Here is a 144,179-nt window from a genome sequence, read left to right as displayed (position 1 = left end):
TACTATTGTTGGTACAGATGAACGTGGTACCTTCAGGCATTTGACAATTGCTCCCAAGGATGAACCAGACTTGTGGAGGTCTACAATTATTTCTCTGAGGTCTTGGCTGATTTCTTTTGATTTTCCCATGATGTCAAGCAAAGAGGCACTGAGTTTGAAGGTAGGCCTTGAAATACATCCACAGGTACACATCCAATTGACTCAAATGATGTCAATTAGCCAATCAGAAGCTTCTAAAGCCATAACATCATTTTCTGTAATTTTCCAAGCTGTTTAAAGGCACAGTCAACTTAGTGTATGTAAACTTCCGACCCACTGGAATTATGAGTTAAGTCTATTGGGTCTTCCCTGTGGCTCAGTTGGTAGAGCATGGTGTTTGCAACGCCAGGTTTGTGGGTTCGATTCCCACAGGGGGCCAGTACAATTTTTTTTTAATAACAAATAAAATAAATGCATGAAATGTATGTATTCACTACTGTAAGTCGCTCTGGATAAGAGCGTCTGCTAAATGACGTAAATGTAGTCTGTCTGTAAACAATTATTGGAAAAATTACTTGTGCAATGCACAAAGTAGATGTCCTAACCGAGTTGCCAAAACTATAGTTTGCTGACAAGAAATTTGTGGAGTGGTTGAAAACGAGTTTTAATGACTCCAACCTAGTGTATGTAAACTTCCGAATTCAACTTTACATATGTGATGTAATGTGATGCAAAGACAATTTGGAGTACATCTGTAGTATATCTGAAGAATAGTATATGTACAGCAGTAGTTATATAGGATGAACCATGACTAGAATACAGTATGTACATATGAAGTAGACAGCAGTAGTTATATTGGATGAACCATGACTAGAATACAGTATATACATATGAAGTAGACAGCAGTAGTTATATAGGATGAGACACATTTAAACTGGTCTTGGTCTCCTTACAGGTGAGACACATTTAAACTGGTCTTGGTCTCCTTACAGGTGAGACACATTTAAACTGGTCTTGGTCTCCTTACAGGTGAGACACATTTAAACTGGTCTTGGTCTCCTTACAGGTGAGACACATTTAAACTGGTCTTGGTCACCTTACAGGTTAAACACATGGGTCTAGAGGTCTCTAGTTGTTGAGTCTTGGTCTGGGTCTCACTGGTTCTGTTCCAGTCTGTCCTGTCTCCATCTCTGGTATATTCAGTACCAATACACCAACATCATCCACTCTTGACCTGGGTTCAAATACTATTTGTCCCGATTGTTGAAATGAGTGGACCAAGGCGCAGCATGCATAGAGTTCCACATTGTGTTTAATAGTAAAACTTACAACAAAACAAAGAATATAACAAACGTGCAGTCACGGAGCGCACAAAGCACTAACTAAAACAATATCCCACAATGCAGGTGGGAACAGGGACTCCTTAAGTATGACCCCCAATTAGAGACAACGATAATCAGCTGCCTCTAATTGGGAACCATACTCAAACCCAAACATAGAAATATAATACACTAGAACACCCCCTAGTCACGCCCTGACCTACAACACCATAGAGAACCAAGGGCTCTCTATGGTCAGGGCCTGACCTACAACACCACAGAGAACCAAGGGCTCTCAATGGTCAGGGCCCTGACCTACAACACCATAGAGAACCAAGGGCTCTCTATGGTCAGGGCCCTGACCTACAACACCATAGAGAACCAAGGACTCTCTATGGTCAGGGCCCTGACCTACAACACCATAGAGAACCAAGGGCTCTCTATGGTCAGGGCCCTGACCTACAACACCATAGAGAACCAAGGGCTCTCTATGGTCACACCCTGACCTACAACACCATAGAGAACCAAGGGCTCTCTGTGGTCAGGGCGTGACACTATTTGAAATCTTTCAAATACATTGAGCTTTTGCTTTTGCCTGCCTGGAGTGTCAGGTGGTCAGGGTTTTGAACTTTTAGCATTGTTCTATTTGTTCCATTGTACCAGCCAAGTTTAATCAAGCCCAGATAAAGTTTTTTTAAATGACTTCAAATAGTGAAATGGAAAAATAAGGTTCAGGACGACAGATTCATTCCCATCAATGATATGAATTGTTGACGTGTTTCCCAGCAGCTTCTTGGTCAAAGCACTATTATAACACAGTGTTATTACAAATCCAAATTGACATGGAAAGGAACCATGATTAATGTCTATGTAACAGTCTGACACTGTGATAGATCACTCTGTTACATTGACATGGAAAGGAACCATGATTAATGTCTATGTAACAGTCTGACACTGTGATAAATCACTCTGTTACATTTACATGGAAAGGAACCATGATTAATGTCTATGTAACAGTCTGACACTGTGATAAATCACTCTGTTACATTGAATAACATTGTTTCTTCAACGATCAACAGAAAAGTGGAGCACGTTGAAGTGTAGAACAACAGCTGAAATAAGACAGAAACATTGACAACATTTGTTGTTTGTTTTCTAGACAGAAAGAAGATGTTTGATCACCTTTTGGTCCCAAAATGAAATGTTTAAGTGAAACAATAACAACTTTAACAACTATATTAACAACATGGATGCTAATAGATTCATATTTAAATCCTCAGAATTCATACAGTATAGAACACCATCTAGAAGACAGAGACATATCATTACATACAGTATAGAACACCATCTAGAAGACAGAGACATATCATTACATACAGTATAGAACACCATCTAGAAGACAGAGACATATCATTACATACAGTATAGAACACCATCTAGAAGACATATCATTACATACAGTATAGAACACCATCTAGAAGACAGAGACATATCATTACATACAGTATAGAACACCATCTAGAAGACAGAGACATATCAATACATACAGTATAGAACACCATCTAGAAGACAGAGACATATCATTACATACAGTATAGAACACCATCTACAAGACAGAGACATATCATTACGTACAGTATAGAGGACCATCTAGAAGACAGAGACATATCAATACATACAGTATAGAACACCATCTAGAAGACAGAGACATATCATTACATACAGTATAGAACACCATCTAGAAGACATATCATTACATACAGTATAGAACACCATCTAGAAGACAGAGACATCTCATTACATACAGTATAGAACACCATCTAGAAGACATATCATTACATACAGTATAGAACACCATCTAGAAGACAGAGACATATCATTACATACAGTATAGAACACCATCTAGAAGACAGAGACATATCATTACGTACAGTATAGAGGACCATCTAGAAGACAGAGACATATCAATACATACAGTATAGAACACCATCTAGAAGACAGAGACATCTCATTACATACAGTATAGAACACCATCTAGAAGACATATCATTACATACAGTATAGAACACCATCTAGAAGACATATCATTACATACAGTATAGAACACTATCTAGAAGACAGAGACATATCATTACATACAGTATAGAACACCATCTAGAAGACAGAGACATATCATTACATACAGTATAGAACACCATCTAGAAGACATATCATTACATACAGTATAGAACACCATCTAGAAGACATATCATTACATACAGTATAGAACACCATCTAGAAGACAGAGACATATCATTACATACAGTATAGAACACCATCTAGAAGACAGAGACATATCATTACATACAGTATAGAACACCATCTAGAAGACAGAGACATATCATTACATACAGTATAGAACACCATCTAGAAGACATATCATTACATACAGTATAGAACACCATCTAGAAGACAGAGACATATCATTACATACAGTATAGAACACCATCTAGAAGACAGAGACATATCATTACATACAGTATAGAACACCATCTAGAAGACATATCATTACATCCAGTATAGAACACCATCTAGAAGACAGAGACATCTCATTACATACAGTATATCATAGATGACATGTATAAATCCTTACTTTATATTTCCTGTACCAGTTTCCATTCCAGTAGCCTTATTACTGGTTAGGGTTACTGCTGCTAGTACAGTGGAAGAATGAGGCATCACAGTACTTGTTACACCACTGTACTAACAGGAACAATTACACACCAATAAACACACTGTAATTTAAAGTGTTCCATCATTCTCAATGATCAGTCAATACATCCAGTATTCATTTCACCTCCAGTACATTGTATCCATTTCAAGTCCCCCCTCCCCCAATTGTAGCTAATTATCTATAACACATTGTACAGTTTTACAACCACGTATGAGTTATTATGGAGGCTTATAGTTAGTATCACAGCATATCAGTTTAAGACATTACAACATTCATTAAAAGCATTATAGATATGTTCTTCATAGAAACTGTTACCCTTTCTATATTCTAACCACTCTATTTAATGCATTCCATATTAAGGGTCCTAACCTAGGAACTAAAATATTTGTCTCCTTCTCAACTTTGCCTGCAGTTTTCTCTCTCTCCCTCCCTTCCTGTAACCCCTCCCTCTCTCACTCCCTCCTTCCCTCCCTCTAACCCCAGCCCTCTGGCAGAACCAGGAAGTCCCTCCCCTTCACAAACTCTCTTCTGTGGAAACTAAACTGATCTGAGTCTCTGTCTCGTCTGTCTGTGTGAGAGTGAACAACCGTCCCAATGGCTCAGCAGGGAGTTCTGCTGGACCAGGACCAGTTCTGTTGTTCTGTCTGTCTGGATCTACTGAAGGAGCCAGTCACTACTGCCTGTGGACATAATTACTGTAGAATTTGTATTGAGGGCTGCTGGGATCAGGATGTTCTGAAAGGGGTCTATAGCTGTCCACAGTGCAGAGAGACCTTCACTTCAAGGCCTAATCTGAGGAAAAATAACATGTTGGCTGAGCTGGTGGAGAAACTGAGGAAGACAGGACTCCAGGCTGCTCCCCCTCCTGCTCTGTGCTATGCTGGGCCTGGAGATGTGGCGTGTGATTTCTGCACTGGGACCAGAAAGCGGAAAGCCCTCATGTCCTGTCTGGCGTGTCTGGCCTCTTACTGTGAGACTCACCTCCAATCTCACTATGAATCTCCTGCTTTGAAGAAGCACAAGCTGGTCAAAGCCATCGCACAACTACAGGAGAAGATCTGCTCTCATCATGACAAACTGCTGGAGGTTTACTGTCGTACCGATCAGCAGTGTATCTGTTATCTCTGTACAATGGATGAACATGGCCATGATACAGTGTCAGCTGCAGCAGAGAGGACTGAGAAACAGGTAAGACCAGAACAACTTGTTGGTGACTGTCTGATAAACAAAGAATTAAAGATACAGTAGGAACTAAGGCTGTTTGAATATGAGATCATTCAAATTAATTCGATCCACAGCAGAACAAACATGAACACAAACCTTGATTATATAGATATGTTAATTAACCAGGGGCGAAAATCTGATATCAACTTTGGAGGGGACAATTACATTACATTTTCTCAAGAGCAATTCCGGAGGGGGACACCAAAAGTAGTGCTGTAACACATAGCCTACGTTTAATATGGTAAATGTATGTTGAGGAACCAAAGAAATAAGGTGTTTGCCGTACTCCTAACTACCGGTACCCAAAACTACACAACTAATCACAACAGCAATACCATTGCCTTTAACAAATCTTAGTTCAGTCACCAGTTTAAGTTGAGAGTGGGGGTATCCATGGCATTTTCCAATTATGTTCCTATTTTACAAGTAAAAAAAATTGAGAACTTTTCATAATGTTGCCAAACAAAGACTCAACAAACTTACCTGAGTCTCCCTGTCTCTGCCAGTCTGTCCCTGCATATCTGTCCCCAACTCTGCTGTCTGTGTGCCATCTGTTGCCTGCTCTGCCTAATGACATCATTGTGAAACATTTCCATTAGAATTTCATTTCTTTCTTATGAACATTTTATCAACTAGTCTTTGAGATATTAGGCTACTAGGGTTCTTACTTTGCGTTTTGGTGTACTGAAAAATACTCTGATGTCCGTCTTTTTTCTGCCATTTTTCTGCCATTTTTCTACCTGGTTGGCTACACACACACAGTATGTGGGTTATTTACAGTAGGAGATGGGCTTCTATCATCTTATCTTCTATCATTCTATATGGGCTTCGATCTACAAGGTAGCTAGCAAATGTGAAAAGGATTGCAGTGACAAGAGTTGACAGCTGTATGAGTTCACCATTTACACAACATATGCTGCAACCTTTTGTAATTTTAATCGTTTGTTTCATATTGGCTGGCTTCTAACAATAGCTGAATTTGCAAAGCTAGCAAGCACCAATTCAATGGTGTTTGCTATAATCTTTGCTACCCGGGTTAAATAAAGGTGAAATAAAATATATAAATAAAAGTTCCCTTGCGACAATTTAGCTTTTGCAACGAGACCATTAAATATATTTAAAACAATGGTAGAAGAGAGTGTAGTTCTGTTCAGTTTATCGCTAACCTTATCACAGGGACTTTGAAGCACTAACTTACATGCATGCTGATATTGGAATAAATTGACGATAGCAAAGATTCCATCTTTGACGACGCCACATAAATGGAATAGGTACTAGCTAGCTTAATAGTTAATATTTGCGCGCTAGCTCTGCATATTCAGCTAGTGTGTGTGCGCGATTGACTGGATTAACCTCACGTCAGTTACGTGCATTGAGTGCCTTTCAGACAGTAGATATGGCCTCTACGTTACCTCGCAAGCTAAGGAACTGGCAGTGGATCAAACCATTGTGAGGCAAAGGGTGGGGGGGTCGCAATCTTTTGAAACTTAAAAACGAGCTATTAAGTGTCTATAATCAGCACAATTGCTTTCATTGCGTATTATTAATATTATTTAAATTACATAGTTATGTTTCAGTGATATATTGGGGGGGACAAATCATATTTTTCCCAGGATGGGGGGGGTCGTGTGTCCCCCGTCCCCCCGGAATTTCCGCCCCTGATGTTAACCCAGATTCTCCAAATATATCACCATTTTCTAAAGTCAAGCACTATTATCATTCTGAATGCCCTTTTGTAATTTCAAAGTTCAGTCTCAACCCCTTGATACATTTTCGTCTACTGTTAAAACTATAATCATTCACATAGCAACGTAATAATATAATTTCACACAGATACATTTGAATCCTTACTCTCTATGGGCCCTATGTCACATTACTATACTATTGATCTACTGGACAAACAAAGCTTGATAGCTCATTGAAGAGTGATTATCCACAGAGGCAGGTGGGGATGAGTCAGCAGAAGGTCCAGCAGAGATTCCAGGAGAAAGAGAAGGAGCTAAAGGAGCTCCAACAGGCTGTGGAGTCTCTCAAGGTGAGTATTGTTGACCAGAGGAGACACATCATTTCACTTCTCTTCTCCAGTCAGAGAGATAGAGAGAGAGAGGGGCCCCTATCCAATCCCACTGACCCCACTGTTGGGAACAGGCTGTCTGGACCCCTTTCAGAGAATAGACTGCTTAATGTAACTGACAGGATATGAACCCAGGTCTACCGTGGGATAAACCAACATCTTGACCATTACATCAATAGAACATTCCCTATTGGGCCGCCACTGAACCCAGGCGGGGCTACGTAGGGTTAGTTGGCATGGTGTAGGAGCAGATAGGGTCAAAGTAGTGGAATGGGGTAGTGGGTTTTTAATGAGTGTAGGGTTAGTTGGAATGGTGCAGGAGCAGATAGGTTCAAAGTAGTGGAATGGGGTAGTGGGTTTTTAATGAGTGTAGGGTTGGTTGGAATGGTGCAGGAGCAGATAGGGTCAAAATAGTGGAATGGGGTAGTGGGTTTTTAATGACTGTAGGGTTATTTGGCATGGTGCAGGAGCAGATAGGGTCAAAGTAGTGGAATGGGGTAGTGGGTTTTTAATGAGTGTAGAGTTAGTTGGCATGGTGCAGGAGCAGATAGGGTAAAAGTAGTGGAATGGGGTAGTGGGTTTTTAATGAGTGTAGGGTTAGTTGGAATGGTGTTATTTAGTATTATCATAATTTCCCCTTTTCCCATTTTGTATCACAAAGTAAAATAGATTTATATTATAACCCAGTTGGGGGCGGTAATGCAACATATTGGAAGCCAACCGCCGTTAAACTCCAAAGAACAAGAACCGTTATATTATGTCTATGTACAGTGTTGTAACGATGTCTCTCTCTCTCTCATTCCATCACTTCCGTGGTAGTTGGTTGTGTGGGTCTCTGGTTATGAATCGTTTATTACGGATGAACAGATCCCTAAAGAGTTTGTTCGTTTTGGTAAATTTACAAGTGGTTTTCGTTTCGTGGCTCTCGGCTGGGAGTCTCTTTTCATAGACAAGTGTTTGTTTCTTAACTAAATTCAAGGTTAAACAGGGGAGGGGTGGTACACAGGGTTTGTTTAGGGCAGACAAGCGCGACCAGCCGACAGCGGGGGCTAGGGCTAGGCTGGACACTACATTTTAAAACACATTTACTGATAAAACTAGTTAATTGCATCCGACGAGGAGCCCAGTTATATAATATTACCATATGTCCCAGCTGTTTGCCGTAGTTTTGGAGTAAATGCGAAAAAGTGGGGCTTATTTTAGGTCATGTTTCACCCTGCCAGCTCCTATTAGTTGTATTGATAAAACAGGCCTTATTTTAGTTCATGTTTCACCCTGCCAGCTTCTATTAGTTGTATTGAAAAAACAGGCCTTATTTAGGTCATGTTTCACCCTGCCAGCTCCTATTAGTTTTATTGAAAAAACAGGTCTTATTTTAGGTCATGTTTCACCCTGCCAGCTCCTATTAGTTGTATTGAACACTGTGGCACCAACTCAACTTCTGAAAGTTCTATTCCCAGTCCAATCAATCAAATATATTTATAAAGTCCTTTTTACATCAGCAGATGTCACAAAGTGCTGTACAGAAACTCTAACCCTACGAATAACTTATTTTAGCCTGAACCCTAATTCTAGGGTAGGGTAGCCTACAACTATTTTAGTAATAATATTATGTTAGTAAATACCATTTTAGTACTAAATAGCATTTGTTATTTTTTAAATAAAACCTATGTAAGCATTTGCTTTTTATTAGTTATTTTATTATATTTATTATTGCAAGGCAGGCACTTGATAACCTCTCTAGGGTATGTGGGACGAAATCGTCCCACCTAGTCAACAGCCAGTGGAAAAGAGTGGCGCGATTTTCAAATACCTTAGAAATACGATTACTTCAACATATGACTATTTTACACAATTTTAAAGACAAGACTCATTAATCTAACCACATTGTCCGATTTCAAAAAGGCTTTACAACGAAAACAAAACATTAGATTATGTCAGGAGAGTACCCAGCCAGAAATAATCACACACCCATTTTTCAAGCTAGCATATAATGTCACAAAAACCAAAACCACAGCTAAATGCAGCACTAACCTTTGATGATCTTCATCAGATGACACTCCTAGGACATTATGTTATACAATACATGCATGTTTTGTTCAATCAAGTTCATATTTATATCAAAAACCATCTTTTTACATTAGCATGTGATGTTCAGAACTAGCAAACATACCAAAAACTTCCGGTGAATTTACTAAATTACTCATGATAAACGTTCACAAAAAGCATAACAATTATTTTAAGAATTATAGATACAGAACTCCTTTATGCAATCGCGGTGTCCGATTTTAAAATAGCTTTTCGGCAAAAGCACATTTTGCAATATTCTGAGTAGATAGCTCGCCATCACAGGCTAGCTAATTTGACACCCACCAAGTTTGGCGTTCACTAAACTCAGAATTACTATAAGAAAAATTGGATTACCTTTGCTGTTCTTCATCGGAATGCACTCTCAGGACTTCTACTTCATCCACAAATGTTGTTTTGGTTAAAATAATCCGTAGTTGTATTCAAATATCCTCTGTTTTGTTCTTGCGTTCAAGACACTATCCGAACGGTGACGCGCGGACGCGTATCGTGACAAAAAAATTCAAAATACTCCATTACCGTACTTCGAAGCATGTCAAACGCTGTTTAAAATCTATTTTTACGTGATTTTTCTCGCAAATTAGAGATAATATTCCGACCGGGAGACTTCTTTTTCATTCAAAGACTGAAAATGTAAAATGGCCTCTTCACGTGCACGCGCGCACCCGTCTCATTGTTCTCAGATCGACCACTATCCAAATGCGCTACTGTTTTTCAGGCAGGGGCTGCAAAGTCATCATTCAACGTTCTGGCGCCTTCTGAGAGCCTATGGGAGCCTTAGAAAGTGTCACATTACAGCAGAGATCCTCTGTTTTCAATAAAGAGAGTATAGAAAGCCAAGAAATGGTCAGAGAGGGCACTTCCTGTACAGAATCTTCTCAGGTTTTGGCCTGCCATATGAGTTCTGTTATAATCACAGACACCATTCAAACAGTTTTAGAAACTTTAGGGTGTTTTCTATACAAATCAAACAATTATATGCATATTCTAGTGTCTGGGCAGTAGTAATAACCAGATTAAATCGGGTACGTTTTTTATCCGGATGTGAAAATACTGCCCCCTACCCTAAGAGAGGATAAACTACACTAATTTGTTTTATTTTTTAACCTCTCTAGGGTCGGCAGGACGAAATCGTCCCACCTACATAACAGCCAGTGTAATCCTGTGGCGCGTTATTCAAATACCTTAGAAATGCTATTACTTCAATTTCTCAAACATATGACTATTTTACACCATTTTAAAGACAAGACTCTCGTTAATCTAACCACACTGTCCGATTTCAAAAAGGCTTTACAACGAAAGCAAAGCATTAGATTATGTCAGCAGAGTACCCAGCCAGAAATAATCAGACACCCATTTTTCAAGCTAGCATATAATGTCACATAAATCCAAACCACAGCTAAATGCAGCACTAACCTTTGATGATCTTCATCAGATGACACACCTAGGACATTATGTTATACAATACATGCATGTTTTGTTCAATCAAGTTCATATTTATATCAAAAACCAGCTTTTTACATTAGCATGTGACGTTCAGAACTAGCATACTTCTGGTGAATTTACTAAAAATTTACTAAATTACTCACGATAAACATTCACAAAAAGCACAACAATTATTTTAAGAATTATAGATACAGAACTCCTCTATGCACTCGATATGTCCGATTTTAAAATAGCTTTTCGGTGAAAGCACATTTTGCAATATTCTCAGTAGATAGCCCGGCATCACAGGGCTAGCTATTTAGCCACCCAGCAAGTTTAGCACTCACCAAAGTCAGATTTACTATAACAAAAATGTTATTACCTTTGGTGTTCTTCATCAGAATGCACTCCCAGGACTTCTACTTCAATAACAAATGTTGGTTTGGTTCAAAATAATCCATAGTTATATCCAAATAGCGGCGTTTTGTTTGTGCGTTCAAGACACTATCCGAATGGTAAAGAAGGGTGACGAGCACGACGCATTTCGTGACAAAAAATGTCTAAATATTCCATTACCGTACGTCGAAGCATGTCAACCGCTGTTTAAAATCAATTTTTATGCAATTTTTTCTCGTAAAAAAGCGATAATATTCCGACCGGGAATCTGCGTTTAGGTAAAAAGACGAAAGAAAATTAAGCATGGGGTCGACTCGTGCACGCGCCTAAACCCATTGTCCTCTGATCGGCCACTTGCCAAAAGCGAAAATGTGTTTCAGCCTGGGGCTGGAATTACATCATTCAGCTTTTTCCTGCCTTCTGAGAGCCTATGGGAGCCGTAGGAAGTGTCACATTACAGCAAAAATCCTCAGTCTTCAATAAACAGAGTCAAGAAGCTCAAGGAATGGTCAGACAGGCCACTTCCTGTAAGGAATCTTCTCAGGTTTTTGCCTGCCATATGAGTTCTGTTATACTCACAGACACCATTCAAACAGTTTTAGAAACTTTAGGGTGTTTTCTATCCAAAGCCAATAATTATATGCATATTCTAGTTTCTGGGCAGTAGTAATAACCAGATTAAATCGGGTACGTTTTTTATCCAGCCGTGAAAATACTGCCCCCTAGCCATAACAGGTTAAAATAATTTATTTGCTAACTAGGTAAATCACATAAATGCATAACAAACAGTAGATATGGTTACAAGGAAATGATAGGAGAATGTGCCCTAGTGGGCTAAACCAGCATGGCGGCTTGTTAGACAAAAGGGGAGTGGGGGTCAGCTGAGAAGGCACTACAGAGTTGTTAATTATAACAATTGAAATGCTAAACCTTTGCACATGAAGGCTCACTCATTCGGGAATAATTGCAATCAATATATATATTTACGCTCAGTGTGTCATCTGGATCTCTGTTGAAAAGTTTGTTTCTGTTGGAGAGTCTGTACGCCCTCTCTCTCTGTCGTGGTTAGATGGATAGTTCAGAGTGACATTCATTTATGTCGTTATAGAATAGCTGTTTTCGGCGGTTGTCGGTCTTCGCGTTCAATGATACCGAATTCCTAGCTGCAGACTAGTAATTAATATCAAAGACTTGTTCTTATTCTGTCGGTGTCGGTAGTCTAAGAGTTTAACCACGTTGTATGGTTAAAATTCAAAACGAGGTTAAAAGATTCAGCAAGAGAAATGTATGGTCAAACCTTGGCCCTCTCGTTATCGAGGTAAGCTGGTCTGCTCTCAAACCTTGGCCCTCTCGTTATCAAGGTAAGCTAGTCTGGTGATAGAAAACCTAGGTGGGGGTTTTATTCGGGACATAGAAAAAGGCTGTCTCATGACGCCAGGTCCTGTCTATGTCCCTGAGGGCGTGCCAAGGACTTAGTGAAACTTTAAACAGAAATACAATTCTCTCACATTAACATCATTAAATAGCATCCCATCATCTCACAAATAGCTTCATCCTTATTCATTCATTTTATACAACCATTAGATGTAAGTCTCATACCTGAGACTCTTCTATAAACACGGTTATGATAATGTGGCGGTATTGTCTCTCATGATACCAAACGGACCAGTTCGTAGCTGGATTCTTCACCGATCTGTTATACCTTCTCCAGAACATACATGCTGTTCGGTTCTCCAGTTCTGTGAGGTGGAAGAAATTCCTCTGTTCTCTCTATGAATCTCACTCTCTCTTTATACTGTGGCCATGAGGAGAGGGTCTCCTCATAGGAATTTACGACCTCTTCTGACCACAGCAGCCTGGGTGTGGGAGACAGATGTAGGGGGATGGTGCTCGCTGTACCCAAAGAGGGCAACGTCATGACAAGCTGGTGAAACTGAGTCAGATTTGTAGGCCTCCTTGCGCGTTCTGGGATTGATTTGCACTTTTCGCACCAAAGTACGTTCATCTCTAGGAGACAAAACACATCTCCTTCCTGAGCGGTATGATGGCTTCGTGGTCCCATGGTGTTTATACTTGCGTACTATTGTTTGTACAGATGAACGTGGTATCTAGAGACGTTTGGAAATTGCTCGCAAGGAGAAACCAGACTTGTGGAGGTCTACAATTTGTTTTCTGAGGTTTTGGCTGATTTCTTTTGATTTTCCCATGATGTCAAGCAAAGAGGCACTGAGTTTGAAGGTAGGCCTTGAAATACATCCACAGGTACACCTCCAATTGACTCAAATGATGTCAATTAGACTAGCAGAGGCTTCTAAAGCCATGACATTTTCTGGAACTTTCCAAGCCGTTTAAAAACACAGTCAACTTAGTGTATGTAAACTTCTGACTCACTGGAATTGTGATACAGTGAATTATAAGTGAAATAATCTGTCTGTAAACAATTGTTGGAGGGCAGCGTTCTGACTCAAAGCGGTGCAGAGGCTACTGTACATTCGCTCTCTCTTTCTCTTTCTCTCTCTTAACAGCGCTCTGCACAGGCAGCAGTGGAGGACAGTGATCAGATGTTTACTGAGCTGATCCGCTCCATTGAGAGAAGGAGCTCTGAGGTGAAGGAGCTGATCAGAGCCCAAGAGAAGGCTCAAGTGAGTCAAGCTGAAGAACTCCTGGAGCAACTGAAGCAGGAGATAGCTGAGCTGAGGAAGAGAAGCACTGAGCTGGAGCAGCTCTCACACACAGAGGATCATATCCATTTCCTCCAGGTAACTATACTGCCTTGTTACATATGAAATTAACTTAATGTGAAACTATTCATCTCAATCATTATGTTGTCCTCTCTCTCTCCGTCTCTCCCTCTCTCTGTCTGTCCCTCTCTCTGTCCGTCTCTCTCTCTCTCTGTCTTTCTGTCCCTCTATCTCTGTGTCCCTCTCTCTGTCTCTCTCCCTTTCTGTCTCTCTCCCTTTCTCTGTCTCTCTCCCTTTCTCTGTCTCTCTCTCTTTCCCCCTCTCCCTCCCTCTCCCTCTCTCTCTCTGTCCCACTCTCTCTCTCTCTGTCTGCCCGTCCCTCTCTCTCTCTCTCTGTCTGCCCGTGCCTCTCTCTCTCTCTCTGTCTGTCCGTCCCTCTCTCCCTCTCTCTGTCTGTCCATCCATCTCCCTCTCTCTGTCCGTCCCTCTCCCTCTCTCTGTCCGTCCCTCTCCCTCTCTCTGTCCGTCCCTCTCCCTCTCTCTGTCCGTCCCGCTCCCTCTATCTGTCATCTGTCTCTCTCTCTGCCCCTCTCTCTCTCTCTGTCCCTCTCTCTCTTTCCCTCTCTCTCTTTCCCTCTCTCTCTTTCCCTCTCTGTCTCTGTCTCTCTCCCTGTCTCTCTCTCTCTTTCCAGAGTTATCAGTCTCTCTCCAGTATCAGTGTATCATCAGACTTACCCAGCATCGTTGTCCGTCCTCTTCAGTACTTTGGAGATGTGAGTAAGACTGTGTCTGAACTGAGAGAGAAACTAGAAGACTTCCTTAAAGGAGAATTGACCAAGATTTCCACTACAGGTGTGTTGAAAACAATAAGAACATCAACTTTAGACCATTGAAAGTTCCCTACTATTCATATACATGTGGAATATGGTATAATGATAACATTCCCTCTCTCTGTCAATGTGTTTGTGTGTCTGTCGTGAATATAGTGGATGTTGTACTGCCTCCAGAGCCCAAGACCAGAGAACAGTTGTTACAATGTGAGTCTCTTTATTGTGAAGTAACTAACAGTCTCTTTTTACTGACACTCCTAACAATCCCTCTAGAAATATATAGCAATAGTAGATCTAATCAAAGACTGGGTATCTATCTGACTCCTCATATTTCTCTGATTTGATCTCTGCTGTGCTCTAATCAAAGACAGGGTAGATACAGTATCTGACTTAACTTATTGTTCTGACTCCCCTCATTGGTCTCTGCTCTGCTCTTCTCCCAGATTCCTGTCAGCTCACACTGGACCCAAACACAGCACACACACACCTCTCTCTGTCTAAAGGGAACAGAACGGTGACCTGTACAGGCCTAGTCCAACCATATCCTAACCATCCTGACAGATTCACCAACTACTGGCAGGTTCTGTGTAGAGAGCGTCTGTCTGGACGCTGTTACTGGGAGGTGAAGTTTTGTGGGGAGTTGGTTTATACAGCAGTCTCATATAAAGACATCAGCAGAACAGAGTCAGATAGTTTATTTGGAGACAATAACAAGTCCTGGAGTTTACTGTACTATAGAGGTGATTATTGTTTCAGACACAACAATGTTGTGACTAAAGTACCAGGCCCTCAGTCCTCCAGAGTAGGAGTGTACCTGGATCACAAGGCAGGTACTCTGTCCTTCTACAGTGTCTCTGACACATTGACCCTCCTCCACAGAGTCCAGACAACATTCACTCAGCCCCTCTATCCTGGGTTTTATGTCAATGGTACTGCTGAGCTGGTTAAACTGTAGTTGGGTCCACATAGATACTAGTCATGCTGGTGTAGTCTATAGCTGAGCTGGTTAAACTGTAGTAGGGTCCACATAGATACTAGTCATGCTGGTGTAGTCTATAGCTGAGCTGGTTAAACTGTAGTAGGGTCCACATAGATACTAGTCATGCTGGTGTAGTCTATTGCTGAGCTGGTTAAACTGTAGTAGGGTCCACATAGATACTAGTCATGCTGGTGTAGTCTATAGCTGAGCTGGTTAAACTGTAGTAGGGTCCACATAGATACTAGTCATGCTGGTGTAGTCTATAGCTGAGCTGGTTAAACTGTAGTAGGGTCCACATAGATACTAGTCATGCTGGTGTAGTCTATTGCTGAGCTGGTTAAACTGTAGAAGCATCCACATAGTTACTAGTCATGCTGGTGGTGATGGTCCCCAGATGTGATGATTCATTCTGCTCTGTTTTTCTTTCCAATTGATTTATTTCTGATTTGATCTTCAGAGATTTCATCCAGTAAAATGCTTTGTATTAATAGTTTTTAATCTTGTACATTTCCATGAATCATCATGTATGGTGTTGATGTATATTGGTTGTCATTCAGAACCATTGATATGTTTTCTCAGTTGGTTCTCTGTCTCTCTGTAATTCTCTTCAGTGGCATTGAACAGGTAGTATCACTAACTAACTAAACTATATGGAACAGGTAGTATAACTAACTAACTAACTAAACTATATGGAACAGGTAGTATAACTTACTAACTAACTAAACTATATGGAACAGGTAGTATAATTTACTAACTAACTAAACTATATGGAACAGGTAGTTTAACTTACTAACTAACTAAACTATATGTGACGGACACAGATTAATCCTATGTAGTTTTCCTCGGTGGAACAGATAGTAACTAAACAATAAAACCAGCAGATATCTTGACTTGCCACTCAGTATATCAGTAATGTTCAGAATAGTACTTTAATATCATTGGAGATTGATGGTCTTTTTTAATCCACTATCCAGAGACAGGAACAGATTCACCCTCCTGTTGTGTTGGTTTCATGTTAATTCATTCTGTGTTCCCGGTCCAAAATGGCCGCCCCATTATAGCCGATTATAAATCCATAATAATACATATATTAACACCTAATGTTGTGTTAGATCTTTTTATCAGCTGAAGTTCTTGTGAACATTACACGTTTTGATCTTCTATTTACTATTTATGGCCTGTAGGCCTCATTGACCTGAGTTCATACAACACGTTCTGAGTAAATAAAATCATAATGTATGGATTATTCTGACTATAACACATACTCAGATGAAACATATTGTGCTATTTATCACAGACTACTTTGTGTCAAAGTTTAACAACGACATTTGTTTTCAAACCATTTCAAATGTTTAAATAGTGTCACAAAATAACATCTGTTGTGTCCCGTTGTGTCCCGGTGTGATTTGATTAGTAAAGAAAGGACATCGGCCCAAAACTACACATGAAAACTTTACCATATTACAAAATGAGTGTCTGAACACATTAAAGAACAACAGTAACAATAACAGTATTACTAACAATTACAAAAACATTAAAATGTTCACAATCTGTCAATCAATGGTGGCTACATTTTGTGTGTTCTCATGCACATGTTGGACAATACGTGGTGTTGTTGCATGTGCCTTGCAAATATATGCACTGCATTTATGGAACGTGATGCTGGTTTTGACATCTCTTGGTGCACACAGATTGCCCCTCTTCCTCCTGTCTCTTCTGTCTCTGACGGCCGTAGATCTTGCCTCTGGCCCTTGTATATCTCTCACCAATCCAGCAGAGGATGGTGTTGGAGGATGGTGTTGGAGGAAGGTGTTGGAGGAAGGTGTTGGAGGATGGTGTTGGAGGATGGTGTTGGAGGAAGGTGTTGGAGGAAGGTGTTGGAAGATGGTGTTGGAGGAAGGTGTTGGCGCCTTTGAATGAGGGGTGCCACCATGGCTTTCCCCAACTCATCTAGGAATAGTCTCCTCTTGAAACATTTCCCCTGCTTCCAGCCTGGATTCACCTCCATCCACACCAGGAACGCGCTGTAGGCCGACACATCTAGATGTTGAAGAACACCACCATGGGCCAACGTGACGTCATCCTCAGTGCAACAATCAGGAAACAAAATAATGACTACATACAAGTGATACTTCATGTCTTGCATAGTGACGTGAAAAACTGCATCAAAGCTTTGTTTTAATTTATCACATCTAGAACATATTTACATATTCAAATGAATAGAATTGACTCCATATTGTTCACAAATTCAATGAGCATTTCACCAAACAACAACATGTCTTATTTTTTGTGGTGCAGATAAAACAATCTGGTAATAGCAAAACAAATACATGAGACTTGAAAGATAAAAAGTAACATACTTTATCAAGGTTGTCAGCTCCTCTTTGTTCCTGTTGTAATCCAGGACAGCGTTGGGCTTCTTGTCCTCCCTGGTACTTCCTCTTTGTTCCTGTTGTAATCCAGGACAGTGTTGGATTTCTTGTCCTCCCTGGTACTCCCTCTTTGTTCCTGTTGTAGTCCAGGACAGCGCTGGGCTTCTTGTCCTCCCTGGTACTCCCTCTTTGTTCCTGTTGTAATCCAGGACAGCGTTGGGCTTCTCGTCTTCCCTGGTACTCCCTCTTTGTTCCTGTTGTAATCCAGGACAGCGTTGGGCTTCTCGTCCTCCCTGGTACTCCCTCTTTGTTCCTGTTGTAATCCAGGACAGCGCTGGGCTTCTCGTCCTCCCTGGTACTCCCTATTTGTTCCTGTTGTAATCCAGGACAGCGTTGGGCTTCTCGTCCTCCCTGGTACTCCCTCTTTGTTCCTGTTGTAATCCAAGACAGCGTTGAGCTTCTTGTCCTCCCTGGTACTCACAGCAGCGTCCCTGTGCAGAGTTGTCATCAGGAGCACATTATTCTTTTTCCTGGGGCAGTAGGACACAGAGTGTGTATCGGTGAAAGGAAATTTAGAGGAGAAACGATCCCTGTCCTTGGTGGTGAGTAAGGCAGGAGTCGACTCAGCCTTGTTCCTTCTGACCCACCATGGTCATCAGCATATGAGGTGAAGAAATGGTCACATGTTATGTTGTTCCTCTGGAGACCTGCAGTCATTTCCAGGACCACCCACTTCCCCTGGTTCCTTTATGGGAACACCGTCAGCACATATCCCTGGTTCCTTTATGGGAACACCGTCACCACATATCCCTGGTTCCTTTATGGGAACACCGTCAGAAGGTTCCCCTGGTTCCTTGCAGGAACACCGTCAGCAGGTTCCCCTGGTTCCTTTATGGGAACACCGTCAGCAGGTTCCCCTGGTTCCTTTACGGGAACACCGTCAGCAGGTTCCCCTGGTTCCTTTACGGGAACACCGTCAGCAGGTTCCCCTGATTCCTTGCAGGAAGACCGTCAGCAGGTTCCCCTGATTCCTTGCAGGAACACCGTCAGCAGGTTTCCCTGGTTCCTTTCAGGAACACCGTCAGCAGGTTCCCCTGGTTCCTTTATGGGAACACCGTCAGCAGGTTCCCCTGGTTCCTTTATGGGAACACCATCAGCATGTTCCCCAGGTTCCTTTATGGGAACACCATCAGCATGTTCCCCAGGTTCCTTTACGGGAATACCGTTAGCAGGTTCCCCTGGTTCCTTTCAGGAACACTGTCAGCACGTTTCCCAGTGTAAACCTGCATGTTCCAGGCATAACTTGTCCTTGCATCACATTCTGCCCATATCTTTATTCCATATTTAGACAGTTTGCTTGGCATGTCCTGTTTGAATGGGCAGCGTCCCCTAAAAGCGACCAGACGCTCACCCACTGTGATGTCTGGACTTGGGTTATAGATAAGTGGCAGGCGCTCCACCCACTTGTGCCAAACCTCTCTGATCGCTGCCAGCTTGTCTTGTTGACAGCGGCCTGGTCTTGTGACATAGTGGCAGGAAAAATCCCCCGACCAGACTCTGCATCCCATAAACAGGTGGTAGATTAGTTTCTGGATCTGTACACACCAGCCAAAATCCAGAGACCCACGTCTGCTTGGACGTGTGTCCGCTCCACCTCCTTCCAGTTGTCTTTGTAAACGCGTCTCCCCTCCAAGTTGGTCATGTTTATCACTATAGTCTCCATTGACTGTCAGGAACAGTTTGAAACAGGATGTTAAGTCATCAACCCGGGATATGACGTACCTTGTTGGCCCTGGTGTCATCCTGATAACATTTTCAGCAGACAGCCGACCTCTCCTCTCAGCTGGGGATGAAGACCAGGATTCCCATTATTTGACCGGAATGTACCAACAACCTCAGCAGGGCCCTCTTCCTCATCACTGGATTGTTCCACATCGGTTGTCTCTTGGTCTGGATCATATTCTGTGTTGTCTTCAACTTCTGATACTTCCTCCTCTAATGCATCTTCACTGTCAGTTTCCTGGCCTCTCTCCTCCTCACCAGCGTCATGATCAAAGATATGTTCAAGAGCCTCACATACAGTATATCGTTTGGTCATTGTGTTGCCACAGAATGAATTGTGAGCAAGGTCTCAAAAAAGCTTTATATACCAGATCTGCGAGAAAAGTTCTATATATTATTGAAACAATGTTGCGATTGTTTGTGAGAATTCCAACAGGTGTGGTTCCTGTGGGGGTTGCAATGGAAGCCAAGAAGGGGAGTGTGTGTGTGTGTGTGTGTGTGTGTGTGTGTGTGTGTGTGCTCAAACACACACGCATGTGGGTGTCTGGGAGAGGAAGTGTGTCCATCTGATGAATGGTTATGTGCCTGAACTCAATTTTATACACTAATTGTAGTCTCACCCATTCATTACTAATGAACGGGAACACCACAGGTGTACAAAAGTTAAATAAAACACCCAAAATGTAATTGTGTGTTCAGATGCCCTGTGTGGACAAAGTCATGGAACTTTATGACAATCAGATTAAATGAACTACATTTTTCAGAGAGAGAACTTGCAAATCATAGTCAACCAGAACACAGCAGGAGGGGTAAATATTTATTTCAAATACATATAACAGAAATACTACCTATCTCTGTCTCCACATTATCTTCTGTAACGTGTTGAAGGGAATGCCTGCTGTTGGAAGTGTACTCCACCCTAAAGCCACTCTCCAACTAGGGCCACATCCTAGTTAAGCAGTACACCTTGCAGCAGTCAGCTCTCTATGCTCGTTTGGTGAGCCACCATGCAGCTGGTGGGTCTCCAACCCAGCCACTATCAAGACTATGGACCTCTTGAAGAACTCTTTTGATGTAGCTTTGATTGGTATGGTGGCCAAAGACATTTCAGTTATAGTTTTAATTGGGATGGTGGCAAAAGACAATTCAGTCATAGTTTTAATTGGTATGGTGGCCAAAGACATTTCAGTCATAGTTTTAATTGGTATGGTGGCCAAAGACATTTCAGTTATAGTTTTAATTGGTATGGTGGCCAAAGACATTTTAGTTATAGTTTTAATTGGTATGGTGGCCAAAGACATTTCATTTATAGTTTTGACTTAAAGAGAAACTTCAGGATTTTGGCAATGAAGCCCTTTATCTACTGACCCAGAGTCAGATGAAGCCCTTTATCTACTGACCCAGAGTCAGATGAAGCCTTTCATCTACTGACCCAGAGTCAGCTGAAGCCCTTCATCTACTGACCCAGAGTCAGCTGAAGCCCTTCATCTACTGACCCAGAGTCAGATGAAGCCCTTTATCTACTGACCCAGAGTCAGATGAACTTGTGGAAAACATTTGTGGTGACAGAAATTAACTGAGGTACAAGGTAATTAAGTAAGATGACATATAGTTAGTCTTCAAGGTACTAAACTGAGTTATTGTGTGAAGAAGATACAATGAAGAAAACATTGTGCCAGTAAATCTGAATTAGAACAGCGTGTCGTACAAGTTCCTCTTTCTGTTCCTCTGTCTAAACCAAATGTTGTAGGCGGAGTGCCAAAAGAGCTTCTGGGTAGGGGTAGCATCCTGTTGTTGAGATAGAAGTCACGACAACAGCTCAGCATTAGGGTTGACAACTGAGATGTGTCAGTTCTCAGAAACATGTTCCTAGAACTGAAACCACACCCTGACCACACCGAGAGTTTCACCTAACAGCTGAGCAGCATGATTTAGCTTAAACCCTGAAATGAGCCTTTTCCAAACTGCTTGTGTAAAATGGTGACACTTGAATCTCATGTAAAATAGTGTCTATATAAGAGAGCTGTTGTTCCTGAATCATTGGTCTCTCTAACATGCACCCTGAGTGATGGTTGACCTCATGTCTCCACATATTAACCTCCCTGGGCTAGGCGTGACGAATTCATCCCACCTACGTAACAGCCAGTTGAATCCTGTGGCGCGATTTTCAAAACCTTTGAAATGCTATTACTTCAATTTCTCAAACATATGACAATTTTACAGCTATTTAAAGACAAGACTCTCGTTAATCTAACCACACTGTCCGATTACAAAAAGGCTTTACAACGAAAGCAAAACATTAGATTATGTCAGCAGAGTACCAAGGCAGAAATAATCAGACACCCATTTTTCAAGCTAGCATATAATGTCACAAAAACCCAGAAGACAGCTAAATGCAGCACTAACCTTTGATGATCTTCATCAGATGACAACCCTAGGACATTATGTTATACAATACATGCATGTTTTGTTCAATCAAGTTCATATTTATATCAAAAACCAGCTTTTTACATTAGCATGTGACGTTCAGAACTAGCATACCTCCCGCAAACTTCCGAAGCAATTTGCTAACAATTTACTAAATTACTCACGATAAACGTTCACAAAAAGCACAACAATTATTTTAAGAATTATAGATACAGAACTCCTCTATGCACTCGATATGTCCGGTTTTAAAATAGCTTTTTGGTGAAAGCACATTTTGCAATATTCTAAGTACATAGCCCAGGCATCACGGGCTAGCATTACCGTACTTCGAAGCATGTCAACCGCTGTTTAAAATCAATTTTTATGCCATTTTTCTCCTAAAAAAGCGATAATATTCCGACCGGGAATGTCCATTTAGCTAAACAGAGGAAAGTAAACAAAGCTTTCGGTCGACGCGGGCACGAGCCTGAGTCTCACAGTACTGTAACCAGCCACTACCCAAACGCGCTACTTTTTTTCAGCCAGAGCCTGCAAAGCCACGATTCAGCTTTGGCAGCCGTAGGAAGTGTGGCAGCCGTAGGAAGTGTCACGGGACAGCTAAGATCCTCACTCTTCAATAAACAGAGACAAGAAGAACGACACCTTGTCAGACAGGCCACTTCCTGCATGAAACCTTCTCAGTTTTTTGCCTGCCAAATGAGTTCTGTTATACTCACAGACACCATTCAAATAGTTTTAGAAACTTTAGGGTGTTTTCTATCCATATGTAATAAGTATATGCATATTCTAGTTACTGGGTAGGAGTGGTAACCAGATTAAATCGGGTACGTTTTTTATCCGGCGGTGTAAATACTGCCCCCTAGCCCTAACAGGTTAAATCGGGTACGTTTTTTATCCAGCCGTGTCAATACTGCCCCCTAGCCCTAACAGGTTAATACAGCTGTTGTTCCTGAATCATTGGTCTCTCTACCATGCACCCTGAGTGATGGTTGACCTCATGTCTCCACATATTAATACAGCTGTTGTTCCTGAATCATTGGTCTCTCTACCATGCACCTGTCACGTCTTGACCAGTTAAAGGGGTTATATGTTATTGTAGTTTGGTCAGGGCGTAGCAGGGGGTGTTTGTTTTGGGGTTTTGGGGTTTAGTTCTATGTTAGTCTATTTCTATGTTTTAGTATCTAGTTTTTTCATTTCTATGTCTAGGTTGGAAGTGTTTGGGATTGGTCTCTAATTGGAGGCAGCTGTATCCCGTTGCCTCTGATTAGAGACCATATTTAAGTATGGGTTTTTTCTCATTGTGTTTGTGGGTGGTTGATTTCTGTTTAGTGTTTTGTACCTGACGGAACTGTTTGGCTGTTGTTCATTTCTTGTTTTGTTTAGTGTTTAACCTCTTGGCGTTCCCCTAGGATAGGGGGCGCTAAAGCGATTTTTGAAAAAAATGTGTGCCCATTTTAAACGGCCTCCTACTCAAACTCAGAAGCTAGGATATGCATATAATTAATACTTGTGGATAGAAAACACCCTAAAGTTTCTAAAACTTTTTGAATGGTGTCTGTGAGTATAACAGAACTCATATGGCAGTCAAAACCCCGAGACAGATGGAAACAGGAAGTGGAATTCTGAATTGCGAACTCAACTTCATCACGTTGCCTATTAATCACACCGTGAGCTATGGTTCATTGAGCACTTCCTATTGCTTCCACTAGATGTCCCCAGTCTTCACAAATTGGTTTGAGCCTTCTACTGTTAAAATTGAATGAATGAGACGCTATGGAACGTGGTCACACGGAGAGGGCCATCACCATTATGACGCCGGCGCCCCTGGTTACCCTCCCCTTTCGAAACGTTTTGAAACACAATGCAATCGTCCCCCTCTAATTTTATTGGCTCTCTTGTTGAAAAACGCCCTGAAGATATATGTTATACAACGTTTGACATGTTTGAACGAACCTAAATGGGGAAAAAAATGCATTTTCTCTAAATGGCTGTCCCATGGCCGACGAAGCATTTGGATCAGCCTTCAGACGCGCTAACAAGAACAAGCTCTTGGAACATAAAGGAGTCATTTTTTCGAACTAAAATACATTTGTTGTGGACCTGGGATTCTAGGAAGTGCTTTCTGATGAAGACAACCAAAAGTAAGGGATTATTGACAATAGTATACAAGACTAGTTGTGATATGCGATTGTTCCAAGATGGCTAGCCTATTGCTATTGCTAGCCTATTGTTCTGAGTATCGCATCCCCTTTTATCGCAAAGTGTGATTACCCAGTAAAGTTATTTTTAAATCTGGCATTACAGGTGCTTTCAAGAGATATTCATCTATAAATCTTAGAATGACAATATTACATTTAAAAAATGTTTTCGAATAGTAATTTAGTAAATTGTAGCTCTGTTTCATCGGATGCATTTGAGGGAAAATAGTTAGTCAACGTTACGCACCGATGTAAAATATGTAAAATGCTGTTTTTATATATAAATATGAACTTTATCGAACAAAAGAATGCATGTATTGTGTAACATGATGTCCTAGGTGTGTCATCTGATGAAGATTGTCAAAGGTTAGTGCTGCATTTAGCTGTTTTTTGGTTATTTGTGATGCATGTGGTTGGTCGGAAAATGGCTATGTGGCTACTTTTACGATATACTCCTCTAACATAATCTAATGTTTTGTTTTTGCTGTAAAGCCTTTTTGAAATCAGACAACGTGGTTCGATTCAGGAGAGGTGTATCTATAAAACAATATAATTTGATATATATATATATATTTTTTTTTTTTATTATTAAATTTTGTTATGCTAATGGCGATATGATTTTTCGCATACGGGACGGAGGCCGCACAGGGGTTAATAAAAGTTAAATATGAGCACTCAACCCGCTGCGCCTTGGTCTACTCCCTTCTACGGCCGTTACAGCACCCTGAGTGATGGTTGACCTCATGTCTCCACATCTTAATACAGCCGTTGTTCCTGAATCATTGGTCTCTCTACCATGCACCCTGAGTGATGGTTGACCTCATGTCTCCACATATTAATACAGCTGTTGTTGAAAGATTCTTCAGTCTCTCCCCTTTCTGGTTAGAATGTCTACAACACATTGTTATGCCTCAGCGTGCAGTTTTTAAGAGATTGCCCAGCGATTATGCTCTGAGGAGAGCTAGGTATTTTATTTAGTATTTTGAAATCCTTTGGAAAGTGATTTGTAAAACATTTATTTTTAATAAAACTCCATGACATTTTCCTATTTAAACTAGTCCTTTGCCTCCAGTGTCCTGGTCCTGAAAACACCCTACAGACAAGAGTATTCTACTACCAGGGATGGACAGAAATTACTACATACAAATACAAAATTCAGATACAAAATACCATAAAGATCAATGTATCAAATTAAACCACTAATACTTGTATTATGTAATGTATATAATGTAACACATAACTTTTACAGTTTTTCTCAATTGCTAAAACACTAAACCCCATTGGCTGAACAAAGTTCTCAGTTGCCTGGACTCATTTAGCTAATTATGCAGTCTGTTGTCAATACCTTAAACCATTTCACATGGTAAAACACAATTTGCAAATCTCACTTAGACTTTTCAGCAAAACTCTAAACACATTCTCGTTCTCAAAACACATTCTGCACTCTAATGCACATGTCATCCATATTGGTAAACACAAGTGGCAACAATCAAATACAAATAGAGAACACACGTCATTGATTGAACACAACCACTCAAAATTGATTTAACCTGTTTCAAATGATGCGACACAACCAATATAAGCCAGTTCAGAGAGCAAACAGGTTGTTGAAGGTGGGAAGGAGAAAGTCTGAGAATGGATAGAAGAAACAATGTGAGAGGACGAGTGCGAATGCGAGGTGGGCGACGAGGAGGAAGAGGAGGAGGAGGGCAAGAAAGAGGAAGAGGAGGACGAAGAGGAAGAGGAAGACAAAGAGTGGAAATATCTGCTGGAATTTGAGCAACAGTTATAGACCATGTTCTTGTCCATGGACTGACAATGAGGGAAGCAGGACGTAGAGTGCAACCCAATTTGAGCCGATTTTCTGTGTCCACCATAGTAAGGACATTCAGAGAAGAGAACAGGTACAGTATACTACTGTATTTTTGTAATTGCAAATTTACTGTAGTACACTATATGCAGCTGTTTCAATAGACATTTGTAAAGTTAATCACGGTATGTATTGTACTGCATGAATATGTTTTGTAACTGCACAACTACTTTCTGTAGAATTGCAAGGCTGCCACATGCAGGTGGAAGGACAGCTATATTCAATCGGGAGCAAGAGGCCGTTATAGTTGGCATGGTCCTTCAAGATAATGCAATTACGACTCAGAGAAATCCAGGAATGAGTGATACAAGACAACACACACTTCCAGGGAATCGACAGTGTGAGCATTTCCACAATTGACCGTGTCCTCCATCGTAACAGGATGCGAATGAAACAAGTATACAGAGTACCTTTTGAGCGCAACTCACCAAGGGTGAAAGAACTGCGAGCTCAGTATGTGCAAGTAAGTGTACATTCAGAAACATTTACTGTAATCCAGATCCTCTACAGTACTAACACATACTATGTGAATGACATTACTCTTCAGTACATACAATGTATGTGAATCAGAAGTGCATACAGTAGGCCTAATTGTACTCTACAGTATAGCACTGTCTCTGTACGACTTACAAAATCCTACATACAGTATATTGTATTTCTACACAGACAATATTTGACTTGGAATCCTTGGACAGACCCCATGAGTTCATCTTTGTCGATGAAGCAGGCTTCAATCTAACAAAGAGGAGAAGGAGAGGCCGAAACATGATTGGACAGCGGGCCATTGTTGAAGTCCCTGGTCAACGAGGTGGCGATGTCACAATCTGTGCTGCTATCAGCAACCATGGTGTTCTACATCACCATGTTACACTCGGGCCATATAACACCCAGCACCTTCTAAGATGTATTGCCAATCTAAGAGATATTTTATTTGAGCAGCAGGTTCAAGAGCAGCAGGGTCAAGAGCTAAATGAGAATCCCATTCCCACCTATGTGATAGTGTGGGACAATGTCAGTTTCCACCGAGCTGCTCAGGTAAGGGAATGGTTTAACATCAATGGGCAGTTTATGAACTTGTACCACCCTCCATACTCGCCTTTCCTGAATCCGATTGAGGAGTTTTTCTCCTCTTGGAGATGGAAAGTGTATGATAGACAACCCTACACTAGAGTAAATCTGCTGCAAGCCATGGATTTAGCCTGTGGTGATATAGGTGAGGAATCATGTCAGGGCTGGATACGGCACACAAGAGGCTTCTTCCCCCGTTGCCTCAGGAGGGACAATATTGCTTGTGATATCGAGGAAGTGCTCTGGCCTGAACCAGCCCAAAGACAAGAAGAAGCACATTGATCACATGTTTACTCCTTTGATTTTTGTCCCTTTTACTATTGTATACTGTAGTACAATGCATTGTAGGCTGTATACTGTACAATGGACAAATTGTATGGCCCTGAACATTGTGCTTTCCATTTATTAACAGTACTGACTGCTCAATAGATTTTGACTGGTTGCAGGTTCATATCAACAAAGAACAAGAATTACAGTATCACAGAGACAAAGGACAAGTTTTTGAGATGCAGGGTACAGTACTGTAAAAATAGGGGTACAAGGAGGAGGAAGAACAAAAAACAAAATTGCAAAGAGCAAAGCAGAGTAGTAATTTCTGATCAATTTTGAGCTACTATGATAGAACGTTGTTTTCGTTCATCAAAAGACAATGATGGAAAAATATGAATATTTTTTTTAGATTAAAAATGTACTTCTCCCTGAGAATTGTATGTTTTGAACAATGTGTTTTCTATTTTTTGGTGTATTGTTTACTGACTGCTTGAGAGTGTATATCATTTTGATCACTTTGTTTATGATTTGAGAGCAGTGTTTGATTTTAACACAAGTATAGCTGTTATAAGGCGAATGTTTCATTTTGCAAGAGGAGTCAGAGGTTATGTAAACAGTGCCTGAAAATGAGGTTTAGTGTTTAATGTTTTCAGGAAATCTAGTAAGGTTTCAGAATTGTGTGTTAGCAAATGAGAAACACTGTAATACAGAAACTATTTGGAAGTAGATGGACCAAACAGCAACAACCTTTTCAGTAACGGTTACAAAACCTTTTTTTCTTGCTTGTTGACAATGGTACTGTATGTATGTTGTCTACCTTAGTTGAGCAAGTCACTCTGGATAAGCTAAATTACTAAAATACGAATGTCTATGTGAAAATTAACATACCAAATTTACCGCAACGCACACTGGGTATTAATATTGGCCTTGTTTGGGGGTGGAGCTCATTAGAATAATACTCAGCATGCTTTACAATATTTTATTTTTACTTTTCATTTGAGTCATTTACCAGACGCTCTGTTTAGTGCATTCATCTTCAGACAGCTAGGTGAGACAACAACATATTACAATCATATCAAGTACATTTTCCCTCAACAAAATATATATCAGCATTTTTACATACACATTTATATTTAGTACATTTAGCAGACAGTCTTATCACACCATAGTACTATCATACTGCTGATACCAATGTTGTCATTTATCAGACAGTCTTATCACACCATAGTACTATCATACTGCTGATACCAATGTTGTCATTTAGCAGACAGTCTTATCACACCATAGTACTATCATACTGCTGATACCAATGTTGTCATTTAGCAGACAGTCTTATCACTCCATAGTACTATCATACTGCTGATACCAATGTTGTCATTTAGCAGACAGGCTTATCACACCATAGTACTATCAGACTGCTGATACCAATGCAGGGTGAAAGAGGGACCACAAGATGTGAACCCCTATAAAAAATAGTATAGAAAAGTATTTAGTGTTTAGAAAATACAAAATACAATGTAGTGTAGTTCAGCCCAGTATGATTCAAAAGACAAAATACTCTGAAGTAATTCTAATACGTATTTCAAATACATGTAACATGAATACTGACCATCTCTGCCTACTACCCAACACTCTGTTACACTTCCTTATCAATGAAACCACACCCCCTCTACAAACAGAAAACACAGTCAAGTAGGAAGCCACTCCCTGTCCTCTGGTGTAGAGTTCAATGAAACAGAAAGTCATCTTTCACACTGAACAGAAAGTCATCTTTCACACTGCCATTGCTTAACCTATGGGAGAGAGCACCAAAATGGCAGAGAATCAGGAACTGTTCTGTTGCTCCATCTGTCTGGATCTACTGAAGGATCCGGTGACTACTGCCTGTGGACACAGTTACTGTATGGGTTGTATTAAAGAAAGCTGGGATAAGGATGTTCTGAAAGGTGTCTACAGCTGTCCTCAGTGCAGAGAGACCTTTATCCCAAGACCTGTTCTGAAGAGAAACACCGTTCTGGCTGAAGTGGTGGAGACACTGAAGAAGACAGGACTCCAGGCTGCTCCCCCTCCTGCTCTGTGCTATGCTGGACCTGGAGATGTGGCGTGTGATGTCTGCACTGGGACCAGAAAGCAGAAAGCCCTCATGTCCTGTCTGGTGTGTCTGGCCTCTTACTGTGAGACTCACCTCCAACCTCACTATGAATATCCTGCTTTCAAAAAGCACAAGCTGGTCAAAGCCACCGCACAACTACAGGAGAAGATCTGCTCTCATCATGACAAACTGCTGGAGGTTTACTGTCGTACCGATCAGCAGTGTATCTGTCTGCTGTGTACAATGGATAAACATAAATGCCATGATACAGTGTCAGCTGCAGCAGAGAGGACTGAGAAACAGGTAAGACCAGAACAACTTGTTGGTGACTGTCTGATAAACAAAGAATTAAAGATACAGTAGGAACTAAATCTGTTTGAATATGAGATCATTCAAATGAAATGGATCCACAAATATGACCATAAACCTTCAGTATATAGATATGTTAACCCAGATTCTCCAAATGTATCACCATTTTCTAAAGTCAAACACTATTACCATTCTGATGTCAAGTCCTGACCAGTTAAAACCTCTTGGGGCTATGTGGGACGCTAGCGTGCCACCCGTGGTGCACCCTATCAACAGCAGGTGCATTTCAAGAGCGGCAAATTTGAAACCAAATAAATGTCCAAATTCAAATTTTTCAAACATACAACTATCTTACACCCTTTGAAAGATAAACATCTCCTTAATCTAACCACGTTGTCCGATTTCAAAAAGGTTTTACGGCGAAAGCATAAAGTTAGATTATGTTAGGAGAGTACATTGACAATAGCTGTGTGTAATGTTTTGTCAATTCAAAGACAGGCGTCACCAAAACCATAAAACCAGCTAAAATGATGCAGTAACCTTTGACAATCTCCATCAGATGACACTCCTAGGACATTATGTTAGACAATACATGCATTTTTAGTTCTATCAAGTTCATATTTATATCCAAAAACAGCGTTTTACTATGGCGTTGATGTTCAGGAAATCGTTTCCCTCCAATAACCGGCAGTCAAGTCAGCACAACAAATAAAATAATTAATATTAGAAAACATTGGTAAAATATTATATTGTCATTTAAAGAATTATATATTTACATCTCTTGAACGCAATCGACTTGCCAGATTTAAAAATAACCTTACTGGGAAATCACACTTTGCAATAATCTGAGCACTGCGCCCAGAAAAATACGCTTTGCGATACAGACGAACGGCCATGTTGGAGAGATCTAAAATCGAAAATATTATGTAAATAATCCATTACCTTTGATTCTCTTCATCAGATGTCACTTCCAGGAATCCCAGGTCCATAACGAATGTAGTTTTGTTCAAAAAAGCTCATCATTTATGTCCAAAAAGCTCCGTGTTGTTAGCACATGATCTAAGCCCGCCGGACTTCACTTCATGAACGAGGGGAAAAAATATATTTACGTTCGTTCAAACATGTCAAACGTTGTATAGCATAAATCATTAGTGCCTTTTTTAACCAGAACATGAATAATATTCAAGGTGGACGAATGCATTCTCTTTTAAAACGTATTGGAACGAGGGTACCCAACATGACCTCGCGCGCCAGAGTCTAATCGGCCATCACCGTTCCAAGGCTCTTGTTCGGTCAGATCTCACAGTAGAAGACTCAAAACACTTTGTAAAGGCTGGTGACATCTAGTGGAAGCAATAGGAAGTGCCAAAAGATTAATAAGCCGCTGTGTGTTTCAATGGCATAGGCTTAAAGGTAATTCAACACATCAGGTATCCACTTCCTGTCAGAATCTGTCTCAGGGTTTTGCCTGCCAAATGAGTTCTGTTATACTCACAGACACCATTCAAACAGTTTTAGAAACTTTAGCGTGTTTTCTATCCGAATCAAACAATTATATGCATATTCTAGTTACTGGGCAGGAGTAGTAACCAGATTAAATTGGGTACGTTTTTTATCCGGCTGTGCAAATACTGCCCCCTATCCCCAACAAGTTAAGATGATGAGCACCAACTCTGCTGCGTATTGGTCCACGTTCTCAGACGACGATTTCTCTATATCGTCGGAAGACGAAGAAACTTGTGACATCTGAATGCCCTTTTATGAGTCCAAAGTTCAGTCTCAACCCCTTGATACATGTAGTCCTACCATAAAAACTATAATCATTCACATTGCACCATAATATGATATTGTATAGGGACGTCCTCAGGATTGTAGACCTTCCTCTCTATGGGTCCTATGTCACATTACTATAATATTGATCTACTGGATAAATAAAGCTTGAAAGCTCATTGAAGAGTGATTCTCCACAGAGGCTGCTGGGGATGAGTCAGCAGAAGGTCCAACAGAGATTCCAGGAGAGAGAGAAGGAGTTGAAGGAGCTCCAGCAGGCTGTGGAGTCTCTCAAGGTGAGTATTGTTGTCCAGAGGAGACACACCATTTTACCTGTCTCCTCCAATCAGAGAGAGAGAGAGAAATACAGGGGACCTTCTCCAATCCCACTATGTCTGGACCCCTATCAGACTGCTTTATGTAACTGATGGGATATGAACCCAGGTCAACTGTGGGAGAAACCAACATCTTGACCATTACAACAAGAGGACATTCCCTATTGGGCCGACTGTGATTTTGAAGTCGCAGGCGGGGCTACCTCATCACATAACCAAAAGTAACAATGGCTCATTTCCCCTATACATTAACATGAAGCTCTCTCTCTCTCTCTCTCAATTCAATTCAAAGATCTTTATTGGCATGGGAAACATATGTTTACATTGCCAAAGCAAGTGAAATAGATAATAAACAAAAGTGAAATAAACAACCAGAAATGAACAGTAAACATCACGCACAAAGGATTCAAAGGAATAGAGACATTTCAAATGTTATAATTCAAGTGCATACAGAGAGAGCCGTGCGCCAGACTGAGTTGTGGAGGTGAAATGGAAATGAATGAGGGAGAGTTAAGTGAGGTAGAAGGTGTAGAGAAGAGCTCAGAACCAGAGCCTGGCATCAATGGACATGATAAAGAAGAATCTGGTGGATCCATACCTTTTGGCAGAACCATTTGTGGTTTCAGGGTGGGTGGGAAAGGAGTTGGGTGCAGTTGAATCAGTGAAGGTAACCTGTAGTGGACTTGTGATATTTGTTTGTGTTTCTTCTGACCAGAGACAGTGGGCGCTCCGTGTCACGGAACTTATGTCAAGATCTGTTTCTTGCATTGCTCTCAGGAACAGGACACCATTGAAATGTGTGATTTCTTTGAAAGGATTTTCAGGTACAAAGTTTATGGTCATGCTGCAGCAGTTTGTAGGAGGGAGATTCCAAGATGTCGGAAGTGTGCAGGAGGTCATGGGATAGAGGATTGTGTAGTTTCAGTGGATAAAGTTGTGTCAACTGTAGGGGTGCCCATGTTGCTGGGGATCAGAAGTGTCTGGTGAGAGAGAGGCAGGTTGAGGTGACTAGAGTCAGAGTAGTGCAGAAGGTGTCGTGTGTTGAGGCAGTGAAGAAAGAAGAGGAGGATGGGTCAAGGGTGAGGAATCCTGAGGATCCCTGTGAGTAGTAGATCTGTGCCAGCACAGAGGAATTGGCCAACGAGGGATATATGCTTCAGTAAGGTTGGCTTCTTAGAGTTCATAGCAATGGTTTTCAACTGTACCTCAGAAATGGAACGTAAATCACAGACAATAGATGTTGTGGTGGCAGCTGCAGAGAAGTATTTGGTCATATGAGATTTGACTTCAGAAGAGTTCCAGGGTGTGTTGGGTGGTGGTGTCCCGTCCTCCCAGGTCGTTGGCATGGTGCAGGAGCAGATAGGGTCAAAGTAGTGTAATGGGGTAGTGGGTTTTTAATGAGTGTAGGGTTAGTTGGCATGGTGCAGGAGCAGATAGGGTCAAAGTAGTGGAATGGGGTAGTGGGTTTTTAATGAGTGTAGGGTTAGTTGGCCTGGTGCAGGAGCAGATAGGGTCAAAGTAGTGGAATGGGGTAGGGGATTTTTAATAACTGTCGGGTTAGTTGGCCTGGTGCAGGAGCAGATAGGGTCAAAGTAGTGGAATGGGGTAGTGGGTTTTTAATGAGTGTAGGGTTAGTTGGAAGAGTGTTTTTTATTTGCAAAAATATGAAATGTTCCTTTTCCCATTTTGCATCACAAAGTAAAATAGATTCATATTATTGTCCAGTTGGGGGCGGTAATTCAACATATTGGAAGCCAACCACCGTTAAACTCCAAAGAAGAAGAAACGTTATATTATGTCTATGTACAGTGTTGTAACGATGTCTCTCTCTCTCTCTCATTCCATCACTTTTGTGGTAGTTGGTTGTGTGGGTCTCTGGTTAGGAATGGGGGTGCTGACAGACAATCGTTGATGGATATTTATAGAGCTCTGATCAGGTCGACAATTTATTACGGGTGTATAGTTTATGGAACAGCGGCAAAGACTTAAGCTGGACAGAATCCAGTATATAGCTTTAAGGATATGTATTGGTGCATTTAAATCAACATCTGTATGTGTCTTACTAGTGGAGGCAGGTGAGATGCCTTTGGGTATACGGCGTAATAAATTGTCATTAGCTTATTGGGTTGCAAGGCTGTGAGGTTGAGCATCCCACTGCTACTGTTCTAGACGACTGTTGGGAATATACTAGTAGACAAGGCAGTGGATTTGGTTGGACAGTTGTAGGTATCAATCTTATTATGGAGAAATGAGAGAATGGGTGTAGTAGTGAGATTCTGCTGGGTCCCAGCACATTCAGGTGTGGAAGGGAATGAAAATGTAGACCAGTTAGTTAAAAAAGCTTTACAACAAGATATAATATATATTAATATTCCACTGGGTAGAGGTGAGGACAAATGTAAGATCAGAGACATTTTGATAGATGTGTGGCAGAAGAGATAGGACTCTGAGCACAAGGGACGGCATTTATATGTCCTCTAAAGGTCGGTGGACCAAGGTTCAAAGGTCAGATTAGGAAGGAAGAGGTGGTGTTTACTCGATAGTTTACGTTTACATGTGAGTCATTTAGCAGACACTTATCCAGAGCCACTAGGGTTAAGATCCCGAATCTGCCTAAAAAAGGAGATTTACAGATTTTTCACCAAGTCAGCTCGGGGATTCAAACCAGGCACCTTTCAGTTACTGCCCAACGTTCTTAACCGCAAGATTACAAACCACTAAATGTTAAACACAAAGTCAAATGGTCGTAGATAAATGGAAAGCTGGTTAAATAAAATACTGCTGTTATAACTTTCAGACTGCCATTGTTTTGGGAAAATAGGGACATGTCTATTTCTCCAATTATCTGTAATAGATGTATTTATTTTAATGGTTTGAAGTTCTATACCATTTTAATCAGGATAACCTATTATTTCTAATGATGTAAGTTTGAGCAGCGTAGTTATGGTATGTCTGTTTATTTCACTAAATATCTCACAATGTGTAAATTTAGATGTTTTCATGTCGGACACCATTTTAATCAGGAGAATCTCCTCTTTCTAATGACATAAGGTTGGGCAGCGTCCTCTGCTGTCATCGATCGCTAGACCAGAAATTGTCAGAAGTTACCCGTTTTTTCCTACTTCCTGGTAATGCAGACATAAACACACTTGGCACTATCGAGGTGCGGATGTTTACTTTCTACACCAGTTGTTATTTTTCAGTTTGGTCCTAAGAACAGGTTTTAGTGGTCAAATAAAAAGGTAGACATTTTTTGGTGCCATTAGGGGAAACGGAATTCTAAGGATCATTCCAGTCAGAAGAGGCTCTGTGAAGGTTCGTTTCAATTCATTTGCCATGGCCTCGCTAGTGTTCCAGCTCAGACAACGTTCTTTGGCCGTTTTGACTCGTTCTATTGTCCAGCCTACCAGGACTCAGGGGACAGAGGCTGGGTCTAGCTCTGCTACGGGGCAGGCTACTGGAGGGGGGACCAGGAGGGAGGAGAGTAGAGCAGGGCCAAGTGGTGTTCTGTACCTGCCTGTCCAGGAGGGGGGACAAGGCCTGGAGGACCTGAAAAGCAGGGTGGCAGTGTTCTGACTCAATGAGGTGCAGAGGCTACTGTACCTACTCTCTCTATCTCTCTGTCTATCTCTCTCTCTCTCTCTGTGTCTCTCTCTTAACAGCGCTCTGCACAGGCAGCAGTGGAGGACAGTGATCAGATCTTTACTGAGCTGATCCGCTCCATTGAGAGAAGGAGCTCTGAGGTGAAGGAGCTGATCAGAGCCCAAGAGAAGGCCCAAGTGAGTCAAGCTGAAGGACTCCTGGAGCAACTGAAGCAGGAGATAGCTGAGCTGAGGAAGAGAAGCACTGAGCTGGAGCAGCTCTCACACACAGAGGATCACATCATTTCCTCCAGGTCACTAAACTGCCTTGTTACATGTGATATGAAATTAACTTAATGTGAAACTATTCATCTCAATCATTCTGTTGTCCTGTCTCTCTCTCTCTCACTCACTCTCTCTCTCTCTGTCCCTCTCTCTCTCTCTGTCCATCTCTCTCTCTGTCCCTCTCCCTCTTTGTGCCTCTTTCTCTTTGTTCCTCTTTGTCCCCCTTTGTCCCTCTTTGTCCCTCTCTCTCTTTGTCCCTCTTTGTCCCTCTCTCTCTGTCCCTCTCTCTCTCTGTCCCTCTCTCTCTCTGTCCCTCTTTCTCTTTGTCCCTCTTTGTCCCTCTCTCTCTGTCCCTATCTCTCTCTGTCTTTCTCTTTGTCCCTCTTTGTCCATCTCTCTCTTTGTTCCTCTTGATGGCTCTCTCTTTGTCGCTCTCTCTTTGTCCCCCTCTGTCCCTGTCTCTCTGTCCCTGTCTCTCTGTCCCTCTCTCTCTGTCCCTCTCTCTTTGTCCCTATTTGTCCTTCTCTCTTTCTGTCCCTCTCTCTCTCTGTCCCCCTCTCTCTGTCCCTCTCTCTCTGTCCCTCTCTCTCTGTCTCTTTCTCTCTGTCCGTCCCTCTCTCTCTCCGTGCCTCTCCCTCTCTCTGTCCGTCCCTCTCCCTCTCTCTGTCGTCCCTCTCTCTCTCTCTCTCTGTCGTCCATCTCTCTCTCTGTCCATCTCTCTCTCTCTCTCTCTCTCTCTCTCTCTTTCCGTCCCTCTCTCTCTCTCTCTCTGTCCATCCCTCTCTCTCTTTGTCCGTCCCTCTCTCTCTGTCGTTACTCTCGCTTTCTCTCTCTGTCCATCTCTGTCTCTCTCTCTCTGTCCGTCCCTGTCTCTCTCTCTCTCTCCGTCCGTCCCTCTCTCTCTCTCTCTCTCTGTCAGTCCCTCTCTCTCTATGTCCGTCCCTCTCTCTCTCTCTCTCTCTCTCTCTGTCCGGCCCTCTCTCTCTCTCTGTCTGTCCGGACCTCTCGCTCTCTGTCCGTCTCTCTCTCTCTCTCTCTCTCTGTCCGTCCCTCTCCCTCTCTCTGTCGTCCCTCTCTCTCTCTCTCTCTGTCATCCATCTCTCTCTCTGTCCATCTCTCTCTCTCTCTCTCTCTCTCTCTTTCCGTCCCTCTCTCTCTCTCTCTCTGTCCATCCCTCTCTCTCTTTGTCCGTCCCTCTCTCTCTGTCGTTACTCTCGCTTTCTCTCTCTGTCCATCTCTGTCTCTCTCTCTCTCTCTCTGTCCGTCCCTGTCTCTCTCTCTCTCTCCGTCCGTCCCTCTCTCTCTCTGTCAGTCCCTCTCTCTCTATGTCCGTCCCCCTCTCTCTCTCTCTCTCTCTCTCTGTCCGGCCCTCTCTCTCTCTCTGTCTGTCCGGACCTCTCGCTCTCTGTCCGTCTCTCTCTCTCTCTCTCTCTCTGTCCGTCCCTCTCTCTCTCTGTCCGTCCCTGTCTCTCTCTCTCTCTCTCTCTCTCTCTCTGTCCGTCCCTCTCTCTCTCTCTGTCCGTCCCTGTCTCTCTCTGTCCGTCCCTCTCTCTTTCTGTCCATCCCTCTCTCTCTGTCCGTCCCTCTCTCTCCCTTTATCAATCCCTCTCTCTCCCTCTGTCCTTCCCTCTCTATCCCTCTGTCCATCCCCCTCTGTCCGTCCCCCTCTGTCCCTCTGTTTCTGTCCCTCTCTCTCTCTGTCCCTCTCTCTCTCTGTCCCTCTCTCTCTCTGTCGCTCTCTCCCTCTGTCCCTCTCTCTGTCTATCTGTCGCCCTCTCTCTCTCTCTGTCCCTCTCTCTCTCTGTCCTTCTCTCTCCCTCGCTCTCACTCTACCTCACTCTCTTTCTCTCTCTCTCCCTCTCTCTCTCTAGAGGTATCAGTCTCTCTCCAGTGTCAGTGTATCTTCAGACTTACCCAGCATCGTTGTCCGTCCTCTTCAGTACTTTGGAGATGTGAGTAAGACTGTGTCTGAACTGAGAGAGAAACTAGAAGACTTCCTTAAAGGAGAATGGACCAAGATCTCCACTACAGGTGTGTTGAAAACAATAAGAACAGCAACTTTAGACCATTGAAAGTTCCCTACTAGTCATATACATGTGGAATATGGTATGATGATAACATTCCTCTCTCTGTCAATGTGTTTGTGTGTCTGTAGTGAATATATTGGATGTTGTACTGCCTCCAGAGCCCAAGACCAGAGAACAGTTGTTACAATGTGAGTCTCTTTATTGTGAAGTAACTAACAGACTATTTTTACTGACACTCCTAACAATCCCTCTAGAAATATATAGCAATAGTAGATCTAATCAAAGACTAGGTATATATCTGACTCCTCATATTTCTCTGATTTGATCTCTGCTGTGCTCTAATCAAAGACAGGGTAGATACAGTATCTGACTTAACTTATTGTTCTGACTCCCCTCATTGGTCTCTGCTCTGCTCTTCTCCCAGATTCCTGTCAGCTCACACTGGACCCAAACACAGCACACACACACCTCTCTCTGTCTGAAGGGAACGGAAAGGTGACCTATACAGGCCAAGTCCAAACATATCCTGACCATCCAGACAGATTCACCAACAATGACCAGGTTCTGTGTAGAGAGGGTCTGTCTGGACGCTGTTACTGGGAGGTGAAGTGGACTGGTAATGTTATTACAGCAGTCTCATATAAAGACATCAGCAGATCAAAGAGAGGTAATATATTTGGATTCAATGACAAGTCCTGGAGTTTACAGTGCTATAGTGGTAGTTATTGTTTCAGACAAAATAATGTTGTGACTAAAGTATCAGGCCCTCAGTCCTCCAGAGTAGGAGTGTACCTGGATCACAAGGCAGGTACTCTGTCCTTCTACAGTGTCTCTGACACAATGACCCTCCTCCACAGAGTCCAGACCACATTCACTCAGCCCCTCTATCCTGGGTTTTATGTCGATGGTACTGCTGAGCTGGTTAAACTGTAGTAGGGTCCACATAGATACTAGTCATGCTGGTGTAGTCTATAGCTGAGCTGGTTAAACTGTAGTAGGGTCCACATAGATACTAGTCATGCTGGTGTAGTCTATAGCTGAGCTGGTTAAACTGTAGAAGGGTCCACATAGATACTAGTCATGCTGGTGTAGTCTATAGCTGAGCTGGTTAAACTGTAGTAGGGTCCACATAGATACTAGTCATGCTGGTGTAGTCTATAGCTGAGCTGGTTAAACTGTAGTAGGGTCCACATAGATACTAGTCATGCTGGTGTAGTCTATAGCTGAGCTGGTTAAACTGTAGTAGGGTCCACATAGATACTAGTCATGCTGGTGTAGTCTATAGCTGAGCTGGTTAAACTGTAGTAGGGTCCACATAGATACTAGTCATGCTGGTGTACTCTATAGCTGAGCTGGTTAAACTGTAGTAGGGTCCACATAGATACTAGTCATGCTGGTGTATTCTATAGCTGAGCTGGTTAAACTGTAGTAGGGTCCACATAGATACTAGTCATGCTGGTGTAGTCTATAGCTGAGCTGGTTAAACTGTAGTAGGGTCCACATAGATACTAGTCATGCTGGTGTAGTCTATAGCTGAGCTGGTTAAACTGTAGTAGGGTCCACATAGATACTAGTCATGCTGGTGTATTCTATAGCTGAGCTGGTTAAACTGTAGTAGGGTCCACATAGATACTAGTCATGCTGGTGTAGTCTATAGCTGAGCTGGTTAAACTGTAGAAGGGTCCACATAGATACTAGTCATGCTGGTGGTGATGGTCCCCAGATGTGATGATTCATTCTACTCTGTTTTATCTACAATGATTTAACTGATTTGATCTTCAGAAGATGTTATGAATTAAAATTCAATGTATTCATATATTTGTAAATACAATGTTTTGATCTTGTACATTTCCATGAATCATGATGTATGGTGTTGATGTATATTGGTTGTCATTCAGAACCATTGATATGTTTTCTCAGTTGGTTCTCTGTCTCTATGTAATTCTCCTCAGTATCATTGATCAGCTTGTAGGCTCGGCCCTAATTGATGTGTTCTCTGTCACCTGGAGCTGCATGGAAAATGGTCCAGGAACAAAAGGACAATTCAGGACTAGTCAGCCCACTACTAGCTGGAATCACTTACTTTCTACTAAAGTATATGGTCTGGTTTCCCAGACACAGATGAATCCTAGTCCTGGACTAAAAAGCATGTTCAATGTAGATGTCCAGGAAACCGGCCCTAAATGTGTCATCTTTCATCCTCCCATACTGCTCAGTCCAGCAACATTAAACCTGTCCAGCAGGTGGTGGTATTGACCAAACAATAAAACCAGCAGATATCTTGACTTGCCACTCAGTATATCAGTAATGTTCAGAATAGTACTTTAATATCATTGGAGATTGATGGTCTTTTTAATCCACTATCCAGAGTCAGGAACAGATGAAGTTAGGTCTGCTACTGTTCAGTGATTAAATATGATTTATGGTGATGGGAAATAAAAAATACAACACTAAACTTCATCTAGTAATAGTTTTCCTTTGTTATTTATTCCAAGGTGTGTCTTTACCTTGTAAATGGATTGTGTGGAGGTGAGCTAGTGGTGTGGGTGAATATTCCAGTTGTGTTTAGGCATCTTCATATCTGACATCCCCCAGTTCTGTTCAGACCCATTGAACTGAATCACATTCTAAATGGTGACTTGTATTGATAGTCCATACTGGACCTAACTGTGGTTAACCAGACTGGAGGGGTTCTGATCACATATTCCCTCATCTCCACAACTTTACCTGATGTTCTCTCTCTGCCTCTGTTTTCATTGACAGTCACTTAAGATGGTCAGAGACTTAAACATGTGTGTTCCTTCCTACTGAAATATATATATATGTGTGTGTTATGTACTGTGTATTAGTCTATGATTTTAATTTTTTTACCTTGATTTAACTAGGCAAGTCAGTTAAGAACAAATTCTTATTTACAATGACGGCCTAGGAACAGTGGGTTAACTGCCTTGTTCAGGGGCAGAACGACAGATTTGTACCTTTTCAGCTCTGGGATTTGAACTTGCAACCTTTCGGGTACAAGTCCAACACTCTCTTACCACTAGGCTACGCTGCCGCCCCATGATGTGGGAGTGTGTTATGTGACACATATTTGTCTAAATGGATATACTGGTACATAGATTACTGTAAATAACTGATTCATTGTGTCAATCAATTCAATAATAGAGCAATTCCAAAGTCATGACTTTTATTTTGAAAGATCACATTGATTCAGTAATTGATTCAGAAAAGTGAATCATCTCTCTGGTCAGGAGAGGTCTGAGCTTTATCAGTGGCTGTCACCTTCCTGTTCCCCTCAGACAGGCTGAGTTCTGGATCAGCTGTGTTCAGATCCAACGTCAGCTGGAGCACTTCCTACCATGTGTAGACATCATTCATGTTGTCCAGTTGATCTTTCAGTTCAGGAGGAGAAAACACCATGCTGTCTAAAGGAGAGGTGAGAGATGACAGGATGGGAGAGGACACAGGCTCAGGAGGAGAAAACACCATGCTGTCTAAAGGAGAGGTGAGAGATGACAGGCAGGATGGGAGAGGACACAGACTCAGGAGGAGAAAACACCATGCTGTCTAAAGGAGAGGTGAGAGATGACAGGATGGGAGAGGACACAGGCTCAGGAGGGTCATAGAGAGACTTTTGAGACCCTGAAGGGAGAGATGAATGTTTAACAAATTAACACTTCCAAAGCTCAAACACATTCCACTAGCATGGGGAGAAAAGCCAGATATGACACTTTGAGAGACATATTCTTCTGTTGATAGACCAAATGATGTCACGTGGAGGAAATGGATGTGATCCTCTGTGTGTGAGAGCTGCTCCAGCTCAGTGCTTCTCTTCCTCAGCTCAGCTATCTCCTGCTTCAGTTGCTCCAGGAGTCGTGCAGCTCTTCTCACTGCAGACTTCTCCTGGCCTCTAATAAACCTTTTCACCTCGGTGAGAATTCTCTCAATGGACCCAATCAGTTCAGTAAAGATTGACTCATACGTCTGCCTGTACAGAGCACTGTTACCTCACAGAGAGAGAGGAGGGGGTACATGTCCACTGTTACCTCACAGAGAGAGAGGAGGGGGTACATGTCCACTGTTAACTCACAGAGAGAGAGGAGGGGGTACATGTCCACTGTTACCTCACACAGAGAGAGGAGGGGGTACAAGTCCACTGTTACCTCACAGAGAGAGAGGAAGGGGTACATGTCCACTGTTAACTCACAGAGAGAGAGGAGGGGGTACATGTCCACTGTTACCTCACACAGAGAGAGGAGGGGGTACATGTCCACTGTTACCTCACAGAGAGAGAGGAGGGGGTTCATGTCCACTGTTACCTCACAGAGAGAGAGGAGGCGGTACATGTCCACTGTTAACTCACAGAGAGAGAGGAATGGGTACATGTCCACTGTTACCTCACAGAGAGAGAGGAGGGGGTACATGTCCACTGTTACCTCACAGAGAGAGAGGAGGGGGTACATGGCCACTGTTACCTCACAGAGAGAGAGGAGGTGGTACATGTCCACTGTTAACTCACAGAGAGAGAGAGAGGAGGGGGTACATGTCCACTGTTACCTAACAGAGAGAGAGGAGGGGGTACATGTCCACTGTTACCTCACAGAGAGAGAGGAGGGGGTACATGTCCACTGTTACCTCACAGAGAAAGAGGAAGGGGTACATGTCCACTGTTAACTCACAGAGAGAGAGGAGGGGGTACATGTCGACTGTTAACTCACAGAGAGAGAGGAGAGGGTATATGTCCACTGTTACCTCACAGAGAGAGAGGAGGGGGTACATGTCCACTGTTAACTCACAGAGAGAGAGGAGGGGGTACATGTCCACTGTTAACTCACAGAGAGAGAGGAGGGGGTACATGTCCACTGTTAACTCACAGAGAGAGAGGAGGGGGTACATGACCACTGTTAACTCACAGAGAGAGAGGAGGGGGTACATGTCCACTGTTAACTCACAGAGAGAGAGGAGGGGATACATGTCCAATATTACCTGAAAGAGAGAGAGGAGGGGGTACATGTCCACTGTTACCTCACAGAGAGAGAGGAGGGGGTACATGACCACTGTTACCTCACAGAGAGAGAGGAGGGGGTACATGTCCACTGTTAACTCACAGAGAGAGAGAGGAGGGGGTACATGTCCACTGTTACCTCACAGAGAGAGAGGAGGGGGTACATGTCCAATGTTAACTCAAAGAGAGAGAGGAGGGGGTTCATGTCCACTGTTACCACACAGTGAGAGAGGAGGGGGTACATGTCCACTGTTAACTCACAGAGAGAGAGGAGGGGGTACATGTCCACTGTTAACTCACATAGAGAGAGTAGGGTGTACATGTCCACTGTTACCTCACAGAGAGAGAGGAGAGGGTACATGTCCACTGTTACCTCACAGAGAGAGAGGAGGGGATACATGTCCACTGTTACCTCACACAGACAGAGGATGGGGTACATGTCCACTGTTAACTCACAGAGAGAGAGAGGAGGGGGTACATGTCCACTGTACCTCACAGAGAGAGAGGAGGGGGTACATGTCCACTGTTACCTCACAGAGAGAGAGGAGGGGGTACATGTCCACTATTACCTGAAAGAGAGAGAGGAGGGGGTACATGTCCACTGTTACCTCACAGAGAGAGAGGAAGGGGTACATGTCCACTGTTACCTCACAGAGAGAGAGGAGGGGGTACATGTCCACTGTACCTCACAGAGAGAGAGGAGGGGGTACATGTCCACTGTTAACTCACAGAGAGAGAGGAGGGGGTACATGTCCACTGTTACCTCACAGAGAGAGAGGAGGGGGTACATGTCCACTCTTAACTCACAGAGAGAGAGGACGGGGTACATGTCCAATGTTACCTCACAGAGAGAGAGGAAGGGGTACATGTCCACTGTTACCTCACAAAGAGAGAGGAGGGGGTACATGTCCACTGTTAACTCACAGAGAGAGAGTAGGGGGTACATGTCCACTGTTACCTCACAGAGAGAGAGGAGAGGGTACATGTCCACTGTTACCTCACAGAGAGAGAGGAGGGGATACATGTCCACTGTTACCTCACACAGACAGAGGATGGGGTACATGTCCACTGTTAACTCACAGAGAGAGAGAGGAGGGGGTACATGTCCACTGTACCTCACAGAGAGAGAGGAGGGGGTACATGTCCACTGTTACCTCACAGAGAGAGAGGAGGGGGTACATGTCCACTATTACCTGAAAGAGAGAGAGGAGGGGGTACATGTCCACTGTTACCTCACAGAGAGAGAGGAAGGGGTACATGTCCACTGTTACCTCACAGAGAGAGAGGAGGGGGTACATGTCCACTGTACCTCACAGAGAGAGAGGAGGGGGTACATGTCCACTGTTAACTCACAGAGAGAGAGGAGGGGGTACATGTCCACTGTTACCTCACAGAGAGAGAGGAGGGGGTACATGTCCACTCTTAACTCACAGAGAGAGAGGACGGGGTACATGTCCAATGTTACCTCACAGAGAGAGAGGAAGGGGTACATGTCCACTGTTACCTCACAAAGAGAGAGGAGGGGGTACATGTCCACTGTTAACTCACAGAGAGAGAGTAGGGGGTACATGTCCAATGTTACCTCACAGAGAGAGAGAAGAGGGGGTACATGTCCACTGTTAACTCACAGAGAGAGAGGAGGGGGTACATGTCCACTGTTACCTCACAGAGAGAGAGGAGGGGGTACATGTTCACTCTTAACTCACAGAGAGAGAGGACGGGGTACATGTCCAATGTTACCTCACAGAGAGAGAGGAAGGGGTACATGTCCACTGTTACCTAACAGAGAGAGAGGAGGGGGTACATGTCCACTGTTACCTCACAGAGAGAGAGGAGGGGGTACATGTCCACTGTTACCTCACAGAGAGAGAGGAGGGGGTACAAGTCCACTGTTACCTCACAGAGAGAGAGGAAGGGGTACATGTCCACTGTTAACTCACAGAGAGAGAGGAGGGGGTACATGTCGACTGTTAACTCACAGAGAGAGAGAGGAGAGGGTACATGTCCACTGTTACCTCACAGAGAGAGAGGAGGGGGTACATGTCCACTGTTAACTCACAGAGAGAGAGGAGGGGGTACATGACCACTGTTAACTCACAGAGAGAGAGGAGGGGGTACATGTCCACTGTTAACTCACATAGAGAGAGTAGGGTGTACATGTCCACTGTTACCTCACAGAGAGAGAGGAGGGGGTACATGTCCACTGTTACCTCACAGAGAGAGAGGAGGGGGTACATGTCCAGTGTTACCTCACACAGAGAGAGGCGGGGGTACATGTCCACTGTACCTCACAGAGAGAGAGGAGGGGGTACATGTCCACTGTTACCTCACAGAGAGAGAGGAGGGGGTACATGTCCACTATTACCTGAAAGAGAGAGAGGAGGGGGTACATGTCCACTGTTACCTCACAGAGAGAGAGGAAGGGGTACATGTCCACTGTTACCTCACAGAGAGAGAGGAGGGGGTACATGTCCACTGTACCTCACAGAGAGAGAGGAGGGGTACATGTCCACTTTTAACTCACAGAGAGAGAGGAGGGGGTACATGTCCACTGTTACCTCACAGAGAGAGAGGAGGGGGTACATGTCCACTCTTAACTCACAGAGAGAGAGGACGGGGTACATGTCCACTGTTACCTCACAGAGAGAGAGGAGGGGGTACATGTCCACTGTTACCTCACAGAGAGAGAGGAGGCGGTACATGTCCACTGTTAACTCACAGAGAGAGAGGAGGGGGTACATGTCCACTGTTAACTCACAGAGAGAGAGGAGGGGGTACATGTCCACTGTTACCTCACAGAGAGAGAGGAGTGGGTACATGTCCACTGTTAACTCACAGAGAGAGAGGAGGGGGTACATGTCCACTCTTAACTCACAGAGAGAGAGGATGGGGTACATGTCCACTGTTACCTCACAGAGAGAGAGGAGGGGGTACATGTCCACTGTTACCTCACAGAGAGAGAGAGGAGGGGGTACATGTCCACTGTTACCTCACAGAGAGAGAGAGAGAGAGAGGAGGGGGTACATGTCCACTGTTAACTCACAGAGAGAGAGGAGGGGGTACATGTCGACTGTTAACTCACAGAGAGAGAGGAGAGGGTATATGTCCACTGTTACCTCACAGAGAGAGAGGAGGGGGTACATGTCCACTGTTAACTCACAGAGAGAGAGGAGGGGGTACATGTCCACTGTTAACTCACAGAGAGAGAGGAGGGGGTACATGTCCACTGTTAACTCACAGAGAGAGAGGAGGGGGTACATGACCACTGTTAACTCACAGAGAGAGAGGAGGGGGTACATGTCCACTGTTAACTCACAGAGAGAGAGGAGGGGATACATGTCCAATATTACCTGAAAGAGAGAGAGGAGGGGGTACATGTCCACTGTTACCTCACAGAGAGAGAGGAGGGGGTACATGACCACTGTTACCTCACAGAGAGAGAGGAGGGGGTACATGTCCACTGTTAACTCACAGAGAGAGAGAGGAGGGGGTACATGTCCACTGTTACCTCACAGAGAGAGAGGAGGGGGTACATGTCCAATGTTAACTCAAAGAGAGAGAGGAGGGGGTTCATGTCCACTGTTACCACACAGTGAGAGAGGAGGGGGTACATGTCCACTGTTAACTCACAGAGAGAGAGGAGGGGGTACATGTCCACTGTTAACTCACATAGAGAGAGTAGGGTGTACATGTCCACTGTTACCTCACAGAGAGAGAGGAGGGGGTACATGTCCACTGTTACCTCACATAGAGAGAGGAGGGGATACATGTCCACTGTTACCTCACACAGAGAGAGGAGGGGGTACATGTCCACTGTTACCTCACACAGACAGAGGATGGGGTACATGTCCACTGTTAACTCACAGAGAGAGAGAGGAGGGGGTACATGTCCACTGTACCTCACAGAGAGAGAGGAGGGGGTACATGTCCACTGTTACCTCACAGAGAGAGAGGAAGGGGTACATGTCCACTGTTACCTCACAGAGAGAGAGGAGGGGGTACATGTCCACTGTACCTCACAGAGAGAGAGGAGGGGTACATGTCCACTGTTAACTCACAGAGAGAGAGGAGGGGGTACATGTCCACTGTTACCTCACAGAGAGAGAGGAGGGGGTACATGTCCACTCTTAACTCACAGAGAGAGAGGACGGGGTACATGTCCACTGTTACCTCACAGAGAGAGAGGAGGGGGTACATGTCCACTGTTACCTCACAGAGAGAGAGGAGGCGGTACATGTCCACTGTTAACTCACAGAGAGAGAGGAGGGGGTACATGTCCACTGTTAACTCACAGAGAGAGAGGAGGGGGTACATGTCCACTGTTACCTCACAGAGAGAGAGGAGTGGGTACATGTCCACTGTTAACTCACAGAGAGAGAGGAGGGGGTACATGTCCACTCTTAACTCACAGAGAGAGAGGATGGGGTACATGTCCACTGTTACCTCACAGAGAGAGAGGAGGGGGTACATGTCCACTGTTACCTCACAGAGAGAGAGAGGAGGGGGTACATGTCCACTGTTACCTCACAGAGAGAGAGAGAGAGAGAGGAGGGGGTACATGTCCACTGTTAACTCACAGAGAGAGAGGAGGGGGTACATGTCGACTGTTAACTCACAGAGAGAGAGGAGAGGGTATATGTCCACTGTTACCTCACAGAGAGAGAGGAGGGGGTACATGTCCACTGTTAACTCACAGAGAGAGAGGAGGGGGTACATGTCCACTGTTAACTCACAGAGAGAGAGGAGGGGGTACATGTCCACTGTTAACTCACAGAGAGAGAGGAGGGGGTACATGACCACTGTTAACTCACAGAGAGAGAGGAGGGGGTACATGTCCACTGTTAACTCACAGAGAGAGAGGAGGGGATACATGTCCAATATTACCTGAAAGAGAGAGAGGAGGGGGTACATGTCCACTGTTACCTCACAGAGAGAGAGGAGGGGGTACATGACCACTGTTACCTCACAGAGAGAGAGGAGGGGGTACATGTCCACTGTTAACTCACAGAGAGAGAGAGGAGGGGGTACATGTCCACTGTTACCTCACAGAGAGAGAGGAGGGGGTACATGTCCAATGTTAACTCAAAGAGAGAGAGGAGGGGGTTCATGTCCACTGTTACCACACAGTGAGAGAGGAGGGGGTACATGTCCACTGTTAACTCACAGAGAGAGAGGAGGGGGTACATGTCCACTGTTAACTCACATAGAGAGAGTAGGGTGTACATGTCCACTGTTACCTCACAGAGAGAGAGGAGGGGGTACATGTCCACTGTTACCTCACAGAGAGAGAGGAGGGGATACATGTCCACTGTTACCTCACACAGAGAGAGGAGGGGGTACATGTCCACTGTTACCTCACACAGACAGAGGATGGGGTACATGTCCACTGTTAACTCACAGAGAGAGAGAGGAGGGGGTACATGTCCACTGTACCTCACAGAGAGAGAGGAGGGGGTACATGTCCACTGTTACCTCACAGAGAGAGAGGAGGGGGTACATGTCCACTATTACCTGAAAGAGAGAGAGGAGGGGGTACATGTCCACTGTTACCTCACAGAGAGAGAGGAAGGGGTACATGTCCACTGTTACCTCACAGAGAGAGAGGAGGGGGTACATGTCCACTGTACCTCACAGAGAGAGAGGAGGGGGTACATGTCCACTGTTAACTCACAGAGAGAGAGGAGGGGGTACATGTCCACTGTTACCTCACAGAGAGAGAGGAGGGGGTACATGTCCACTCTTAACTCACAGAGAGAGAGGACGGGGTACATGTCCAATGTTACCTCACAGAGAGAGAGGAAGGGGTACATGTCCACTGTTACCTCACAAAGAGAGAGGAGGGGGTACATGTCCACTGTTAACTCACAGAGAGAGAGTAGGGGGTACATGTCCAATGTTACCTCACAGAGAGAGAGAAGAGGGGGTACATGTCCACTGTTAACTCACAGAGAGAGAGGAGGGGGTACATGTCCACTGTTACCTCACAGAGAGAGAGGAGGGGGTACATGTTCACTCTTAACTCACAGAGAGAGAGGATGGGGTACATGTCCAATGTTACCTCACAGAGAGAGAGGAAGGGGTACATGTCCACTGTTACCTAACAGAGAGAGAGGAGGGGGTACATGTCCACTGTTACCTCACAGAGAGAGAGGAGGGGGTACATGTCCACTGTTACCTCACAGAGAGAGAGGAGGGGGTACAAGTCCACTGTTACCTCACAGAGAGAGAGGAAGGGGTACATGTCCACTGTTAACTCACAGAGAGAGAGGAGGGGGTACATGTCGACTGTTAACTCACAGAGAGAGAGAGGAGAGGGTACATGTCCACTGTTACCTCACAGAGAGAGAGGAGGGGGTACATGTCCACTGTTAACTCACAGAGAGAGAGGAGGGGGTACATGACCACTGTTAACTCACAGAGAGAGAGGAGGGGGTACATGTCCACTGTTAACTCACATAGAGAGAGTAGGGTGTACATGTCCACTGTTACCTCACAGAGAGAGAGGAGGGGGTACATGTCCACTGTTACCTCACAGAGAGAGAGGAGGGGGTACATGTCCAGTGTTACCTCACACAGAGAGAGGAGGGGGTACATGTCCACTGTACCTCACAGAGAGAGAGGAGGGGGTACATGTCCACTGTTACCTCACAGAGAGAGAGGAGGGGGTACATGTCCACTATTACCTGAAAGAGAGAGAGGAGGGGGTACATGTCCACTGTTACCTCACAGAGAGAGAGGAAGGGGTACATGTCCACTGTTACCTCACAGAGAGAGAGGAGGGGGTACATGTCCACTGTACCTCACAGAGAGAGAGGAGGGGTACATGTCCACTGTTAACTCACAGAGAGAGAGGAGGGGGTACATGTCCACTGTTACCTCACAGAGAGAGAGGAGGGGGTACATGTCCACTCTTAACTCACAGAGAGAGAGGACGGGGTACATGTCCACTGTTACCTCACAGAGAGAGAGGAGGGGGTACATGTCCACTGTTACCTCACAGAGAGAGAGGAGGCGGTACATGTCCACTGTTAACTCACAGAGAGAGAGGAGGGGGTACATGTCCACTGTTAACTCACAGAGAGAGAGGAGGGGGTACATGTCCACTGTTACCTCACAGAGAGAGAGGAGTGGGTACATGTCCACTGTTAACTCACAGAGAGAGAGGAGGGGGTACATGTCCACTCTTAACTCACAGAGAGAGAGGATGGGGTACATGTCCACTGTTACCTCACAGAGAGAGAGGAGGGGGTACATGTCCACTGTTACCTCACAGAGAGAGAGAGGAGGGGGTACATGTCCACTGTTACCTCACAGAGAGAGAGAGAGAGAGAGGAGGGGGTACATGTCCACTGTTAACTCACAGAGAGAGAGGAGGGGGTACATGTCGACTGTTAACTCACAGAGAGAGAGGAGAGGGTATATGTCCACTGTTACCTCACAGAGAGAGAGGAGGGGGTACATGTCCACTGTTAACTCACAGAGAGAGAGGAGGGGGTACATGTCCACTGTTAACTCACAGAGAGAGAGGAGGGGGTACATGTCCACTGTTAACTCACAGAGAGAGAGGAGGGGGTACATGACCACTGTTAACTCACAGAGAGAGAGGAGGGGGTACATGTCCACTGTTAACTCACAGAGAGAGAGGAGGGGATACATGTCCAATATTACCTGAAAGAGAGAGAGGAGGGGGTACATGTCCACTGTTACCTCACAGAGAGAGAGGAGGGGGTACATGACCACTGTTACCTCACAGAGAGAGAGGAGGGGGTACATGTCCACTGTTAACTCACAGAGAGAGAGAGGAGGGGGTACATGTCCACTGTTACCTCACAGAGAGAGAGGAGGGGGTACATGTCCAATGTTAACTCAAAGAGAGAGAGGAGGGGGTTCATGTCCACTGTTACCACACAGTGAGAGAGGAGGGGGTACATGTCCACTGTTAACTCACAGAGAGAGAGGAGGGGGTACATGTCCACTGTTAACTCACATAGAGAGAGTAGGGTGTACATGTCCACTGTTACCTCACAGAGAGAGAGGAGGGGGTACATGTCCACTGTTACCTCACAGAGAGAGAGGAGGGGATACATGTCCACTGTTACCTCACACAGAGAGAGGAGGGGGTACATGTCCACTGTTACCTCACACAGACAGAGGATGGGGTACATGTCCACTGTTAACTCACAGAGAGAGAGAGGAGGGGGTACATGTCCACTGTACCTCACAGAGAGAGAGGAGGGGGTACATGTCCACTGTTACCTCAAAGAGAGAGAGGAAGGGGTACATGTCCACTGTTACCTCACAGAGAGAGAGGAGGGGGTACATGTCCACTGTACCTCACAGAGAGAGAGGAGGGGTACATGTCCACTGTTAACTCACAGAGAGAGAGGAGGGGGTACATGTCCACTGTTACCTCACAGAGAGAGAGGAGGGGGTACATGTCCACTCTTAACTCACAGAGAGAGAGGACGGGGTACATGTCCACTGTTACCTCACAGAGAGAGAGGAGGGGGTACATGTCCACTGTTACCTCACAGAGAGAGAGGAGGCGGTACATGTCCACTGTTAACTCACAGAGAGAGAGGAGGGGGTACATGTCCACTGTTAACTCACAGAGAGAGAGGAGGGGGTACATGTCCACTGTTACCTCACAGAGAGAGAGGAGTGGGTACATGTCCACTGTTAACTCACAGAGAGAGAGGAGGGGGTACATGTCCACTCTTAACTCACAGAGAGAGAGGATGGGGTACATGTCCACTGTTACCTCACAGAGAGAGAGGAGGGGGTACATGTCCACTGTTACCTCACAGAGAGAGAGAGAGAGAGAGGAGGGGGTACATGTCCACTGTTAACTCACAGAGAGAGAGAGGAGGGGGTACATGTCCACTGTTACCTCACAGAGAGAGAGGAGGGGGTACATGTCCACTGTTACCTCACAGAGAGAGAGAGAGAGAGAGGAGGGGGTACATGTCCACTGTTAACTCACAGAGAGAGAGGAGGGGGTACATGTCGACTGTTAACTCACAGAGAGAGAGGAGAGGGTATATGTCCACTGTTACCTCACAGAGAGAGAGGAGGGGGTACATGTCCACTGTTAACTCACAGAGAGAGAGGAGGGGGTACATGTCCACTGTTAACTCACAGAGAGAGAGGAGGGGGTACATGTCCACTGTTAACTCACAGAGAGAGAGGAGGGGGTACATGACCACTGTTAACTCACAGAGAGAGAGGAGGGGGTACATGTCCACTGTTAACTCACAGAGAGAGAGGAGGGGATACATGTCCAATATTACCTGAAAGAGAGAGAGGAGGGGATACATGTCCACTGTTACCTCACAGAGAGAGAGGAGGGGGTACATGACCACTGTTACCTCACAGAGAGAGAGGAGGGGGTACATGTCCACTGTTAACTCACAGAGAGAGAGAGGAGGGGGTACATGTCCACTGTTACCTCACAGAGAGAGAGGAGGGGGTACATGTCCAATGTTAACTCAAAGAGAGAGAGGAGGGGGTTCATGTCCACTGTTACCACACAGTGAGAGAGGAGGGGGTACATGTCCACTGTTAACTCACAGAGAGAGAGGAGGGGGTACATGTCCACTGTTAACTCACATAGAGAGAGTAGGGTGTACATGTCCACTGTTACCTCACAGAGAGAGAGGAGGGGGTACATGTCCACTGTTACCTCACAGAGAGAGAGGAGGGGATACATGTCCACTGTTACCTCACACAGAGAGAGGAGGGGGTACATGTCCACTGTTACCTCACACAGACAGAGGATGGGGTACATGTCCACTGTTAACTCACAGAGAGAGAGAGGAGGGGGTACATGTCCACTGTACCTCACAGAGAGAGAGGAGGGGGTACATGTCCACTGTTACCTCACAGAGAGAGAGGAGGGGGTACATGTCCACTATTACCTGAAAGAGAGAGAGGAGGGGGTACATGTCCACTGTTACCTCACAGAGAGAGAGGAAGGGGTACATGTCCACTGTTACCTCACAGAGAGAGAGGAGGGGGTACATGTCCACTGTACCTCACAGAGAGAGAGGAGGGGGTACATGTCCACTGTTAACTCACAGAGAGAGAGGAGGGGGTACATGTCCACTGTTACCTCACAGAGAGAGAGGAGGGGGTACATGTCCACTCTTAACTCACAGAGAGAGAGGACGGGGTACATGTCCAATGTTACCTCACAGAGAGAGAGGAAGGGGTACATGTCCACTGTTACCTCACAAAGAGAGAGGAGGGGGTACATGTCCACTGTTAACTCACAGAGAGAGAGTAGGGGGTACATGTCCAATGTTACCTCACAGAGAGAGAGAAGAGGGGGTACATGTCCACTGTTAACTCACAGAGAGAGAGGAGGGGGTACATGTCCACTGTTACCTCACAGAGAGAGAGGAGGGGGTACATGTTCACTCTTAACTCACAGAGAGAGAGGACGGGGTACATGTCCAATGTTACCTCACAGAGAGAGAGGAAGGGGTACATGTCCACTGTTACCTAACAGAGAGAGAGGAGGGGGTACATGTCCACTGTTACCTCACAGAGAGAGAGGAGGGGGTACATGTCCACTGTTACCTCACAGAGAGAGAGGAGGGGGTACAAGTCCACTGTTACCTCACAGAGAGAGAGGAAGGGGTACATGTCCACTGTTAACTCACAGAGAGAGAGGAGGGGGTACATGTCGACTGTTAACTCACAGAGAGAGAGAGGAGAGGGTACATGTCCACTGTTACCTCACAGAGAGAGAGGAGGGGGTACATGTCCACTGTTAACTCACAGAGAGAGAGGAGGGGGTACATGACCACTGTTAACTCACAGAGAGAGAGGAGGGGGTACATGTCCACTGTTAACTCACATAGAGAGAGTAGGGTGTACATGTCCACTGTTACCTCACAGAGAGAGAGGAGGGGGTACATGTCCACTGTTACCTCACAGAGAGAGAGGAGGGGGTACATGTCCAGTGTTACCTCACACAGAGAGAGGAGGGGGATGTCCACTGTTAACTCACATAGAGAGAGTAGGGTGTACATGTCCACTGTTACCTCACAGAGAGAGAGGAGGGGGTACATGTCCACTGTTACCTCACAGAGAGAGAGGAGGGGGTACATGTCCAGTGTTACCTCACACAGAGAGAGGAGGAGGTACATGTCCACTGTACCTCACAGAGAGAGAGGAGGGGGTACATGTCCACTGTTACCTCACAGAGAGAGAGGAGGGGGTACATGTCCACTATTACCTGAAAGAGAGAGAGGAGGGGGTACATGTCCACTGTTACCTCACAGAGAGAGAGGAAGGGGTACATGTCCACTGTTACCTCACAGAGAGAGAGGAGGGGGTACATGTCCACTGTACCTCACAGAGAGAGAGGAGGGGTACATGTCCACTGTTAACTCACAGAGAGAGAGGAGGGGGTACATGTCCACTGTTACCTCACAGAGAGAGAGGAGGGGGTACATGTCCACTCTTAACTCACAGAGAGAGAGGACGGGGTACATGTCCACTGTTACCTCACAGAGAGAGAGGAGGGGGTACATGTCCACTGTTACCTCACAGAGAGAGAGGAGGCGGTACATGTCCACTGTTAACTCACAGAGAGAGAGGAGGGGGTACATGTCCACTGTTAACTCACAGAGAGAGAGGAGGGGGTACATGTCCACTGTTACCTCACAGAGAGAGAGGAGTGGGTACATGTCCACTGTTAACTCACAGAGAGAGAGGAGGGGGTACATGTCCACTCTTAACTCACAGAGAGAGAGGATGGGGTACATGTCCACTGTTACCTCACAGAGAGAGAGGAGGGGGTACATGTCGACTGTTACCTCACAGAGAGAGAGAGGAGGGGGTACATGTCCACTCTTACCTCACAGAGAGAGAGAGAGAGAGAGGAGGGGGTACATGTCCACTGTTAACTCACAGAGAGAGAGGACGGGGTACATGTCCACTGTTACCTCACAGAGAGAGAGGAGGGGGTACATGTCCACTGTTACCTCACAGAGAGAGAGGAGGCGGTACATGTCCACTGTTAACTCACAGAGAGAGAGGAGGGGGTACATGTCCACTGTTAACTCACAGAGAGAGAGGAGGGGGTACATCTCCACTGTTACCTCACAGAGAGAGAGGAGTGGGTACATGTCCACTGTTAACTCACAGAGAGAGAGGAGGGGGTACATGTCCACTCTTAACTCACAGAGAGAGAGGATGGGGTACATGTCCACTGTTACCTCACAGAGAGAGAGGAGGGGGTACATGTCCACTGTTACCTCACAGAGAGAGAGAGGAGGGGGTACATGTCCACTGTTACCTCACAGAGAGAGAGAGAGAGAGAGGAGGGGGTACATGTCCACTGTTAACTCACAGAGAGAGAGGAGGGGGTACATGTCGACTGTTAACTCACAGAGAGAGAGGAGAGGGTATATGTCCACTGTTACCTCACAGAGAGAGAGGAGGGGGTACATGTCCACTGTTAACTCACAGAGAGAGAGGAGGGGGTACATGTCCACTGTTAACTCACAGAGAGAGAGGAGGGGGTACATGTCCACTGTTAACTCACAGAGAGAGAGGAGGGGGTACATGACCACTGTTAACTCACAGAGAGAGAGGAGGGGGTACATGTCCACTGTTAACTCACAGAGAGAGAGGAGGGGATACATGTCCAATATTACCTGAAAGAGAGAGAGGAGGGGGTACATGTCCACTGTTACCTCACAGAGAGAGAGGAGGGGGTACATGACCACTGTTACCTCACAGAGAGAGAGGAGGGGGTACATGTCCACTGTTAACTCACAGAGAGAGAGAGGAGGGGGTACATGTCCACTGTTACCTCACAGAGAGAGAGGAGGGGGTACATGTCCAATGTTAACTCAAAGAGAGAGAGGAGGGGGTTCATGTCCACTGTTACCACACAGTGAGAGAGGAGGGGGTACATGTCCACTGTTAACTCACAGAGAGAGAGGAGGGGGTACATGTCCACTGTTAACTCACATAGAGAGAGTAGGGTGTACATGTCCACTGTTACCTCACAGAGAGAGAGGAGGGGGTACATGTCCACTGTTACCTCACAGAGAGAGAGGAGGGGATACATGTCCACTGTTACCTCACACAGAGAGAGGAGGGGGTACATGTCCACTGTTACCTCACACAGACAGAGGATGGGGTACATGTCCACTGTTAACTCACACAGAGAGAGAGGAGGGGGTACATGTCCACTGTACCTCACAGAGAGAGAGGAGGGGGTACATGTCCACTGTTACCTCACAGAGAGAGAGGAAGGGGTACATGTCCACTGTTACCTCACAGAGAGAGAGGAGGGGGTACATGTCCACTGTACCTCACAGAGAGAGAGGAGGGGTACATGTCCACTGTTAACTCACAGAGAGAGAGGAGGGGGTACATGACCACTGTTAACTCACAGAGAGAGAGGAGGGGGTACATGTCCACTGTTAACTCACATAGAGAGAGTAGGGTGTACATGTCCACTGTTACCTCACAGAGAGAGAGGAGGGGGTACATGTCCACTGTTACCTCACAGAGAGAGAGGAGGGGGTACATGTCCAGTGTTACCTCACACAGAGAGAGGAGGGGGTACATGTCCACTGTACCTCACAGAGAGAGAGGAGGGGGTACATGTCCACTGTTACCTCACAGAGAGAGAGGAGGGGGTACATGTCCACTATTACCTGAAAGAGAGAGAGGAGGGGGTACATGTCCACTGTTACCTCACAGAGAGAGAGGAAGGGGTACATGTCCACTGTTACCTCACAGAGAGAGAGGAGGGGGTACATGTCCACTGTACCTCACAGAGAGAGAGGAGGGGTACATGTCCACTGTTAACTCACAGAGAGAGAGGAGGGGGTACATGTCCACTGTTACCTCACAGAGAGAGAGGAGGGGGTACATGTCCACTCTTAACTCACAGAGAGAGAGGACGGGGTACATGTCCACTGTTACCTCACAGAGAGAGAGGAGGGGGTACATGTCCACTGTTACCTCACAGAGAGAGAGGAGGCGGTACATGTCCACTGTTAACTCACAGAGAGAGAGGAGGGGGTACATGTCCACTGTTAACTCACAGAGAGAGAGGAGGGGGTACATGTCCACTGTTACCTCACAGAGAGAGAGGAGTGGGTACATGTCCACTGTTAACTCACAGAGAGAGAGGAGGGGGTACATGTCCACTCTTAACTCACAGAGAGAGAGGATGGGGTACATGTCCACTGTTACCTCACAGAGAGAGAGGAGGGGGTACATGTCGACTGTTACCTCACAGAGAGAGAGAGGAGGGGGTACATGTCCACTCTTACCTCACAGAGAGAGAGAGAGAGAGAGGAGGGGGTACATGTCCACTGTTAACTCACAGAGAGAGAGGACGGGGTACATGTCCACTGTTACCTCACAGAGAGAGAGGAGGGGGTACATGTCCACTGTTACCTCACAGAGAGAGAGGAGGCGGTACATGTCCACTGTTAACTCACAGAGAGAGAGGAGGGGGTACATGTCCACTGTTAACTCACAGAGAGAGAGGAGGGGGTACATGTCCACTGTTACCTCACAGAGAGAGAGGAGTGGGTACATGTCCACTGTTAACTCACAGAGAGAGAGGAGGGGGTACATGTCCACTCTTAACTCACAGAGAGAGAGGATGGGGTACATGTCCACTGTTACCTCACAGAGAGAGAGGAGGGGGTACATGTCCACTGTTACCTCACAGAGAGAGAGAGGAGGGGGTACATGTCCACTGTTACCTCACAGAGAGAGAGAGAGAGAGAGGAGGGGGTACATGTCCACTGTTAACTCACAGAGAGAGAGGAGGGGGTACATGTCGACTGTTAACTCACAGAGAGAGAGGAGAGGGTATATGTCCACTGTTACCTCACAGAGAGAGAGGAGGGGGTACATGTCCACTGTTAACTCACAGAGAGAGAGGAGGGGGTACATGTCCACTGTTAACTCACAGAGAGAGAGGAGGGGGTACATGTCCACTGTTAACTCACAGAGAGAGAGGAGGGGGTACATGACCACTGTTAACTCACAGAGAGAGAGGAGGGGGTACATGTCCACTGTTAACTCACAGAGAGAGAGGAGGGGATACATGTCCAATATTACCTGAAAGAGAGAGAGGAGGGGGTACATGTCCACTGTTACCTCACAGAGAGAGAGGAGGGGGTACATGACCACTGTTACCTCACAGAGAGAGAGGAGGGGGTACATGTCCACTGTTAACTCACAGAGAGAGAGAGGAGGGGGTACATGTCCACTGTTACCTCACAGAGAGAGAGGAGGGGGTACATGTCCAATGTTAACTCAAAGAGAGAGAGGAGGGGGTTCATGTCCACTGTTACCACACAGTGAGAGAGGAGGGGGTACATGTCCACTGTTAACTCACAGAGAGAGAGGAGGGGGTACATGTCCACTGTTAACTCACATAGAGAGAGTAGGGTGTACATGTCCACTGTTACCTCACAGAGAGAGAGGAGGGGGTACATGTCCACTGTTACCTCACAGAGAGAGAGGAGGGGGTACATGTCCACTGTTACCTCACACAGAGAGAGGAGGATGTCCACTCTTACCTCACAGAGAGAGAGAGAGAGAGAGGAGGGGGTACATGTCCACTGTTAACTCACAGAGAGAGAGGACGGGGTACATGTCCACTGTTACCTCACAGAGAGAGAGGAGGGGGTACATGTCCACTGTTACCTCACAGAGAGAGAGGAGGCGGTACATGTCCACTGTTAACTCACAGAGAGAGAGGAGGGGGTACATGTCCACTGTTAACTCACAGAGAGAGAGGAGGGGGTACATGTCCACTGTTACCTCACAGAGAGAGAGGAGTGGGTACATGTCCACTGTTAACTCACAGAGAGAGAGGAGGGGGTACATGTCCACTCTTAACTCACAGAGAGAGAGGATGGGGTACATGTCCACTGTTACCTCACAGAGAGAGAGGAGGGGGTACATGTCCACTGTTACCTCACAGAGAGAGAGAGGAGGGGGTACATGTCCACTGTTACCTCACAGAGAGAGAGAGAGAGAGAGGAGGGGGTACATGTCCACTGTTAACTCACAGAGAGAGAGGAGGGGGTACATGTCGACTGTTAACTCACAGAGAGAGAGGAGAGGGTATATGTCCACTGTTACCTCACAGAGAGAGAGGAGGGGGTACATGTCCACTGTTAACTCACAGAGAGAGAGGAGGGGGTACATGTCCACTGTTAACTCACAGAGAGAGAGGAGGGGGTACATGTCCACTGTTAACTCACAGAGAGAGAGGAGGGGGTACATGACCACTGTTAACTCACAGAGAGAGAGGAGGGGGTACATGTCCACTGTTAACTCACAGAGAGAGAGGAGGGGAACATGTCCACTGTTACCTCACACAGACAGAGGATGGGGTACATGTCCACTGTTAACTCACAGAGAGAGAGAGGAGGGGGTACATGTCCACTGTACCTCACAGAGAGAGAGGAGGGGGTACATGTCCACTGTTACCTCACAGAGAGAGAGGAAGGGGTACATGTCCACTGTTACCTCACAGAGAGAGAGGAGGGGGTACATGTCCACTGTACCTCACAGAGAGAGAGGAGGGGATACATGTCCAATATTACCTGAAAGAGAGAGAGGAGGGGGTACATGTCCACTGTTACCTCACAGAGAGAGAGGAGGGGGTACATGACCACTGTTACCTCACAGAGAGAGAGGAGGGGGTACATGTCCACTGTTAACTCACAGAGAGAGAGAGGAGGGGGTACATGTCCACTGTTACCTCACAGAGAGAGAGGAGGGGGTACATGTCCAATGTTAACTCAAAGAGAGAGAGGAGGGGGTTCATGTCCACTGTTACCACACAGTGAGAGAGGAGGGGGTACATGTCCACTGTTAACTCACAGAGAGAGAGGAGGGGGTACATGTCCACTGTTAACTCACATAGAGAGAGTAGGGTGTACATGTCCACTGTTACCTCACAGAGAGAGAGGAGGGGGTACATGTCCACTGTTACCTCACAGAGAGAGAGGAGGGGATACATGTCCACTGTTACCTCACACAGAGAGAGGAGGGGGAACATGTCCACTGTTACCTCACACAGACAGAGGATGGGGTACATGTCCACTGTTAACTCACAGAGAGAGAGAGGAGGGGGTACATGTCCACTGTACCTCACAGAGAGAGAGGAGGGGGTACATGTCCACTGTTACCTCACAGAGAGAGAGGAAGGGGTACATGTCCACTGTTACCTCACAGAGAGAGAGGAGGGGGTACATGTCCACTGTACCTCACAGAGAGAGAGGAGGGGTACATGTCCACTGTTAACTCACAGAGAGAGAGGAGGGGGTACATGTCCACTGTTACCTCACAGAGAGAGAGGAGGGGGTACATGTCCACTCTTAACTCACAGAGAGAGAGGACGGGGTACATGTCCACTGTTACCTCACAGAGAGAGAGGAGGGGGTACATGTCCACTGTTACCTCACAGAGAGAGAGGAGGCGGTACATGTCCACTGTTAACTCACAGAGAGAGAGGAGGGGGTACATGTCCACTGTTAACTCACAGAGAGAGAGGAGGGGGTACATGTCCACTGTTACCTCACAGAGAGAGAGGAGTGGGTACATGTCCACTGTTAACTCACAGAGAGAGAGGAGGGGGTACATGTCCACTCTTAACTCACAGAGAGAGAGGATGGGGTACATGTCCACTGTTACCTCACAGAGAGAGAGGAGGGGGTACATGTCCACTGTTACCTCACAGAGAGAGAGAGGAGGGGGTACATGTCCACTGTTACCTCACAGAGAGAGAGAGAGAGAGAGGACGGGGTACATGTCCACTGTTAACTCACAGAGAGAGAGGAGGGGGTACATGTCCACTGTTAACTCACAGAGAGAGAGGAGGGGGTACATGTCCACTGTTAACTCACAGAGAGAGAGGAGGGGGTACATGACCACTGTTAACTCACAGAGAGAGAGGAGGGGGTACATGTCCACTGTTAACTCACAGAGAGAGAGGAGGGGATACATGTCCAATATTACCTGAAAGAGAGAGAGGAGGGGGTACATGTCCACTGTTACCTCACAGAGAGAGAGGAGGGGGTACATGACCACTGTTACCTCACAGAGAGAGAGGAGGGGGTACATGTCCACTGTTAACTCACAGAGAGAGAGAGGAGGGGGTACATGTCCACTGTTACCTCACAGAGAGAGAGGAGGGGGTACATGTCCAATGTTAACTCAAAGAGAGAGAGGAGGGGGTTCATGTCCACTGTTACCACACAGTGAGAGAGGAGGGGGTACATGTCCACTGTTAACTCACAGAGAGAGAGGAGGGGGTACATGTCCACTGTTAACTCACATAGAGAGAGTAGGGTGTACATGTCCACTGTTACCTCACAGAGAGAGAGGAGGGGGTACATGTCCACTGTTACCTCACAGAGAGAGAGGAGGGGATACATGTCCACTGTTACCTCACACAGAGAGAGGAGGGGGTACATGTCCACTGTTACCTCACACAGACAGAGGATGGGGTACATGTCCACTGTTAACTCACAGAGAGAGAGAGGAGGGGGTACATGTCCACTGTACCTCACAGAGAGAGAGGAGGGGGTACATGTCCACTGTTACCTCACAGAGAGAGAGGAGGGGGTACATGTCCACTATTACCTGAAAGAGAGAGAGGAGGGGGTACATGTCCACTGTTACCTCACAGAGAGAGAGGAAGGGGTACATGTCCACTGTTACCTCACAGAGAGAGAGGAGGGGGTACATGTCCACTGTACCTCACAGAGAGAGAGGAGGGGGTACATGTCCACTGTTAACTCACAGAGAGAGAGGAGGGGGTACATGTCCACTGTTACCTCACAGAGAGAGAGGAGGGGGTACATGTCCACTCTTAACTCACAGAGAGAGAGGACGGGGTACATGTCCAATGTTACCTCACAGAGAGAGAGGAAGGGGTACATGTCCACTGTTACCTCACAAAGAGAGAGGAGGGGGTACATGTCCACTGTTAACTCACAGAGAGAGAGTAGGGGGTACATGTCCAATGTTACCTCACAGAGAGAGAGAAGAGGGGGTACATGTCCACTGTTAACTCACAGAGAGAGAGGAGGGGGTACATGTCCACTGTTACCTCACAGAGAGAGAGGAGGGGGTACATGTTCACTCTTAACTCACAGAGAGAGAGGACGGGGTACATGTCCAATGTTACCTCACAGAGAGAGAGGAAGGGGTACATGTCCACTGTTACCTAACAGAGAGAGAGGAGGGGGTACATGTCCACTGTTACCTCACAGAGAGAGAGGAGGGGGTACATGTCCACTGTTACCTCACAGAGAGAGAGGAGGGGGTACAAGTCCACTGTTACCTCACAGAGAGAGAGGAAGGGGACATGTCCACTGTTAACTCACAGAGAGAGAGGAGGGGGTACATGTCGACTGTTAACTCACAGAGAGAGAGAGGAGAGGGTACATGTCCACTGTTACCTCACAGAGAGAGAGGAGGGGGTACATGTCCACTGTTAACTCACAGAGAGAGAGGAGGGGGTACATGACCACTGTTAACTCACAGAGAGAGAGGAGGGGGTACATGTCCACTGTTAACTCACATAGAGAGAGTAGGGTGTACATGTCCACTGTTACCTCACAGAGAGAGAGGAGGGGGTACATGTCCACTGTTACCTCACAGAGAGAGAGGAGGGGGTACATGTCCAGTGTTACCTCACACAGAGAGAGGAGGGGGTACATGTCCACTGTACCTCACAGAGAGAGAGGAGGGGGTACATGTCCACTGTTACCTCACAGAGAGAGAGGAGGGGGTACATGTCCACTATTACCTGAAAGAGAGAGAGGAGGGGGTACATGTCCACTGTTACCTCACAGAGAGAGAGGAAGGGGTACATGTCCACTGTTACCTCACAGAGAGAGAGGAGGGGGTACATGTCCACTGTACCTCACAGAGAGAGAGGAGGGGTACATGTCCACTGTTAACTCACAGAGAGAGAGGAGGGGGTACATGTCCACTGTTACCTCACAGAGAGAGAGGAGGGGGTACATGTCCACTCTTAACTCACAGAGAGAGAGGACGGGGTACATGTCCACTGTTACCTCACAGAGAGAGAGGAGGGGGTACATGTCCACTGTTACCTCACAGAGAGAGAGGAGGCGGTACATGTCCACTGTTAACTCACAGAGAGAGAGGAGGGGGTACATGTCCACTGTTAACTCACAGAGAGAGAGGAGGGGGTACATGTCCACTGTTACCTCACAGAGAGAGAGGAGTGGGTACATGTCCACTGTTAACTCACAGAGAGAGAGGAGGGGGTACATGTCCACTCTTAACTCACAGAGAGAGAGGATGGGGTACATGTCCACTGTTACCTCACAGAGAGAGAGGAGGGGGTACATGTCCACTGTTACCTCACAGAGAGAGAGAGGAGGGGGTACATGTCCACTCTTACCTCACAGAGAGAGAGAGAGAGAGAGAGAGGAGGGGGTACATGTCCACTGTTAACTCACAGAGAGAGAGGATGGGGTACATGTCCACTGTTACCTCACAGAGAGAGAGGAGGGGGTACATGTCCACTGTTACCTCACAGAGAGAGAGGAGGGGGTACATGTCCTCTGTTACCTCACAGAGAGAGAGGAGGGGGTACATGTCCACTGTTAACTCACAGAGAGAGAGGAGGGGGTACATGCCCACTGTTACTGGACTCCAGACAACCTGTTCCCCACTGTAACGCTCCTACAGTTGTGTTATCACTTTGGTACTATTTTACCAGGTGTGGTAACATTTCACAACTCTTAGTACAAAACTCAACACAGATCATCAAAAATATATTTTTATGTTTTTATTACTTTAAGCACATTTCAATTGACTAATGTACAACACACAAAATGACAGTAACTTTTTCACCAAACCTAATCAGTGGCATCTAGAAATACCTTCCATATAAAGTCATTGCCTTTCACAATGCAATGTTCACAATACTTTCATATGATTCTCTTGTTCTTTATTTAAATACACCTGACCATCACTTAATCCAACTGAGCTTAATGATGAATCACTTAACCGTTTGGTAAAACTATAGATGTTAAACTGGTCTGTCTGCTATATAAGGATGTAGAGACCCTACAGTAATAAAATGTGTTTAAAGTAGAAACATGTAGATGACATGTATGATACATGATAACATACATAATGAATACTGGTTATTGATCATTGATCCACATAGTGGAACCACAACAGGTCAGTGTTGTAGAACACGCTGTATTACTTCTCCAACTAATAGAAGGACAGTAACTAAGGAGACGGGAGTAGAAACTAACGTGGCCATTGTTTCATCACAGGACAAAACATTCCAAGGATTCCAATGTACATAAGCAGGGGGGGCGTTACAGGTGCCCTAAAGGGACAAACTACAATATCAATATCCAGTCACCATATTTAAGGGTTGTGCTCTTATTGTCTCTGTTGAGCAGTATCTGAGTATTCAATATATATGTTGTGTATATGATGTCAAAACCATTACATGTGACCATGTTGTCTGGACCCAAACCAAGGGCTGGATTCAATCCATATCGCAGAAGTATCATGGAAGATCCACATTAAAATGTAAAGGTAATATCCGACATATGCAACATTTACCGTGAACGCAGTCTCCAAGAACTCTGGAACATTGCCTTTGAAGTTAAATCGAGCTATAATGTGGATCTTCCACAATACTTCTGCTGTACAGATTAAATCCACATTTTAATTAGTGAGTCCTGATAAGAACATCAGCTAATTAACCAAATGGACGGACAGACAGACACACTGACAGACAGAATCAAATGTTATTGGTCACATACACATATTTAGCAGATGTTATTGCGGGTCATGGTGACCCCACAGTAATCAGATCATGGTGACCCCACAGTAATCAGATCATGGTGACCCCACAGTAATCAGATCATGGTGACCCCACAGTAATCAGATCATGGTGACCCCACAGTAATCAGATCATGGTGACCCCACAGTAATCAGATCATGGTGACCCCACAGTAATCAGATCATGGTGACCCCACAGTAATCAGATCATGGTGACCCCACAGTAAAGACCTTTATAACTCTTAAGTCACCAGGTGTGATTGACCTTTTGACAGATGAAACCCGACATCAACTACAAATGAAGATCTAAACATCCCTCTATCATCACTCCATGGGGGAGTACAACCATTACCTCTCTCCTCTTTCACATCCCTCTATCATCACTCCATGGGGGAGTACAACCATTACCTCTCTCCTCTTTCACATCCCTCTATCATCACTCCATGGAGGAGTACAACCACTACCTCTCTCCTCTTTCACATCCCTCTATCATCTCTCCATGGGGGAGTACAACCATTACCTCTCCTCTTTCACATCCCTCTATCATCTCTCCATGGGGGCGTCCCAATAATCTCTCCTTCCTCCTGAAGTGTAGCTTTCCTTCTCTACTCCTCACAAATGTAAAAGCATTGGATTGGTGTTGACATGGGGTAGAGGGAGTTTACATATACCAGTCATTTCCTTTTTAATCCATGAAGGGAGGTGGACAAGTTCACACTTAGAGAGAAAGGAGATAATTGGGACACAGCCCATGTGTTCTGATAACTACAGGAATTAAACCATATTGAGGTTGTCTGCTATCTGAGAGAGAAAGAGATAGAGAGGCAGAGAGGCAGAGAGGCAGAGAAAGAACATCAGGTAAAGTTGTGGAGATGAGGGAATATGTGATCAGAACCCTCCAGTCTGGTTAACCACAGTTAGGTCCAGTATGGACTATCAATACAAGTCACCATTTAGAATGGGACCCAGTTCAATGGGTCTGAACAGAACTGGGGGATGTCAGACATGAAGATGCCTAAACACAACTAGAATATTCACCCACACCACTAGCTCACCTCCACACAATCCATTTACAAGTTAAAGACACACCTTGGAATAAATAACAAAGGAAAACTATTACTAGATGAAGTTTAGTGTTGTATTTTTTATTTCCCATCACCATAAATCATATTTAATCACTGAACAGTAGCAGACCTAACTTCATCTGTTCCTGACTCTGGATAGTGGATTAAAAAGACCATCAATCTCCAATGAAATTAAAGTACTATTCTGAACATTACTGATATACTGAGTGGCAAGTCAAGATATCTGCTGGTTTTATTGTTTGGTCAATAGCACCACCTGCTGGACAGGTTTAATGTTGCTGGACTGAGCAGTATGGGACGATGAAAGATGACACATTTAGGGCCGGTTTCCTGGACATCTACATTGAACATACTTTTTAGTCCAGGACTAGGATGAATCTGAGGAGAATTACATAGAGACAGAGAACCAACTGAGAAAACATATCAATGGTTCTGAATGACAACCAATATACATCAACACCATACATCATGATTCATGGGAATGTACAACATTAAAACATTGCACTTAAATAAATATGAATACATTGAATGTTTATTTTAATTCAGAACATCTGAAGATGAAATCAGTTAAATCATTGTAGATAAAACAGAGTAGAATGAATCATCACATCTGGGGACCATCACCACCAGCATGACTAGTATCTATGTGGACCCTACTACAGTTTAACCAGCTCAGCTATAGACTACACCAGCATGACTAGTATCTATGTGGACCCTACTACAGTTTAACCAGCTCAGCTATAGACTACACCAGCATGACTAGTATCTATGTGGACCCTTCTACAGTTTAACCAGCTCAGCTATAGACTACACCAGCATGACTAGTATCTATGTGGACCCTACTACAGTTTAACCAGCTCAGCTATAGACTACACCAGCATGACTAGTATCTATGTGGACCCTACTACAGTTTAACCAGCTCAGCTATAGACTACACCAGCATGACTAGTATCTATGTGGACCCTACTACAGTTTAACCAGCTCAGCTATAGACTACACCAGCATGACTAGTATCTATGTGGACCCTTCTACAGTTTAACCAGCTCAGCTATAGACTACACCAGCATGACTAGTATCTATGTGGACCCTACTACAGTTTAACCAGCTCAGCTATAGACTACACCAGCATGACTAGTATCTATGTGGACCCTACTACAGTTTAACCAGCTCAGCTATAGACTACACCAGCATGACTAGTATCTATGTGGACCCTACTACAGTTTAACCAGCTCAGCTATAGACTACACCAGCATGACTAGTATCTATGTGGACCCTACTACAGTTTAACCAGCTCAGCTATAGACTACACCAGCATGACTAGTATCTATGTGGACCCTACTACAGTTTAACCAGCTCAGCTATAGACTACACCAGCATGACTAGTATCTATGTGGACCCTACTACAGTTTAACCAGCTCAGCTATAGACTACACCAGCATGACTAGTATCTATGTGGACCCTACTACAGTTTAACCAGCTCAGCTATAGACTACACCAGCATGACTAGTATCTATGTGGACCCTACTACAGTTTAACCAGCTCAGCTATAGACTACACCAGCATGACTAGTATCTATGTGGACCCTACTACAGTTTAACCAGCTCAGCTATAGACTACACCAGCATGACTAGTATCTATGTGGACCCTACTACAGTTTAACCAGCTCAGCTATAGACTACACCAGCATGACTAGTATCTATGTGGACCCTACTACAGTTTAACCAGCTCAGCTATAGACTACACCAGCATGACTAGTATCTATGTGGACCCTACTACAGTTTACCCAGCTCAGCTATAGACTACACCAGCATGACTAGTATCTATGTGGACCCTACTACAGTTTAACCAGCTCAGCTATAGACTACACCAGCATGACTAGTATCTATGTGGACCCTACTACAGTTTAACCAGCTCAGCTATAGACTACACCAGCATGACTAGTATCTATGTGGACCCTACTACAGTTTAACCAGCTCAGCTATAGACTACACCAGCATGACTAGTATCTATGTGGACCCTACTACAGTTTAACCAGCTCAGCTATAGACTACACCAGCATGACTAGTATCTATGTGGACCCTACTACAGTTTAACCAGCTCAGCTATAGAATACACCAGCATGACTAGTATCTATGTGGACCCTACTACAGTTTAACCAGCTCAGCTATAGACTACACCAGCATGACTAGTATCTATGTGGACCCTACTACAGTTTAACCAGCTCAGCTATAGACTACACCAGCATGACTAGTATCTATGTGGACCCTACTACAGTTTAACCAGCTCAGCTATAGACTACACCAGCATGACTAGTATCTATGTGGACCCTTCTACAGTTTAACCAGCTCAGCTATAGACTACACCAGCATGACTAGTATCTATGTGGACCCTACTACAGTTTAACCAGCTCAGCTATAGACTACACCAGCATGACTAGTATCTATGTGGACCCTACTACAGTTTAACCAGCTCAGCTATAGACTACACCAGCATGACTAGTATCTATGTGGACCCTACTACAGTTTAACCAGCTCAGCTATAGACTACACCAGCATGACTAGTATCTATGTGGACCCTTCTACAGTTTAACCAGCTCAGCTATAGACTACACCAGCATGACTAGTATCTATGTGGACCCTACTACAGTTTAACCAGCTCAGCTATAGACTACACCAGCATGACTAGTATCTATGTGGACCCTACTACAGTTTAACCAGCTCAGCTATAGACTACACCAGCATGACTAGTATCTATGTGGACCCTACTACAGTTTAACCAGCTCAGCTATAGACTACACCAGCATGACTAGTATCTATGTGGACCCTACTACAGTTTAACCAGCTCAGCTATAGACTACACCAGCATGACTAGTATCTATGTGGACCCTACTACAGTTTAACCAGCTCAGCTATAGACTACACCAGCATGACTAGTATCTATGTGGACCCTACTACAGTTTAACCAGCTCAGCTATAGACTACACCAGCATGACTAGTATCTATGTGGACCCTACTACAGTTTAACCAGCTCAGCTATAGACTACACCAGCATGACTAGTATCTATGTGGACCCTACTACAGTTTAACCAGCTCAGCTATAGACTACACCAGCATGACTAGTATCTATGTGGACCCTACTACAGTTTAACCAGCTCAGCTATAGACTACACCAGCATGACTAGTATCTATGTGGACCCTACTACAGTTTAACCAGCTCAGCTATAGACTACACCAGCATGACTAGTATCTATGTGGACCCTACTACAGTTTAACCAGCTCAGCTATAGACTACACCAGCATGACTAGTATCTATGTGGACCCTACTACAGTTTAACCAGCTCAGCTATAGAATACACCAGCATGACTAGTATCTATGTGGACCCTACTACAGTTTAACCAGCTCAGCTATAGACTACACCAGCATGACTAGTATCTATGTGGACCCTACTACAGTTTAACCAGCTCAGCTATAGACTACACCAGCATGACTAGTATCTATGTGGACCCTACTACAGTTTAACCAGCTCAGCTATAGACTACACCAGCATGACTAGTATCTATGTGGACCCTACTACAGTTTAACCAACTCAGCTATAGACTACACCAGCATGACTAGTATCTATGTGGACCCGACTACAGTTTAACCAGATCAGCTATAGACTACACCAGCATGACTAGTATCTATGTGGACCCTACTACAGTTTAACCAGCTCAGCTATAGACTACACCAGCATGACTAGTATCTATGTGGACCCAACTACAGTTTAACCAGCTCAGCTATAGACTACACCAGCATGACTAGTATCTATGTGGACCCTACTACAGTTTAACCAGCTCAGCTATAGACTACACCAGCATGACTAGTATCTATGTGGACCCTACTACAGTTTAACCAGCTCAGCTATAGACTACACCAGCATGACTAGTATCTATGTGGACACTACTACAGTTTAACCAGCTCAGCTATAGACTACACCAGCAGCATAACTAGTATCTATGTGGACCCTACTACAGTTTAACCAGCTCAGCTATAGACTACACCAGCATGACTAGTATCTATGTGGACCCAACTACAGTTTAACCAGCTCAGCTATAGACTACACCAGCATGACTAGTATCTATGTGGACACTACTACAGTTTAACCAGCTCAGCTATAGACTACACCAGCATGACTAGTGTCTATGTGGACCCTACTACAGTTTAACCAGCTCAGCAGTACCAGTAAGACTAAACCCAGGATAGAGGGCCTGAGTGAATGTGGTCTGGACTCTGTGGAGGAGGGTTATTGTGTCAGAGACACTGTAGAAGGACAGAGTACCTGCCTTGTGATCCAGGTACACTCCTACTCTGGAGGACTGAGGGCCTGATACTTCAGTCTCAACATGATTGCGTCTGAAACAATAACCACCTCTATAGTAATATAAACTCCAGGACTTGTTATTGTGTCCAAATCCACTATCTGACCCTGTTCTGCTGATGTCTTTATATGAGACTGCTGTAACAACATAACCACTCCACTCCACCTCCCAGTAACAGCGTCCAGACAGACGCTCTCTACACAGAACCTGACAGTAGTTGTTGAATCTGTCTGGATGGTGAGGATATGGTTGGTCTTGGTCTGTATAGGTCACCATTCTGTTCCCTTTAGACAGAGAGAGGTGTGTGTGTGCTGTGTTTGGGTCCAGTGTGAGCTGACAGGAATCTGGGAGAAGAGCAGAGCAGAGACCAATGAGGGGAGTCAGAACAATAAGTTAAGTCAGATACTGTATCTACCCTGTCTTTGATTAGAGCGCAGCAGAGATCAAATCAGAGAAATATGAGGAGTCAGATAGATACCCAGTCTTTGATTAGATCTACTATTGCTATATATTTCTAGAGGGATTGTTAGGAGTGTCAGTAAAAAGAGACTGTTAGTTACTTCACAATAAAGAGACTCCCATTGTAACAACTGTTCTCTGGTCTTGGGCTCTGGAGGCAGTACAACATCCACTATATTCACTACAGACACACAAACACATTGACAGAGAGAGGGAATGTTATCATCATACCATATTCCACATGTATATGACTAGTAGGGAACTTTCAATGTTTTCAACACACCTGTAGTGGAGATCTTGGTCCATTCTCCTTTAAGGAAGTCTTCTAGTTTCTCTCTCAGTTCAGACACAGTCTTACTCACATCTCCAAAGTACTGAGGAGGACGGACAACGATGCTGGGTAAGTCTGAAGATACACTGATACTGGAGAGAGACTGATAACTCTGGAGAGAGACAGAGAGAGACAGGGGGACAGAGAGAGAGAGGTGGAGACACAGAGAGAGAGGTGGAGACAGAGAGAGAGAGGGACGGACAGAGAGAGAGAGAGAGAGAGAGATAGGGACAGAGAGAGAGAGAGGGACAGAGAGAGAGAGAGAGAGGCACGGAAAGAGAGAGAGGGAGAGGGTCGGAAAGAGAGAGAGGGAGAGGGACGGAAAGAGAGAGAGAGAGAGGGACGGAAAGAGAGAGAGAGGGACGGACAGAGAGAGAGAGGGGGATCGACAGAGAGAGAGGGACGGACAGAGAGAGATGGACGGACAGAGAGAGAGATGGACGGACAGAGAGAGAGATGGACGGACAGAGAGAGAGATGGACGGAGAGAGAGAGAGATGGACCGACAGAGAGAGAGAGAGAGAGAGAGAGAGAGGGACGGACAGAGAGAGGTGGAGGGACGGACAGAGAGAGGTGGAGGGACGGACAGAGAGAGGGGGAGGGACAGACAGAGAGAGGGAGAGGGACGGACGGAGAGAGGGAGAGGGAAGGACAGAGAGAGGGAGAGGGACGGACAGAGAGAGGGAGAGGGACGGACAGAGAGAGGGAGAGGGACGGACAGAGAGAGGGAGAGGGACGGACAGAGAGATGGGGAGGGATGGACAGAGAGAGGGACGGACAGAGAGAGGGAGAGGGACGGACAGAGAGAGGGAGAGGGAAGGACAGAGAGAGGGAGAGGGAGAGACAGGGAGAGGGACGGACAGAGAGAGGGAGAGGGACGGACAGAGAGAGGGAGAGGGACGGACAGAGAGAGGGAGAGGGACGGACAGAGAGAGGGAGAGGGACGGACAGAGAGAGGGAGAGACATAGAGAGGGAGAGGTACGGACAGAGAGAGAGAGAGGGACGGACAGAGAGAGAGAGGGACGGACAGAGAGAGAGAGGGACGGACAGAGAGAGAGAGGGACGGACAGAGAGAATCAGAGAGACAGACAGAGAGAGAGAGAGGGGGATGGACAGAGAGAGGGACGGACAGAGAGATGGAGAGGGACGGACAGAGAGAGGGAGAGGGACGGACAGAGAGAGGGAGAGGGACGGACAGAGAGAGGGACGGACAGTGAGAAACAGAGAGACAGACAGAGAGAGAGAGAGGGGGATGGACAGAGAGAGGGACGGACAGAGAGAGGGAGAGGGACGGACAGAGAGAGAGAGAGGGACGGACAGAGAGAGAGAGGGACGGACAGAGAGAGAGAGGGACGAACAGAGAGAGAGGGGGACGGACAGAGAGAGAGGGGGACGGACAGAAAGAGAGAGAAGGACAGACAGAGAGAGGGAGAGGGATGGACAGAGAGAGGTGGAGGGACGGACAGAGAGAGGGGGAGGGACGGACGGAGAGAGGGAGAGGGACGGACAGAGACAGGGAGAGGGATGGACAGAGAGAGGGACAGACAGAGAGAGGGACGGACAGAGAGAGGGACGGACAGAGAGAGGGACAGACAGAGAGAGGGACAGACAGAGAGAGGGACAGACAGAGAGAGAGGGACAGACAGAGAGAGGGACAGACAGAGAGAGGGAGAGGGACGGACAGAGAGAGGGAGAATGACGGACATAGAGGGAGAAGGACGGACAGAGAGAGGGAGAGGGACGGACAGAGAGAGGGAGAGGGACGGACAGAGAGAGGCAGAGGGACGGACAGAGAGAGGGGGAGGGACGGACAGAGAGAGGGGGAGGGACGGAAAGAGAGAGTGGGAGGGACGGACAGAGAGAGGGGAGGGACGGACAGAGAGAGGGGAGGGACGGACAGAGAGAGGGGAGGGACGGACAGAGAGAGGGTGAGGGACGGACAGAGAGAGGGGGAGGGACGGACAGAGAGAGGGAGAGGGACGGACAGAGAGAGGGAGAGGGACGGACAGAGAGAGAGAGAGGGACGGACAGAGAGAGGGACGGACAGAGAGAGGGACGGACAGAGAGAGGGACGGACAGAGAGAGGGACGGACAGTGAGAAACAGAGAGACAGACAGAGAGAGAGAGAGGGGGATGGACGAGAGAGGGACGGACAGAGAGAGGGAGAGGGAGAGACAGAGAGAGGGAGACGGACGGACGGACAGAGAGAGGGAGAGGGACGGACAGAGAGAGGGACGGACAGTGAGAAACAGAGAGACAGACAGAGAGAGAGAGGGGGGGATGGACAGAGAGAGGGACGGACAGAGAGAGGGAGAGGGACGGACAGAGAGAGGGGAGGGACGGACAGAGAGAGGGGGAGGGACGGACAGAGAGAGGGGGAGGGACGGACAGAGAGAGGGAGAGGGACGGACAGAGAGAGGGAGAGGGACGGACAGAGAGAGGGAGAGGGACGGACAGAGAGAGGGAGAGGGACGGACAGAGAGAGGGACGGACAGAGAGAGGGACGGACAGTGAGAAACAGAGAGACAGACAGAGAGAGAGGGGGGGGATGGACAGAGAGAGGGACGGACAGAGAGAGGGAGAGGGACGGACAGAGAGAAGGAGAGGGACGGACAGAGAGAGGGAGAGGGACGGGCAGAGAGAGGGATGGACAGAGAGAGGGACGGACAGAGAGAGGGACAGACAGAGAGAGGGACAGACAGAGAGAGGGACAGACAGAGAGAGGGACAGACAGAGAGAGGGACAGTCAGAGAGAGGGACAGTCAGAGAGAGGGACAGATAGGGAGAGGGACGGACAGAGAGAGGGAGAGGGACAGACAGAGAGAGGGAGAGGGACAGACAGAGAGAGGGAGAGGGACAGACAGAGAGAGGGAGAGGGACGGACAGAGAGAGGGAGAGGGACGGACAGAGAGAGGGAGAGGGACGGACAGAGAGAGAGAGAGGGACGGACAGAGAGAGGGAGAGGGACGAACAGAGAGAGGGAGAATGACGGACAGAGAGGGAGAAGGACGGACAGAGAGAGGGAGAGGGACGGACAGAGAGAGGGAGAGGGACAGACAGAGAGAGGGAGAGGGACGGACAGAGAGAGGGGGAGGAACGGACAGAGAGAGGGGGAGGGACGGAAAGAGAGAGTGGGACGGACGGACAGAGAGAGGGGAGGGACGGACAGAGAGAGGGACGGACAGAGAGAGGGACGGACAGAGAGAGGGACGGACAGAGAGAGGGACGGACAGAGAGAGGGACGGACAGAGAGAGGGACGGAGAGAGAGAGGGACAGACAGAGAGAGGGACAGTCAGAGAGAGGGACAGACAGAGAGAGGGACAGACAGAGAGAGGGAGAGGGACGGACAGAGAGAGGGAGAGGGACAGACAGAGAGAGGGAGAGGGACGGACAGAGAGAGGGAGAGGGACGGACAGAGAGAAGGAGAGGGACGGACAGAGAGAGGGAGAGGGACGGACATAGAGGGAGAAGGACGGACAGAGAGAGGGAGAGGGACGGACAGAGAGAGGGAGAGGGACGGACAGAGAGAGGGAGAGGGACGGACAGAGAGAGGGGGAGGGACGGACAGAGAGAGGGGGAGGGACGGAAAGAGAGAGTGGGAGGGACGGACAGAGAGAGGGGAGGGACGGACAGAGAGAGGGGAGGGACGGACAGAGAGAGGGGAGGGACGGACAGAGAGAGGGGGAGGGACGGACAGAGAGAGGGAGAGGGACGGACAGAGAGAGGGAGAGGGACGGACAGAGAGAGGGAGAGGGACGGACAGAGAGAGGGAGAGGGACGGACAGAGAGAGAGAGAGGGACGGACAGAGAGAGGGACGGACAGAGAGAGGGACGGACAGAGAGAGGGACGGACAGTGAGAAACAGAGAGACAGACAGAGAGAGAGAGAGGGGGATGGACGAGAGAGGGACGGACAGAGAGAGGGAGAGGGACGGACAGAGAGAGGGAGAGGGACGGACAGAGAGAGGGACGGACAGTGAGAAACAGAGAGACAGACAGAGAGAGAGAGGGGGGGATGGACAGAGAGAGGGACGGACAGAGAGAGGGAGAGGGACGGACAGAGAGAGGGGAGAGACAGACAGAGAGAGAGAGGGGGGGATGGACAGAGAGAGGGACGGACAGAGAGAGGGAGAGGGACGGACAGAGAGAGGGGAGGGACGGACAGAGAGAGGGGGAGGGACGGACAGAGAGAGGGGGAGGGACGGACAGAGAGAGGGAGAGGGACGGACAGAGAGAGGGAGAGGGACGGACAGAGAGAGAGAGAGGGACGGACAGAGAGAGGGAGAGGGACGGACAGAGAGCGGGACGGACAGAGAGAGGGACGGACAGTGAGAAACAGAGAGACAGACAGAGAGAGAGAGGGGGGGATGGACAGAGAGAGGGACGGACAGAGAGAGGGAGAGGGACGGACAGAGAGAAGTAGAGGGACGGACAGAGAGAGGGAGAGGGACGGGCAGAGAGAGGGACGGACAGAGAGAGGGACAGACAGAGAGAGGGACAGACAGAGAGAGGGACAGACAGAGAGAGGGACAGTCAGAGAGAGGGACAGTCAGAGAGAGGGACAGACAGAGAGAGGGACAGACAGAGAGAGGGAGAGGGACGGACAGAGAGAGGGAGAGGGACAGACAGAGAGAGGGAGAGGGACGGACAGAGAGAGGGAGAGGGACGGACAGAGAGAGGGAGAGGGACGGACAGAGAGAGGGAGAGGGACGGACAGAGAGAGGGAGAGGGACGGACAGAGAGAGGGAGAGGGACGGACAGAGAGAGGGAGAGGGACAGACAGAGAGAGGGAGAGGGACGGACAGAGAGAGGGGGAGGGACGGACAGAGAGAGGGGGAGGGACGGAAAGAGAGAGTGGGAGGGACGGACAGAGAGAGGGGAGGGACGGACAGAGAGAGGGGAGGGACGGACAGAGAGAGGGGGAGGGACGGACAGAGAGAGGGGGAGGGACGGACAGAGAGAGGGAGAGGGACGGACAGAGAGAGGGAGAGGGACGGACAGAGAGATGGATGGATGGACAGAGAGGGACGGACAGAGAGAGTGACGGAAAGACAGAGAGAGGGACGGACAGAGAGAGAGAGATTGACGGACAGAGAGAGAGAGAGGGACGGACAGAGAGAGAGAGGGACGGACAGAGAGAGAGAGGGACGAACAGAGAGAGAGGGGGACGGACAGAGAGAGAGAGGGACACACAGAGAGAGAGAGAGAGGGATGGACAGAGAGAGAGAGGGACGGACAGAGAGAGAGAGGGACGGACAGAGAGAGAGAGGGACGGACAGAGAGATTAAGGGAGAGGGACATTTGAGGGAGAGAGAGGGACAGACAGAGAGAGGGAGAGACAGGGACAGAGAGACAGAGAGACAGACAGGACAACATAATGATTGAGATGAATAGTTTCACATTAAGTTAATTTCATATCACATGTAACAAGACAGTTTAGTTACCTGGAGGAAATGGATATGATCCTCTGTGTGTGAGAGCTGCTCCAGCTCAGTGCTTCTCTTTCTCAGCTCAGCTATCTCCTGCTTCAGTTGCTCCAGGAGTCCTTCAGCTTGACTCACTTGAGCCTTCTCTTGGGCTCTGATCAGCTCCTTCACCTCAGAGCTCCTTCTCTCAATGGAGCGGATCAGCTCAGTGAAGATCTGATCACTGTCCTCCACTGCTGCCTGTGCAGAGCGCTGTTGAGAGAGAGAGAGAGAGAGAGAGTAGAGAGAGAGACAGAGAGACAGACGGAGAGAGAGACAGAGAGACAGAGAGAGACAGACAGAGAGAGACAGAGAGAGACAGACATACAGAGACAGACAGAGAGACAGAGACAGAGAGAGAGAGAGACAGAGTGAGAGAGAGAGAGACAGTAGGTACAGTAGCCTCTGCACCTCATTGAGTCAGAACGCTGCCACCCTGCTCTCCAGGTACACCAGGCCTTGTCCCCCCTCCTGGACAGGCAGGTACAGAACACCGCTTGGCCCTGCTCTACTCTCCTCCCTCCTGGTCCCCCCTCCAGTAGCCTGCCCCGTAGCAGAGCTAGACCCAGCCTCTGTCCCCTGAGTCCTAGTAGGCTGGACAATAGAACGTGTCAAAACGGCCAAAGAACGTTGTCTGAGCTGGAACACTAGCGAGGCCATAGCAAATTAATTTAAACGAACCTTCACAGAGCCTCTTCTGACTGGAATGATCCTTAGAATTCCATTTCCCCTAAATGGCACCAAAAAATGTCTACCTTTTTGTCGTGTCTTTGGCTATGCCGGATTAAGTGATATGACATGCTAACCTATAAAATTCTTTCTCTGTAATTAATATTACCTGATTAAGCTAATCATGTAAATGTAATTAACTAGAAAGTCGGGGCACCACAGAAGAACGTTTATAGAGCCGTTATCTTCCGAATAAACTCTTAAAATACTTAGTAATATTTTACATCGGTAGCAGTCACTATTAACCCTTATCTTATTTTCAGTCTCATAATGAAAGTTGTAAATTCTTGGCTATCTTCACGAACCCTGGCTAACAAGTTGAATCAGCAATACAAAATTGGGTTTAATTATTTATTTACTAAATACCTAACTAATCACACAGAATTACAAATACACAGAATACAATGATGTTATACAGAATTCACCCCTGGTGAACTGAACCTGTATGATGGCTGGTTACACAAAGGAAAAGGGGTTGGGCTTGAATGAAAGAGCGGGAAGATTTAGGAACAAAGAAACAGCAGCTATGCTATCGTAAATACATTATCTTATGCATTCTAAATTACCGCCCATTTGGAAAAGGAAAATGCAATAAATATTTACTCTGAGCTGCGCTTCGGTAGATTGGTCGTAGATGCTGGCCGGGTTGGCCAACAGATCTCCCTGTTTTCGGAAGCATGTCAATGGTGGTCAATTGGATACGTGGTGGTATCTTCGTCTGGTTGTTAGACTGGATCCGTCGTCTGTCCTTTCCTAGCCCACGTTAGCAGCGGTCGCTGCTAACTCAACGGCTAGGAAGTATCACTTCTGTAGTGAATAAGCTCAAAGTTCATACCAGTTCATACCATAGCTCACGCCGAGGTTGGCTTAGTTCTGTCCTTGACATGTGTGTCCTTCTAACGTAGAGGCTGCAGACCTCCCGTACTGGAACAACGTGGTTATCTTTTCATCAAAGGCTTATATAGTGGAGAGGGGAAAGGAGGTGTTTCATCGTTTATAACCCCTGTCTCTTCACAGGGTTGGGCCACTGATCAAGCAGGGCACTTTCCTTATGAAAACCCAATTCTCTCATTTGGAAGCTAAAATTACATTTAATCTCCTAACAAACAATTTCAATATCAAACATTTCAATTGCATAACAATTCCATGTTACTCTGATAACTAGAGGGTGTATACTTTCTCAGGTACAGTTTCTGTCGTCCTGTCATCAGTCATAATGTCTCAGATGACAACCGACCTGACATACATACTCATTACGTTATCAAGCATATTTCCAACTGGTTTTATTACCAAAATATGGTTCCTTTCCCCATTTGTTTGATGTTCCCAGACTCTCTATATTTAACACAGGCTATTCAAGTCCTTCAGTAGGGTCAGAGAGGGGAAGGGAGAAAGGTATTTATGGGGGGGGGGGGTCATAAACCTTACCCACAGGCCAACGTCATGACATTTTTATTTGACCACTAAAACCTGCTCTTAGGACCAAACTGAAAAATAACAACTGGTGTAGAAAGTAAACATCCGCACCTCGATGGTGCCAAGTGTGTTTATGTCTGCATTACCAGGGAGTAGGAAAAAACGGGCAACTTCTGACTATTTCTGGTCTAGTGACCGATGACAGCAGAGGACGCTGCCCAACCTTATGTCATTAGAAAGAGGTGATTCTCCTGATTAACCTGTTGGGGATAGGGGGCAGTATTTGCACAGCCGGATAAAAAACGTACCCAATTTAATCTGGTTACTACTCCTGCCCAGTAACTAGAATATGCATATAATTATTGGCTTTGGATAGAAAACACCCTAAAGTTTCTAAAACTGTTTGAATGGTGTCTGTGAGTATAACAGAACTCATATGGCAGGCAAAAACCTGAGAAGATTCCTTACAGGAAGTGGCCTGTCCTAAAAATGTTTTCGAATAGTAATTTAGTAAATTGTAGCGCTGTTTCACCGGACACATTTGAGGGAAAATAGTTAGTCAACGTTACGCGCCGATGTAAAATGCTGTTTTTATATATAAATATGAACTTATCGAACAAAAGAATGCATGTATTGTGTAACATGATGTCCTAGGAGTGTCATCTGATGAAGATTGTCAAAGGTTAGTGCTGCATTTAGCTGTTTTTTGGTTATTTGTGATGCATGTGGTTGGTCGGAAAATGGCTATGTGGCATACTTTTACGATATATTCCTCTAACAAAATCTAATGTTTTGCTTTTGCTGTAAAGCCTTTTGAAATCGTACAACGTGGTTCGATTCAGGAGAGGTGTATCTATAAAACGATATAACATAGTCCTATATTTGAAAAAAAATAAAAATAAAAATTGTTATGCTAATGGCGATAGGATTTTTCGCCGGATGCGGGACGGAGACCGACCAGGGGTTAACGTTTTATGTCTTTGCACCAACCATCTGTTCTACTCACTAACACTGTAGGTCACTACATCGTGTAACCAGGTGAACAGTGAGCTTCCTCACGAAGTAGCTGTAACCTAGTTAATAATAAGTTACCTGAGGTAAACCTACAAGGTTAACGTGGCCTGGAAGAGAATTACTTCAAAACCACAGCAAACAGCAAGGACATATGCTAATGTTATATATATACCAATATTATATCACTGGGCTCCTTGGCGGATAGTTTCATCAGAAAATATTTGTAAAAAATGTCCACACTATCTGTGCTAACAAACCCTGTGTACCACCCCTCCCCTGTTTAACCTTGAATTTAGTTCAGAAAACCACTTGTAAATTGACCAAAACGAACCAACTCTTTACGGATCTGTTCATCCGTAACAAACGGAGGCAGATTAGACACCACTACTCTTGTCAAAATCCGCCCCAACACACCCCTCACATAAATCATACTGGTAACTAGCCGGGCAACAAGACTCACCTTTTACATTACCACAACCACCGCCTTGTTCATTCTGGATACAGAGTGTATATGTTCCTCTCCCACCTGTTCACCGACCATGATCAATAATTCCTCCACACCATTCTCCAGAACGCACCTGAAGAGACAGTGTTTCTTCTCCACTCGGTTGAGAACATCACACCTCCCAAACAAACTACCCTACTCCCCCCTCAACTCTAACCGATAAACAGTGGAAACTAAGAAATAAACCCTTAACAACTACAAAATACATTTGGAAAATACGCGAAAAGAATAGTAGCCCTCCTCAGGAACCATAAAACCCTCACACAACACCTTCGTCTTCTATGATATAATGGTGGTCCGCAAACCAACGTTAAAGGTGCATGGCCCCACCTACTGTGCTGGAGTGTGTTCAATCACGGTTTACACCATTTCTAAATCCTCCTACCTAACTCAGTACTTCTGAGAAAATAAAAAAGAGCCCTACTAACTTCTAATAGACCCTCCCCCATCCCCCAAATCCCTTCCAACCCCCCAACCCCATCCAACCTCAATGACCCTACACTTCAATCTTTCCCTCTCTTCAACATCCTTACAACAATATAACAACATTGTTTCATTAACAATACCCTCCAGAGACAAACCATTCACATGCTGCCAACCAGATGTAAGGACCAGTTCAATGTACAATGTTATAAGCACAATCGAGTAAACACCACCTCTTCCTTCCTAATCTGACCTTTGAACCTTGGTCCACCGACCTTTAGAAGACATATAAATGCTGTCGCTTGTGCTCAGAGTCCCATCTCTTCTGCCACACATCTATCAAATTGTCTCTGATCTTACATTTGTCCTCACCTCTACCCAGTGGAACATTAATATATATTATATCTTGTTTTCAAGCTCTTTTAGATAACTGGTCTACAATTTCATTCCCTTCCACACCTGAATGTGCTGGGACCCAGCAGAATCTCACTACTACACCCATTCTCTCATTTCTCCATAATAACATTGATACCTACAACTGTCCAACCAAAACCATTGCCTTGTCTACTAGTATATTCCCAACAGTCATCTAGAACAGTAGCAGTGGGATGCTCAACCTCACAGCCTTGCAACCCAATAAGCTAATGACTATTTATTATGCCGTATACCCAAAGACATCTCACCTGCCTCCACTAGTAAGACACATACAGATGTTGATTTAAATGCACCAATACATATCCTTAAAGCTATATACTGGATTCTGTCCAGCTTGTCTTTGCTGCAGTTCCATAAACTATACACCAGTAATCAATTGTCGTCCTGATCAGAGCTCTATAAATATCCATCAACGATTGTCTGTCAGCACCCCATTCACAACCAGAGACCCACACAACCAACTACCATGAAAGTGATGGAATGAGAGAGAGAGACATCGTTAAAACACTATACATAAACATAATACAACGTTTCTTCTTCTTTGGAGTTTAAGCTCGAGGCCCTGGGTCTCAACCTCACCCTGTGCAACTGGGTCCTTGACTTCCTGACGGGCCGCCCCTAGGTGGTGAAGGTAGGAAACAACACCTCCACTTCACTGATCCTCATCACTGGGGCCCCACAAGAATGCGTGCTCAACCCCTCCTGTACTCTCTGTTCACCCATGACTGCGTGGCCACATATGCCTCCAACTAAATAATCAAGTTTACAGATGACGCAACAGTACCGTAATTTCCGGACTATAAGCCGCAACATTTTTCCCAGGCTTTGAACCTCGCGGCTTAAACAATGACGCGGCTAATATATGGGTTTTTCCCGCTTTCAATTTTTTTTTTCCAAAAAAACACTCTGCGACGTGCTCAGTTTTTTGGCGGCATGAAGCTTTCATTAGAGCAATTAAATTGCCGAACGGATTACGGTCAAACAACTTTTTTGTTTACTGTTTAGATTAAATCGAGCGCTCTCAAACTTCCCATCATTCTGATTACGGTTGTCATTTTGTCACCCTGATTCCTGGGGGCACAACAAAGTATTTGCAGCCACTCGACATCAGTGTAAATCGTGCATTTAAGGTGACGCTCCGTGTTCAGTGGGAGGCTTGGATGACAAGTGGGGAGAAATCCTTCACTAAAACGGGCCGCATGCGAAGAGCAACTTATGGTCAAGTCTGCCAGTGGGTCCTGACAGTGTGGAGCATTGTCAAAAAATCCACTATCATCAACGGGTTTCGAAAGGCTGGACTGCTGCGTGTTGAAGAGGGCTCAGCGGGGGATTTGCCTCGGGATGAAAGTGACGAGAGCGACAATGAAAACGATCCAATATCGGATGAAGCAATTCTGAGGCTATTCAACTCTGACACCGAAGGAGATGGTTTCAGTGCACAGGAGGAGGAAGGTAGTGACCAATGACTTTCTTGGTAAGCTACTGTTTACTGCACATTTTTTATATTTTGTTACAAGCCGTGTTTCGTTAAAGCCTATTTACATTTACATTTTAGTCATTTAGCAGACGCTCTTATCCAGAGCGACTTACAGTAGTGAATACATTTCATACATTTTTTTCCCCCCCCGTATTTATTTTTGTTACAAGCCGTGTTTCGTTAAAGCCTGTGTAAAGTTAATTTGCTTCAATGTACCGGTAGGCACCTGCGGCTTATAGACATGTGCGGCTTATTTATGTTCAAAATAATATATTTTTTTTAATTCAGTGGGTGCGGCTTATATTCAGGTGCGCTTAATAGTCTGGAAATTACGGTAGTAGGCCTGATTACCAACAATGACGAGACAGTCTACAGAGAGGAGGTGAGGGCCCTGGGATTGTGGTGCCAGGAAAATAACCTTTCACCCAATGTCAACAAAACAAAGGAGCTGATCGTGGACTTCAGGAAACAGCAGAGGGAGCACCCTCCTATCCACATCAACGGGACCGCAATGGAGAAGGTAGACAAACTGAAATGGTCCACCCACACAGACAGTGTGGTGAAGAAGGAGCAACAGCACCTCTTCAACTTCAGAAGGCTGAAGAAATTTGGCTTGGCACCTAAAACCCTCACAAACTTTTACAGATGCACAATTAAGAGCATCCTGTCGGGCTATATCACCGCCTGGTACAGCAACTGCACCGACGCATCACCGGAGGCCAACTATCTGCCCTTCAGGACACCTACAGCACCCGATGTCACAGGAAGGCCAAACAGATCATCAAGGACAACAACCACCCAAGCCACTGCCTGTTCACCCCGTTCACCGAGAGACTGAAAAACAGCTTATATCTCAAGGCCATCAGACTGGTAAATAGCCATCACCAGCACATTAGAGGCTGCTGCCCTATATACATCGACATGAAATCACTGGCCACTTTAATAATGGAACATTAATCACTTTAATAATGTTTAAATATTTTGCATTACTCTCACATGTATATACTGTATTCTATCCTATTCCACTGTATCTTAGTCTATGCCGCTCTGACATTGCTCGCCCAAATATTTATGTATTCCTAATTCCATTCCTTTACTTGAGATTTGTGTGTATTGTGTGTATTGTTGTGACATTTTTAGATATTACTGCACTGTTGAAGCTAGAAACACAAGAATTTCGCTACACCCACAATAACATCTGCTAAACACGTGTATGTGACAAATAAAATTTGATATGATTGATTTGTTGGTAGGGGTCTTTACGTCAACGTTATTGTGTTTTGATGTACAGTCGTGGCCAAACGTTTTGAGAATGACACAAATATTAATTTTCACAAAGTCTGCTGCCTCAGTTTGTATAATGGCAATTTGCATATACTCCAGAATGTTATGAAGAGTGATCAGATGAATTGCAATTAATTGCAAGGTCCCTCTTTGCCATGCAAATGAACTGAATCCCCCAAAAACATTTCCACTGCATTTCAGCCCTGCCACAAAAGGACCAGCTGATATGTCAGTGATTCTCTCAACACAGGTCTGAGTGTTGACGAGGACAAGGCTGGAGATCACTCTGTCATGCTGATTGAGTTCGAATAACAGACTGGAAGCTTCAAAAGGAGGTTGGTGCTTGGAATCATTGTTCTTCCTCTGTCAACCATGGTTACCTGGAAGGAAACACGTGCCGGCATCATTGCTTTGCACAAAAAGGGCTTCACAGGCAAGGATATTGCTGCCAGTAAGATTGCAACTAAATCAACCATTTATCGGATCATCAAGAACTTCAAGGAGAGCGGTTCAATTGTTGTGAAGAAGGCTTCAGGGCGCCCAAGAAAGTCCAGCAAGCGCCTGGACCGTCTCCTAAAGTTGATTCAGCTGCGGGATCGGGGCACCACCAGAACAGAGCTTGCTCAGGAATGGCAGCAGGCAGGTGTGAGTGCATCTGCACGCACAGTGAGGCGGAGACTTTTGGAGGATGGCCTGGTGTCAAGAAGGGCAGCAAAGAAGACACTTCTCTCCAGGAAAAACATCAGGGACAGACTGATATTCTGCAAAAGGTACAGGGATTGGACTGCTGAGGACTGGGGTAAAGTCTGGGGTAAAGTCTCTGATGAATCCCCTTGCCGATTGTTTGGGGCATCTGAAAAAAAGCTTGTCTGGAGAAGACAAGGTGAGCGCTACCATCAGTCCTGTGTCATGCCAACAGTAAAGCATCCTAAGACCATTCATGTGTGGGGTTGCTTCCCAGCCAAGGGAGTGGGCTCACTCACAATTTTGCCTAAGAACACAGCCACGAATAAAGAATGGTACAAACACATCCTCCGAGAGCAACTTCTCCCAACCATCCAGGAACAGTTTGGTGACAAACAATGCCTTTTCCAGCATGATGGAGCACCTTGCCATAAGGCAAAAGTGATAACTAAGTGGCTCGGGGAACAAAACATCGATATTTTGGGTCCATGGCCAGGAAACTCCCCAGACCTTAATCCCATTGAGAACTTGTGGTTAATCCTCAAGAGGTGGGTGGACAAACAAAAACCCACAAATTCTGACAAACTCCAAGCATTGATTATGCAAGAATGGGCTGCCATCAGTCAGGATGTGGCCCAGAAGTTAATTGACAGCATGCCAGGGCGGATTGCAGAGGTCTTGAAAAAGAAGGGTCAACACTGCAAATATTGACTCTTTGCATCAACTTCATGTAATTGTCAATAAAAGCCTTTGACACTTATGAAATGCTTGTAATTATACTTCAAATTCCATAGTAACATCTGACAAAAATATCTAAAGAATGAATAAGGGTCCAGTAAACCAGACCAAAATGTTTTTCACTGTCAAGGAGAAGGGAGGGAGAGGGTCTGTCAAAATGTCATTAGTCAGGTGTTGGTCATAGCCCAGACAGTGAACAACACTTTAGCCAAATTAACTGAGAGGTGTATTACAAAACAGGACCAATGAGTTAACCAGCAAACTTTGACCAGTACAATGAGTTGAGAGGGCTTTCACATTATCACAGGTAAGTCAAGGTTTCACCAACATCCACATACTGATGAATAGGTATAGACACACACACACACACACACACACACACACACACACACACACACACACACACACACACACACACACACACACACACACACACACACACACACACACACACACACACACACACACACACACACACACACACACACACACACACACAGACAGACTATTTTACTCAGAGTTGGGGAGTAATCAGTTAAATGTAATCTGATGACAAAAAAACAGTAGGTGTAATCAACTATATTACCAGCAAAAATATTGTCATCAGATAACAGATACTTTTGAAAAACTAGATTACTTCTTGGATTACTTTTAAATTCAGAAATATTTAGGACGTTTGCAAAAAAATACATTATGACACCTTTCTGTTTTCTCAATAACATTAAATTCAGCATTGAAAACAGTTGCAAGTTTAAGTTTGTTCCACCTCAGCAAGTCAGACCACAGGTCAGGGACTACTATGACACACCAAAAGCGTTTGATGGATCCTTTTTGGTTGCCTACTGAGGGGAAAGGAATCCAAAAGTAACTGAAAGTAATCATTACGTTATTGAGTTTGGATAAGGTAACTAGTAACTGTAACTAATTACATTTACAAGTAACCTACCCAACCCTGTCTGTACTCAGATACACTCCCACACAAGCATTGGCCTACACTCACAAACACACACACAGTAAAAGCTGCTGTCGCATGAACGTGGGACATCAAACACGGGTCCGTTTCTTTGTTACTGTTTTTCTCACTATGTATTCATGTATTGTATTCTTCCCATAACTCATTTTAATATATTTACAACTGTACATTGCATTTTGTTACACTGTTTATATACTGGATTCTTGAAAGCTCACTGTAATATCTGTACATTTCATTCATAGTATTAATTTTTATTGTACATACCATTGGCGGATGGTCGGAGGAGCTATAGGAGGACGGGCTCATTGTAATGGCTGGAATGGAATAAATGGAAAGTATCAAACAGATGAAACATTTGGAAACCCCACGTTTGACTCCGTTCTATTGACCCTCTATAACATCTGCTAAACTATGTATGCAACCAGTAATCTTTGATTTGAGTGTTCCCAAGCCACCATACAATGTTACATACAGAAGGCATGTTTAGCCAATGCTTTGTGAATTCAAAGCTTACACACACCACAGAAGCCATTCACTTCATCAGTAAATATTCCCATCATTCTGGTGATGGGACTCTAATAGGACCGTCTTCCTAACTGTATGGGCTACCTTTCTCACATTGTGGGTCGTATAGCCTATTCACAATGGGAGAAGTAAATGCACGACACCAAAATAATACGCCGAAGAAACAACATTGGAATGTAGAGTGCCGTATAGCACTTTTCCCTACTAAAGTGAACCCTCAAGGGAGGAATTAACTTTATTGGGAATGTATGGGGCCCAAGAGATATCTGTTTGGGGATTTACTCTAAGCTTAACTTCGACTTGCATCATGAAACCAATACAAACAGCAACTCAAATACCAGGTGAAGAACAATAGCTAGAATTGAATATACAGTAAGCTAACCAGCATACTGTAGCTGCACATTGCCTGAATGAACATCAGTCATTGAGTATAATCTATAACTTAGACAGAGTTGGCAATAATGTAAGTTAATGGACAGTATACTAGACACTGTAATGACAGAGATGTGAACCAAGTATTTAAACCATTTCTTGGCATCAAGTTATCACTAATTGCATTAAAGCAGAAGATGACCTCTGTACTTTAGATGCGAGAAAAACCAGCAACGATCTTCTCCTTGCTGTTGGCGCATCTTCCAACAAATGTGCTGCAGAATCAATTGAAGGGCAAGAACAAGCTGTTTACAGACCATATCACAAGTTCAGAGCAGCAACACTTTCTCATAACACAAAAGTAGCACTTACAGTATAAGCAGCCTTCCCTGTATGCTTCCAGAATCAGTGCCTACCTGCTCCGGAGCCCGAATGCGATTAGTAATGACACTGAGTCTCAGCCTGTAAGTGCACACCTGAGCACCACACAGAGAGAGCAGACCAAAACGTAGACCCCGAGGATGTAAGTGAAGGAGGATTAGATTTCATTCAAAGCGGACACATTCCCGTCTCCCTCTGATTGATACCCGAAGTACAGTACAGTAAGAGGGAGGAATTTACCTGGACAAAGACATGGAACACAGACTAGTTACTGAGGTATGCTCACCTTGCCTGGGTGTACAGTAGTATAGTACAAGACAGGGGTTTACCTTAGAAACATTGAATACACTGATGTTCTCTCTGTTATGTTAGCCATGTCCTGTGTGAAGTGGATATGATTCAACAATAACATAATTAGAATATACCTTGTCTTGATAAAATTCACCCAACATAGAAATTTAACTCATAGTGTGGTCTCTACTAGTGCATCGTCTCTAAATACTAATACAGTTGCAACAAAGAAAAATAACACAGAACAGTCTTTTTTTTTTTGGAATACATGTATTCAAATGGTCCAAATAAACGGTGAAAAGGGCTAGGCTAGTTTAAGCCATGCTACAGAGGGATGTTTGAGATTATACAAGGCATATTCAGGATTATTTTGTTCTTATTTTACAAAGCAATATACACACAGTGGCCAGTATATTAGGTACACCAACCCGTTCGCGAAAATGGTTTGCTCCTACAGACGAGTCACGTGGCCTGCTATATAAAGCAGGCAGACAGGCATCGAGGCATTAAGTTACTGTTCAATATAATGGGCAAAACGAGTGACCTAAGCAGCTTTGAGCGTGGTATGATTGTCGGAGCCAAGCGTGCCGGTTCCAGTATCTCAGAAACACATGGTTTCCTGGGCTTTTCACGCACAACAGTGTCTAGGGTTTACCAAGAATGGTGCGACAAACAAAAAACATCCAGTCAGCGCCAGTTCTGTGGGCGAAAACAGTTCATTGATAAGAGGTCGAAGGAGAATGGCAAGAATCGTGTAAGCTAACAGGTGGGTCACAAACAGGCAAATAACAGCGCAGTACAACAGTGGTGTGCAGACCGGCATCTCAGAACGCACAACTCTTTGGTCCTTGTCACAGATGGGCTATTACAGCAGACGACCACACTGGGTTCCACTCCTATCAGCTAAAAACAAGAACTGGTTCCAGTGGGCACGCCATCACCAATACTGGACAATTGAGGAGTGGAAAAAAGTAGCCTGGTCCGACGAATCCCGGTTCGTGTTGCGCCATGTGATGGCAGAGTCAGAATTTGGCGTAAGCCGCATGAGTCCATGGCCCCTTCCTGCCTGGTGTCAATGGTACATGGTACAGGCTGGTGGCGGTGGTGTAATGGTGTGGGGAATGTTTTCCTGGCACACATTAGGTCCCTTGATACCAATTGAGCAACATTTCATGCCTGAAGAATTCTATTCTGGAGGCAAAGGGGGTCTGACGCAGTACTAGATGGGTGTTCCTAATAAGCTGGCCACTGAGTGTATATACAGTATAGCATATTGACAGAAATAATGTAGCTGTATATTCTTTCTAAGTAGTTTTTGAGAATGTACATATCAAGGCATTGAATAAAGCTGGAGGTTTCTCTGCAACAGTGATATGATAATATCCAAATGCTTGGGTTAGTTCTACCCTCTAGGGTTCATTTTGGACACCACATGTTTACATTTCAAATCAATCATTCTACACTGAAAGTTAGTCATACAGTACAACAAGTATCCCCATCACACAATATGGCCCAGCCAAAGTAGGCTACATAGAGCATGCCATCTACTTTGTTGCCACAACAACATACAGATTATAAATGGATAAAGCAAATGTAATGCAAGTTCAATGCAAAATAAGTCACCACCTTTATTTAATGTATTATTAGACTAGTTTGGCATAGAACACAATGTATCATAGGCATAATATTACAAAAAAGGAGCCCCACAATTGCATGCTGTGGAAAGTTCAGTTTGTGGTGAAATAAATCACTGACATATTTTCTTGTGTTGCTTTAAATTCCAAGCCCGATTGAAACTCTTCCCACAATTAGAGCAGAGGTAAGGTTTCTCTCCAGTGTGTAGTCGAATGTGTGCTCTTAAATGTCCTGGCAGAAAGAAACTCTTGTCACAGTAAGTACATGTGTGCCGTCGTTCCCCCTTGTGAAATAGCAGGTGCATTCTGAGTCCCTGAGCGTGATGGTATCCCTTCCCACAATCAGGGCATTTATGTGGTTTCTCTCCTGTGTGAATGCGCATGTGAAGCCGTAATGTCTTTGCAATGTTGAATGTCTTGCCACACTCCTTACAAGAGAATGACCTCTCTCCTGTGTGGGTTAACATATGAACCTTCAAGGAGCTGGCCTGCGTAAATGTTTTACTGCACTCTTTGCAAGAGAACGGTGTCTCCCCTGTGTGAGTGCGGCGGTGTATTCTCAAACCTCCGATCTGTTTGAATTTTTTACCACACTCCTCACAAGTGTGGGACTTAACATTGGAATGAACTTGTTTATGTCTGGCCAGTTGGGTGAGGTTAATAAAGCTTTTTCCACACTCCTCACAGAGGCAGGATTTTTCTGGTTTGGGCCTGTGAGTGTACTGGTGCCTCTGAAGACCATCCAGAAGTCCAAAGCTCTTCCCACACTCCTCACAAGAATGCGGTTTGATACCAGTATGGTTTGACTGATGCTCTTGCAATATGGACAGTGTGGAGAAGCTTCGCCCACATTCAGGGCAGGGGAAGGCTGTTCTGTGTACTTGCTTCTGATGCTTTCGCAGACGGTACTCTGAGACAAAACTTTTCCCACATTCAGAGCAAGGCAATGCTTTTTCCTCTCCATGCGCTGCTGACATATGCATTTTCAAGTTGTAGAGGAGTGTGTAGCTCTTCCCACACTGAGAGCAGATGTGGGGACCCTCGTGGACTTTCATATGTTCTTTAAGGAACTTCAGCACACTGTAGCTCTTTCCACAGTCGTGGCAGGTGTGCAGCTTCTCCCCTTGGTGATTTAGCTGATGATTCTTTAAGCTCTCTGGTCGGGTAAAACTCTTCCCGCAGGCGGTGCAAACATGTGGTCTTTCCCCGCTATGTGTTGTCATGTGCCTTTTTAAGCGAGATGCTGAACAGAATTTCCTATCACACTCGGTGCAACCGTGATTCTTCTCACCGTGCGTTGTCAAGTGCTTCCTTAGGCACGGTGCAGATCGGAAGCTCTTTTCGCATTTCGTGCAACAGTGTGTTCTGTCAGCATCATGCATTGTTAGGTGCTGCTTTAAGAGCGATGCATAAGGGAAGCTCTTCTCACAAGTTATGCAATAGTGTAGGGTTTTATCAGTGTGCCTAATCTGGTGCTTTTTCAAATGTAAGGCGGTATGGAAGCTCTTGTCACACTGGGTACAAGAGAAAGACACTGAATCAGACTCAGAATCCTCCTGTGATGAAACCGAACTGTCTGCTTGGTTTGCTGGCTGATCACTTAGATTCTCTTCTTCCAGTGTGTTCATCTGTTGAGTGTACTCAATGCGCACCTCATCTATTTCAATCTTTATTTCAGGTGAATCAATGTTATTTGCCTTGTTCTCTGGATCATTGCGGCTTTGGTGTTCATTAATCATGTTCTCCATCTTGATAGACGGAGGGAAGGGGTGCAGTCTAATTTTCTGTCTGGGGAAAGTGACAGAAAATAACGTGTGAAGAGAATATAATATAAAAAGGCATGGCTAATGCAAACAAAACCTCACTGAACGTCTGTGTCAAATGTTTCATGGTGTTGTGGATGTGGACGACCACCGATTTCAAAGCAAAAAGTGTACGAACTAAACCAAACGTGAACGTTAGCTGACTAGCTAGCTAGTTTGATTGCCTGCAGTGTTCATACCGAATGGAAACACAATATTGTTAGTTTAGCTATATGACTCAACCAGAATGCACAACACGAAAACACACAAAACTACTGCTAACACCTAGAAAAGTCAAAATACCTGTAGCTATGTTCGTTTTTGGACAAAAACAACAGCGCAAAAATCAGCGTCTCGTCAGCAACACTAAAAAAGTACTTCCTGGTCACGGCATTTCGAAAATGTTCGAAATAAAAGTCCCCCACGTAATAGTAGAAAAGTGTCATCAACCTGTCTTTTTTAAAGATGTCTAAAAAAAAATGGTCTAAACATTAACAACTAAGTACTTCCGGGTCACAGCTTTATGGAATCCTTCAGAATAAGAGTCCTATCTTGTGCACTTCGTACATTAATAATTTTGGGGAAAATGATGGAAAATATGCACAATTATTAATATATTGTATAATAATTATCATACAAATAATTTTAGAAAGATTTTCTAAAATATATTACATGATTAAAAAGTATATTTGATCATCAATGTTTTTTTGTCCGTGTACTCCTATAATTTATTGGACTGTACACACACACACATATATATATATATATATATATATATATATAAATCCACAGAGTTTACAGGTGCTCCTAAGTAGAATGGACCCCCCTTTTACTGTGATATAATATACAGAAAATTGTTTACGGTGTAATAACTATGTACAACATGAAAAAACTATTCAGCGGATTGCCAAAACTTTAAGGGCCACAGAGAATATATTGGCACAGGTGTTGTTAGGCCCAAGATCATGACTAATAGAAAGGCCATCCAAATTATGATTATAGCTAGTTTTGATAGTGCAGCTACAGTTTGACTGACATTGTGAAATCTCCAATTAGAATAAAGTGTTGTTGTTTTCCCCCCACCCACTACATGCAGTTGAGAGGTCTATAGTTGGCTGAGAATAAATATTCACCTAAACGCTTGCTCATAGCGCATATTTTCAAGCAACAAACATTGAAAATATAAGACAGTGCTCTATTTTTCCCCTTGCCTTTCCATACCTGAGAGTCCACAATTAACTATCACCCTCCTGCTCAGGTTAGCTCTCTCCGATGATGGCTTGCAGACCTTCTGGTACCTACCCAAACTGTCAGCCCGGTGTCTGACCTTCTGGAACATACCCCAACTATCAGCCCAGTGTCTGACCTTCAGGTACCTACCCCAAGTGCCAGACCAGTATCTGACCTTCAGGTACCTACCCCAACTGCCAGACCAGTGTCTGACCTTCAGGTACCTACCCCAACTGCCAGACCAGTATCTGACCTTCAGGTACCTACCCCAACTGTCAGCCCAGCATCTGACCTTCTAGTACCTACCCCAACTGCCAGACCAGTATCTGACCTTCAGGTACCTAGCCCAACTGCCAGACCAGTGTCTGAACTTCAGGTACCTACCCCAACTGCCAGATCAGTGTCTGACATTCAGGTACCTACCCCAACTGTCAGCCCAGCATCTGACCTTCAGGTACCTACCCCAACTGCCAGACCAGTATCTGACCTTCAGGTACCTACCCCAACTGCCAGACCAGTGTCTGACCTTCAGGTACCTACCCCAACTGTCAGCCCAGCATCTGACCTTCAGGTACCTACCCCAACTGCCAGATCAGTGTCTGACATTCAGGTACCTACCCCAACTGCCAGACCAGTGTCTGACCTTCAGGTACCTACCCCAACTGTCAACCTAGTGTCTGACCTTCAGGTACCTACCCCAACTGCCAGATCAGTGTCTGACATTCAGGTACCTACCCCAACTGTCAACCTAGTGTCTGACCTTCAGGTACCTACCCCAACTGTCAACCTAGTGTCGGACTTTCTGATACCTGCCCCGCCTGCCTCTCCGGTTCTTTCCATCCGAGTGCCTTGTCCACCTGTTTCTCCCATCCCTGACCCAGCTGCCTCCCCGGTGCTAGCCAGGCCTGCCAATGCCATATCAGGAAGGTGTGTGTCGGAGAGATCTAGCTCTTACAAATCCGGTCTGCTATGCAGGACCAGCAGCTACCAGAGCTAATGGACGTCCGACAGGTCATATTACCTGAGCCCTTGATCTTCAGAAGCACCGAGACGTTGTTCCTGTGTAACCCACCCAGCTAATGTAGCCGGAGATGACGGATGTCACCGCCTGCCCAGATCTACATCCAGCCATACAGGTAGCACAGACCACTCTGCTATACTGACCAGTAGGAGAGCAGTGCAGGTGGGCGAGAGGTGCCCCTCTCACAACCTCTTGGTCCCATTGGCAAATCAAATCAAATCAAATGTATTTATATAGCCCTTCGTACATCAGCTGATATCTCAAAGTGCTGTGCAGAAACCCAGCCTAAAACCCCAAACAGCAAGCAATGCATGTGAAAGAAGCACGGTGGCTAGGAAAAACTCCCTAGGAAAAACTCCCTAGAAAGGCCAAAAACCTAGGAAGAAACCTAGAGAGGAACCAGGCTATGAGGGGTGGCCAGTCCTCTTCTGGCTGTGCAGGGTGGATATCATAACAGAACATGGTCAAGATGTTAAAATGTTCATAAATGACCAGCATGGTCAAATAATAATAATCATAGTAGTTGTCGAGGGTGCAACAAGCACGTCCGGTGAACAGGTCAGGGTTCCATAGCCGCAGGCAGAACAGTTGAAACTGGAGCAGCAGCACGGCCAGGTGGACTGGGGACAGCAAGGAGTCATCATGCCAGGTAGTCCTGAGGCATGGTCCTAGGGCTCAGGTCCTCCGAGAGAAAGACAGAAAGAGAGAAAGAGAGAATTAGAGAGAGCATATTTAAATTCACACAGGACACCGGATAAGACAAGAGAAATACTCCAGATGTAACAGACTGATCCTAGCCCCCCGACACATAAACTACTGCAGCATAAATACTGGAGGCTGAGACAGGAGGGATCAGAAGAGCGGACTCTTATCAGACAGTGGCACATGCACGCCTCCCGTGCCAAGGCTAAGCAGGAATGGGAGAATAGCCAACGAGAGTGCAGGAAGGAGGGTTAGTCCAATCACCTGGTTGAGTTTTACACCAGTCAACCCCAAACCACAGAGGCAGGTGACAGATTTGATCCAGCTCCTACTGATCCAGGCCGTTGTGCAGGAGCAGCAGCTACTGTTGGAAATACTGTTGGATCAGATTCTTCCCATGAGACCCAACAGGAGCCACAAGTACTCTTCTCCCTGGGGTGGGTAGCTTCTCTGAGGGTCTTCTCTCCCTGAAGACGGTCTACTTTAACCCTTGAGGGAGAACGCCACCCTGGAGTATCCAGAGTATCCATTAATCCATTTGTTATTCTAGTTAGGCCAATGTTAACTTCCACTCTGCCTGTGCCAATGAATGCTTTTCTAATAAAGCTTTCTTACAGTTAAACATGTGGTGTCAGTTTGTGTTAGAATAGAACAATATAGAACCCATTTAACAATAATAGAACACATTTGTCTTCATTGGATTTGTTGAATCAAATGTTTTTGTATGTGACAGGTTGATGATGAATATATTACAACAGAAAGTAACATTTAAATCACACTCAGAAGCTCCTCTACTTTCTTTATGACTGGACTATGAGGTACAGTAAGTAGCATGTGCCAGATCTTTGTACTGACCAAGGAGAGATATTGAGGAGTGAGTGCTGACTGGACTAAGAAAAGATCCAATTCAAATTCTTATTAACCCGGAGGAGGCACATCAGACACACCATAGTCTCACATTTCCCCACAACAATTTGTACTACAGTATTTGAAATGAGTTCCGTCAGGACCTATCCCGCTGTAACAACACATTATATCCCACAGGAGGCACTAAAGGTATGGACAGGAGGTTGGAAAGCAGGGAGGAGCAGACTGCAGTGCACACATACTATTAGAACACTTTGTACCTTTAACACCATCTGAACTTTCTCACATTCTCAATTATCTAAATTGAAGAAAATCTAATACCCGCTCTGACATGGTCATCTTCAGGCTGATATGGTTTCAAATGACAATTACAGTAAAGGTAGCAGGAGGAAATGATACTATGACAAATGAAGGACTTCAATTGGTCGTAAGGACAATACGTTAATAGATGATGATCCCTTGGCTTTTCAGTCCATCATGATAAATACTTTTTTGGGCAACTTATGTATTGTTGTCTGAGGTCCACTATGAAACATATTTGCTCCACCAAAGCTCTGAGCTTATGAGCATTATTGAGGCATTGCTCAAGTTTACAACCTCTCCCTCAACGTGAGCAAGACGAAGGAGCTGATTGTGGACTACAGGAAAGGGAGGGCCGAATAGGTCCCCATTAACATCGATGGGGCTGTAGTGGAGCGGGTCGAGAGTTTTAAGGTCCACATCACCAACGAACTATCACGGTCCAAACACACCAAGACAGTCGTGGAGAGGGCACAGCAACACCTTTTCCCCCTCAGGAGACTAAAAAGATTTGGCATGGGTCCCCAAATCCTCCAAAACTTCTACAGCTGGACCATCGAGAGCATCCTGACCGGTTGCATCACCGCCTGGTATGGCAACTACTCTGCATCTCACCGTAAGGCACTACAAAGGGTAGGCCCAAAAACTTGTCAAAGACTCCAGTCACCGAAGTCATAGACTCTTCTCTCTGCTACCGCACGGCAAGCAGTAACGGAGCACCAAGTCTAGAACCAAAAGCCTCCTTAACAGCTTCTATCCCCAAGCCATAAGGCTGCTGAACAATTAATCCAATGGCCATCCGGATTATTTACTTTGCCCCCCCCCCCCCCCCTTTTGTTTTTACACTGCTGCTACTCGCTGTTTATTATCTATGCATAGTCACTTTGCACGTACCTACATGTACAAATTACCTCAACTAACCTGTACCTCTATACAGCCTCATTACTGTAATTTTATTGTGTTACTTTTTATAATTTTTTTTACTTTAGTTTATTCAGTAAATATTTTCTTAATTCTATTTCTTGAACTGCATTGTCGGTTAAGAGCTAGTAAGTAAGCATTTCACAGTACATGTGACAAATAGAATTTGATTTGACTGGATACCAAATTTCTGTAGACAATTATATGGGGGCAGCGCAAAAACTCACAGAGATCAACATTAACATTGCACTGTAAATTCAGTCATGCATTGCACCCAGTTTCTCTCTATAGATGTGTATGAGGAAGTTATGACCAATCAATATGCGGTGTATAAATAGCTTCAGAACTGGTTCAAGAAAGACAAAATAAAGAGAGAGAAAAAAAGCATATAAGGAAGTTGGCTTACGGATGTTTAAACACTTTCCATCATACTCTCAGGAAAGTTAGGTTTAGTTGGGCTACATGTAGTCAAAAGTGTATCACTCTTATTGAATCATAACTTTTGTTATTTTACAGTTTCACTTCATGGTGCAATTATTTGCATAAACTGGTGATTTTCGTTTCCCAGCCAGCAGTGAAGGGATTAACTAGCTGTGTGCCTGCTCATTTCACTAGCACACACACATTCGTCTAACGCAGCTGAGAGAGAGGTGTTCTCCACTGCTTAACAACACAGACCAGGTAAGAGCAGCTTCAAACCTAACACACATGCAAATAAATACATACACCTTTGTTTATGTAGTGTGCACACCTACGGTAACTACAGTACATTCAGAAAGTATTCATACCCCTTGACTTTGTGTTGTGTTACAGCCAGAATTTAAAATTGATTAAATACAATTATAACAACAGAAGGCGAGACCCAGATGCAGATGGTTTGAGCTCTGATATTTATTATAGTCCAAGGGGTAGGCAAAAGGCAGGTCGGGGACAGGCAAGAGTTCATAACCAGGTCAGAGTCCAAAACGTTAAAGGGCGGTAGGCAGGCTCGAGATCAGGGGCAGGCAGAATGGTCAGGCAGCCAGGCACAGAGTCAGGATGGGCAAGGGTCAGAACTAGGAGGACAAGAAAAACAGAGACAGGGAAAAACAGGAGATAGGAGAAAAACGCTGGTTGACTTGGCAAACAAGACGAACTGGCACAGACAAACAGAAAACACAGGTATAAATACACAGGGGATAATGGGGAAGATGGGCGACACCTGGAGGGGGTTGGAGACAAGCACAAGGACAGTTGAAACAGATCAGGGTGTGAAAATAATTTAGTTTTCAGAATTATTTGCAAATTTATTGAGAATGAAATACAGAAATATCTCATTTACATAAGTATTCACACCCCTGAGTCAATACATGTTAGAATCACCTTTGGTAGCGATTACAGCTATGAGTCTTTCTGGGTATGACGCTACAAGCTTGGAACACACCTGTATTTGGGGAGTTTTGCCCATTCTTCTCTGCAGATCCTCTCAAGCTCCATCAGGTTGGATGGGGAGCGTCGCTGCACAGCTATTTTCAGGTCTCTCCAGAGATGTTCGATCGGGTTCAAGTCCGGGCTCTGGCTGGGCCACTCAAGGACATTCAGAGACTTGTCCCAAAGATCTCGACCTGTTCCACAACAGCCCCGTCGACGAGGATGGGGCATGCTCGGCCCTCCATTTCCTGTAGTCTGCGATCAGCTCCTTTGTCTTTCTGACGTTGAGGGAGAGGTTGTTGTCCTTGCTCAACACTGCAATGTCTCTGACCTCCTCCCTGTAGACTGTCTCATCATCGCCAGGGATCAGGCATACCACCACTGTGTCGTCTGCAAACTTAATGATGGTGCTGGAGTTGTATGCGGCCATGCAGTCGTGGGTGAACAGGGAGTACAGGATCGCCCGTGGGGCCCCCGTGTTGAGGGTCAGCATGGCAGATGTGTTGCCCGGGATCAAGATGCAGAGTGAGGTGTTTAATCCCAGGGTCCTTAGTTTAGTGATGAGCTTGGAGGGCACGGTGCATTCTCACGTATGTGTTCCTTTTTTCAAGGTGGGAAAGGGAAGTGTGGAGTGCAATAGAGATTGCATCATCTGTGGATCTGTTGGGGCGGTATATGAATTGGAGTGGGTCCAGGGTGTCTTGAATGATGGTGTTGATGTGAGCCATGACCAGCCTTTCAAAGCACTTCATGGCTACAGACGTGAGTGCTACGGTGTCGAGTGCTACGGGTTACCTTAGATTTCTTATAAGTTTGAGTTTTTGCTCAAGAGGATAGAGTTATGGTCAGATTTGCCAAATGGAGGGCGATGTAGAGCTTTGTATGCATCTCTGTGTGTGGAGTAAAAGTGATCTAGAGTTTTTTTCACCACTAGAGGCACAGGTGACATGTTGGTAGAAATTAGGTAAAACGGATTTCAGTTTTCCTACATTAAAGTTACCGGCCACTAGGAGCGCCGCCTCTGGCCGAGCATTTTCTTGTTTGCTTATGGCCCTAGACAGCTCATGAGTGTGGTCTTAGTGCCAGCATTGGGTTAAAGTGGTTAATAACCTCTACGGGATCGGTGTCCCTATACCGGGACGGCTGTTGCTAACGTGCGCTAATGTGACTAGAATGACGTTGTAAGTAACAGCCAACTTTCCAGGACATATGCGTGGACCATTTCAGTTTGTCTGTGATGTGTACACTGTGGAACTAAAATCTCTCCACCTTCTCCACTGCTGTCCCTTCGATGTGGATAGGTGGGTGCTCCCTCTGCTGTTTCCTGAAGTCCACAATCATCTCCTTTGTTTTGTTGACGTTGAGTGAGAGGTTGTTTTCCGGGACACCACACTCTGAGTGCCCTCACCTCCTCCCTGTAGGCTGTCTCGTCGTCGTTGGTAATTAAGCCCACTACTGTTGTGTCCTCTGCAAACTTGATGATTGAGATGGAGGCGTGCATGGCCACGCAGTCGTGGGTAAACAGGGAGTACAGCAGGGGGCTGAGCACGTACCCTTGTGGGGCCCCAGTGTTGAGGGTCAGCGAAGTGGAGATGTTGTCTCCTACCTTCACCACCTGGGGGCAGCCGATCAGAAAGTCCAGGACCCAATTGCACAGGGCGGGGTTGAGACCCAGGGACTCCAGCTTGATGATGAGCTTGGAGGGTACTATGGTGTTGAATGCTGAGCTGTAGTCAATGAACAGCATTCTTACATAGGTATTCCTCTTGTCCAGATGGGATGGGGCAGTGTGCAGTGTGATGGCGATTGCATCGTCTGGGCAGTATGCAAACTGAAGTGGGTTTAGGGTGGCCAGTAAGGTAGAGGTGATATGATCCTTGACTAGTCTCTCAAAGCACTTCATGATGACAGAAGTGAGTGCTACGGGGTGGTAGTCATTTAGTTCAGTTATCTTTGCCTTCTTGGGTACAGGAACAATGGTAGCCATCTTGAAGCATGTGGGGACAGCAGACTGGAATAGGGAGCGATTGAATATGTCCGTAAACACACCAGCCAGCTGGTCTGTGCATGCTCTGAACACGCGGCTAGGGATGCCGTCTGGGCCAGCAGCTTTGCGGGGTTAACACGTTTAAATGTTTTATTCACATCGGCCATGGAGAAGGAGAGGGGGGTGCAGTCCTTGTTAGCTGTATTATCCTCAAAGCGGTCGAAGAAGGTGTTTAGTTTGTCTGGATGCGTGACGTTGGTGTCCATGACATTGCTGGTTTTCTTTTTGTAGTCTGTGAATTCCTGTAGACCCTACCACATACGTCTTGTGTCTGAGCCGTTGTATTGCGACCCCACTTTGTCCTTGTACTGGCAAGACGGTAGGAGCAAGATGGCGTCTTGGTCGGATTTGCCAAAGGGAGGGCGGGGGAGGGCTTTACAGTGAGGGAAGAAAGTATTTGATCCCCTGCTGATTTTGTACGTTTGCCCACTGACAAAGAAATTAACAGTCTATCATTTTAATGGTAGGTTTATTTAAACAGGGAGAGACAGAACAAAAACAAAAATCCTGAAAAACACATGTCAAAAATGTTATAAATTGGTTTGCATTTTAATGAGGGAAATAAGTATTTGACCCCCTCTCAATCAGAAAGATTTCTGGCTCCCAGGTGTCTTTTATACAGGTAACGAGCTGAGATTAGGAGCACACTCTTAAAGGGAGTGCTCCTAATCTCAGCTTGTTACCTGTAAAAAAGACACCTGTCCACAGAAGCAATCAATCAATCAGATTCCAAACTCTCCACCATGGCCAAGACCAAAGAGCTCTCCAAGGATGTCAGGGACAAGATTGTAGACCTACACAAGGCTGGAATGGGCTACAAGACCATCGCCAAGCAGCTTGGTGAGAAGGTGACAACAGTTGGTGCGATTATTCGCAAATGGAAGAAACACAAAAGAACTGTCAATCTCCCTCGGCCTCGGGCTCCATGCAAGATCTCACCTTGTGGAGTTGCAATGATCATGAGAACGGTGAGGAATCAGCCCAGAACTACACGGGAGGATCTTGTCAATGATCTCAAGGCAGCTGCGACCATAGTCACCAAGAAAACAATTGGTAACACACTACCCTGTGAAGGACTGAAATCCTGCAGCGCCCGCAAGGTCCCCCTGCTCAAGAAAGCACATATACATGCCCGTCTGAAGTTTGCCAATGAACATCTGAATGACTCAGAGGACAACTGGGTGAAAGTGTTGTGGTCAGATGAGACCAAAATGGAGCTCTTTGGCATCAACACAACTCGCCGTGTTTGGAGGAGGAGGAATGCTGCCTATGACCCCAAGAACACCATCCCCATCGTCAAACATGGAGGTGGAAACATTATGCTTTGGGGGTGTTTTTCTGCTAAGGGGACAGGACAACTTCACCATATCAAAGGGACGATGGACGGGGCCATGTACCGTCAAATCTTGGGTGAGAACCTCCTTCCCTCAGCCAGGGCATTGAAAATGGGTTGTGGATGGGTATTCCAGCATGGCAATGACCCAAAACACACGGCCAAGGCAACAAAGGAGTGGCTCAAGAAGAAGCACATTAAGGTCCTGGAGTGGCCTAACCAGTCTCCAGACCTTAATCCCATAGAAAATCTGTGGAGGGAGCTGAAGGTTCGAGTTGCCAAACGTCAGCCTCGAAACCTTGAAACCTTAATGACTTGGAAAAGATCTGCAAAGAGGAGTGGGACAAAATCCCTTCTGAGATGTGTTCAAACCTGGTGGCCAACTACAAGAAACGTCTGACCTCTGTGCTTGCCAACAAGGGTTTTGCCAAGTACTAAGTCATGTTTTGCAGAGCAGTCAAATACTTATTTCCCTCATTAAAATGCAAATCAATTTATAACATTTTTGACATGCGTTTTTCTGGATTCTTTTGTTGTTGTTCTGTCTCTCACTGTTCAAATAAATCTACCATTAAAATTGGAGACTGATCATTTGTAACGGTCTTCGTCGTCCTCTGATGAAGGGGAAGAGAAATCAAGAATGCCCACCCCAACTCACTCCCTGACCAACCAAAATAGAGACATAAAAGGATCTCTTAAGGTCAGGGCGTGACAGTACCCCCCCAAAGGTGCGGACTTCGGCCGCAAAACCTAAACCTATGGAGGAGGGTCCGGGTGGGCATCTACCCGTGGTGGCGGCTCAGGAGCACGACGCAGACCCCACTCCACCGCTGGCTCACCCCACTTTAATGGCTCCCCTAGAGAGTGATCTCTTGCCGCCGACCATGGACTGGGGACCCTCACAGCGGGCCCCGGACTGGCGGGCGACTCTGGCTGCGCCTGGCTGGCGGGCGACTCTGGCTGTGCCCGGCTGGCGGGCGACTCTGGCAGCTCCGGACAGGCGGGCGACTCTGGCAGCTCCGGACAGGCGGGCGACTCTGGCAGCTCCGGACAGGCGGGCGACTCTGGCAGCTCCGGACAGGCGGGCGACTCTGGCAGCTCCGGACAGGCGGGCCTTTCAGTAGGCCTGGCTCTGGGCGCAGGCACAGGACTCACCAGGCTGGGGAGACATGCAGGAGGACTGGTTCTAGGCGAAGGCACAGGATAGACTGGGTCCTGGAGACACACTGGGGGTCTGGAGCGCACGGCCTGCACAACCCGTCCTGGCTCGATGCCCACTCTCGCCCGTCAGATGTTAGGAGCTGGGATGTAGCGCACCGGGCTCTCAACGCATACTGGGGATACCGTGCGCTCTACCACATAACACGGTGCCTGACCAGTACTACGATGCCTCCTGTAAGCACGGGAAGTTGGCTCAGTATTCCTTCCTGACTCAGGCCAACTTCTCGTGTGCCCCTCCAAATTTTTGGGGGGGGCTACCTCTCGTGCCTGCTGCGCTGCCTTGCCTCATATCGCCGCCTCTCAGCTTTAGCTGCCTCCAGTTCTTCTTTCGGGCGGCGATATTCCCCAGCTTGTCTCCAGGGTCCCTTTCCATCCAGAATTTCTTCCCAAGTCCACGAATCCTGAACCCTCTGCTCCTTGTTACCACGCTGCTTGGTCCTCTTATGGTGGGTAGATCTGTATCGGTCTTCGTCGTCCTCGGATGAAGGGGAAGAGAAATCAGACCAAAATGCAGCGTGGTAAGTGTTCGTCATTTTAATGTTCAACTGAACACTAAAGCAACAAGCAAAACAAAAGAACAAACGAACAGTTCCGTCAGGTGCAAAACACTAAACTGAAAATATCTACCCACAAACCCCAAAGGAAAACAGGCTGCCTAAGTATGACTAACAATCAGCGACAACGAAGTACAGCTGTCCCTGATTGAGAGCCACACCAGGCCAAAACAAAGAAACACAAAGCATTAAGGTCAGGGCGTGACATCATTTCTTTGTCAGTGGGCAAACGTACAAAATCAGCAGGGGATCAAATTCTTTTTTCCCTCACTGTAAATTATCCTACATCAATTTCACATTTCCACAAACTCCAAAGTGTTTCCTTTCAAATGGTTTCAAGAATATGCACATCCTTGCTTCATGTCCTGAGCTACAGGCAGTTAGATCTGGGTGTGTCGTTTAAGGCGAAAATTGAAAAAAATGTTCTGGTTCTTTTTTACTTTATATTTTTACTCCTGAACTTATTTAGGCTTGCCATAATAAAGGGGTTGAGTACTTGTTGACTCAAGACATTTCAGCTTTCATTATTTATCAATTTGTAAAAATGTATAAAAAAAATACTTTCACATTATGGGGTATTGTGTGTGGGGTATTGTGTGTAGGCCATTGACACAAAATCTCAATTTCATCCATTTACAATTCAGGCTGTAACAAAAAATGTTGAAAAAAATCAGGGGGTATGAATACTTTCTGAATGCACTGTAACCACTTATTCTGTCTCTCGTGGGATGCATTTGCACAGGCAGCCCAATTCTGATATTTTTTCCTCAAATGATTAAATGACTAAGTGTATAGCAGTTACAACATTGTAAAGACCCAGCGTTTAGCCTTATGATAATGATAGTGTAGTGTAATCTAGCTAGTGAGTTCTATTTTTCTGCTCTGTGAACCATGGTTTTATAATCTTGCCTTGTATTCTGCAGTTTAGGTGTTTCCTGTACATTTTGCATAATTGGCCCAGATATTAAAGAAGATGAAGAGAAGAGACACGCCCCAATTCAAGCAGAAGTCCACTCACAACTTGGGGAAAAGTAAGCAGTGCAGTGGAAACCCACTCACACACGCAGAGACGCACCTGCACGCACTTTACGCATACATATTCGCATGTACTTTTACACACATATCAATGCAAGAAAGACAGCAACTGGGCCAAAAGTACGTGATCGCAAAGGAAAATCTAGTGTAGCAGCTTCTACTCTGCCCTCAGATACCATGCCAGCCCTGACATTTCTTGACTCTCTGCCCAAAAAGAATCTGAATTCTGAGGTGAGAATGCAGCCCAGGGCATTCCATTGTTCTCTACCAGTATTTATGAGCTAAGAACAGGGCCTGAGTGTCCTGGACACACTGTACAGCAGGGTGTAATAACAAAACACACACATTTACACTGAACAATACTGTGTTGATTGAGTTGATACACATACACTCATAATCATGTGCAGCACCGCAAGCTTGGGTGTAACATTGTATTTCATTTGGGGATATTACTACATTAGTATGTCTTGATAGAGGAAATATGGTATGTGGTATGAGTTACCCACAAAATGTGACACATGCCAGGTTGGATGTGGTACTACTGCATGTAACTTCAGCTTTTTTCATCACAGAGAGAGCAACAAATTGGAGAGATTGTCACATGCCAGGCCTTTAAAGAGTGCATAGCCTCTGTACCAACACTCCATATAGTATGTCTGTAAACACTTCCTCTATAACTGAGTTGCTGTTGATAATAAGGGAGCTGGTTCTCTTATTTCTGCTGAATGGTGTAAGATACCTTCTCTTTCCTAAATTTAGAGGCCTCGCTATCACCATACTGTTACGCAGGAGCTGGTTTATCAAGTGAGCTTAAGCCTACAGAGCCCATGCCTACGTTAAGCCTAAGGTGTGTTTTGTGTGCTTTCACACACAACAGAGTCATGATTGACTCTGACTACCATTTGTATGATGTCTGTCTGGTCTGTCTTCACAATAATTCATAAGAGGTGTTACATAATACAATTGCAATGCCAAAGTTACTCAAGCATAACAGTAACTTGAGAGAGGTTGTGGTTATATGTGGCTCGGAGTGTGAGTGAAAGATGGGGAAGTAGTTTTGTGTCTGGGGAGGGCAAGACAAGACAGGACTGACACACATACACAGAGCTCTGTGGGATGGGCATGTACTACAGCAACACTTCCCAGGCTGAGTCAAGTTTCTCCCAATTTTTTTCCTGCAAAGAAAGGAGAGGCCAGGAGATGCAGCTCAGCTGTAAAGAAATACAAATAAATAGAACTAGTCCCCCGAGAGCACCACACACTCCACTCATCTGATTCTGTAGCAACAGGACACAACACTGAACAGGTAAACAATGCACAACTTACTGTATCTACCACCTTCTCAGCTTTATTACACTTTGGAGTAAGTAGTAGGCCTGTGTGTCTACATTTTTGGGGGGTTTTGCATGTTTTGACTGGAGATGATTTACATATTTTGAACTGCCCTCTAGCTGTCTTGTTCCAGACCCTTTCCATTCCCTGTCAGTGGACTAGTGTTATTATTACACAGCAAAAATAGTTCCTGGCATTTGTCACCCTGGTGATTCAGCATACTGCTGTTGGATTACATTATGTTTGCTTATGTAAGGGCTTGGGGGGAAAGCTTGTCTGTTGACACCCAGCGTATAGTAAGGGTAAAGGCGGACACTAGGCCACTCACTGCAAACAGGATTCGGTACTCTATGCCTGGTATCTTACGTCAAGGTCTATCAAAGTATATGGGGTTGGGAATGTATGCAGTTTACTGCAACATTGTGTCCTGGCTGTTTCAGTGTGTTTCATTCAGTATGGCACAATGTTTCAGGGACAGAGTGTTCCATACATTGCCATTAGCTCTACTGGGCACAGCACATTTTATTCTGTCAGGTACTTGTATTCTTGGTCCTGTTCTGGATTATGGAAACCTGTTTAATCTGAGTTGTCTGGCCAACACAGTAAAGGGTGTGGTTGCTATGCTCCTGGCAGGCAGGCAGGGCCCAGTTCTGGGTATGGCTTTTAGTAGAGGCAGCTGGTACAGACAGACAAGCATGTGTTTTCTCTTTGTCGTTTAGCAGAGCATCTTGCTTGCCTCCCTCAAGGACATGGCTAGAAGATCAAAGGCAAAGAGGTTGCCTCCTGCCAGTTATGATCTATTCAAGAAAGCATTATGTCCTCTGCTCTCCTGTTCCCCTTGTTACAGTGCGTTGTGGGTGGTCAAGAAGCCATCACCCCATACTACAGTAAGTCACTGCCTCACCCCCCGTGCTGAGAGCCAGTTGTGACATACACAGCTTGGATTAGCTGGCCCAGTCTCCATGATGCTCCCAGTTTCCTGAAATACAGAGGGAGAAGGGTACTCATGACAGCAACAACCAGCTGCCTCATACAGAGACAGGAGTTGATAAACAACTGAGCAAAGCCAGAGAAAGACACACTAAAAGAGATAAAGACACTGTATCACACTGAAGAGACAGAGGCAATTAGAGATTACAGTCAAAACCGAGACCACGACAGTCACAACAAGCAGTTAGAGACTACAGTCAAAACAGAGACCAAGACAGTCACAACAAGCAGTTAGAGACTACAGTGAAAACAGAGACCAAGACAGTCACAACAAGCAGTTAGAGACTACTGTCAAAACAGAGACCAAGACAGTCACAACAAGCAGTTAGAGACTACAGTCAAAACAGAGACCAAGACAGTCACAACAAGCAGTTAGAGACTACTGTCAAAACAGAGACCAAGACAGTCACAACAAGCAGTTAGAGACTACTGTCAAAACAGAGACCAAGACAGTCACAACAAGCAGTTAGAGACTACAGTCAAAACGGAGACCAAGACAGTCACAACAAGCAGTTACAGTGGGGGAAAAAAGTATTTGATCCCCTGCTGATTTTGTACGTTTGCCCACTGACAAAGAAATGATCAGTCTATAATTTTAATGGTAGGTTTATTTGAACAGTGAAACAGAATAACAACAAATAAATCCAGAAAAAACGCATGTCAAAAATGTTATAAATTGATTAGCATTTTAATGAGGGAAATAAGTATTTGATCCCCTCTCAATCAGAAAGATTTCTGGCTCCCAGGTGTCTTTTATACAGGTAACGAGCTGAGATTAGGAGCACACTCTTAAAGGGAGTGCTCCTAATCTCAGCTTGTTACCTGTAAAAAAGACACCTGTCCACAGAAGCAATCAATCAATCAGATTCCAAACTCTCCACCATGGCCAAGACCAAAGAGCTCTCCAAGGATGTCAGGGACAAGATTGTAGACCTACACAAGGCTGGAATGGGCTACAAGACCATCGCCAAGCAGCTTGGTGAGAAGGTCACAACATTTGGTGCGATTATTCGCAGATGGAAGAAACACAAAAGAACTGTCAATATCCCTCTGCCTGGGGCTCCATGCAAGATCTCACCTCGTGGAGTTGCAATGATCATGAGAACGGTGAGGAATCAGCCCAGAACTACACGGGAGGATCTTGTCAATTATCTCAAGGCAGCTGGGACCATAGTCACCAAGAAAACAATTGGTAACACACTACGCCGTGAAGGACTGAAATCCTGCAGCGCCCGCAAGGTCCCCCTGCTCAAGAAAGCACATATACATGCCCGTCTGAAGTTTGCCAATGAACATCTGAATGACTCAGAGGACAACTGGGTGAAAGTGTTGTGGTCAGATGAGACCAAAATGGAGCTCTTTGGCATCAACTCAACTCGCCGTGTTTGGAGGAGGAGGAATGCTGCCTATGACCCCAAGAACACCATCCCCACCGTCAAACATGGAGGTGGAAACATTATGCTTTGGGGGTGTTTTTCTGCTATGGGGACAGGACAACTTCACCGCATCAAAGGGACGATGGACGGGGCCATGTACCATCAAATCTTGGGTGAGAACCTCCTTCCCTCAGCCAGGGCATTAAAAATGGGTCGTGGATGGGCATTCCAGCATGACAATGACCAAAACACACGGCCAAGGCAACAAAGGAGTGGCTCAAGAAGATGCACATTAAGGTCCTGGAGTGGCCTAGCCAGTCTCCAGACCTTAATCCCATAGAAAATCTGTGGAGGGAGCTGAAGGTTCGAGTTGCCAAACGTCAGCCTCGAAACCATAATGACTTGGAGAAGATCTGCAAAGAGGAGTGGGACAAAATCCCTCCTGAGATGTGTGCAAAACTGGTGGCCAACTACAAGAAACGTCTGACCTCTGTGATTGTCAACAAGGGTTTTGCCACCAAGTACAAAGTCATGTTTTGCAAAGGGGTCAAATACTTATTTCCCTCATTAAAATGCAAATCATTTTATAAAATTTTTGACATGCGTTTTATTTTTGTTGTTATTCTGTCTCTCACTGTTCAAATAAACCTACCATTAAAATTATAGACTGATCATTTCTTTGTCAGTGGGCAAACGTACAAAATCAGCAGGGGATCAAATACTTTTTTCCCCCACTGTAGAGACTACAGTCAAAACAGAGACCAAGACAGTCACAACAGGGAGCCACACCTGCATCATAGTAGTGAACAACACAGTCATAGAAAGAGATTCACAAGAGAGACAGAGAGTCACCACTGGGGAATACAGACTCGTCACTCAGAGCCAGAGAGCCAGGATGACTGCAGAAGGTAAGAGTGAGCGATAAAGCTACCTTCTGACCATCTTGTTGTGTTGTGTGATGATGGACGTTATGTGAAAGGCAGAGGTTATTGAATGCCTATGGCTTGGGGAACTTTGAGGGTCAGGATCTACGGGATAGAGCACTTCCTATGTGCAAGAAAAGACTGTGACAATAGCCAAACGCAGAGAAAGGGGCATTTTCAGAGGAAATAGAAATCAGTTAGGATAAGGTGACAGTTTGATGATGATGTGTGTTTGGATTCTATGTTATGGTGTGTAGAGGCATTGACCTTCCTCACAGTGTAACATGTACGCTGGGAGTCGGGAAGCAAGTTCAGGGAGCGTATTTAATAAATAAATGAACATAGACCAAAACAAAAAACACAGGTAGCGTACAGACATGAACACTGGAACAGAAACAATAACACCTGGGGAAGGAACCAAAGGGAGTGACATTTATAGGGAAGGTAATCAGGCAGGTGATTGAGTCCAGGTGAGTCTGATGAGGTGCTGATGTGTGTAAAGATGGTGACAGGTGTGCGTAACACTGAGCAGCTTGATGACTTCGAGCCCCGGGTGAGGGAGTATACGTGATACACGGATACAAAGTCAACAACTAAATCATGACAGCAAGTAAAACACTTAATAAATGACACCGTTTTTTTGCTATCATTAAAACTCAGCTAAAATATACACTGTTGTTGACTGTGTTGTATGTAGTCACATCCAAAATGATTGGCACCCTTGATAAAGATGCGCTAAAACGACTGTATAAAATAATACAAATACTGAGCTACAGTATATTGTCAATGCAATAAAAGGGGACAATAATAATATTATATTCTAAAACAATTGCTCAGAGAAGGAGAATAATAATACAATCTAAAAAAATAGGTGTTAAAATTATTGGCACCCCTGTTTTCAATACTCCGGCACCCTCCCCTTGTTAGGATAACGGCACTGAGACTTTTCCAAAAATGTTTTATGAGATCAGAGAACACATTGGGAAGGATCTTAGACCATTCCTCAATACAGAATCTTTCCAGATCCTTGATATCTGTCTGTCTGCGCTTATGGACTGCCCTCTTTAATTCAAACCACAGGTTTTCAATGGGGTTCAAGTCCGGAGACATAGATGGCCATTTCAAAATGTTTATTTTGTGGTCAATTAACCATTTTTGATTTGTGCTTGGGGTTATTTTCTTGCTGGAAGATCCACTTGTGGCCAAATTTCAGCCTCCGGCTAGATGCAACCAGGTTTTTGGCAAAAATATCCTAGTACATGGTAGAGTTCACATGATGCCGTTGACCTTAACAAGGGCCTCAGAAACAATGGAAGCAAAACAGACCCATAACATCAAAGATCCACCACCATATTTTACAGTAGGTATGAGGTTATTTTCTGCATATGCATTCTTCTTTTGAGGCCAAACCCACCGCTAGTGTGCATGCCAAATAGCTATATTTTCATCTCATCTGACCATAACACCCAGTTCTTATCCAAGTACCAATGCCGTTTAGCAAACTCCAGGTGTTTACATTGGTTGGATGCTCTTAATAAAGGCTTTTATTATCCAATACCAGGCAAGTTTACCATTATTCCAATGGTTTTAAACTTCTTAATTGTTGCCCTAATAGCGGTATATTTGTTTTTTGTTGGGGGGAGTAGGGAGGCAGTTCCCCAATCTGGTCCATATTCCAAAATATATATATTGTTTTTGCATCCTGTGCGGTATTCATATTTCCATGATCAGCCATAAGTTCATAAACACTTTATATATTGACATATCCTACTATGTGTCACACACCTCCTCACACTTGTATGTTTTTATGCACACTCAACCTTTAAGGCCCAGTGCAGTTAAAATTACACTACATGATCAAAAGTATGTGGACACCTGCTCGTCAAACATCTCACTCCAAAATCATGGGCATTAATATGGAGTTGGTCCCCCGTTTGCTGCTATAACAGCCTCCACTCTTCTGGGAAGGCTTTCCCCTAGATGTTGGAACATTGCTGCAGGGATTTGCTTCCATTCAGCCACAACAGCATTAGTGAGGTGGGGGCACTGATGTTGGGCGATTAGGCTTGGCTCGCAGTCGGCGTGCCGATTTATCCTAAAGGTGTTTGATGGGGTTGAGGTCAGGGCTCTGTGCAGGCCAGTCAAGTTCTTCTACACCGATCTCAACAAACCATTTCTGTATGGACCTCTCTTTGTGCACGGGGGTATTGTCATGCTGAAACAGGAAAGGGCCTTCATCAAACTTTTGCCACAAATTTAGAAGCTTTGTTCTAGAATGTCATTGTATGCTGTAGCATTGACTTCCCTTCACTGGAACTAAGGGGCCTAGCCCGAACCATGAAAAACAGCCCATTATTCCTCCTCCACCAAACTTTACTGTTGGCACTATGCATTCGGGCAGGTAGCGTTCTCCTGGCATCCGCCAAACCCAGATTAGTCCGTCAGACTGCCAGATGGTGAAGTGTGATTCATCACTCCAGAGAATGCGTTTCCACTGCTCCAGAGTCCAATGGCAGAGCGCTTTACACCACTCCAGCTGACGTTTGGCATTGCGCATGGTGATCTTAGGCTTGTGTGCGGCTCCTCGGCCATGGGAACCCAATGCATGAAGCTCTCGACGAACAGTTCTTGTGCTGACGTTGCTTCCAGAGGCAGTTTGGAACTCGGTAGTGAGTGTTGCTACTGAGGACAAATGATTTTTACACGCTATGTGCTTCAGCACTTGGTGGTCGCGTTCTGTGAGCTTGTGTTGCCTACCGCTTCGCGGCTGAGCCATTGTTGCTCCTAGACATTTCCACTTCACAATAACAGCACTTACAGTTGACCGGGGAAGCTCTAGCAGGACATAAATTTGACGAACTGACTTGTTGGATAGGTGGCATCCTATGATGGTGCCATCGTGAAAGTCACTGAGCTCTTCAGTACGGCCATTCTACTGGCAATTTTTGTCTATGGAGATTGCATGGTGGTGTGCTCGATTTGATACACCTGTCAGAAAGGGGTGTGACTGAAATAGAAGAATCCACTAATTTTAAGGGGCGTCCACATACACTACAACATATGTTTTTCCTGTTTTGTATCATATTGTACAACAGCTGATGAAACTAAAACTGTAAAAGTGTGATCAGTGTTATTTCCTGATAGTGGTTGGTTTAAATCAGCCTGTTACCATGGGCGGGAGTTTCGGCTTGCCTGGTGGCATTACCAGTTGGTAAATTGGTTAATAGACCAATAACAAGGAGAGTTCCAAACCTCTCTGCCAATAACAGCTAGTTTTTTGTTTTCCCCTCCCCACTCAGACCACAGACAGTCCTAGCAAAATTATTGCTTGAAAAATATTTTTTTGGCTAAAAATACATTTTTTATCGATTTTCATGGAAAACTATTACAGTAAGGTACATAATTGTCACACAGAAATGTTTTGATGTTGATATACAAACAGCTGCACTGGACCTTTCAATACATTATTAATGCCATTTTCTAAAATGATTTATAAACAAAATATATATAGTCACTTAGATAATTGGACACAGAGAGACTGGGTGGCTGAACGATTTTCCTCTTCATACTCAATGAGTGACCTACAACCCAGGAGCGCAATGGTGACAATGTATCTAGTTGACCTAGTTGGTGAATAGTTGTGTTCACTGTAACATGATTATGACACTGGCAGCAAATGAAGGCACATAAAAACAGAAGACAAGGACTCGTACACAAGGACACGTGTCCCCAGTACACCATGCTCTCAGATTCAGCATGCTGTACTTGTATTTATTGCCTCTCCTAAGATGTTTTGATTTCCATAACAGCAGTATTAGTTCATATACTTGAACCAAAAGAGTGAAAATATGACTGTAATCAACAAGATAATCATACCAACAGTCTTCATTTATAAGTCGTTTATAAATCCATTTTAAGGACATTGAGCATATGTCACAACCATGTGTGTTAAACCTAAAACAAGGACAGTATATTTCATGTATACAGTATGCTCGATCAATCCTGCATAATAAAAGCTCCTGTGTGTTCCTCTGTTTCAGTAGAGATGCCGCGTCAGTTCCCCAAGGTCTTGCTGAGCGAGGTGGATGAGTCAGTGCGTCTGCTGGCAGAGAAGGTGTATGCCTCGGCGCTGAAGGAGGAGGACACCAAGGATTCCCTGTCCATGTACACGGTGTCCGAGGACTGTCCCATCGGCATGAACCAGGTCCGGGAGCGAGAGATGCTCAAGGAGATCGCCGAGCAGTACTCTGAGGAGAGCACTAAAAGGTCAGAGGGCACAAATCAATTCACGGGGTCTAATTGTCAGTTTGATTCCGTTCAAGTCAAATTAACTTCAATTAAATTGCTGACTTTTTGTCAGTGAGGTTAATTTTCCTCAAGTGACTTGAACGTCATGGAGTTAAAAAGGAGTTGACCTCACTTGATTTTCAATAGGAGTCGGCGTAGCGTCTGCATTTTCCACCTATCGACTTGTATGATGTTGGTCTCTCCAGGAAGAAGAGTTTCAAAATGAAGCGTTCCCAGTCATTATCTCAGCAGTTCCCCAGTTCCCTCAACATTAGTCCAGAGTGGGCTTTGTCTGTAGTCGCCCCTCTGTTCGCCCCTGGCTCCCACTGTATCACAGAGAACTCCCTAGAGTTCCAGAGGGTCACCATTAGCGGAGACTATTGTGCAGGGGTAAGGGGCATTATACAATAATATATTCATTCATCATTTAATCACATCACAAATCATTTCCTACTACATGCAATGACTGAAAAGTTATATCAAGGCATGGGCTGGCCATTTCTAATGCCTATGGTCTTGTCAACACGTGTTTTTCCCAGATCACAGTGGAGGACTATGAGCAGGCAGCCAAGACCCTGATTAAAGCCCTGTTTATCAGGGAGAAGTACTCCAGGCTGGCCTACCACCGCTTCCCCAGGACCACCGCCCAGTTCCTCCGCAGCGCTGAGAACCAGAAGTGGAACGTGGAGGATGAGATCTTGCCAGGTAGAAAATCAAACTGTACACAGCCGGGCATCAACCACATACCAATACCTGCTCATCAATCTAACAAGTCCTACAGTGTAGGACTTTGGATCAAAGTGCTCTAGAAACAGCTTTGCCTTGATTACTTCTGAGCTCAAGCTTTCGAAAAGGACCCAAAGGAAAAGTAACTCCACTCGAGACACTCAGATTCTTCTTAAGCTGTTTCCTCTGTCTCCCCTCTGTTCACCTATCTAATCCTGTCCTCTGCAGACATGTGCCCCTGCCCTCAAGAGGGGGAGGACCCATACACTACGGAGGGCATCCCTGATGATCTGAACTACGCATTGCAGATGAAGGACGGTATTGTGTATGTGTACAATGACGCAGAGGCCCTGAAGCAGCAGCAGCCCCGCAGCCTGCCCTACCCTGACCTGGAGACCTTCGCCATTGACCTCAGCCATGTCCTCGCCATGATCGCCGACGGGCCTACGTGAGCACCCCACCGCCCACATCACCACCTCACGCTGACTGTTGCCCAATTCTCAATGACCCATCTATTACGGTGTTTGTAATATCATCTAATATCATTCTTCTCACAGGAAAACCTACTGCCACAGACGACTGAACTTCATGGCCTCCAAGTTCTATCTGCATGAGATGCTGAATGAGATGGCTGAGCTGAAGGAGCTGAAACGTGTTCCTCACAGAGACTTCTATAACGTCAGGAAGGTTGGTGATATATAGAATCTAAGGTGTAATACAAATAAATAGGTTTGAAAAACTCCCATGATTACATTTCACTGACTCAAGCTGTGCTTTAGAACAAGCTGACACATTTTTTCCGGCTTATGTTTCCTCATACATGCAGGTAGACACTCACATCCACGCAGCTGCTTGCATGAACCAAAAGCACCTGCTGAAGTTCATCCAGACCACCTACAAGACCGAGGCGGACCGAGTGGTGCTGGAGAAGGGGGGCAAAAAGCTTACCTTGAAACAGGTGTTTGACACCCTGACCATGGACCCCTATGACCTCACTGTGGACTCCCTGGATGTTCACGCTGTAAGAATGTTCCCAAAACACTTAATGTTCTAATGCTTGAAATAATATTGGACAGTATTTAGGTTATTACAGTTTATAGGTTACATCAACTTAACACATTTAAAACACCTATCCTGCTTCACGATTAAACTGTTCATAAGCAGTTTATAGCACCTTTATAATGCACATATGAATTTTCAGAATTAAGTCTGTAAACAATTGCAGTTTGGCAGTAGGTTCCATGTAACTTGGCAGCAGTTTCTCTGAGAATGGTGTTTACTCTCTTAGGGAAGGCAAACATTCCACCGCTTTGACAAGTTCAACTCCAAGTACAACCCAGTGGGAGCCAGCGAACTCCGAGAGATTTACCTGAAAACAGACAACTTCATCAAAGGGGAATACTTTGCTCGCATCATCAAGGTATAGCGTCAACTTATCCACAACTTCACTATCATGGACATCTCTAACATCCTGCTATTCACTTCCTCTATAACAGGAAGTGGCCCATGAGCTGGAGGAGAGTAAGTACCAGCACGCAGAGCCCCGTATGTCCATCTACGGCCGCTCCCCTGACGAGTGGGAGAGCCTGGCCTCATGGTTCATCCTGCACAAGGTGCACTCCCCCAATATGCGCTGGGTCATCCAGGTGCCCAGGATCTAGTAAGTGCCATGGATAGAAGAATTATACACATCCAAACCTGGCACAGAAGCTGGACAAAATTAAGATAAAGGCAATGCTGCTCTCAATGCTGATTTTAAGACTAGTGACACTATAATGCTTCAACCGTAATGGTCTTTGTAAGACTACACTACTTGTAATTGTTCCATGGCAGTGGACAGGTATAAAATGTGACATGTTACATTGTAAACCAGGGTGATGGTCCCTTTTTAAAAGCTGTTATTTAACTTTGACCCCGTTGATTACCAGCTCTTGTTTGCACATACCAATGAATGGCAGGTGTATAAGACACACAAAGGCTAGAAGGAATGGCGCTGCTACTTGTACAAATAAAGGCAGTGGTCATTATTATCAAATCAGTCAACAGTTGAACTGAATCCATCATCAGTCGTACAGTGATCAAGCAAATTACATGTCTAAAGGTATCCGTTTCACAAATGTATCGTTTTGTCTTGCAGTGACATTTTCAAGTCGAAGAACATAATACCAAACTACGCCAAGCTGCTGGAAAATATTTTCCTCCCACTGTTCAAGGCTACAGTCAATCCACAAAAGAACAAGGAGATGCACGTTTTCTTGAAATATGTGCGTATTTACAACACACGGCAGGGTGGCTAAACTTTATCAGACTGGTTCTACAAGTCAGAAATGTTGGTGAAAGAGCTATAATTCACATTCATCCTAATAATCAAAATGTTGATATTAGATTGCATTTATACAGTAGTACTTTCCCCTGGGTCTCAAAGCATCTTACAGTGTATGAGAGTAACTCACTACTTCCACCACCACCAATAGGTAGCATCCTCCTGGGTCTAGCATCATGCATGTCAGACATTTTGTGCCAGAATATCTCCCGTGCACCAGCTATGGCACATGCTCAGATCCACAACTCCTGTCCTGTAGGTAACTGGGTTTGACAGTGTGGATGATGAGTCCAAGCACAGCGACCACATGTTCTCCTACAAGAGCCCCAAACCTGAGGAGTGGACCTCAGGCGAAAACCCACCCTACAGTTACTACCTCTTCTACATGTACGCCAACATCATGGTGCTCAACAACCTGAGGAAGTAAGTCCATGCTCCGGACCAGGGTGTCAAGTAAACATGTACTGATAGTATTCCCATGTGTTGCCTACATGCTATGATTAAAGGTAGACTCAGCAATATACGGTATAATATATATTTATTTGTCCTACTGTTACATAAATATGTCTTCTTTGTCTTTATGTAATGTGACGCGTCATTGTTTGTTTTCCCTCAGGGAACGAGGCCTCAATACCTTCCAGTTCCGGCCCCACTGTGGCGAGGCCGGGTCCATCACCCACCTGGTCTCTGCCTTCCTCACGGCCGACAACATCTCCCATGGCCTCAACCTAAAGAAGGTCCTACACCTCAACTCTGACCCCTAATCATTACCTATGAAATGGCCAAGATTGGGTAGTAACTGATTACATGTAACAGGGATTATAATCTTTGAATGCGGTGCTGAGCCACAGCTTTCAGTGGGAATGGAAGCGTTTCCCTTCTGTTCCAATCCATTTCAAATCTCCAAAACGGCCAAAATTGCTTGCTTGCTTTCTACAGAAACTTTTTTTTATCCAAAAAGTCAGACAGCCCACTGACTGAGAACTGATTTATTCCACATTTCATCAGGATCTTTATGTCAAAAGGACATTATTGATCAACGCAGCTCCATCCTGTTCAGTTCCCAATGTCTGGGATGACACATGACAAATCAGCTGCTTACTCAGCTACATTTCTACTTTCAGTGGAAACGAGTACACCAAAAACAACCTGTGTCTTTGCAGACAGATCTACGTGTTTTTGTAAACTTTTAGTCTACAGTCAGAATATTTGCACGATTGATCATCCAAATCATGAAGTAATCAGATTTATCTGGGATCTGTTACATCTGTCTATTGAAGGCTTTATCATACCTGACTGTTATGTTAAGGGTTGGTCAGTAAATCAAAACCTATAATTGCAGAATCAAAGAATGAGGTTTGGGAAAGCTTTCCCTGGAACTTGACAGTGAAGCTGACATTTTAGTAGTGATGCCATTTCATCAAGGACATGGGTCATGGCCAAGACAAAGGGAGTGTTGACATCTCTCCATCTCTCTCCTTCCCCAGAGTCCTGTGCTGCAGTACCTGTACTACCTGGCCCAGGTCCCCATCGCCATGTCTCCTCTGAGCAACAACAGCCTGTTCCTGGAGTACTCCAAAAACCCTCTCAAGGAGTTCCTCCAGAAAGGCCTGTGTGTGTCCCTGTCCACCGACGACCCCATGCAGTTCCACTACACCAAGGTCACTGGGCTCTTCAGTAGATAGATCTAAAAGGATTGGATAGGTGTAAGCAATGTGGCAGAAGTTACAACTAGCCCACCAGAAGGCAAGATGAAGCTATCACCATAATGTTTTATATCTATCCAACCCAGCCGCAAGAGAGTAACAATTGTAAAATCAATGTTTGACGGTCAATCTTCTGTGTGTGAAATAAAATAGCACGTTAGCAAAGAAGCTTTGGGAAAACTCCCCCGTCTGTTTGTCCATGCTGCAGGAGGCCTTGATGGAGGAATATGCCATTGCAGCCCAGCTGTGGAAGCTAAGCACCTGTGACACATGTGAGATCGCCAGGAACAGTGTGCTGCAGAGTGGTCTGTCTCATCAGGTACAGTAAACAACACAAAATACTTGGTAAATAGAACTGCTTAATAAATTGTAGTGTTGTGGTAAACACTAGTAATGCCTGGCCTGCTGACTATGACAGATGTCTTCAACCTCCTTAAAATTACGCTCATGCCAACAGTTCAGGAGAACACACCATGACGTCACCTCATAAGTGATTTACGTAGCCATCCCCCTCCTCATGTAATTCCTGAGTATGCCTCAGTGTGCTGTGTCACAGAGGTGACACATATCCCCCTTTACTCCTCCCTTTACTTCTGCCAGGAAAAGAAGCACTTCCTGGGGCCCAACTACCTGCAGGACGGGCCGGAGGGAAACGACATCAGACGGACCAATGTGGCTCAGATCCGCATGGCCTACCGCCACGAGACTCTGTGCAATGAGCTCAGCTTCCTGGTGGAGGCCGTAAAGACCGAGGCCAGCGGCACCCAGGGAGAGTGACCACAGCACAGAGACCCTTTTCACACTGCCGAGCTGAGCCAGGCTTAGCCAAGCTGAGCCGTACAGTGCTTGCCTGGTCAGTGGTTACACATTCACTGCACAGTAGTTGCTAGAACTGTGCTGGAAAGGTCAATGTGAAAAGATAGTATCTGAGACAGCACTGTATGGTTTGGGTCAGGAGATAATGTGACCTCTGGTCTCTATTTCAGCTCTAGACCACAGCCAAATAATGTACTGGGTCGTTCCATGAAATTAGTGCCTTTTGCATCCCTTTGTGCACCAATATTGAATTTTAAAAGCCTTTTATATTAAATAAAGTGACTTTTAATATAGACCACATGGAGAATTCAATCAGATTTTTTACATGAACGAAGACTTGCTAAAGTGCCAAAACTCAGAATTTTGACATGTCCCTACATGCACCTTCTGTGACTTCTAGGAAGATTCAACCCATTTAACCCCAAAATGTCTCAAGTTTTCACCATCATGGTAAAGCCCTAGTTATTTTGTTGCTTTGACAAAGGCATTTCTAAAAATGATTATTCATTGAATCTGATTAGTTATTTACTTACATCAGTCCCTCATTTTAATGTCAACCATGTTACGTGATCTGAAATGTTGTTTTAATATATTGAAACCATTCCTTTATAGTTTTTTCAAAAGAAACATTGAACATCTAACTGTCAAATCATAGTGTAAAAGCAAGTGAGCTGGTTCTACTCTTCTTGGCCATTTGCTGGTGTTTAGTGGCAGAAAACTGAGAAGGTGGAGCATAACACGTCAACCCTGTTACCCATAGATATACAGATAGAAGCTTGCATTCAATTGCCCCTCCCTGTTGTACACAACAAGCTTCCATTCCCCCTGTCACAAGGGGATTTATGGCTGATTTAAGATGAAATCGTCAACCCTGCTACAGTCAACCCTGTTACTTTATTTGGCATTTAACAGGCTCTAGTAATTTTTTTAATTTAACCTCGAGATGGGAAAATGTGTTTTTTATTAAGTTGAATGTGTGCTCTTTATGACAGAATGTTAAAATTAGGAGAACAGACATTTTTTTATAGCAAGTTACACTTCTCAAAAGGCACCGAATTGGTGGAAAGATCCAACTGTTACTGGGCTATGGTAATACTGAGATAAGGCACCATGCTAAATGAATAAGACCGTACTGTGTAAGCTACGCCACATCAAGCCAAGCTAACAGCACCATACTAGGCAAATCACACAGTACCCATGTCCTCTGTTGACTCATTTGCATGCAGGTTTTTTTATGATCTTTGAGAAAGCAGAACTTAATCCCTATCTCGTTTTCTCATGTTCAACTAGAAAACCAGTTTACTGTACACTGCCACTCCCAGGTCCTGTTCAACAAATACTACCAACTGTGCCAATGCAAGAGTTCTCACGCCAGAATGAAAGCCAATCCGAGAGCATAGCCATTTTTTGTTGTTCTGGCCTTTCTATTTGAATTACAGTACGTAATGGTAGAAGGGATATTATTGTGTTCTAGCAGGTGAAGGACTCACATTTAAAGAATAGCCATACATTTTGTTGCACTGTTACTAAGTTCGTAGCTGGGTAAGAGAGCGAGTGGTGTTTTTTATTATACAACTTTGGTAAGAGGTTAACTACGGAGCACTTTCTATAATTTTGAATGCTTCTCTTATGTGGTCATCATATCATTGACAAAAAGCACTTGACAAAAGGTGAACTGTAATCATGTGCCAACTATGACAAACTTTCACCCTAGAAATGGTTCATTGTCTGAATGCAGCATAAATGTCACTCGTGTATGATCGGGAAATTTGTTTTTATATGACAATAAAGAGTTACTTAGAATAGGCGTCTGTTTGTGTCAAATACTGTATCAAATGCACCTGAAACTGACAACCACCTGAGGTTGCCAACATGTAATAAAATAAAACAAAAGACGTGACCCATAGCCAAAAGACATAACTGCCCTCTTTATTAGCCTGTTGTTGATTTATGTTATGAATGTTCAAAGAGACAGTTCAGTTTATCAATTAACAAGAAAACACCATAATCATAGTTAACTAGCAAGTTGCGTCCTAAACATCCTGAATTAGTCAGTCATTCTTAAGTACTCCAGCCAACTACAGGTGCAGTTACAGGGTACATGCTACCACCTATAGGCCACCATAGAACATTGCACTCAAATGATAAATGCAGTTTGACTTTCATAAAATTACTAGGCTGTGCGCTTCTGTAACCAACCAGGTTGAACACAGGCTATCGATGAAACTGAAGACTGCGTTAGCCCACTGAGCTAAAGCCTAGTTGTTAGCTCTGGTTGCTAACACAAGTCCTCAGGCAAAGTTACTCATCTTGTAAGTGTAGAGCCCTGCTACACTTCTAAAGGACATCAATTATGTTGTAGTGGATTTTGCTATACTCAAAGATGCACAACAATAATACGATTGTCACAGCGAAATACAAAAGTGTTCAAAAGTGCAATTGGTCAACATTACAAACCCTAAATACTTTGTCAGATTTGGTTAAAAATGTTGTGTGGACTAATATTTTTTTTAAAATATGTTAAATCATTGTTTAACTAACAGTCAGTCGTGAGTAAAGTACATACAGAAAACAGCTTAAATCTTTAGTTACCTAATGGGAATAAAAATATATATGTATTATTTTAACATTCACTCAGTCTCTCACACTTAATAAAAAGTACATTATTTAAAACATCCAATGCACTGGCCTGGGTATCTGTGATATAATAAATAATTATTGTAAATAATAATGCAGAGGTTTTGTTTTAATTATGTTAAACAGTAATTTAGACTAAAAGCTAAAAATAGTTGATAGAAATCACCCCACCCTAACATGTTGATTAAAGAGCAAATAGAAAGCTTTATCCTGGCTAAAGCATCCATGAGATTATTGTACTTATTTTCACATTTCATGAAATTACAAACCATTCCCACAGAGTGTGTGGATTTCAAAATTAAAGCATTCATGTGACTACATTGATTTATGCAAAGTTCAACAGCAGTTACAGAGCTGCCTATAAAAGTTATACTAAAACATCTACTATTATCCAGGAATCAAAGTGCAATTTTAAGAGTAGGTATAACCAAGCCGAACAGAAACAAAGTGGTTACATGTTATATTCTTGTGGACATATTCAGTGGCCAATTTACTAGGTACACTCATCTAGTACCAGGTCGGACCCTCATTTGCTCCGGGAACAGCCTGAATTTTAAAGGGCATGGAAACATTGCTCAGTTGATATTAAGGGACCTAAAGTGTGCCAGGAAAGCATTCCCCACACCATTACACCACCAGCCTGTACTGTTGAAAAAAGGCAGGAAGGGGCCATGGACTCATGTTGCTAACGCCAAACCCTGACTCTACCATCAGCATGACGCAACACGAACCGGGATTCGTCGGACCAGGCAGTGTTTTTCCACTCCTCAATTGTCCAGTGTTGGTGATGGCGTGCCCACTGGAGCTGCTTCATCTTGTTTTTAGCTGATAGGAGTGGAACCCAGTGTGGTCGTCTGCTGTAATAGCCCATCTGTGACAAGGACCAAAGAGTTGTGCGTTCTGAGATGCTGTTCTGCACAACACTGTTGTACTGCGCTGTTATTTACCCGTTTGTGGCCCGCCTGTTAGCTTGCAAGATTCTTGCCATTCTCCTTCGACCTCTCATCAACGAGCTGTTTTTGCCCACAGGACTGACTGGATGTTTTTTTGTTTGTCGCACAATTCTTGATCAACCCTAGACACTGTCATGCCTGAAAAGCCCAGGGGCCGGGCCTCTGAGATACTGGAACCGGCGTGCCTGGCACCGATGAGCAAACCATGCTTAAAGTCGCTTTTGGTCAGTCGTTTTGCCCATCCTAACATTCAATCGAAAAGTAACAGAATGCCTCGATGCCTGTCTGCCTGCTTTATATGGCAAGCCACGGCCACGTGACTCACTGTCTGTAGGAACAAACAATTTTCGCGAATGGGGTAGTGTACCTAATAAGCTGGCCACTAAGTGTATATACACACACCTTTAAATCTTATATACACATCCACTTTGGAGAGCAATCATGGAAAAATATGGAAAAGTAAAAAAGAGAACATAAAAGAAATATAACCAGTGGTTATTGCTAAAAGTGAAAATCACATAGGCACATTTCTATAAAGCAAACCAAATCCTATCTACATACCCCAAAACTAGGCCAAGGTTTTTTCCTGATGAGAAAAAACTACAGGCCCTACACTAAGTCAGGGGAAAACTACAGGCCCTACACTAAGTCAGGGGAAAACTACAGGCCCTACACTAAGTCAGGGGAAAACCCCAAACTATTCCCGATGTCAGTTTGTCTGTCACTAATTTATCAAAGTGTCTTAGTGTTGACTAGTTTAAGGTCTGTGTGGATGGCCTGCCTCGTCAGCCAGGTTGAGGATATAGCCAGCTATGTCCTCCTCTGTAGGGGCATCAGGCATCACCCACGACTCATTAGCAGCGGTCACTTGCAAGCGGCATATTGGACAATTCCTGCTCTGCCCACTCCTATGAAAACAAACCAATTAATTTAATTGACTCAAATTACCCATGAAAATTGACCTTTTGACAACAGATTTATCTGTGGACTGTTGTGGCTACTGTCCGTCTCTCTTACCACTTGTCAATGCACTTCTGACAGAAGCTGTGAGCACAGGGCAGGATGAGGTCAGATTTCCCATCCATGCAGATACAGCACTCTTCCTCATCAGTCAACTGCTTTACCCTGTATGGGAATAAACACAATGGCTTGCATCACAGACCGATCACTCAGCTTCCAGACTTCCTCTTTCCCACAATTGAGAAGAGCAAAGTAATAAATGAGACTTGGAAGGATGGCAACGCAAGACTACACACAGAAATATGAAAGAAAACACACACAGTGATGTACTAACCTGCCCATCCACACGCTGGCCTGACAGGAATCCCCTGATGGGAGGTTTCCAGACGGGAGGCTGGCGCCCTCTGCTGACAGCACCTCTGCTGCCTGGCTGGTAATGTCACGGTACAGCTGAATGAACTGGTACAGGTTCATGATGCGAGACGCCTCCACCATCCCATTTTCTTTGTTGATCTGACAAACCACAGGGCAATAAGACACTTTTCAGTCTCAAAAACATGCACATGCCATGCACACACACTGCACACGACAAACAATTTAAGTTTCAAAAACACACACATGCCCCGTAAAAAGCTAGCGAGAATGTAGACTGATTCACAATGACAAGTCTCATTCATTAGAGACCAACTTCAGTTTGTCCCTCTCTCACCTTGGTACAAACTATCCTCACAGACACTTTCCACAGAGCAGAGGTGTCCGAGCCAGTCTGGACTTCAAAGATCAGGTGTTTTTGCTGTCCAGCTGCCAGCTTAGCTGTCCTGTCCAGTTCACATTCATGGAGAAACACTGTTTAAATTATTTCACCGTAAGGGAAGGACTCACTAACGGGAACAATGTAATAGTCGTGGAGAAGATTAGGCTCATCCCCACCAATTAAAGGGATGTTTGATTATCATGAGTCATGACATTTTTGCAATATTTTATGATCAATCTTTGTAAGGTAAGTCACTCTTAAAGTTATCTAAGAGTTTGTTTTATGCCACTGGTTAAGTGCTGTCGTCCAACCAAAGCAATGCATTTTCTGTTCAATTCAACACTGTCACCAAACTATCCTTATTTTCTGTCACTTACTGCCTATGAGAGCTAAATTTACACTAGCGGCAGCTAGGCCTACTGATTGGGGAAGAGACTAGGTTAAATTCTAGTTGGCCGAGAATGCTCTAGCTAGAGCTGGGACAATAATCGACACCGACCATACCGATCACGTAACGATATCAGCAAAATGCCTGCAATAATAAGTAGCCTATACTATAGAAATGCGAAGTTTTAAATGAAATACATTTACTATTATGTGTGATTGTTAACGGGACAATTGATAGATACAACCGTTAAACTAGTAGTACTAGTTTAAATGATAAAATAAATAAAAACGTTCCATTTATCGTTATATCAATTCAGGCAATTTATCGCCGCTCTCTAGCTCTTGACTATGTTCATAACCTGGATCGTGTCAGTTAATAACCAGTGGTGTAATTGGATAATGATCAAGAAGTGCCAGAGGAGGACCAGTATGTCACTTTGGGGCCTTAACTCACCATCTGGAAATGAAAGACAGCTATTCTCTTTGCCTACTGACTTATTACAAAGAACATGGAGTATATTGAAAACATAGAGTATATTGACAGTATGACACAACATAGTCAGCCTTACATGTCATTGAGCTCTGCTACCCTGCCCAGGAACTCCTCGTAGTTGAGGTAACCGCTGTCTCGTACCAGCCCGGCGTGTTTCACCAGCTTCTCAGGTAGACTGGTCATCCCCGCCTGGCCTGAGATCTGCTGGCCCATCCCGACCGCGCTCACACAAAAGCACTATGAGAAGACGGTGCAGGGGGGCCTGACCGGGGGATACCCAAACAAACACAAGCAAAGTCACCAAGTCATTTTACCTACTGTCTACAGCAGTGGTTCCCAAACTTCTTATAGTCCCGTACCCCTTCAAACATTCAACATCCACCTGCGTACCCCCTCTAGCACCAGTGTCGGCGCACTCTCAAATGTTGTTTTTTTGCCATCATTGTAAGCCTGCCACACGCGCACGCGCACACACACCCACAAACACACACACACACACACACAATACATTTATTAAACATAAGAATGAGGAAGGCACTGCATCGCAGTGTTAGCTGTGCCACCAGAGACTCTGGGTTTGAGCCCAGGCTCTGTCGCAGCCGGCCGCAACCGGGAGGCCCACGGGGCGGCGCACAATTGGCCTAGCGTCGTCCGGGTTAGGGAGGGTTTGGCCGGCAGGGATATCCTTGTCTCATCGCACACTAGCGACTCCTGTGGCGGGCCGGGCGCAGTGCACGCTGACCAGGTCGCTAGGTGTACGGTGCTTCCTCCGACACATTGGTGCGGCTGGCTTCTGGGTTGGATGCGCGCTGTGTTAAGAAGCAGTGCGGCTTGGTTGGGTTGTGTCTCGGAGGAGGCATGGCTCTCGACCTTCGCCTCTCCCGAGTCCGTGCAGGAGTTGTAGCGATGAGACAAGACAGTAACTACTAACAGTTGGATACCACGAAAATTGGGGAGAAAAAAAGGGGGTAATTTATTTATTTTTATAGAAAAAAAACATAAGAATGAGCGCGAGTTGTCGTCACAACCTGGCTCGTGGTAAGTGACAAAGAGCTCTTATAGGTCCAGGGCACAAATAATAACAATCAATAATTTTGCTCTTTATTTAACCATCTTACATATAAAACCTTATTTGTTCAGTGAAAATGAGAACGGTGTGCTTGAAAGGATGCACATATCTCTGCAATGTTGGGTTGAGAGTCTCAGTCTTAAATCATTTTCCACACACAGTCTGTGCCTGTATTTAGTTTTCATGCTGTGAGGGCCGAGAATCCACTCTCACATAGGTACGTGGTTGCAAAAGGCTTCGGTGTCTTAACAGCACGATTACTCTGGAGCGCAGCCCAATCCACAAACCTGGCAGTGGCTTATGATTAAATAAAATATTCACAGAACCGCTTGTTGCAGTTTCTCTTGTTCAGATATTGGTAAGTGGACTGGAGGCAGGGCATGAAAGGTATAACGAATCCAGTTGTTTGTGTCGTCCGTTTTGGGAAAGTACCTGCGTAATTGCACACCCAATTCACTCAGGTGCTTCGCTATATCACATTTGACATTGTCCGTAAGCTTGAGTTCATTTGCACACAAAAAAAAATCATACAATGATGGAAAGACCTGTGTGTTGTCCTTGTAATGCAGACAGAGAAGAGCTCCAACTTCTTAATCATAGCCTCAATTTTGCCTCGCACATTGAATATAGTTGCGGAGAGTCCTTGTAATCCTAGATTCAGATCATTCAGGCGTGAAAAAACATCAACCAGATAGGCCAGCCCTGTGAGAAACTCGTCATCACGCAAGCAGTCAGACAAATGAAAATTATGGTCAGTAAAGAAAACTAAGCTCGTCTCTCAATTTAAAAAAACGTGTCAATACTTTGCCCCTTGATAACAAGCTTCTGTAAGTTGTAAAAGCGTTACATGGTCGCTGCCCATATCATTGCATAGTGCAGAAAATACACGAGAGTTCAGGGGCCTTGCTTTAACAAAGTTAAGCATTTTCACTGTAGTGTCCAAAACGTCTTTCAAGCTGTCAGGCATTCCCTTGGCAGCAAGAGCCCCTTGGTGGATGCTGCAGTGAACCCAAGTGGCGTTGGGAGCAACCGCTTGCACACGCGTTACCAGTCAACTACGTCTCCCTGTCACGCCATCAGTACAGATGCCAACATGAGCAGCAGCTACATTTGGCTACATACGGACTGTTAGTGGAATTCCCGCGAGAGAGTAATGGTTAACGTGATTGGATGTTAATTATTTGACTAGGCTACCTGTATTTGACATTGTGTTGTTATTTCGCTGAACACTAGATGGTTTAATTTAAATTTGTGGCAGTGAAACAAGGCTACTCAGGCGAGAAAAAAACCTCACCCAAATGTATAGCCCCATTGGAAAATATAAATGGACTGTTTAAAAATGTGAAGAAATAAATATTTTTTTTATATGTGAATCACATTTTTGGGGGCGTACCCCCGACGGCATTGCGCATACCCCTGTAAAACGGCTCATTTTCCCCTCCATGGCAAAATTATTAGAATTCCATGACATTAGCTGTAAAATTGCTAAATCTTCTCTCCGCCCCATGGCAAAATGTGAAGAATTTGAGATATTAAATAACCTTAGTCATTTTGTAAAAATATCTAAAGGGCTGGACAGCTAGGTAACTTTACTTTCAATGCATTGACATGGCAATATAATGTTACAATTACTGTCATATCCACTTGAATATTGAGGCAGTTAGAGCTGCACAAACCAGCCATAGCGGGCTAGCTAGTTACTAGCACAGAATTGATATATAAACCTATCAAAGATGAGTTTACGTTATTGTGTCCAGAAAGAAGTGTCCAGAAAACCCTGATCACCAATATCAATGTTACAATAGTAACTGTAACTAATGATGTCAGGACTGTTATGTACTGATGTCAGGACTGTTATGTAATCAACTCAGACATCAGTTAACACGGTGGATTTAATTTGTTACTATAACATTGATAAGATCCCTACAAAATGATCTGCTTTTCATAGACAAGTATTCTTAGCGTGGTGGTTAATAAATAAACAATTTTTCCCCGCATAGGTTTTTCATTTGGAACAATAAGGATATTTTGTATAGAAACAAAGTCTTTATTTTTTTAAGAACTGGCTTAATAATCATATCCTGCTGATGAGTCAACTTTTTAATGCAGAAGGATTGTTACTCAATTATGAGGAATATTTATCTTGTTACAATATCCCTGTTACACATAGAGAGTTCGCCATAGTCTTTGATGCTATTCCATCTGGAACTCTCATGTTGTTTAGAGGTGTAACCAAACCTTACCTTCTTCACCTGCCCTCGCTTGATTCAGTGGTCTCTCCAATAGTAAACATGCGTTTCTCCTTGCTTCCTCAGAATAACATATCTATCTATACGCACTTCATTTCAAAAGGGATATTGTATCCATTTCTTATGTCACAACTTACTGAAATACATTTGTCAATATCTGTTGGGGAAAAAAAGTCTGCTTATTACTACACAAATACCTGGTCAAAGAGGTCTCTTTCAGAATGATCTAGAAGTATTACCCTGCGAGTCAGTACATGAAGAAACTCAGACATGAACAGTACTTTTTGTGTTGAGCATCCAGAAACAGTTTCTACATGTAAAGAAATTATAGAAAGATATTCATAGATTAATAATTGTTAATATTCTTGATTATTTGTTTTTCTACGGGAGAACGTTCAGCTTCCTTAACTATAAAAAACAATTCTCATTAATCTAATTGTGCTAATGGAAAACTTTCATATTGATAAATGTAAATTCACTTGTAATAAACCACTCTTCCGTGTTTTCTAGAAGGAATTCGAGCAGTACATTAAGACCCTTCTACATTATTTTAATAAGAAAGCTGCTAAAACAATCAATGTGTGCATCTTTTAAGGTATTTGTATAATCTGTAATTTGTTGTATCCCCTAGCATATGTTATCATTGTCCTTTTGTAATACTTCTTGTATGTATACTGATTTTTCTGCAATAAAATAAAATGTGACCAAAATGTGACCAAAAAAAGAGAAAACGTCAGTTAGCAAGCTAGCTAGCGTAGTTTGCCTTGAAACGAACACTTACTGTCACACGAAAGGCTTGCCCAGCCTTTGGCATTTTATCTACAGTACTGCATCTGGCACATGCATCGCACTAATTATCTACGTTAGCTAACTAACGTTATCACAATGTATTTATTGGTAGGCTCAGATGCTAACTTAGATAGCTAACGTTAGCTAGCTAAGAGAAAAACACACACAAGCCCATATAAGAAAATCGGTCTACATTTGGTGACAACAGTTCAGCTTACCTGGTATTGCTACGTGTCAACATCGATATTTCGCAAACCACATGCAATCAGCAACGTTTAATCTGTTTGAGAGTCTGTGTTGTGGTTTTTGTGTGCTGGCAAGCCTGTCGCAGAATGATGACGAAAGAAAATAGTACGCAAACGTCGCACTGGATTTTTGATGCAGACCACTGGTGACTCTCAAACAAAATTACTGCAAAGAAAGAAAGAAAGAAAGAAACTGGAATAGTAATAAAAACATGGACAGGCAAACATTTTGCACAATGTTTTTTATGTTTGTGAATATTAGTATTTTGCAACTAAACAAATTCATGAATGTAGGCTACACCAGAGAAGAAGAGCCGAAGCGAGAGGGTAAGCAGCAATGCCAGGGTTCGACTATGGGCCCATTGTTCCACCATCAGGAAAAATTGTACACATTGCCTTAGGACAAGTTACTTCTCTACTGTTTACCATTCTTGCCAAATATCAAAACTCAAAATCAAACTGTTCATGCAATATAATACAATTGATGTGTTTTGGACCATTTTCAATTATGTTTATAACTTTAAAACGTATTCTTCTACAGAACCACTGGACCGACCGGCACCAAATTTGGTATATAGCATTTATTTTCCAACTCTTGTATAGACAATATGACCGCTATGAGCCTGCTTGAATGATTTTTACTGTCCAACAGTGCCTCCATGCGGTCACACTGAACCATACTTTACAGGCTAGATAGATTCATGGCCCTGAGCATGTGTGCCAAATGTCATGACTCTGAGTCAAACCAATCAAGAGAAACATGTGCCCGTTTATAGAGCCATCGTGTAATTGATCTCAATGTGCTTAGAAATGTTGAGTCTTGACAGTGTTTGGAACATGTGTACCATGTTTTGTTGCAATACAAATATCCATGTTGGAGTTACATGCATTTATGTGCCAGACCAAGCCCACATTGTTTATTGGTCAGTGTTGTTGTTCGAGATGCTATCCTGGAAAAACATAATTTGTGAAAGCTTGGTCCATAGATGCCATGTATCATGTTTTGTGTAGATCGGTCATTTAGTGCATGCGTGGTTCCCACCATAAGGCATGGAGGAGGAGGTGTGAGGGTGCTTTGCTGGTGACACTGATTTATTTAGAATTCAAGGCACACTTAAGCAGCATGGCTACCACAGCATTCTGCAGCGATACACCATCCCATCTTGTTTGGGCTTAGTGGGACTATCATTTGTTTTTCAACAGGAAAATGACCCAACACACCTCCAGGCTGTGTAAGGGCTATTTGACCAAGAAGGAGAGTGGAGTGCTGCATCAGATGACCTGACCTCCACAATCACCTGACCTCAACCCAATTGAGATGGACTGCAGAGTGAAGGAAAAGCAAGGTGTTCCTAATGTTTGGTATGCTCTATTTTATTATTATTTAACTAGGCAAGTCAGCTAAGAACAAAATCTTTTTTACAATGACAGCCTACCAAAAGGCCTCCTGCAGGACAGGGTCTGGGATAAAAAAAAGAAGACAAATCTCAAGAGAGATAACACAACACTACATAAAGAGAGACCTAAGACAACATAGCATGGCAGCAACACAACATGACAACATGGTAGCAACACATGGTAGCAGCACAAAACATGGTACAAACATTGGGCACAGACAACAACACTTAGGGCAAGGTATATATATACATAGTGTATATACACATTCAAATACAACAGTCATGGGAAGCACAAATAAAACATTACAAATCACCCAGAAAAATACTTACATTTCTCCACAAATAAGTCCCCAATCAGTACTTTGAATTGCCCGAACAGCACCAGAACATCCTTGCTAGAAAACCATTTTCAGGTCTTGCTATAGATTCAAGTAGATTTAACCTTTTACTGCAGTGGGCTAAATCAGGGTCAGTGTTTTTTGGTAGTCAAATAAATATACTTTGAAACAAAAGTATACACCTCACACATGATTATGTCACACCCTGATCTGTTTCACCTGTCCTCGTTATTGTCTCCACCCCCTCAGGTGTCGCTTGTTTTCCCCAGTGTATTTATCCCTGTCTCTCTATGCCAATTCATCTTGTATGTTCTAAGTCAACCAGCGGGTTTCCCTGTATCCTGTTTTTTGCTATTCTCCTTTTTCTAGTCCTACCGGTTTTGACCCTTGCCTGTCTCTGGACTCTGTACCCGCCTGCCTGAATATTCTGCCTGCCTTGACCACGAGCCTGTCTGCCACTCTGTACCTCCTGGACTCTGATCTTGTTTTGACCTTTTGCCTGTCCATGACCATTCTCTTGCCTACTCCTTTTGGATTAATAAACATTAAGATTCCAATCATCTGCTTCCTGTGTCTGCATCTGAGTCTCGCCTTGTGCCTTGATAGTACGAACTGGCCATGACAGACCCAGCAGACTTGGACCAGCTCTACCACGCTGTCTCCCTGCAGGGAGCCACCATTAGGAGACATGAGGAGTTGTTACAGGGCCTTTTGGAAGGGCTCAGTTCCTTGATGGAACGCCACGTCCATGGGTTAAAGGCTATTATGGAGCAAATCAGGGAGTTGGTTCTGAGGCAGCCTGCCACCTCTGGAAAAACCTCAATCACCCAGTATTTTTTTTTTCCTTATCTGTGGTGAGTTTGTACATCCTATCCCGGCTCCCCGAGAACCCCCCTTTCCACCTCCAGAGCGATATTTGAGGAATTCTGGTACCTGCCAGGGTTTTCTTTGTCATTGCTCGCTTTAAATATATATATATTTTTTTTTAGCTTCAGCCATCTTCGTTTCCTTCAGACTGATTGAAGATGGCATATATTACGCTAATGTCGGGAAGGGAGCTCTCCTGGGCTACGGCAGTTTGGGAGCAACAATCTGCCATTTGTGGTCATCTGCCATAATTTCCTCCAGAGGTGAGAAAGCTATTTGAGTCTTTAGGAGAAAGGCAGCCAGTAAACTGCTTGACTTGCATCAAAACTTCTGTAGTGTGGCAGACTACGCGGTTGAATTTCGCAAGTTGGCTGCCAAGCGTGCCTGGAATCCGGAGTCTCTTTTTCGATACTTTACTGCACGGATTATCTGAGGTAAAGGATGCGCTAGATGCTCAGGAATTGCCGGTGGACCTCGACTCCCTTAAAATCGATGGACTCCTAAGGGAACGCAGGAGTGAGAGGTCTGGTCTCAGGCACACTTGTGCACCTGCTATGGCTCGTTCACCTTCGAGGGAATCCGGAAGTTTCCAAAGGCAGCTTTTCCGAGAGGATTCGAAGCCACCCGAGGCCCCTCGTGAATTTACGATGGGTGAGTTGGATACTCCTGAGCCTATGCAGTTGGAAGAGCTAGGTTATCAGTTGGAGAATGCTCACGGAGGATGAATAGTAACTGTTGTCTGTACTGTTGAGGGGCAGGACACTTTTTAGCTACCTACCCTATTAGGAAACCCTTGTCTCTAGTGGGTACCAGTACTATGGTGAGTCAGACTGGGAGTTCCCCAATTCCCATCACCCGCACACCATTTGTTTGTGCTGTGGGGAGACCAATCTAAGTCTCTCCGAGTGCTCATTGACTCTGGGGCTGATGAATGTCTTATGGATGCCACTATTGCTTCGGAGCTTGGTATTCCCACTCAGCTGCTCTCTGTTCCATGGATGCTAGGGCACTAGATGGCCACTGTCATGATGTTGGCCTGAGGGGGGAGGTTTATGACCCCCATAAATACCTTTCCCCTTTTTCCTCTCTCTACTCTACCTATGTGACTATTGAAAATCCCTTTGTTAACATTGAGAGTCTGGTGACATCAAAAGATGGGGACACGGAACCATATTTCGGTAATCCAACCAGTTGAAAATATGCGTTGGGACTTAATGAATATGTCAGTTCAGTTGACGTCTGAGACATGATTACTGATGATAGGATGACATAAACTGTATCTTTGGAAGTCGACACATTCTAGTTATCAGATTCACATGGAATTGTTGTGCAACTTAAATGTTTTGATTTGGGAATTCTAAATTCCAACAGAACAAAGTGTATAAATCAATATCAAATATTTCAATGCCCTTGGACATGAAACTACTTGTGAAAAGATGAAATGTAATTTTAGCTTCTTAATGAGAGAACAGTTTGTCAGAGTAAACAGTGGTTGTAAACTATGAAACACGGCCCTCTCGCCCAAACCTAAATAAGCCCCTTTACGAAAATGTAACTTTCTGTTCCGAGGACGTTAAAAGGGCTCAGATAACCTTGAATTTCAACATGAAGATGACGGTCAACACGCCGAAAGGAGGAATTTCGACTATACCAGCCAGAATATAGCATGAGCTTAAAAGTATGGCAACTTGGTAGGAACTTTGAATCTTACTCACTCCAGAAGTGATACCTCCTAGCCGTTGAGTTAGCAGCAGTCACTGTAAATGTGGGCTAGGAACGGAAGGACGACGTATCCAGTCTAACACACACAACGATACTACGACGTATCCATTTACCACCAGAGACATTCTTCAAAGGACAAACCGGCCTTCCATCGACGACCAATCTACCGAAGCGCAGCTCAGAGTAAATATTTATTGCATTCTCCTTTTTCAAATGGGTGGTAATTTAGAATGGATAAGATACTGTATTTCCAATAGCATAGCTTCTCCCTTTGTTCCTCAGTCTTCCCGCTCTTTCACTCCAACCCCACCTCTTTTCATTGTGTAACCAGCCGCTATATCGGCTCCGTTCACCAGGTCCATCAATGTATGATTCATTCTGTGTATATGTAATTCTGTGTGATTAGTTAGGTATTTAGTAAATAACTAATTAAACCAAATTTTGTATTGCTGATTCAACTTGTTAGCCAGGGATCGTGAAGATAACCAAGCATTTACAACTTTCAGATGAGACTAAATAAGGTGAGGATTAAATATTGACTGCTACTGACGTAAAAGCTTACCAGGTCTTTAAGAGTTTATTCAGAAGATAACAGCTCTAAAAACATTATTTCGTGGTGCCCCGACTTTCTGGTTAATTATTTACCTGACTATCCTAATCAGGTAATATTAATTACAGTGAAATGATTTTATAGAATAGCATGTCATATCACTTAATCCGGCATAGCCAAAGACACGACACCGTGTGGGAAGTACTATGGGAAATCACCCATAATACTGTGCCTGTTCAATTACGGTGATTCTGGTAACCACAGTGAGCCCATCCAGTTCCTCCTCATTGCATCTCCCCATGTTCTGGTTGTTTTGGGATTTTCCTGGCTCCAAAAGCACAATCCTGTGATTGACTGACTGGACCACAAGCTCCATCCTTGGTTGGAGCCCTTTTTGCCATTCCCACTGCCTTCAAGCAGCACAGCTGCACCAAGTCGTCTTCCTCAGGATGTTAGCTAGACTGTGGATGTCTCTGCTATTCCCACTGAATACCATGACCTTCTGGAAGTGTTCAGTAAGGCACGTGCTACTTCCCTTCTCCCGCACCGTCCTTATGATGGTGCCATTGATCTTCTCCCAGGCACTACACCACCTTTGGGTCGGTTTTATTCTCTGTCCGGATCAGAGACCAAAGCTATGGAGGAGTACGTAGAGGAGTCTCTGGCCACTGGGGCCGTCTGTCCATCTGCATCTCCTGACGGCACAGGGTTTTTCTTTGGAGAAGGACAAAGCCCTGCGTCTGTGCATTGACTACCAGGGACTTAACGACATTACTGTTAAAAATTGTTACCCCCTACCCCTCGTTGTTTGAACCTCTCCAGGGGGCCACCATGTTTTCCAAGTTGGACCTTTGGAATGCCTACCACCTGGTTCGGATACGCGAGGGGGATGAGTGGAAGGCAGCCTTCAACACAGCCAGTGGACATTGAGTACCAGGTCATGCCATTTGGACTCACCAACACCCCTTCTGTTTTCCAGGCTTTGGTAAACGATGTGCTCCGGGACATGCTAAACCGTTTTATGTTTGTTTACCTTGACGACATCCTGTTTTTAGTTTTTTTCCTGATCTGCCCAAGAACATGTACTTCATGTCAGACAGGTCCTTCAGCGCCTCCTGGAGAACCAATTGTTTGTGAAAGCTGAGATGTGAGTTCCACCACTCTATTACCTTTCTGGGATATGTCATTGCTGAGGGCAATGCTCAGATGGATTCTGGAAAGGTGAAAGTAGTGGTGGATTGGCCTCAACCAACATCCAGGGTACATTTGCAATGGTTTCTTGGTTTTGCTAACTTCTACCGCTGTTTCATTCGGGATTACAGCACCCAGCCTGGACCTGAAGGGGGCCTGGCTATCCGGCTGTTGGGTCCTTAACCCAATCCGGTCCTGGAATGGGCTCATTCCTCCAGGCTGACCTGTCGTACACTAGCCTTCCTCCGACAATGTTTCTGGTGGCCCACAATGGTTCCTGACGTCTCTGCCTTTGTCGTCGCATGCACATTGTCCTCAGAACAAGACTCCACGGCAAGATACTTCTGGCCTCCTTCAGCCTCTACCAGTCCCGTATCTTCCCTGGTCTCATCTCTGGACTTTGTCACTGGGCTCCCTCCGTCTGATGGCAACACTGTCATTGTGATGGTAGTTGATCGAGTCCTCCAAGGCCGCCCATTTCATCCCTCTCCCAAATTACCTTCTACCAAGGAGACGGTCCAGCTTATGGTGCAGCATGTCTTCCGGATCCATGGACTCCAGGTAGACATGGTCTCCGATCGGGCTTCTAGTCTCAGTTCTGGAAGGCATTCTGCACCTTTATTGTTTTGTTGGCAGACCTGTCATCCGGATTCCATCCTCAAACCAACGGCCAGTCGGAGCGAGCCAACCAAGACCTGGAGACCACCTAAAGGTGCCTGGTCTCAACCAACCCCACTACCTGGAGCCGTCAACTGGACTGGGTGGAGTATTCCTGGAACACCCTTCCCTGTTCTGCCACGGAACTCACCCCATGGAGCACACGAAAGGGGAATCGGCCTCCACTCTTCCGAGAACAAGAGCAGGAGGTCAGCGTACCCTCGGCCCAGATGTTTGTCCACCGCTGTCGACGTACCTGGAGAAGATCCAGGGCGGCTATTCTCAAGGCCAACTCCAGGTATCGTCGACAAGCGGACTTTCGCCGGAGGGTAGAGGATATGGGCAGAGGGTATGGCTTTCCAGGTGGTATCTGTCCTTTTCGGGTAGATTCCCGCAAGCTGTCTCCCAGTTCATTGCTCCTTTTCCCATCTCCACAGTCCTGAGTTCCACTGCTGTCTTGTTACCCCGTACCCTCCGTATTCACCCTACCTTCAATGTGGCTAGGATTAAGCCTGTGTGTCAGTCCTTTTGTCTTCTGTTTCCCCAGTGTATTTATCCCTGTTTCCGTTCTCTCTGTGCCAGTTCGTCTTGTCTCAAGTCGACCAGCGGTTTTCCCGGTCTCCTGCTTTTTGCCATTCTCCTTTTTTTCTAGTCCTCCCGGTTTTGACCCTTGCCTGTTTCTGGACTCTGTACCTGCCTGCCTTGACCACGAGCCTGTCTGCCACGCTGTATCTCCTGGACACTGATCTGGTTTTGACCTCTTGCCTGTCCACAACCATTATCTTGCCAACTCCTTTTGGATTAATAAACATTGTAAGATTCCAACCATCTGGGTCTCGCCTTGATAGATTATGAGCTTAAAAGGATACACATGTAACACGTCAGACAGTTAATGTATTCAAATTTGAGTTTGCATCCCAATATTACACATCGTAGAAGACAAATGTAGTGGCAGAAAAAAGTATTTGATCCCCTGCTGATTTTGTACGTTTGCCCACTTAGCCTGATCATTTCTTTGTATCATTTTAATGGTAGGTTTATTTGAACAGTGAGAGACACAATAACAACAAAAAAAATCCTGAAAAACGCATGTCAAAAATGTTATAAATAGATTTGCATTTTAATGAGGGAAATAAGTATTTGACCCCTCTGCAAAACATGACTTAGTACTTGGTGGCAAAACCATTGTTGGCAATCAGAGGTCAGACGTTTCTTGTAGTTGGCCACCAGGTTTGCACACATCTCAGGATGGATTTTGTCCCAATCCTCTTTGCAGATCTTCTCCAAGTCATTAAGGTTTCGAGGCTGACGTTTGGCAACTCGAACCTTCAGCTCCCTCCACAGATTTTCTATGGGATTAAGGTCTGGAGTCTGGCTAGGACACTCCAGGACCTTAATGTGCTTCTTCTTGAGCCACTCCTTTGTTGCCTTGGCCGTGTGTTTTGGGTCATTGTCATGCTGGAATACCCATCCACGACCCATTTTCAATGCCCTGGCTGAGGGAAGGATGTTCTCACCCAAGATTTGACGGTACATGGCCCCGTCCATTGTCCCTTTGATGGGGTGAAGTTGTCCTGTCCCCTTAGCAGAAAAACACCCCCAAAGCATAATGTTTCCACCTCCATGTTTGACGGTGGAGATGGTGTTCTTGGGGTCATAGGCAGCATTCCTCCTCCAAACACGGCGAGTTGAGTTGATGCCAAAGAGCTCCATTTAGGTCTCATCTGACCACAACACTTTCACCAGTTGTCCTCTGTATCATTCAGATGTTCATTGGCAAACTTCAGACGGGCATGTGTATATATTCTTGAGCAGGGGGACCTTGCGGGCGCTGCAGGATTTCAGTCCTTCACGGCGTAGTGTGTTACCAATTGTTTTCTTGGTGACTATGGTCCCAGCTGCCTTGAGATCATTGACAAGATCCCCCCGTGTAGTTCTGGGCTGATTCCTCACCGTTCTCATGATCATTGCAACTCCACGAGGTGAGATCTTGCATGGAGCCCCAGGCCGAGGGATATTGACAGTTCTTTTGTGTTTCTTACATTTGCGAATAATCGCACCAAATGTTGTCACCTTCTCACCAAGCTGCTTGGCGATGGTCTTGTAGCCCATTCCAGCCTTGTGTAGGTCTACAATCTTGTTCCTGACATCCTTGGAGAGCTCTTTGGTCTTGGCCATGGTGGAGAGTTTGGAATCTGATTGATTGCTTCTGTGGACAGGTCTTTTTTTACAGGTAACAAGCTGCTGTTAGGAGCACTCCCTTTAAGAGTGTGCTCCTATTCTCAGCTCGTTACCTGTATAAAAGACACCTGGGAGCCAGAAATCTTTCTGATTGAGAGGGGGTCACATACTTATTTCCCTTATTAAAATGCAAATCAATTTATAACATTTTTGAGATGCGTTTATCTGGATAATTTGGTTGTTATTCTGTCTCTCACTGTTTAAATAAACCTACCATTAAAATTATAGACTGATCCTTTCTTTATCAGTGGGCAAACGTACAAAATCAGCAGGGGATCAAATACTTTTTTCCCCCACAATACATGCCTTCAAAATGTATTGTGACCCCCTTGACTTTTTCCACATTTTGATATATTAGTCTTATTCTAGAATGAGGGGGGGAATTAATCCAATTGACACACATTACCCCATAATGACAAAGCAAATGTTTTTGAAACTTTTGCAAATGTATTACAAATATACTGAAATCACATTTACATACACTACCGTTCAATAGTTTGGGGTCACTTAGATGTCCTTGTTTTAAAGAGAAGCACTTTTTTTTTCATTAAAATAATTTCAAATTGATCAGAAATAGTGTAGACAATGTTGTAAATACTATTGTAGCTGGAAACTGCAGATTTCTAATGGAATAGAAAGTTGACGTCGGAAGTTTACATACACTTAGGTTGGAGACATTAACTCATTTTTTAACCACTCCACATTTCTTGTTAACAAACTATAGTTTTGGCAAGTCGGTTAGGACATCTACTTTATGCATGACAAGTAATTTTTCCAAAAATTGTTTAGACAGATTTCACTAATTCACTATCGAAATTCCAGTGGGTCAGAAGTTTACATACACTGAGTTGACTGCCTTTAAACAGCTTGGAAAATTCCAGAAAATGTCATTGCTTTAGAAGCTTCTGATAAGCTAATTGACAGTCAATTGGAGGTGTACCTGTGGATGTATTTCAAGGCCTACCTTCAAACTTGGTGCCTCTTTGCTTGACATCATGGGGAAAATCAAAAGAAATCAGTCAAGACCTCAGGAAGAATATTGTAGACCTCCACAAGTCTGGTTCATCCTTGAGAGCAATTTCCAAATGTCTGACGGTACCACGTTCATCTGTACAAACAATAGTACGCAAGTATGAACACCATGGGACCACACAGCCATCATACCACTCAGGAAGGAGACGTGTTCTGTCTCTTAAAGATGAACGTACTTTGGTGCGAAAAGTGCAAATCAATCCAATAACAGCAAAGGACCTTGAAGATGCAGTAGGAAACGGGTACAAAAGTATCTATATTCACAGTAAAACGAGTCCTATATCGACATAACCTGAAAGGCCGCTCAGCAAGGAAGAAGCCACTGCTCCAAAACCGCAGCAACTGCACCTGGGGACAAAGATCGTACTTTTTGGAGAAATGTCCTCTGGTCTGATGAAACAAAAATAGAACTGTTTGGCCATAATGACCATCGCTATGTTTTCCGGAAAAAGGGGGAGGCTTGCAAGCTAAAGGACACCATCTCAACCGTGAAGCACGGGGGTGGCAGCATCATGTGGGGGTGCTTTGCTGCAGGGGGGGACTGGTGCACTTCACAAAATAGATGGCTTCATGAGGAAGGAAAATTGTGGATATATTGAAGCAACATCTCAAGACATCAGTCAGGAAGTTAAAGCTTGGTCGCAAATAGGTCTTCCAAATGGACAATGACCCCAAGCATACTTCCAAAGTTGTGGCAAAATGGCTTAAAGACAAAGTCAAGGTATTGGAGTGGCCATCACAAAGCCCTGACCTCAATCCTATAGAAATGTGTGGGTGGAACTGAAAAGCGTGTGTGAGTAAGGAGGCCTACAAACCTGACTCGGTTACACCAGCTCTGTCAGGAGGAATGGGCCAAAATTCACCCAACTTATTGTGGGAAGCTTGTGGAAGGCTACCTGACACGTTTGACCCAAGTTAAACAATTTAAAGGAAATGCCACCAAATACTAATTGAGTGTATGTGAACTTATGACCAACTGGGAATGTGATGAAAGAAATAAAAGCTGAAATAATTAATTATCTCTACTATTATTCTGACATTTCACAGTCTTAAAATAAAGTGGTGATCCTAACTGACCTAAGACAGGGAATTTTTACTAGGATTAAATATCAGGAATTGTGAAACTGAGTTGAAATGTATTTGGCATATGTAAACTTCTGCCTTCAACTGTACACAGGCATACATATGCCCCTTATCAGCTGCCATCACTCCTGTGTTCCAATGGCACGTTGTGTTAGCTAATCCAGGTTTTTTATTTTAAAATACTAATTGATCATTAGAAAACCCTTTTGCAATTATGTTAGCACAGCTAAACACTTGTTCTGATTAAAAAAGCAATAAAACTGGCCTTTAAACTAGAGTATCTGGAACATCAGCATTTGTGGGTTTGATTACAGGCTCAAAATGGTCAAACAAATAACTTTTTTCTGAAACTCGTTAGTCTATCCTTGTTCTGAGAAAGGAAGGCTATTCCATGCGGAAAATTGCCAAGAAACTGAAGATCTAATACAACGCTGTGTACTACTCCCTTCACAGAACAGCGCAAACGGGCTCTAACCAGAATATAAAGAGGAGTGCACAACTGAGCAAGAGGACAAGTACATTAGTGTCTAGTTTGAGAAACAGATGCCTCAAGTCCTCAACTGGCAGCTTCATTAAATAGTACCTGCAAAACACCAGTCACAACGTTAACAGTGAAGAGGCGACTCCAGAATGCTGGCCTTCTAGGCAAAGAAAAAGCCATCTCAGACTGGCCAATAAAAAGAAAAGATTAAGATGGGCAAAAGAACACACGCTGGACAGAGGAACTCTGCCAAGAAGGCCAGCGTCCCGGAGTCGCCTCTTCACTGTTGACGTTGTGACTGGTGTTTTGCAGGTACTATTTAATGAAGCTGCCAGTTGAGGAATTGTGAGGGGTCTGTTTCTCAAACTAATGTACTTGTCCTCTTGCTTAGTTGTGCACCAGGGCCTCCCACTCTTTCTATTCTGGTTAGAGCCAGTTTGCGCTGTTCTGTGAAGGGAGTAGTCTCTCCAGAGATGTTCGATTGGGTTCAAGTCCGGGCTCTGGCTGGACCACTCAAGGACATTCAGAGACTTGTCCAGAAGCCACGCCTGCATTGTCTTGGCTGTGTGCTCAGGGTTGTTCTGTTGGAAGGTGAACCTTTGCCCCAGTCTGAGGTCCTGAGCGCTCTGGACCAGGTTTTCAGCTAGGAAAACTCATCTTTCCCCCAATCCGGCCTAGTCTCCCAGTCCCTGAAAAACATCCCCACAGCATGATCCTGCTACCATCATACTTCACCGTAAGGATGGTGCCAGGTTTCCTCCAGAAGTGACGCTTGGCATTCAGGCCAAAGTGTTCAATCTTGGTTTCATACATTTTTTTGGTCCCTTTCCCCAGATCTGTGCCTCAACACAATCCTGTCTCTGAGCTTTACGGACAATTCCTTCGACCTCATGGCTTGGTTTTTGCTCTGACATGCACTGTCAACTGTGGGACCTTTTTATATAGACAGGTGTGCCTTTCCAAATCATGTCCAATCAATTGAGTTTACCACAGGTGGACTCCAATCAAGTTGTAGAAACATCTCAAGGATGATCAATGGAAACAGGATGCATCTTAGTTACATTTTGAGTCTCATTGCAAAGTGTCTAAATACTTATGTAAATAAGGTATTTCAGTTTTTCTTTAATTTGTAATACATTTGCAAACATTTCTAAAAACCTGCTTTCACTTTATCATTATGAGGTATTGTGTGTAGATTGAGGACAAAATTAATTTAATACATTTTAAAATAAGGTTGTAAAGTAACAAAATGTGGAGAAGGGGTCTGACTACTTTCCGAAGACACCGTAGTCATGATTTCTGTATTATCTTTAGAGTTTCCGCCGACGCCCATGTATAAAACAGCCATAATCCTGGGGCTGCTTTATCATGCAGTATGGTCTTACAGGCTGTGATTATGACATCCTGACACACAACGCCCACTCAGGTGAACCAATCAAAAAGCTTTGCAGAACTCCCTTTCCTGTTCTTCCTAAACAGGAAACCGGAATCTCTTTACACCGTTTAAAGGTGCAATATGCAGAAATTGCTCCACCATTTCCTGGTTGCTGAAATTCTAATAGTTCGCTTAATTTTAGTTTGTGACAAAACAGGCAAATGTAGAGAATCATTATACCATCTAAACCGCTGTGAAATATCTTTTCAATAACCAAAAATATTATATTTTCAGGAGATTGAAGCTGGTGTACAAAACCGAAAGTAAAGAATGGGAAGCATATAATTAGTGTACATAAAACAGATACTGTATACAGCTTCTTAGACTTGCTTTCAATGAGAGTGACAGATCTATAACTTACATTTCTATGTGAATTTGGTTAGGTCGGCAAAAAAGTTACATATTGCAGCTTTAAAGGGATAATTCATCCAAATGACAAAATTACATATTGGTTTCCTTTGGACAAAATGCTAATATCAATACCAGGACTTAGAAAGGATTTGTGCCACAATTTTCTGCATATGCATTGTTCTTTCGACACCATTGAAAATCTGTGGTTTGAATTGAAGAGGGCAGTCCATAAGCGCAGACAAAGGATATCAAGGATCTGAAAAGATTCTGTATTGAGGAATGGTCTAAGATCCCTCCCAATGTGTTCTCCAATCTCATAAAACATTTTAGAAAAAGGCTCTGTTTTCCTTGCAAGGGGAGTATTGAAAACAGGGGATCAAATCATTTTTACCCCAATCAAAAATAAATGTATCACTTGTTAAACAAAATCTCTTTCTCTGAACAATTGTGTTTCTTAGTATAAAATACAAAGAGAATGCATATAATATAGCTCAGTATTTGCATTATTTATTTAATACAGTCTCTTTTGCTCAGTTTTATTAAGGGATACAATAATTTTGGACCCCACCTTATCTTAAATTACTGCATTTTCACCAATTCGACGATATAATTGTCAAGTCCATTCAAAAGATTAGGGGACAGGACACTGAAGTATACACATTGTATTACTTTCAGATATAACGAAAAGTCTGTAAAAAATAATACGTTATGCTAAAGTTTGCAGTTTTTGTCAAGGTAGAAAATGGATATTTGTTGACGTTTTAAATGTCCTATTAAGTGAAGGGTTAAATCCAGCAGGCCTTTTTACATTATACATTATATTCAAAGCATTCATTTGAAATCCTTGGATTGCTTTCGTTAATTTCTCATTCAAGTTGGCCTACATAAAAGAGAAATGCATGGCTAACATCCATTCAGTATTCAATTCCTAAACTAAAACTAGAGGCTAAAGTTTAAACTAAGCTATACTCGAAACGAATTCATCTTTCAACTAAGTTTATCATTTATAAACTATAATTTATTTGGATTTAATTTAATCACAAACCATTATCCTATGCATTCCTCAGCAGTTTGTCATTGGTGCATGTGTTTCTTTTTCATTTAAAATTCATTGCTAAATTCATTACTGCAATCATGGAGCAAAACTCATTTTCATGCTCAAAGAGCCAATACAGCATCTAAGAGCCTGGCAGGGGTGAGAATCTGGGAGATGATTGGCCCATTTAAATGTTTGGGCCATAGTAGCCTGCCAACAGAAAGCGTTGTCTCATTTCAATGTTCTCTCCAGCTTGTAGAATGGTGAGTGGATTAGATGGAGCCCCTAATTATTTTGGCTTTAGTTCTGGATTAACCCTCTGTACTGTCGACTTCAATTCACACTCCCCATTTGATGAAATGTGAACTGACATAAATACCGTGGCTCAGTTTCAATCCGATTATGCAGTTAAATCACCTCAATGCTAACCCAAGCATAGGACGCTGGCAGGCCTCCTTTCTACCACTCCTGCTAACAAGTGACAGCCCCTCCCCAGAACACAGGGACCCACGCTACCTCGGCATAGCCCCACGCTACACCCTTCACCCTGCATGAATGGGGCCCATTCAGTGAGGTGACGCACACAATGCACTGAATCAACCTAAATATTGTTTTATGAGCAGCAAATAGGTGGCGCCCTGTAAAGAGAACTCCCGTCCTTGGAGTGCTGGAATTTCCACACTTCTTAAAAGGGGTTAACAGAATAGAATAAATAGGAGAAGCTGCTACAATGGCAAGTCTTGTGTCCCTCCACCAAAGAACAAAACCGGGTAGGGAACAACAAGGAGGTAGTCTAAAAGAACCGCA

The 144,179-nt window shown here is 44.8% G+C and overlaps 4 protein-coding genes and 1 pseudogene across 10 annotated transcripts; 3 read left to right on the top strand and 2 right to left on the bottom strand.

The window, feature by feature from the left end:
• The first annotated feature begins 4,533 nt into the window (after nucleotides 1–4,533).
• Nucleotides 4,534–16,954, top strand: LOC106561501 (tripartite motif-containing protein 16). The gene is made up of 6 exons (XM_082957374.1): nucleotides 4,534–5,199; nucleotides 7,175–7,270; nucleotides 13,744–13,977; nucleotides 14,592–14,751; nucleotides 14,886–14,936; nucleotides 15,173–16,954. Exons 1-6 carry the CDS (start codon nucleotides 4,606–4,608, stop codon nucleotides 15,682–15,684), a joined length of 1,647 nt encoding a protein of 548 aa, XP_082813500.1. The 5' UTR covers nucleotides 4,534–4,605; the 3' UTR covers nucleotides 15,685–16,954.
• Nucleotides 16,955–29,367: 12,413 nt separating this feature from the next.
• Nucleotides 29,368–40,379, top strand: LOC106561500 (E3 ubiquitin/ISG15 ligase TRIM25-like; annotated as a pseudogene). The gene is made up of 6 exons (XR_014379133.1): nucleotides 29,368–30,090; nucleotides 32,067–32,162; nucleotides 35,864–36,096; nucleotides 37,939–38,098; nucleotides 38,223–38,282; nucleotides 38,519–40,379. The product of XR_014379133.1 is annotated as an E3 ubiquitin/ISG15 ligase TRIM25-like (transcript).
• A 49,123-nt stretch (nucleotides 40,380–89,502) lies between these two features.
• Nucleotides 89,503–91,834, bottom strand: LOC106561499 (uncharacterized). Its single transcript, XM_014125543.3, has 2 exons — nucleotides 91,639–91,834; nucleotides 89,503–91,321 (listed from the first exon to the last, which is right to left on the bottom strand). Exons 1-2 carry the CDS (start codon nucleotides 91,779–91,781, stop codon nucleotides 89,647–89,649), a joined length of 1,818 nt encoding a protein of 605 aa, XP_013981018.2. The 5' UTR covers nucleotides 91,782–91,834; the 3' UTR covers nucleotides 89,503–89,646.
• Nucleotides 91,835–96,739: 4,905 nt separating this feature from the next.
• Nucleotides 96,740–120,260, top strand: LOC106561496 (AMP deaminase 3). Of its 6 annotated transcripts, none has more exons than XM_082957373.1 (16): nucleotides 96,740–97,057; nucleotides 103,870–103,972; nucleotides 112,641–112,863; nucleotides 113,091–113,274; nucleotides 113,424–113,589; nucleotides 113,839–114,058; nucleotides 114,168–114,297; nucleotides 114,437–114,631; nucleotides 114,899–115,030; nucleotides 115,107–115,270; nucleotides 115,748–115,874; nucleotides 116,193–116,356; nucleotides 116,550–116,670; nucleotides 117,421–117,594; nucleotides 117,848–117,958; nucleotides 118,240–120,260. In XM_082957373.1, the coding sequence occupies exons 2-16, from the start codon at nucleotides 103,915–103,917 to the stop codon at nucleotides 118,414–118,416; spliced, it is 2,346 nt and encodes a 781-aa protein (XP_082813499.1). In that variant the 5' UTR covers nucleotides 96,740–97,057; nucleotides 103,870–103,914; the 3' UTR covers nucleotides 118,417–120,260. The 6 variants fall into 6 exon arrangements, with proteins under 6 accessions (XP_082813499.1, XP_082813498.1, XP_013981012.1 ...); XM_082957372.1 differs by having other exon boundaries at nucleotides 112,638–112,863; XM_014125537.3 differs by having other exon boundaries at nucleotides 103,865–103,972.
• Nucleotides 120,261–120,356: 96 nt separating this feature from the next.
• On the bottom strand, nucleotides 120,357–129,093 carry LOC106561497 (RING finger protein 141). Its single transcript, XM_014125541.3, has 6 exons — nucleotides 128,965–129,093; nucleotides 124,716–124,901; nucleotides 123,715–123,823; nucleotides 123,340–123,518; nucleotides 123,063–123,170; nucleotides 120,357–122,953 (listed from the first exon to the last, which is right to left on the bottom strand). Exons 2-6 carry the CDS (start codon nucleotides 124,850–124,852, stop codon nucleotides 122,803–122,805), a joined length of 684 nt encoding a protein of 227 aa, XP_013981016.1. The 5' UTR covers nucleotides 124,853–124,901; nucleotides 128,965–129,093; the 3' UTR covers nucleotides 120,357–122,802.
• Between the last annotated feature and the right edge of the window lie 15,086 nt (nucleotides 129,094–144,179).

This window comes from Salmo salar, chromosome 10, assembly GCF_965601325.2.
Source record: "Salmo salar chromosome 10, fSalSal1, whole genome shotgun sequence".
Taxonomy (NCBI): Eukaryota; Metazoa; Chordata; class Actinopteri; order Salmoniformes; family Salmonidae; genus Salmo; species Salmo salar.
This window is presented reverse-complemented; position numbering and strand designations above follow the sequence as displayed.

What these genes read in the sequence shown, in the direction of transcription:
- LOC106561501 (XM_082957374.1), top strand. Translation starts at nt 4,606, where the DNA reads ATGGCTCAGCAGGGAGTTCTGCTGGACCAGGACCAGTTCTGTTGTTCT. An exon ending in CAGAGAGGACTGAGAAACAG is followed by an intron (nt 5,200 to 7,174) that starts GTAAGACCAGAA and finishes GATTATCCACAG; the next exon opens with AGGCAGGTGGGGATGAGTCA. An exon ending in GACCAAGATTTCCACTACAG is followed by an intron (nt 14,752 to 14,885) that starts GTGTGTTGAAAA and finishes TCGTGAATATAG; the next exon opens with TGGATGTTGTACTGCCTCCA.
- LOC106561499 (XM_014125543.3), bottom strand. Translation starts at nt 91,781, where the DNA reads ATGACACTTTTCTACTATTACGTGGGGGACTTTTATTTCGAACATTTT. An exon ending in AAAAACGAACATAGCTACAG is followed by an intron (nt 91,322 to 91,638) that starts GTATTTTGACTT and finishes CACTTTCCCCAG; the next exon opens with ACAGAAAATTAGACTGCACC.
- LOC106561496 (XM_082957372.1), top strand. Translation starts at nt 103,915, where the DNA reads ATGAAGAGAAGAGACACGCCCCAATTCAAGCAGAAGTCCACTCACAAC. An exon ending in CACTCACAACTTGGGGAAAA is followed by an intron (nt 103,973 to 112,637) that starts GTAAGCAGTGCA and finishes CCTCTGTTTCAG; the next exon opens with TAGAGATGCCGCGTCAGTTC. An exon ending in TGCAGTTCCACTACACCAAG is followed by an intron (nt 117,595 to 117,847) that starts GTCACTGGGCTC and finishes TCCATGCTGCAG; the next exon opens with GAGGCCTTGATGGAGGAATA.
- LOC106561497 (XM_014125541.3), bottom strand. Translation starts at nt 124,852, where the DNA reads ATGGGCCAGCAGATCTCAGGCCAGGCGGGGATGACCAGTCTACCTGAG. An exon ending in TGAGGATAGTTTGTACCAAG is followed by an intron (nt 123,519 to 123,714) that starts GTGAGAGAGGGA and finishes GTGGTTTGTCAG; the next exon opens with ATCAACAAAGAAAATGGGAT. An exon ending in CAGAAGTGCATTGACAAGTG is followed by an intron (nt 122,954 to 123,062) that starts GTAAGAGAGACG and finishes TTGTTTTCATAG; the next exon opens with GAGTGGGCAGAGCAGGAATT.